The following is a 136727-nucleotide window of genomic DNA, read 5'->3' on the forward strand; positions in this document are numbered from 1 at the left end:
CCCTGAGCAGGTCCCCCGTGGCTCTGAGCACAGCCCACGGTGGCAGACAGGTGCGCGGCCCACCGTACCCCCCGAGCCTCTCTCCAGGCCACTGCAGTCCTGCCGCAGGCCCAGGAGAGCAAGCAGGCCTGGTCACCGAGCCTGCCAGGGGACACCCCTCAGCGCCAGACTGACTGCCCGAGCCGGACCGGGCTGCACCAGTGAGCAGGCAGGTGACTGTGTCCTGCCTCCTCCAGGGACACATCCCAGCCCAGGGGCATGTTCCTGCACCAAAGAGGAAACCAAGGGGGAGGGGAACTGTGCCCACATCAGGTCTTCCTGTCCTGGGTGGAGACTCAGGTGGGCCCAGGCCCCCGTGCATGGGCTGCGGGAAACCCAAGGACCACCCCCGGGACCCGGGGACCCGCCACTGCAACCAAAGTGCTCGTGGCAGCAACCAGGCGTTTTGGGGGGTCGGGGTGAGCGGGGCAGGCTCTGCCAGCCCACACAGCCCTGCCGCCCCCACCCCCACCCCCAAAGCCAGGCCCTGGAGCCTGAGGCTGGGGTGGGGCATCTGGGACCTGCTGGGTCTATAGGAGGGGAGGGGTAACGGGTGGGGCTTCAGAAAGGTCAAGACCTCTCTGGAGCAGGAATTCCAGCTGCTGAGGTGGGGGGCCAGGGCACCCCTGCCCCAAATAGGTCTGGGGAAGGACCTCTGCTCAGAAATGGCCCCAAATGGACAATGGTGTTTGGTCTCGCCGACCCCAGGCAATGCGGAGAATGGTCTGGGGCTGGTGGGCAGAAAGCAGAGCGGCCCCTCACTGCCAGGAGTGGGGGTGTCCCGGGGGGGGGTCCTACCCTGGCTCCGGGGGGGATTTGGACGTTCTTGTTCCGTCCTCCCTCGGGTCAGAGATTCTGATTTCTCTGTAACTGGTCCTGGCTGGACCCAAAGCTTCTCCAGTGATGCTGATGAGCGGGGGTGGGAGCCTGGGCGGAGCCCTGGGGAGGGGCCGGGAGGCCTGCAGCTCCCTCCCTCCTCTGGGGGGGCAGGTCCGGGAGTCAGAAGAAAGGGCAAGGCCACTCCCTGCCCCCCCTTCACCCCCCCCCAGTCCATCCTGTGGCCGGTCCCCTGCCATCAACTTTGAGGACACAGAGCTGCAGAAGCGAGAGCCTGGGGGCCCTCGAGCGACCACAGCCCGGGGCCCTGAGGGCGGGGGCTCCAGTCTCACAGGAAGGGCAGAGGGGGACCCCATTCAGGGCCCTGTCTCTGCTTCCCTTCGGAACATGGACCGGTGTCCTGCTGCCCCAGCACCCCCGGAGACCCTGGGGACCCGGGAGTCCTCCAGACCAAGGGGGGGGTCGGTGGGAGGGCCCCCAGCCCCCGAGCAGGAAGGCAGGACCCTCATGGCTACTCGGGCCAAGGGCATGGGTGCTGGGGTCCCCAGGAGGCCTCCTGTGTGACATCATGTGCAGGGCGGGGAGCTGGGCTTGGGGGTCCAGCCAGAGTTACGTGCTCAGGGCCCCACTCACCCCCAGGGCAACTTCCCCAGGGCCCTAGTTCCTGGGCACGAGGGTCTCTGTCCAGGGGCCACACACAGCAGGGGCCCCTCCTCCGCCCTCGGAGCCCTGGTCAGCCTCCAAGGTCACTGAGGGCAGCGGCCGCCGGGACGCCTGGGGCCATGAATCATGGTGGAGGTTTCCTGGTTTTACAGCCTGGAGACAGGCTTGCTAATGGCCTCAGCAGAGGGGAGAGGTGGGGTCTGGCTTTACGAGGGAGGCCTGTGGGCCCCACCCAGGACGCCCTCCGAGCCCCCGGGAACCTCTGGCCGTGACCGATGGTGCTGGGCAGCCCAGGGGACGGTCCCTCAGCTTCCAGAATAGTGATTCTGTTCCTCAGTCATTGATCTCTCCGAGTTTTCAAAGGAAATTTTATTTGTTGGGGTTTCTAGTCATTAGGTTAAAACCAGTAAAATAGAGCAAAATCAATACCCACAGGACACGGCACAGCCAGTCCGTATTACGACGTGAAGCAGACAGAATAAATTGTGGCCGGGCTTCGGCCTGGGGGGAGCCTGGGCACATGGGCGGACAGTGGACATCTGGGAGGATCCCCCAGCCCAGGGAGAGCCTCAGAGCCGGGTGCCCTCAGCCGCCCTGCGCCCCGTGAGCCCTCTGCGTGGCTGGAGCATGGCCAGCGTGACAGAGGGTGCCCACAGCACCAGCCCACTCCGCCTCCATGGGCAGAGAGCCCCTGAGGACGTGGCCAGGGACCCTGCTCCATGTCAGCCCCCAGTGCCAAGGCCTTGATCCACGTGGTCCCCTACCCTCCTGCCCACGAGGGGACAGTGCCCCTGGGCACCAGGCGTGGCTGAACGGGCATCACAGGACGGCTGTGACTGCGCAGAAAGCCCCGGTGCTGCGGGGAGGCCGGAGCTGGGCAGGGAGGGAAGCTGGCTCCAGTCTCTGCACCAGACAGTCCAGACTTCTGGTCACCAGGAGCCGTGCGTGAGCCTCTGTCCACCAAACAGACTGCAGACCCGGACCCTCTGGTGTCTGAGGTCTAAGCTGGGCCCTCGCAGGCCCGGGAGGGGAAGGCGGGCAGCCTGGACCCCACCTGCTAACGTTATGGTTCACACGCCACACACTTCACCCCTCGGAGTGTTCAGCTCAGAGGTTTCAGTATGCCCATCGCGTGTGGGCATCACCAAGGCTGTGTCAAGGCAAGTCACACCTGCCAGAGAAACCCCGGGAGATCCCAACACTGTACCCTGGACAGACCCGGAGGTCGCGATGCTAAAGGATAGTCCTGTGTGACCCCATGCACCCGAGGTCCAGAGCAGCTGGATCCGCAGGGCAGGAAGTGGACGGTGGGGGCGGGGGGGGTGTTTCCTGGGACAGAGTCGGGTGGGAGGACGGACAGTTCTGGAGAGGACGCGGCTGCCCCACGGTGAGCGCCCAACGCCGCCGAGCTGTGTCCTTGGATGTGGTGTGGACAGTTGGTGCCACGTTCCGTGTATATTTCCACCAGAGTTTAAAGTACCAGGAAAACCCTGGCCGGTTTGGCCCAGCGGTTGGAGTGTCAGCCCGCGGGCCAAAGAGTCTCAGGTTTGATCCCCGGGCAAGGGCACGTACCTCAGTTGCAAGTTTGATCCCCAACCCCAGTCAGGGTCATGCAGGAGCCAACCAATCAATGTTTTTCTCTCTCTCCATCTCCCTCCACTCTATCTGAAAAAAGTCAATAGAAGAATATCCTCGGGTGACAGTTTACACAATAATGATACCTAAATAAACACATACACACATAAATAAGACACAAGGACGGAAGCCTAACACCTATTAGCTCCACCAACCCCTCTGCACCCCCGCCCCCAGCCCAACACCTGAGCCAGCTCTGGGTCCACGGACCTGCTTGTCCACGGACTCAGGCACCACGTGGACTGTGTGTCTGGCTCTGCACACGGGGCAGCACGTTTTCGAGGGTCACCTGTATTGGGGTGCTCTGCTCCTTCTTATTCTCGGACACCAGCCCATCGCAGGCATGGACCACGGCTGCTGTCCATCCCCGACGCACTGTGGACGGGCTGCCGTGGCCGCGGGTGGTGTGGGCCAGCGGCGGGCCGGCGGAAGCTCAGTGCCTGCGTCTCAGAACCGCCAGACCTTCCCAGCCGGCCTCTGTCCTTAAACGGTGGTTGCAGACGTATCCTGATTAGGGCGGGACATTTCCCTCCACAGATGGAGTCAGCCTGGGAGGGGCCGGGTCAAAGGTCGCCACTGCATACCAGGCAGGAGGCCGTCCAGTCCTGAGGCTCTTGATCCTGGGTGGTCACCACCCCCGCCCGCTGTCCCGGCCATTATTGTCACAGGTGACCCCGCGGCCATGACCCCTGCTGAGGGTGATGCCACTGGACCGTGAGTGAAGGGTTTCCTCCTGCAAACACCTCGCCGTTTTCGCGCACCCCCTGCGTCCCGCGGCCATTAAGCCCTGGGGCAGCTGCCCAGGCCCTCTGCCCTCGGGGGTCCCGGCAGGGGCCATGCGCCGTGTTAGAGGACGGTCCAGGGCGCCACCCCAGCCCGGGCAGCAGGGCAGGAAGAAGGTGGATTCCTATGTCCTCCCCCGAGCCCTCCCCGTTCAGAGGCCCATCGAGTCAGAACATGTCGCTGTCTCTGGGGCAACTCAAGGCGACCCCTGCCCACCCCGGGCACCTGCAGGGGCCTGAGCCCCAGAGCGGCTTGCGCGGCAGGGTTTCTGGGCGCCCGGCTGCATGGGGGATGTGGCCTGCCCGCCTGCCCTGCTCTCCCAGGGAGCCGCCTGGTGAAGGGGAGCCCCAGCTGGGGGGAGGGGAGAGAGATGGAGGAGGGGACAGGGGGCTGATCCCCCAAGAGGTGGGAGCCAACCTCCCCATTCCCAGAAGCTTGTGATTTCTCTGCATCTGTCTCCATCCGTCAGGATTTGGGAGCTCACTCGATACAGGTGTTTGGCACTCGAATTCCACAGAAAATTAAATCAATTACAGAGTCTAATGAGGAACCCCAGGTTTTAATTAAACCAGGCTTAATTAAACGGCGAGCACAGCTCTGTCGATGCCCCGATCAGGCCCCGAGGGTGGGAGCATCCAAGAAGACCACGTTTGCTCTGGTGGGGGGATCGATGGGCCCCACCCCGTGCTCCTGCCCCAAAGCCCAGGCCCTGCAGAGGGTCAAGGACTTTCAGCCCAGCCATCTGACAGAGGGCTGAGGGCCCAGAGCCAGCGACACGGTGGTGCTGGGGCAGCCTGGCCCCCCAGCACCCTCCAGGGGTGTCATTGGCACCTTAGCCACAGCGGAAGCCTCAGGACACTCAACACAGAGCCCTTCAGGGACTCTGGCTGGAGACGGATGGACCCCTCCGCCTCAGCTCCTCAAGCTCCCTGCCCTGAACCCTCGGTCTTAGAGGTCAGTGGATGCAAAGGCCTGGCCTGGTCAAAGCAGGTGTTTTCACAGATGCCATCTATGCTGGCCTGGGCCTCACACCGCCCACTGCCCAGCCCTGGGTGCTCAGCACAGCATGGGGTTGGGGTGAAGGGTGGTCTGCTGGCCAGGCAGGACGAGGCAGTGGCCTGGTCTGCTGTGCACCAGAGCAGAGGCCTGGGGCCGCTTTGGGGAGCTGAGAGCTCGGGGTGCACAGGGCAGGCTTTGCCTTGGAGCCTGGGGAGGCACCATCAGGGGCCTGGTGTGGGCAGTGGACAGACCTGCATTCGAGTCCCTGTGACTTCACCTGTGAGTGCTCTGTGGCATGGAGGTGGAAACGGCGGGGCCTGGGGCCCCCCTGGGCAGTCAGGCCCTTCACTACCACCCACAACGGCAGAAAGAACAGAAACTAAAACAGCCAGCTTGACCAATAGCAATCTCAGCCGGCGGGACCCCCTCCTGGACCTTCCTGCCCCGGCTCCCGAGCCAGGCTGAAACCCGAGGTATCGGGACGCCTGAGCTGTTTTCCATGAATGGTCACCTCTGCCTGGGCAGACTCAGCAGGAGCAGTGGCCTCAGGCGGCCCCCAGGCAGCAAGCTGCACCCTCGGCTGGGCCCATGCAGGCCCGCCCAGCACTGGCCGATTCCAACTCTGTGCTTCCAGCGCCTGAGGAAGCCCAGCTCCCGCCAGCTGTGGGTCCCCAGGAGCTGCAAGGCCCCTTGCACCCTGCGAGCCCCTGCCCCTTGCAGCTCCCTCCTGCTGTCCCCCTCACCGTTCTCAGGCTGCCAGCGGCCCCTGCACCCCGCCCAGGCCCCCGAACCTGATGAATGTGTGTCCACGTGACACTGTGTGCTGGAAGGTCCTACCTGGGTGCTGAGAACCAAACCGCATTAAAAAAAAAAAAAAAAAGGAGCTTTACTGTTGTTGTCTGATCTATGCTTATTTCATAACATGCAGAATTAACCAGATGCGGGCTTTAAGGAAACCATGGCAACCGAGTGCAGAAAGGCTTGCCCCGGCAAATAGATGAATTCATAAATAACCCTGAAGTGCTGATATCAACAGTCGCAGGACCCTGCTGCAATGCCGATGCCGTGTGTGCCCGAGCCCGTGTCCAGGCCAGGGCCACCGTGGCACGCCCCACACAGGTGACACACCCCACGGATACCTGGAGCTGGCGTGAGCTGGGTGAGTACTCTGTGGCTGGTCAAACAGGAGCCCTTGCGGAGCCGTGCCCCACCTTGGGGACAGTGTCTGCAGATAAATGGTCCTGGGGTGAAAGAGGTGGACACAGGGGAGTCAGGCTATCTCCCTCACAGCCAGACAGGGGGGAGAGGGGGGCTCTGGTCCCTCCTTCCAGGGCAGAGAATGATTTGTGTAAGGAAGATTCCTTCCTTCATGCAGTCAGTCATTCATCCCACAGATGTCTACTGGCCATCGAGAATGTGGGGGCACAGCAGCAGCAAGTGAGGTGTCAGAGGAGCCTCCAGACCTACAGGGAACCCTGACCTCGGAGCTGCCCCTCAGCACTGATGGACAGTGCCCGTAGATCCCGCCCCACACCTGACCAGCCGGGCGCAACGCCATCCCTCAGGGCTACTGTTGTTGCTGCCCTGACCCTGCAGTTCAGCATGTGACCACCTCACTGGGCCGTGACTGACCAGGAGCACGAGCAGCCCACCGAGGGGCCACCTGCAGGACGTGGCTGACACTGTTCCCAGGTGTGTGTCCTCTGCATGGCGGCGGGCACCGCCTGTCATGGGGGCCGTGTGCCGGGGCCAGCGGTCAGTGCTCCGCCCAGCTGCCCGGCTGAGGACTTAGGGTCCTTTGCTCCCCTAGCCTGCATCTCCTTGTCCAAAGAGTGTGAGCCCTGGCCCCTGTCTGGCCAGATTCCCAAGAGCCAATCCAAATGAAAGGGTGAACCCCAGGGGGGGGGTAGAGAGGTGGACCACAGGGGCTTTAGGGCCGTGTGATGATGTGACCATGAACACAGGACAGCAGACATTTGTCCAAACCCACAGAATGCACACAGAGCGACCCCACTGTCACTGCGGACATACCAACATTGGTTCATCAACTGTAATAAATGGGCCACTCTGATGGGGGACTTTGATGATGGGGGAGGTTATGCAGGATTGGGGGGAGGGTAAAGGGGAAATCCCTGCTCCTCTCCTTTCTGCTGTGAACTAAGACTGCTCTAAAATCATGTGCGTGCGCGCGTGTGTGCCTGTGTGTGCGCGCGTGTGTGCACGTGTGTGCGTGTGTGTCCACGTGTGTGTGCGTGCGTGCTCTGGGGTGCAACCCTCTTGCCATCCCTGCACAATCACCACACCGGCTTTCATCAAACGTCTCCTTGGGAGGGGCCTTTCTGCGCTCCCCGGTGGTCCCCGCCCCAGACCTGATGGCCCCTTTCCCAGGCATCACTGCCCTGGGTATGAGGCCCCTGAGCCTGGAAGGGTCATTTGCCCACCAGATGTCTGTCTCAGACCCAAGGAGCTGGGAGGGGCAGCTGGGGACACAGAGGGCAGGATTGGGGCTGCCTGGGGTGGGAATAGACCCCAAAGCCCCTGGGGAGAGGACAGTGTGAGCCACTCAGCCAGGCTGCAGCCTCCTGTCCGTACCTGCCCAGCCCACCCCCGGGGACACCCTGGGGCCAGCAGTGGCCGGAGGATGGAGTCTCAGGGAGGGAGCAGGGACACCTGGAAGGCTTAGCAGCTGGTCCTTAGGGCCGCTGGCTCTCTGCAGCCAGCTGAGAGGTGGGCCGGCCACGCTCACCCCTCTTAACAGGTTGTCAATTAATGCCGGTGGGTGGGCCTCCATGAACCTCCTGCTGGACCTCGACCCCTGACCCCCACTGTGTCCTCCCCCACCCTAATCCTGGGCCCACGGGTGGGCTTCTCGCTCAACCCCGCACCCCCTCTCCTTACCTGTGAGGCCGGCCACCTCCCCCTCCGCGTGTCTCTCCCTCCGCGTGTCTCTCCCTCCGCGTGTCTCTCCCTCCGCGTGTCTCTCCCTCCGCGTGTCTCTCCCTCCGCGTGTCTCTCCCTCCGCGTGTCTCTCCCTCCGCGTGTCTCTCCCTCCGCGTGTCTCTCCCTCCGCGTGTCTCTCCCTCCGCGTGTCTCTCCGTCTTCCCGCTGTTGAAGGATGAACCTCGTGCTGCAGCCTGTGGTGGGGGTCACTCCTCCCCCCACCCAGTTCCTGCAAGAAAACCTGCCGCCCCCCACCCCGCACCCAGCTCATAACACCCTTGTTTCCGCCGGGCTGGGGGTGGGGGTCTCAGCACCCGGAGCAGGGGCTGCAGAGGAAGCCCTGCTACCCCACCTCCGGGCGCTCACCAGGGTCCGAGGAGCCCGAGGGAAGGGCGCGGCCGCCCCCTACCGCCGGCGGACGGAGCTGCCCAGGCCCTGCGGACACCACCCCGCCCTGCCCCCACCACACGCCGGGTTTCGAGCCCGCGGGGGAGGCGGATACGGGCCTCCCGGGACAGGGCCTGGTGAGCGCCCGCGGGCCCCGGGAGTGGGCCGGTGAGGAGCACAGCCCCCCTGCTGTTGCACACGCCCCCATTCCCCCGGGGTTCCCTGTGTGCAAGGCAGTGCGGTCCCTTCTGGGGTCAGTGCTCTGCTCACCCCTGTTAACGAGGCACCGAGGTACCCCAAGGAAGCCTGGACTCCAGGAGCAGTTGTACCGCTACCTGCAGCGGCGCACCCCCCCCCACCCCCACTCCCGCGCCCCGTCTTGCTGACGTCCCTGGCTCCAGAAGGAAACAGAAAGGGAGAGACCTGCCCGGGGGACCCTGGAGAGAGAGGGGAACCAGGGTGTTGAGCCACCCCGCCTCCACGCGGTCTCGGGGAGACGCTGCAGGCCGGGAGCCGGGTGACCCCAGCTGGGGCGCGCACTCTGGCCCCGGGCGCCCCCTGCCGGTCGCCGCGCGCACAGCCGGACCCAGCGGGGGCGGGGAGCCGGGCGCGGAGCGGGACCGTGGCTGGTCCCCGCGTGGGCCGTGGGTCTCGGCGGCCACCTCGGCCCGCAGCGGGTCCTCCTGGGCTGCCGCGCCGTCACCCGCAGCAGTGGTGCTCAGTCGGCGTCAGAGCGCGCTCCTGCCACACTGCGCAGGCGCTAAGATGTGCACCTGCTCTGGTAAGATGCACACCTGTGGGTGCCGACGCCTCCCACCTCCGCCGGGGGAGGGCGGACAATGTTAGGCAGTATTTTTTCGTTTTCTGCCGCATGTAAATTGATAGTAGGCCTGTGGGCCACGTGGTCCTCAGTTTGTGGAGCGGACAGTCCTGAGTGAGCACTGCGTGCTGTGAGGACCCCTTTAATCAAGAGAACTTGCCAGAGGGTGCAGCCTGTGAGGGGGACAGCCTGTGAGGGGCAGGCTCGCCACTCCCCAGGGCTGGGCACAGAGGGCTGCAGGAGGCCTCTCTCCAGACCCAGACCACTGGAAAGGGAGCCCGTGGAACAGCCCGCACAGCACAGCACCAAGGTCCGCGTGGGGGAGCCAGCTCCGGGCAGCCTTCAGGGCAGGTTCGATCCAGCACCTGAGCCCTGGGCCTGCAGACCCTTGTGCTCCCAGGAGCAGGCAGCAGGGCCAGAACCCAGACACAAGAGGGATGGAAAGGCCACCCAAGGTCACCCCAGCACATCCTGAGAGCTGTCCACCAGGACATGCAATGACCAGAGCTCCTACATCTAAACCTTTACGTTCAGCATTCCTCTGCATTTTTTAGGCAAAAATGCAAAAATTTCAGCGTTCCTTTTGGGACACCAAACCTGGGCGCACCTACCGGCTCCATCATTGTAACAATGAAACGGCACACATTGCTTCTGTAAAGTGACATCCTTCAGATACCTTAGTGGCTTTTGGATGTGCATACCTTTGATGGGCTGGGCCATTTCGTGAGTGTTAAGGTGATTTATATGATATTCGGGGGGGTTCGGGGTGAGGTGACTAGCGAGCCATGTTCAGAGGTCACTTGGGGCTGCTTTCAGGAAGAGTTTCTAAGTGCACAGCTCGTGTACTTAGAAAGTGCATCAGGTGTATTCACACTGCTGTGTAGCACCACCATCCTCTCCAGGACTTTCCATCTTCCCAAACTGACCCATTAAATACTTACACCCCACCTCGCCCCAAACATCATTCCACCAGCTGTCTCTGCGAATCTGAGTCCCCTGGGGACCTCATCTGAGTGGATCTCCCCAAACATCATTCCACCTGCTGTCTGAGACTCTGAGTCCCCCAGGGACCTCATCTGAGTGGATCCTACACGTCAGGCTCGTCTTCTGAGCAGCATGTTCTTCAGATTTACTGCCTTCAGCTTTGTCTTGAGAACCTGGTGCTCTGGGCGAACACTCCAGGAGCCGACAGTTCTTTTACTGGGCAGGTTTGGGTGTGTTTGCCAGCTGGCGCCATCCTGCCCCTGGGCACCGAGCTCCAAATAAGTCGCCCCCTTCGGCAGTCATGCATCATCATCCTCTGTGCACAGCGTCTGCCCAGGTGGCCTTGGGCTTTTCCTTCCAGACATGGCTTTGAGCCCCCAGAATGAGCGTGACACCACCGCAGACCTCAGGGGTGTCTGTGAAGCGCCCTCGCCATCGATGGTGGGGGCTCTCTTTCTCCGAGGCCTGGGTGCTCTTAGTGGCTTGTTTTGAAAGTGACAGGAGGCGTTATTTTATTGGCTGGCTCTCAGGAGACGGTGCCTGTCCCAGGGAGAGCAGGTGAGGGTCACAGTGGCAGAACCTCAGGCAGGGAGCCCCCAGCCTGGCACCTCACCCCTCGGTTGACCATTCACCCAGAGGGACATGAACCGTGGGTGCACATGGCGTCATTCGTAAGAACAAGAACGGGCACTGACGCGCGTGTCTCTTCAGAGAGGGAGGATGTGACAAAACGCCGGACGCTGGTGTGTGTGGCCCTTAAATGGCAGCTGCACGAGGTGGGTACCGGCAGGGAGATGGCCGTTACCTGAGTCATGGGACCTGGTGTGCAGCACGGTGCCTGTTTCGACAATTGCATGAAACAAAGGACTTAGCTGGGCCAGCACCTTGCCGTCCAGGGTCCCAGGGCTGAGCCGGCCTGGCCTCCCGGCTGTCCTGCAGGGCACGCAGGGGAGGCAGAGTGTGCGCCAATGGCCGCCACAATGTGGGGACAGGGGTAAGAGGGGCCCCTAAAGTGCAAACCCTCGTGTGGGTCTAAGGGCAGCGGCGATCTGGGCACCCACTGGACGGGCAGCCATCAGCTGGTGCGAGGCCCAAGTCAAACAGGAGGCACAATGCCTGGGTCCCCACCGACGGGGCCGCCTCTCCCCACAGGCCTAGGCACCAGGCACAGGTGCACCCCTGATGTGACTGTCTGCCTGTCACTGCCCCATCCCAAAAAGGACAACATGCAGTATAAGTCAGATCCTCATTTAATCAAGAATGTAAGCTAGGCCCTGACCGGTTTGGCTCAGCGGTTAGAGCGTCGGCCCGCGGACCAGAGAGTCCCGGGTTCAGTTCCCGCTAAGGGCACGTACCTCTGTTGCAGTTTGTCCCCAGCCCCGGTTGGGGTCGTGTGGGTGGCAGCCACTCGATGTGTCTCTCTCACATCGACGTTTCTCTCCCTCGCTCCCTCCAGCTCTATCTGAAGATAAATGCAAAAATGTCCTCGGGTGAGGATAAGAAAAAAAAAAAGAATCTAAGGTTGGAACAGCTGGGCTCAGAGGGGAGGTGTCAGTGAGAACAGAACTATCCCGAGCACATTTCTGTTCTCATTGTTCTGGAAGAGACGGAGGGAGCAGGAGACCACAGCTGACAGCACCAGGGCTTCTGGAGCCCAGGAAACCAGAGTGGAATTTGTTCCAGGTGGTGGTTTCCAGGCCTGGCTCATCCAGGTGACGTGTGTGACGGCCGCCGTGTTCCCAGGACAGCTGGCCTGCATGGCTTGGGGCTGTGTGCCTGGCCGATAGATGCCACCTCCGTGAGAGGGAAGGGACATAGCCGCCCACCCGGGAAAACGTGGACGCCGACCTCCGACCTCCAAGGTCTTGCTCACACTTGCTGGGGGATGGGTGGGGGGTGCACTGCCCCTGCTCCCCCCGGGGTGCGCCCTCATGGCCATCCACCCATCTATCACTTCCCCACCTCCAGATCATTCCGGGCTGATTAAATTAGCGGATGCAATCATGATCTGAAGCAAGTTAATTGAGAGAATTTATTTGGGTCTGACAGTTTTATGCATGTTTGATTAAGTATTATAAGGTTGGTTTTTGATTTTGCATAATTTAACTTTAAATCCTGCGCTGGGGGCCCATCAACCATTAACGACCAAAATAAACCTCTTTTAAGATGCATCTATTTATAATTTATTTCTGAGTGTAATGTCTTGCAGATTTTTTTTTTTTTTTTTTTTGGTGCTGTTGTCGAAGTGACAAATATGTTCAAAGTAACATTTTGAGCCACTGGGTTTACCCTTTAAATCTTCCGCAATGTATACAATTCATTAAAAGTTTTGAAAGAAGCACAGGTTCGCATTTATATCGCAACAAGTGACACATAAATGCGTATGTTTGTCTTCCGAGCGTGCACTGAATACGTCCGCCTGGCCGGGTTCCTGGACCCAGATGGATCGCCCACGCCGGGTGGTGACAGCTCGGCCACAGATCTTCCCTCCTGTCAGCACAGCTCAGCTCAGTCATTGGGAGGACGAGTTGTCTTCTGTGAAATCAGCACAGGGGGAAATGGACCTGGGCACACGGGTGGCGGAAAACGGTCGGTGGGAGTGCTAACCATGAAGGCCAGCCTCCCTGTGTCCCCTTCATGGCCTGGGTCTGGGTTTTAGGGAGGTACATCCGTTAAACGGCCAAGGGCCTGCTGCCGAGAGGAGGCCAGAGCCACCGAGAAGCTGGCCGTGTGGCCTCCTCCTTGACACCCTGCCAGGGATGCAGTACTGTCCAGCTCACAGAGAAGCCTGCACACTTTGGAAGGTGAAGCCGTTCACCCAACTCAGAACCTCCTCCAGAGCTTGGGGTGGGTGAGGGGTACACTTCCGAAATGAGGGCAAATCTGTAAACTGGGAGCCATAACCCAGCTGCCCTGGACAGTCCCCAGCATCACTCCTGAAGCCCGCAGATGTGGGTCGGCTTCCCCACGTCCTGTACCCTGCCCTGTGCACAGGAGGAGTGTGGGGCCCTCACTGAACCTCGGCGGGGTCGATGCCATGATGTCACTGTGAAGCCTGGCGAGGGTCGCTGCTCTCCAAAGCCTGGGCCCGAACGCCCAGTACAAGTCAGCACTGTACTCAGCCAACCAGTGTCAGGGAACGGGCGCTGTCTGCCCTTAGGACCTTCAGCTCCAGGAGAGTGGGATGGGGCGGGCGGCAGGGAGTCCTCCCTGCCCAGCATGACCTTTCTGGGACAGTGACAAGCTCCAGTGGCCTTGGACTTGGAAAGATGGGGGACAGCCAACGGCTGGGGAGAGAAGGAGGAGGGGAGAAGCAGAAGCAGGTGGGCAAAGGCGCAAGCCAGCCAAGGGGACAGAGGGGACAGTTGCCCCATGCCCACTACGAATGGATGGGACCAGAGCCAAACCAGGCAGGTGAGTGGTCTAGGAATTTGCAATTACATGTTGTTCTGCTCAAAGCATGTGGCCATGGAATGGCCACGCCGAGTGTAGAATCAGAACAGCAATCATTTTCTTACGCTCAGTCCCTGGGGTACAGACCCTCAGGACAGACAGCGTGTCAGGCTCTGTGCCCTGCGGTTCCGGGGCTGAGTCCGTGAGTGGCCCAAAGGGCTGGAGGCTCCTTCCCTCACAGGTCTGACTCCTGCACCAAACACCCAGAGGCTATCAGCTGGGCCAAGCACTGAGCTCTCCACTTGGCCCCCATGTGCCCCAGTGCCCCTACATGGCCTCCTGCATGTGCCCCCGCACATGACCCCCACGTGGTCCCCAACTTCCCACCACATGACAACCCATGTGGTCCTTACCAGCCCCTCACTGACCCCCACATGGTCCCCATCTGCTCCCCATGTGCCCTCCATGACTCCCACCATGACACCCCACATGCTGCCCCCCACATCCCCAACATGGGCCCCCTGACCTCCACGTGCCTCCCATATGATCCCCAAGTGCCCCCATGTGCCCTTCCTTCACCCCCCTCTCTAGGCATCCCCCCCCCGCGCTCCCCCCACCCCAGCACAGCACCTGGGCGCTGCAAGGGGGAGTCCAGGAGGCTGAGGCCGGGGAAATCATGGGGGTCCCTGGGGGTCTCAGGATCTGGTCACCAAGGCAACCCAAAGCCAAGGGGAGGTGGCTGCAGGGCCTTTTATGAGGCGGCGCCTCTGCGCCAGCAAGTGGAGGGATTGGGGGGCGCCAGACACAGCGAGGACAAGTGCCCCTTCAATGCCAGTCAACAACTTCCCTGAACGGCCAGAGAGCAGGGTTCCGGGTCTGCAGGCCATTGGGTCTGTTTCCGGGACAGCTCAACTCGGCCATGGCAGCTCGAAAGCAGTTACGGGCACCCGGGAAGCGGTGGGGTTTGGCCCAGGGTGCCCTAGATTACCCCTGGGCTTGGAGCCCCGCTGGCGTCCTCACGGGGTACCCGCCGCCGACTCTGCGGCACTACCTGCACCGTCCCAGCAGGTGGCGCCAGGCTACTGCCAGCAGGTCCGCCGCTCGCTGGGAGGCAGGCGCGGGCCCGGGCCTGGCCGGGGAGGGGCACCGCACACCAGGGCCAGCCTGCGACCAAACACAGCATGTGTCGGGGGCCTCCCCAGGCCCTGCCACTGAGCTGGCCCTGAGGACACAGCCCTGTCCTGGGTTCTCCTGATGGGCGGTGGACAAGCTGCAGGTGGGTGTCACCCAGCGCTTTCTGCAGTGTGTGGTCAGAAGCACTGTTTTGTGAAACTTTCGGGGTTGTTCAAACACGGGCATGCGTGGACTGGATGGCAAGGTAGAAATACATCTTCCTGTGATGAGAAAACTGAGCTAGTGGAGAGACAGGTCCATAGAATCTTTGCAGCTTTGGGGTGGAGAAAGGGTAGGATTGAGTTAGAATCCTCCAGGGCAGGGGTGGCGGGGCCAGGGAAGGGGTGGCACCTGGTGGAGGGGGCTTCCCAGAGCAGGGGAGAGCTGGTCCAGGTTTTGAAGGTTTAGTAGGAGCTCCGCTGGTGGAGGAAGGGCAAAGGGGCGCTAAAAGCAAGTAAGCAGGGGCAAGTCGTGGGCCAGAGGAGGGGGCGTGCCTGCGGCGCCCCAACGGGGAGGGCTGGGCCGGCTGGAGAGGAGCAAGCACCACCGCTGCCGGGGGGCGCAGTGCGCAGACCCAGCCCGCAGGGATGCGCGGTGAGAAACACTAAGATACCCCTCGCTCCGCTCCGCTCCTCCCGGCGGCTCCGGAACTCTTCAAGGCTCTGGGCCTCGGGCCCTCTCCCCCCTTCTCCAGCGGGCCCTCCAGACCTTCTCCAGCGCAGCAGGAGCGGAGGGGGCCGGGCCGCGAGCGCCCACGCGATCGGGCCTTCCGACAGGACAGACGGTGTGGGCGGGCTGGGCCAGGGCTCAGCGGGCTGCACGCAGGCGTAGCTCCTGCGCGTGGGGACAGACGGCGCCCACGTGTGTGGGACAGAAGTCGGGCGGCCGTCTCTTGCTAGCTACATCCAAGAAGTGTCTCCCTGTCCTGACACCTCCGTAGGATAGAAATATTTCGAAAACGTCTGCATAAAAACCCTCCTTCTCCTGGGAAAAGGCAGCCCCAGGGCCGGTGGGTGTCAGCCAGCCCGCCCCGACTCCCTGCGGCGAGCGTCGGGGATGCGGTCCTGGAGCCCGCCCTTGCAGCCCACCTCCGGCTCAGTCCCCCGCCCCCTCTACCGCCGGGCTGCAGCGCTCGGCCCCGCCCTCTCCAGGTGCCCGAGAGCAGCGCCCCGCCTCGCCCCGCCCACCGGGGCGCGCGCCTGCGCACTGCCAAACGCTTGCCTCGCAGTGGCGCGTGCGCGGAAGAGCTGCCCGGGGCTGCACGCCTAGAACCACGCTCTGCGACCGCGCGGGACTGGCCGTACGCGGGGCGGTGACGTAATGGTAACGTCACGGGGCGCGCGCCGCGCACGCACGCACGCACGCTCTGGGGGAGCGTCGAGTTCCGGGTGTTCAGAGTCGACCCCGAGCTGGGGGAAGGGAGGCGCTCTCGGTGTCGGAGTGGGCGGAGGGGCGTGAGGCGGGCACTACGGCGGCCGCAGAGGGACGGCACTACGGCTCCCACGCTGGGCCAAACGCCGCCGGCCGCCGGGCGCGGGAGCCCCAGCCCCTCCGGGGCGGGTGGGGACGCGTGAGGCACGGACCCCGCAGCCACCGCGCCGCCGGCACCATGCGGCCGCCCCGCTCCTGGAGCCCCGAGGGTCAGGGGGGCCCGCAGGCCGGGACGCCGGCGCGGAGAGGGCAGCCGGTGAGCGGGGGGCGGGTGCGCGGGCGGCGCCCGGGTGCCGGCGGGTCGGTCCTGCTCGCGGTCGCCGGGCCCCCAGAGGCAAGAAGGCAGAGCCGCCTGGTGCGCGGGACGCGTGGGCCCGAGACTGCGCGCCGCCGGCCAGATGGAGCCTGGAGCCCGGGGCGGCCGGGGTGCTCGGTCGGCCGTGGCCCGTGGCCCGCGGCGCGGAGGGAGCGCGGGCGCTGCGCGGGGACCCTCCCGGCCAGGGCACCGACGGTCCGCGTGCGGTGCCTGGAGCAGCGAGCTGAGGCCGAGCTGAAGCCTGCACGGCGCCGCTCAGAGCAGGGCGGCCGCTGCTGGACCAGGTTCTGGCCACACCTGCGGGGAAGCTGGGCCGGGGCCAGGGGAGGGCGGGCGCCGGCCCCCCACTCCTCTGCCTCCGGCCGCACCAGCACCCGGCGGCCATTTGCCCCGACCGGCGGCCGTAGAGGGGGCTCGGAGGGGTCCCCCTGCAGGGCTGCGGCCGGGCCCTCTGGTGGGAGGCAGACGGGTGCAGTGTGTCCCGGGAGCCTGTGACCACTTTGCTGCTTCCCCCTGACACGTTGTGCTCCCTGCTCTGTCTCCACGCGCAGACTTGGGCTCTAAATGGCAGGTGCCCGGTAAACCTGGAGAGCCCCGTGCTGCGCCCGCTCTCCTCGCGGCCCGGTCCGAAGGCCTTGTGCCCTGCTGGGACACACCGGCCGCCAGCAGCCCACCCCTGCCAGGCCTGGCAGGCCTGTCACTTGTGCCTTCCACCGCACCCCTGAGATCGCAGCGCTGTGGGCGCCCCCTTCTGCAGAGCTGTCTAGTTCTCAGCACTTGGCTGTCAAGTTGCTGGAGTGAACTGCCCCGTATGTGCCCCGTGGGCACCCCCTCCCTCATCCTGGTCCTGTGGTGGGATGCCGTTGTCGGACTTTTATTCGCCCTGGATAGAGGGGTCCAGGCAGGGCTGGGCACCCAGATAAAAGCAAGACAGTGAGTTTGGTGAAGTTAGCCTGGGTTCCTGGTGGCCCTGGGATTCAGCACTGACTGCTTCCAGGGGGGCCCCAACCGCCATCCTGCCCCTTCTCCCCAGTCACTGGTGGAATTAGCACTTTTGGTTTCCCCGTGACTGTGGGTCCCTTTGGAGTGTCCTCGTGAGCGTTTGTGGCAGATCCTGCATCTTAACCTTGATTTCACTGCCACCCAGGCTGGCAGGTGCCCCGGGCAGGGACGAGCTCGCCCTGTCGCTGCCCCTCGGGCTGACTCTGCCTCTCTGCTTGTCGCTCTCCTGCAGGCCCACGCCTCCCCCGGGGCTCAGCTGCAGGCTCCCAGGCCTAGGTGCCCATGACGCTGACCACCACCTGGACACCGCCTCTGCCGCGAGCTAGCGCCGAGGCCCCAATGCCGGTCATGCCCATCCCGCGACGGGTGCGCTCCTTCCACGGCCCGCACACCACCTGCCTGCACGCGGCCTGCGGGCCCGCACGCACCTCCCGCCTGGCGCGCACCAAGTACAACAACTTTGACGTGTACGTGCGGGCACGCTGGCTGTACGGCTTCATCCGCTTCCTGCTCTACTTCAGCTGCAGCCTCTTCACAGCCGCGCTGTGGGGCGCGCTGGCCGCCCTCTTCTGCCTGCAGTACCTGGGCGTGCGCGTCCTGCTGCGCTTCCAGCTCAAGCTGTCCGTGCTGCTGCTGCTGCTGGGCCGCCGACGCGTGGACTTCCGCCTGCTCAACGAGCTGCTAGTGTACGGCATCCATGTGACCATGCTGCTGGTCGGGGGCCTGGGCTGGTGCTTCATGGTCTTCGTGGACATGTGAGCGCCCAGGTCCTAGTCCGGGCTTGGTTACTGTGACCAGTGGGGTCGATGCCCGCCGCCTGGCCTCCTGGCGGGGTAGGTCAGGGCCCTGTCCTTCACGCTCCATCCCTTAGCCTGGTCTCTGCTGGGGAGAGGAGCGGGCTGAGACTTCTGTGAAGGGGATGCTACACCCTCCCACCGGCTGGTTTTCTCCTCTGACCTTCCTGTGTGTGCATTCAGGTGCAGTGTCCCCTTGGCCACTTCCCTGTGGTTCCAGCTTGCTCTTTTCCAGGCTGTGCTGTGGGGTGATGGTCGAACCAGTCTGTGCTTGGAGAGCCTCTGTGTCCCTGTCCATTCTCCAGGACACCAGCATCACCCGTGGTGTAGGGGGGCCTCGGGAGGGGTGCTGCTGGCTGTGCCCAGTCTTAGGGAAGCATCGGGCTCTATTTACCACACTGCCACAGAGCTGTGCACTCTGCCTTGGGCACCAGGGTCCGGGTACAGCCCACTCGCCCTCATCCACCTGGCACCCTGGGAGGTTTTGGGGTCTTGAGTCCCAGGCCAGCCTTCAGGGTTACTTTGGTTTAGGTAGGAGCCGTCCAGCAGGGCTCAGGGGTCCGGCCCAGAGCAGATCCATCTTCCCCTGGGCAGGTCTGTGGGAAATGTCAAGCCTCTTCAAGTGTAGATTTCTGGGGAGGCAGCTCAATTCCTTTCTGGTTTGGGGAGGGTGCTTTTGATTTCTCTTCCTTTGAGAGGACACCCAGAATTTGAGTGTGCACCACAAAACACAGGCAGACCCTGTGTTTAAAAATACCTCTTCGAGCCGAGGGTGTGGCGCAGCGGGGGCTGCCCCGTGTTCCGGCCTCGGGGCTGCAGCCAGGGAGTGACAGGCAGAAGGGATGTCGGCAGGGACTGCGGCCAGGAAAGAGCAAAGAGCAGTGGTCCTGGGGGGGGGGGGGGGGGCTTCTTGGTCACACAGAACACACCCCAGAGGCCCAGCTCTGGCCTGCATCGGGACAGGGTGGCCATATGGTTTAGTGGCCACCGTGGCCTCCTTGGAAAGTGAGAGAATGTTCTGAATAATGCTGGGACCACAGGCAGAGATGGGACAGGACAGGGGGCCAATGCTGCTTCACCCCAAGTTGCTCCCACGCACTCTGGTCACAGGCAGTGGCCCTTTTACTGCCTGGCCGGGTGGGCCAGCGGCCTGGGGAAGAGACTGTCGGGACAGTTATGTGCCACTGAAGAAAACCCAAATCAGGTAGAGAGCAAAAAGCACTTGGCTCTGCCCATGCCCTGCAGTTTGTAGGTGCTGGATGATTGTGAACCTGAGGCAGTGGGAAGGCTCCTTGGAGGAAGGTGCATGAGGAGCTGACCCTCGGGGACCCTACTTCTCAGCGCTGCAGAGAATCTTTTGCACTAAATCATGCTGTTTCCTAAAAGCTTTGTTTTGTGTTAATTAACTCGTATTACTCAGATCCTCTGAAGCCCCTGACAGGTGGGCGGGAGGGGTCTGGGCGTGTGCTGCCTCGGATGTCCGTGTGGCGGTACTCGGAGTTGACATGCTCGACATGTAGCTGCTCGGGTCTCAGTGCCTGTGAAACTCTATGACACGAGCCACCTGCATTAAACTTATTTTTTTAACGTGTTGATGGTTTGATTGCTTAAGGCTCTAAAACTGTATTCCTTTTTTAAAGGATATTAACAACCAAAACCCTGTCACATTGGGCACGTTTTAAAGCGATGCCGGGAAAGGTGCGGTCAGGCCAGGGGTGGCACGGTGGCAGCCTGCCCGGGGGTTTGGAGGGATGGCAGGGAGAATTTGTCCGCTGCCCGAGGGGGCCTGACAGGGTTCACAAGGGCTGGAATCAACCAACAGACGAGTGTGGGGGTTCCCTCACGGAGTGGGGAGTGGGAAGAAGGTCTGGACCTAGACCTGCAGTGGGCAGTCAGTCACCTGTAGGAAAAGGTGCGCAGGAGGAGAGGCAGAAACCCAAAGCTAACATTTTCTTCTTATCACCGAATTTAGTGGGGAAACATTGGTTAATAAAATCATACAGGTTTCAGGTGTACATTCTGCAGTACACCCTCTGCATATTGTACTGTGCTCACCCCCCAAGTCAAGTCTTCCATCACCATTTGTCCACCGTCACTCACCTCTTCCTGCCCGACCCCTTCGCTCTGGCCATCACCACACTGTTGCCTATTCCCCTGCGTTTTCTCCAGAGGTACAGTCTTGTTTAACTAGAAAGCAGTTTGGAACGAGACACATGATCCCTTAGAAGCAGCTTAGAAACAGCTGTGGGGGTTTCTCTGGCTGCTGTGGGGGACACGCGATGACAAGGGTGATGGCCGTCAGAGCGGCCGCAGGGGCCAGAAAGTGGCCTTGAGAGGGCTGCTGCCGGCAGCCTGGCTGCTGCTTCTGGACTCTTGACCTAAACGTCTTAGAAGAAATCTCGACTCATAGGGGTCCAGCTTTTGATGGCAGAGCTGGGAAAACCCTTACGAAAGCCCCAGCCCGAAGCAGCAGTGGGGGTGAACTTCCTTTGTGAGGCTGAGCTGAGCTCTGTGGGTGCTGCTACCCAGGCCAGCCTCATCTGTGCCCTGGGTGGGCTCGGAGCCCAGAGGTGGGCACAGGAGTGTACCCCAGGAGAGCCCTCCACCGCACCTGCTACCCAGGCCAGCCTCATCTGTGCCCTGGATGGGCTCGGAGCCCAGAGGTGGGCACAGGAGTGTACCCCGGGAGAGCCCTCCACCGCACCTGCTTCCCTGGGCAGCGCTGCCCCAGGTTGGTCCTCGCCTCATGGGGTCCCCCACCCACTTCATGGCTTCCTCGGGGTTCTTGAGGCTGGCGCTGCCCAGTGTGGGAGCACCAGCCCATGGGGCCCCTGAGCTCTGCAGCCAGGCCAAGCAGCTGAAGTCTCAACGGCTTTGGCCACACCTGGCTCGAGGTCACCTTACGGGACAGGACCACGCAGCTGGTTTTTGAAGGTGGTGTTTTGTGTGCCAGGAGCCACTCCTGTGCTCGGCTGAGTTAACCAAGGCCCCCTGTGCGACAGCCACCGTCTTCAAAGACAAGGGGAGGCAGGGCCTGGACCAGGCTCCTACCCAGACGGTGCTCTAGTTCCCAGTTAGGGGCCCTTGGTGCCATGGGGTCGGCCACCCAGCAGCAGCAGCAGCTCGGATGGAGCTGGGCCCCCACCAGAGCGGGAGACAGGAGGGAGGCTCCTGGGCAGTGGGCATGGCTGCAACGCCTCAGAGCAGGTTTACTGCTCACTGTGGAAGTGACCGGCATGATGGGGGGCTCTGGAGCTTCCTGGGCCTGAAGACAGTCACTCAGCGAATCAAGGGGCCGGGGACTGGTTAAGGGGATAAATCCTCGCAAAGCCTCGGTCAGCTGCTGCCCCCTCCTCGCCCTCCAAATGGCCCAGGCGACCAGAGGTGGAGAAGTGATCAGTGAGCTGCAAGGGCAGAGCCCAGTGACCTGGGAGGTGAGGAAGGCCACCCCTGCCCAGGACGCGCAGGTGGACGAAGGGACTTGAGGGCCAGGGCAGTGTGACTGGAGGAGGAAGCAGTGCCCAGAGGATCTGGGGTTGGCAATGCCACCTGGTGGTGACAGCATCTGGAGGATGGGGGCCGAAGTGGGCACCGACACCCGGCTGCGAGCGGGGGGTGGGCAGGCGTGGACCAGCTGCACAGTGAGCGGAAGAGGCCAGGAGCAGCCCCAGGGAGAGCTGGGTGCAGCACATGGGAGTCAGAGGGCCACCAGGGGAGGCCAGGGGCCTGGGAAGAGGGTCACATTGGGGGAGGGTGGTTGCTGAGCAGGAGAGGCCTGGGGGGCATGGGTCTTCAGGATGGGAGGTCAGGGTGGAGGTCAGAGGTCAGGGCCAAGGGCAGAGAAGGGAGGGAGGAAGGAGGGAGCAGTTCTCCCATGGACAAAGGTCAGAGGGGCTGAGGGGGACTCCCTGCCCCGGGTACTGGGCGTGCACTGGGCAGAAGGAGCCAAAGCTGCCCCAGCTGCCCGGCCAGGCCATAGAGAGGAGCAGATGGGGGGCCGTAACAGAAGGGGTGATGCTTGGGAGTTTGGGGAGTTCCTAGAAACCACAGGCTTATTTGAGAAAGTCTGAGTGCTGACCAGGCTCCTAGCAGGGGTGGCAGCCCCCCTGTGTCCCCCACCTTAATTAACCCCTGGGGTAGTGGCAGCTGGCTGGCTGGCCTGGGGGAGGGACACAGCCCCACCCACCGGGAGGAGGGCCCCGACTGGAGTGTGACCCCCAGTGTTCCTGCCGTGGACAGGGCCGGCCGCCTCCCGCATTGATGTTCCCTGACCTTGAGAGGTCCCTGAGGCTTCCAGCCTGTGATTGGACGAGGGGGAGTGGATGGCCGCGCTGGTGCTGACTCTGCACTTTCCGGGAGGGAACGTGCTTCCTTCCATCTGCAGAGCCTTTTTCTGTGTCTCCCTCTCTGGTGTGTGGAGGGGCCTCTGCGCCAGCCCCCAGCCCCCAGGACGCCGCCCGGGAGCTGGCTGTGCACCAGGCCCAGGCGGGGTGCTGGCTGCAGGAGCCACTTCCCAGAACTCCCGGCCAGCTGCACTCCGCAGCTTCCCAAGAGGAGCATCCTCGCCCCGAGGGGACAGGGACACACAGGGACACACGGTGCCGCTGATTCAGCGGCTCCCGGCCGAGCCCCTCCCCCCACCCCTGCGGGCCGCGTGCCCAGGCATCCTGGCAGCTGTCACGCAGGCCTCTGGCAGGTTGCTGCGGCTCTCCTTTGGCCCGGGCTGCCGGCTGATGCTGGGCGGCTGTCATGGCCCCTGCCAGGCGCCCCCCAGGTAGTCACACCTGTCCTGCAGCAGAATTGCCCCACAGAAGGGCGTGGGGCATGCGGGCCACTGTGGGTCCCCAGGGAGGAAGCGGGCCCTAGGCCAGGAGATGGCGATACACCGTCCAGGCCCCACGGAGTATCCCACAAGTTCCTCCACTCCGGCCCATCCAACCTTGGTCACTGGCTACCCAGCTGAGACAGGCTGAAAGGGCGGAGACTAGCCTGCTGATGGGAGCAGCCCTGGCCAGAGGGGGCAGGGCATGAGCCTGAACCCCAGCGGCCCAGCCGGGCAGTGACGTCCGGGGCCAGGAGCGTGGCCTCAGGAGGAGGGTGTCCCTGTGCCCTGGGGGCTGGGCTGCAGGCCCTCCCTTCCAGGTGGACCCAGAAGAAATGGGCTCCTGTGGTGGGCGCCACCTCCTCAGACAGGCAGGGAGTGCTGACGCCTGCCTCCCTGGGGTCAGGAGGTAGGGAGATGGATGGTCTGGGCCTCAGGGCCGGGCACAGCCAGGTGTGCAGACGGCGTGGTCTGTCCTCCTGGGGAGCCCCCATATACAACCTGGGGTTCAGTTGCTGCCCATCCCTGGCCCCACTGGTAGGAGCATTTCTGCCATCTGACCTCCCGGAGCTCCAGAGAAGGGTCCAGGGACAGAGTGGACGTCTGCCCCTCTCAGCAGCACCAGCAGGTCCCGCACCCTCTGCGGCCGTGGCTGCTGCAGTGGCCTGGCTCTGGCCCCAGGACGGAGTGGCACCCTGCCCCCACGGTCCCCCATGAGACCTGGGGGCGGGGGCTCCCCCAGGCCTGGGCTGCTGCCCGCTACCCCCTGAGCTTCTCAGAGCCAGTGGGGCCTCTGCGTCCTGCCACTGCCCAGGGTGGGGGCAGCCCACTGGCCACGCAAAGCTGGGTGTGAATTCAGCCCGTGACGGGCGGAACGGTGACGTGAACTATTTGTTTTCAAACTGTCCAGCGATAACCCTTCCGTGTGCCTGCTGCCTCCGTGCAGAAGAAAACATGCTCACTCACCCTGTTGGCAGTGCTCCCCGTGGGTGCTCCTGGAGAGAACAGAGGGGCGCGGGTCACCCCCGTGGTCACTTCCCTCGTGCTGAGAGGCCAGGGCTCCGCCCATTTGCCTTGACCACATCTGGGTCAGACGGTCAGTGTCTGAGCTCATCGGCGTGAAGGAGGGCCTTGTTCCAGCCCCGGCGGCAGGGGTGCCTGCTGCTCCCCACGCCCAGCCCTTCCTGTGAGATAAGGGAGAGGAAGTCGAGGGCCAGCTGAACTCGGCAGCCCGGAGTGGACGGCTCAGGAGTGCCGGGCGGGCCGCCTTCCCTGCTGGGGGGCAGAAAGGCCCTCGGTGCCCCGAACCCACGCCTGGTCTGCCTGGAGGACACGCTCGCCGACCACTGTGCACACACAGCGTTGAACGAGGGAAGGAACAGGAGTGACGGGCTGCCCTGTCCCCATCCGTCCAGGCTGCCGTGACCCAGGGACGTGGGAACATCAGACATTTGTTCCACCATCTGGCGGCTGCAAGTCCAGGGTCCTGGTGCCGGCAGAGCTGGTGGCCAGTGAGGGCGGCTGCCTGGAGCAGGTCACCAGGCAGGAGGGCCGGAGGCTCTCTGGAGCGTAATTATGGCGCATGAACCCCGTTCATGGGGGCTCCCCCCTCACAACTAATCACCTCCTAACCCTCCACTTTGGGGGTTAGAACTGAGCATATGAATTGGGGGGACACGTGATCAGACAGCAGCCTGTCTCCTGTGTCCCCAGGGCCTGCCGTGGGCCCTCCAGGCTCCCTTTCTGAATGAAGTGTCCAGGGTCACTCCGGGCTCTGTGCTGGGCAGACGCCTCCCTCCGGAGTGTCCACAGGAAGGGCGCTTTGCCTTTGGCCGAGCTCTCCTGGAAGGCGGCCCCGCTGAAGGACCTGGGCCCCAGGATTCTGTCCCCCGTCTCCGCTGGGTGTCTGCAGCGGCTGTTGCTGAGGCCTCGTCTCCGGGAGGGTGTGCCTGGCTCTCACCTGGAGGGCCCCCAAGCTGCCACCTGGTGTGCCCCAGAGCAGGCACCCCTGCAGCCACCCAGCCCCCCGCCCCTCGGGAGGACGAGGCGGCGGCTGCTCACACAGCTGCACAAAATGTTCAAGGAAAATTCAGGACAAAGAGGGAGACCGGAGGGTTCGATTTAAACTGGAGGCACACACGCTGCCCTGATTCTCCACGGGAACCGAAACACTCACCCAGTTTCCTTGTGCGGGTCCAAAGGCGCCTGACGGGCGGGAAGCCGGGCCCTGGTCCCGCGGGGCCCTCAGCTTCCCCGGGGCACAGCAGACCCCCTTGGGCGCAGCCGGAGGCCGTGCCCACCCGACCGTGCATCCGACCTGGGGGCCCTCCCGCCCACCCCGACCCTGCCTGACCACAGCTTGCTGGGCTGGGACGGCCTGGAGCTGGCAGTCCTGACTGCTCACCGGGAGGGTCAGCTCCGAGATGCCCCCGGCCGGACAAGCTGGTCCAGTAGAAGCAGAGGCTGCCCCTCACCCCCGGAGGTTTTTTGGGGGGAGTCTTCAACGGGGTGAGCAAATGTTCACCTCCAGAGCAGCGGCCACGCGATGAGGGCCGACCGTCCAGGGTGGGGCCTCTCCTCCCACTCAGACCCAGCCCTGCAGGCGGGCCCCTTCGCGTGGGCAGGAGAGGTGCTGGGGTCCCCTCGCTGAGCCCAAGGCTGGAAAAGTGGGGCCCCGTCTGGGCCGGCCCTGCTGCAGGCCGACCCAGTGCTGACCTCTCGGGGAGTTTGGGGGGCTCTGTTCCCTGAAGCCCACTGCACCTCAACTACAAGGCCACATCTAGGGCAGAGGAGCTGAGCTGGACACCTCTCCGCCTCGGTCTGTGCGGTGACTTGACTAGAAGCAAACATGCTCTCCAGGGAGGGACAAGGGTCGTGTGGCACGTGTCAAACCAGCGGCACATCCTTCAGCTGTGAGTCAAGGGCCCAGGAGCCCGCCATGGGGTAAGGGCAGAGGCCCTGCTCCAGCGTCTGCAGCTGCTCACGCCCTCGGGAGACAAGCCAGCCTCCCGCCCCAGGGGCAGCCCAGGCTGGTGTGTGCGTGGGGGGCAGGGCCGCTCCTCCATCCGCACCCCTGCCCTCAGCACCTGCTCTCCCTGTGGGCTCTTTCCGGCGGACGCTCACCTGCTCCTGCCTCACCCAGGTGCGCAAATGCATGGCGACCCGAGTCCTCCTTGACTGTGCTCCCCGAGACGCAACGCTGGGCTCCTGCAGGCGAGGTCGGGGTGGTGAGCAGCCTTGGCTGTCCCAGCAGCAGGACGGAGGCCCCAGCCCGTGTCCAGGTGGGTGCTCAGCGGTGCCCTTCCTGGCCCTGTGTTGCAGCCCGGTCCCCGCTGGCCCCCCATCCCCAATTGCACAGAGGCACCAGGTCCTTTGTAAGACATTCTGGATTGTTCCGGGACGTATTCCTGGAAGCCCGGCCCCTCCAGGGGTTCTGTGGGCACCCAGTTCCCTGGATCAGCTCTGCCAGCCCCTGCCCGCAGAGGGTCGTCCCGGGACCCGGCCGACAAGCCACAAGCAGGAGCTCCTTGGTGAGACTTGGGCTCCAGCTGCAGGGGACCAGGGCTGCACGAGGACTCGCCCCTTAGCTCAAAGCACCGTCCTGAGCTAAGGCCACACCTGGTGACCAAGAGGTACCCTCTGCCCCTTACCCCAGCCTGAGTGCCGCATTCGGTGCCTGAATCTGAGCCACCAGAATGTTTCAGGACCGAAGAAGGATGACAAGGATGATGGCCGTGGTCAGCAGGGACCCCGGCTGGCTTCAGCCACCCCGATGCCCTAAGTGCCGCCCAGTGGACAGCCCCCAAGGACAGAGGCTGCCACCTGTCACTCTGGGCTTCCTTCCCTGGGGACCCTGTGGGCCACAGGCAGTTCTGGGGGACACGACCACACGCGGGCCAGGGAAGTGGACTTGCCCCTGGGAGGTGAGGCTGTGAGCAGGGACCCTCCTGCCCAGGGCCACCCGTGTGGGTGACTCGCTGTGGGACCGGGGCTGCCCTCTCTGCCGTTCGGATCTCTGGGGACTTCGTGTGGGGGTGGGGTCCTTGCTTGGGTCAGGACTCAGAGAGGAGAGAGCCCTGTGGCTTCCCTTCTCCGAGCCGAGAGCAGGTCCCTGGGCTTTGCTGGGCCTGAGAAATGGAGGGTCTGCTCTTCCCTGAGCCAGAAGGGCTGGTGCAGGGGAGGGGAACGGCCCACCCTACCCCCCGCCACCCCCAAGCCAGCAGGGCCAGGCGGGCAGCACAGCCGGGCATGAACCCAGGAGCAGGGACAGAGCGGCCGTGAAGGCAGACAGAGCAGGCGGGAGCTGGGGATGGCGGGGACGTGCCCAGGAAGGGAATGGATATTGGGCACTCACTTCCCAGAGGAGCAGGGTTTGGTGGGGTCCCCCAAGATGAGGGAGGTCCCTGGGCAAGGTGAGCTGTCGGTGTTGGGTGAAGCCTCCCGTTGAGAGGAGCCACCCCACTGGGGGAGCCCTCCCCAGGTAGGATGGCCACTTGGCCTTCATTTGTCACCTAAACCTCACGCCCCCCTGCCAAGAAGGTGAAACTGCGGGTGGAGAGGCCCAGGGGGTGCCAGGACCCCTGGTGACGGGCGGCCGGCAGGGGCATGGGAGTGAGGTCCAGGGGGGCCAAGAGAGCGGCGTGGATCAGCAGGACAACCAGACTCTCCCGTCGGAAACACAGACACAGCCTTGCTGGCTTGGCTCAGTGGTTAGAGCATCAGCCCATGGACCAGGGTCCTGGGTTCAGTTCCCGCAGTAGTTCTCAACCTGTGGGTCGTGACCCCTTTGGGGGTCGAATGACCCTTTCACAGGGGTCACCTAAGACATAACAGTAGCAAAATTACAGTTATGAAGTAGCATTGAAAATAATTTTATGGTGGGGGGGTCACCACGATGTGGGGACTATACTGAAGGGTCGCAGCATTAGGAAGGGTGAGAACTGCTGCCCTTGGGCTGAGGGCACGCACCTCGGTTGCAGTTTGTCCGCGGCCCCGGGTGGGGTCGTGTGGGTGGCAGCCAGTAGATGCGTCTCTCTCACGTCGATGTTTCTCTCTCTTCCTCTCTCCCTCCCGCTCTATCTGAAGATAAATGCAAAGACGCTCAAGAGTCTCCCAGGACTGGGAGCTGGGACCTGGTGTCTGGCTCCAAGTTCACTGCAGGGCAAGCTTGGTCTCTGGGCAGCGTGCTCCATGCCCCCAGTGCAGGCCTGGGAGGGCCGACGGGCACCGGCCTGCCTGCGGCAGCGGCCACCTGAGCGGGAGGCCATGGCCGTGCCCTGTGGCCTGCTGTCTCCAGCGGGGAGGGAGGGGCTCTGAGCTGGTGGCTCTGCAGGAGGGGCGTGCCCTGCAGATCCTCAGACAGGCCAGCACCTTCCCACTGCCCTTCCCCGAGGGCAGGAATGTCGACAGAATGCCGCCTGGGGCAAGCCGCCCAGACACCTGTTCTGCAGACGCTCCTTGGGCCATCAATGGCCTGTGCCTGCTGCCCTGAGCCTTTGCTGCCCAGTGTGGAGAGGCCCTTGCAGCTCGTCCCTTTGTCCAGGGCCCAGCCCGAGCTCCCCGCAAAGGCTCAGCGGGTGCCACCTTGGGGTCCTGGGCGGCTGCAGGTCAGACGGGATGTTAGTATTACAAGAGGGGGTGGCCTCAGCTTGAACACCGAGCGGGGGATGGGGCCGCAGAAACCCAGCTGTTAGGCTGAGTGCCCGACTGCACCCCTGCTGTGGTCCCAGAGCCCAGGGTGAGGCCGGACGCTCAACCCCAGCCAGAGGGGACGGCCGGGCTGCAGCCCCTGGCCCGCCTGGCTGGCACAGAGCGGGGTCCTGCAAAGGGTGCTGTGGGTGCTGGTGGATGGCTTACCCGGAGCTCCACTGGGGGGGGGGGGGAGGCATGGGGTTTCACCACTTTTCTTTAAAATTTTTTTAAATTGATTTTTAGAGGGAGAGAGGAAGAGAAACATCCATCAGCTGCCTGCCGCATGCTTCCTACTGGGGACCAGACCCACAGCCGGGCATGTGTCCTGACTGGGAGTTGAACCGGTGACCATAGGGTGCAGGGCGAGCCCCACCCACTAGGCCACCTGGCGGGCTGGGGGGCGGGGCTTCACCACTTTCCAACAACTGCCAGGCCGGGGCTGGGTCTTCGATAACCGTGCTCCTGAGCCTTCAGGAGAGCTCCCCATGGCCCCCCCAGAAAGGCTGAGGAAGCACCTGGCAGCTTCTGGGGATTGGGACCTGAGTGGATGGTCCCTCTCACCCCAGGAAAGCACTCCGTGGAGGGCAAGAGGCTGGCTTCTGTGCCATCACGGAGAAGGCTGGAGAACAGACAGATCTGTCCGCCCCCCGGATGGGGGCCCAGGTGCAGGGCTGCCTCGGGCTCCCAGCCCCGCAGGGACAGCCGGTGGGACAGGGACAGTGCCGATGTCACCTCAGCCACTGGGTGCTGGAGTCTGCCCTCAGGCCAGCGGTCCCAGCCACAGGCCGGTCCCCACCTGCTCTCCCTTCCTGCCGACCAGGCACCTGGACACTGAGGACAGGAGGCACCGGACTCCGACAGCTGGGCAGGGGCCGGGCTGTGAGCGAGCGCACAGCACCCTCGGGCTCCATGCTCTGCCACCGTGCCAGGCACCACCCTAGGCCAGGGCAGGGCTTTGGACAATCGAGGAACCTGTCCCGAGGGGGCTGTGGGTGCCGGATTGGATTAGAGCCAGGGTTAGGTCAGGGAGAGCCGGGTTGGACTTTTGGGCACAGACCTCAGGAAATGAGCCAGTGGGCTCAGAGGTGCTGGGAGAAGAAGGTGCCGGTAGTGGGAACAGCAGGTGCAAAGGCCCCGGGCAGGAGGGTACCAGCAGCTGGACGACCCACCTGGAAACCAGTGTGGCCGGAGCTGCAGAGGGACCGAGCAGGGGGGAGTGGGAGGTGGGGGCTAGAGAGGGTGTGAGCAGGGGTGTGCTCTGCCACCTTAGAAACATCTCAGTGTTGCCCGTGGAGAGGTGGGGCTAGGAGCAGAGATAAACTGTCAGCCCCCTGACAACTCCAAGGAGGGTCTGTCAGGCTGGGGGGCAGACTGGATCTGGGTGTGAGCACGGTGACCAGGAGAAGCCCAACGTGGCCGGCCGCCTGCTGGGGGAAGGGAGCCAGGACCAGCTGCCGGCCTCTGCGGTGGGGCAGTACTGGGGCCCGCTGGGGGCTCTGTGTGGCCAAGTCATGCTGGAGCCGGCTGTCAGCCACTCAAGTGGACAGATGGAGGCAGCAACTAAGTGAGCCTTGACGGGCCTGGTCCTTCTCGGAGATGAGTCTTAGATGGAGGAACTGAGCCTCTTCCCAGAACTGATGCCCGCGGCACGCAGACCCGCCCACTTACGTTCGGTGTGAGGGTCCCTGCACACCCAGGTCCACACAGAGCCCTGGCGACTACGGCCACAGGTGTGAGCCTCCAAACTAGAGCCCAGGAGAGCGGGAGTGGAGCCAGCAGTCTGGGTCTCGGCTGATGTGTGCACCTCGGAGTCCTCTGGAAGCCTTTCTCGGACTGGCTTCCACGAGAACTCAGCCACCTGCCCTCCACGGGAGGACAGACAGGTGACCAGGCCAACGTGTGGCTCCCCATCATCCAGAGTCCCCGCCCTGACATCCCACCTTGGTGGCTCATCAATATGCAGATGTATTTCTCGTAACTTCCCCCTCCCCCTAGCCTGATGCTCTCCGAATAAAAGGGGAGGTCAAGTCTCAGGTCATGAAGCTTAGGACCCGATGCTGGGCCTCCCAGGACGGGAAGGACCCTGGTTGGCACCTCAGAGGGGCTGTGGTGCTATCAGACCCTCCGTGGCCCCGCCTGTCTATCAGCCAGCCGCAGGCTGACCCAGCACAACTGTCTGAATAATCGCAGAGCAAACGTAGGGAAAGAGCTTCTCAGCCCCACCCTTCATGGGTTCAGCTTTGCTCCACCCTGCCTGCCGGGGGACACCAAGCAGGCCCAGCCGAGCGGCATTTCTGCCTAAGCTGCCTCTTTCTCGTCGGCAAAATGGTGGAACAGGAATGAAGAGATCATCGTGACAATCACGGTAGATAACACGGAACACGCAGAGGAGCTGGTGTCAGCATTTACAAGGTGCAGGTGGGGAGCACGTGCTCAGCGCCACAGAACCGGCACCAGCCCGCTATCCCGGAGCAGGCTTCTGGCTCTCTGCTGTCTGCAAACACTTTAATACTTTCCACATGCCCTTCATCAAGGAAGGAAGAATTCCGTCGGTCTTTAGAGAACATAAGTGATGACAACCACCTGAGTGTACGAAGGTGTGGGGCCGCTCCCCAGCCATCGCCTCACCCTGTCAGACCTCCACAGGCTGTGTGGGTCCCCTCCACAGGGACCAGCCCTGGGAGGACCTTAGGGAGTGGGTGAGGCAGGTGGCAACATCTGTCTCAGCCCACACATGTCATTTGTAGAAGCCAATTTCCCAGGGGCCCAAGTTTGCACTGAAGGACCTGGGAAGTCCTGGGGTGCTGAGCGGCCCCGCCTGGGAATGGCCCTCTCCCACCTGTCCCCAGAGCCTCTGCGGGCCCCTGTGCAGAGCAGGCCACACACTGGGGGGGCTGCACCTGTTTCTCTAACCTGCCCCTCCTGGGCCAGGAGCGCAAGCCCGGCCACCTGACAGTGTCCGGAAGACAGACTGCCCTCAGGGCCTGCAAGAGGCAGGGGGGGCTGGGACCATGTTGAGATGTAAGTGGGGTTCTCCACAGAGTCCTTGAGGGTTCAAGTTGGGGTTGGGGGTCAGTCTCCGACCAAGGTCAAGGACCCAGCGTGAGCTCCGACGTTGTCCTAGGAATGACCTTGGCGAACTCCTGCAGGGCTGTGGCCTGGACACCACGGGGCCCAGAAGGCAGGCTGGGGGGATGGGCGGGCTCTGGCTCTTCGCTAACCCCCTCCTCTCAGTGACCCCGTGCTCGGGATCACTGTGCCTGCCAGCCCCATTTTCCTGCAAGGACCCTAGTGGGGGTGCGGGAGTCAGACCGCCTCAGCCCCGGGAGGACCGTTACTGCCCGCCCTGACCCCAGGCTCCCAGGGCAGGGTGGGGGCGACTCAGGGGACTAGTCGGTCCCTTCGGGTGTGCAGGCAGCTTTACTTCTGCGCACTTGTTTTAGAACCGCACCTCTGCTCACTAACGAGCCCGCGCGCCCGGACCGCACCGGGCCTGAAAGTAGACCCGGCCCTGCGCAGGAGGGGCCGGCGCCCCCATCCCCGCCTCCCTCGGCCGCCCGGTGTCGGCGGGGGCCGCGCACCCCTTCCGGCCGAGAGCCGCGCTGGGCGCCGCAGCCTGGAAGCCGTTTGGTGCAAACGCGGCCGCCGCGGGGAGGGGTGCTCCGGGCCCGGGGGCGGGGCTTTCCGGGGGCGTGCGGGGTCCGAGGGCCCGAGCGTGGGGGTCGGCCCCGCGGTCCTAACCTGCCCGGCTGCCCGGCCCTCTGCCCTTCCGCGTCCGGCCCCGGCCCAGAGCTCGGGCAGAGTCGGACGCCCGGAGCTCGGGGAGGCGGCGCTCGGGGTGGGGGTTGGCGGGGAGCTGCCGCCTCCCACCGAGCCCCGGACCCCGCGTCCGGGACCCCCCAGCTCAGCCTCCCGCTCCCTCTCCAGGACCCGCCCCGCCCCGGGACGCCCCTCCCAGGAGCCCACCTGGGGGCGAGCGCGCGCGGCCGGCGCGCTGTCCCTTTAACCGGCCGCCGCGCCTCCCCCGCGCGCCCCGCCCCGCGGTGCGGCCGGTGCTGGGCGAGGCCGGAGAAAGTCCATGTGAGCGGAGCGCGGACGCCGGAGCACTTCCTGCCGCTGCCGCAGGCCGGACCGGGCCGGCACCCGCAGGTACGCCCAACTTGGCGCCGCCGCACTTCCCCAAACTCCGCCGCGCCCGCCGCCCGCGCTGCCGCAGTGCCCGCCGGCGGCCCGCAGCCCAAGTTCGCGCCGCGCGCCTGCCGGGCCGAGGTGACCGCGCGGCCCGGACCTGGGGCCACGACCCGAGCCCCTTCGCCGCCCCACCGCGCGGGGTCCCGGGCAGCGCGTTCCGGGCCGACCCCAGGCCTAGGTGTCTCCCCCGCGCCGGGCTTCTCGGGACTCTCCCCCCGCCCCCCGCGATCGGCGGACCGAGCCCATCCCTCGGGGGTGGGGAGGCCCGGCTGTGTTTGGCCCCCGGCCAGGGCTGAGGGGACACACCCCTTCCTCCCCGACGGGGGTCCGAGGCCGGCCGCGAGTCTGCGCGCTAGTCGGGCCTTGCACCTCTCCTTCCTGGTCCCGGCGGGCCCCCTTTGTGGGTATCACTGCCCCGGTCCCTCGTTGTGCGCACCCCAGCTAGGGGAGTGAGGTTCTGGGGTTCCCGCCAGCCTGGGGAGAACCTGGGGGCGGGCTGCACTGCACCGGGAGGGGCTCCCACCTGTCACCCGCAGTTGTGCCCCTGCGGAAGGAGGTGGTGGGGCCCAGGCTCCTTCTCCAGGAAGCTCACAAGTGAGCTCTGAGCTTGCTGCTCACAGCCCTCGGCCAGGACGCGGGACCCAGTCCGCCGCTGTGTGTGTGGGTGGGGGTCACGAGGTCAGAGATCACCTCCGGGTCTGTGCCGGTGCCTCAGAAGTTTCGTCGTGGGGCCGGTGAGCGCCCGCTCTCTCCCGGTGCCCTTTAAACCTGTGGGCTTGCTGTGTGTGTCGGGGGGCTCGGGCCATTCTCCAGCCCCCATCCCCCTCCTCTCCCCCTCCCCCTCCCCACCCCTCTGCCTCCAGATCTGATAGGTTTTGCCCAGGTGGGCATTTGGCTGCTTTTTTCTAGTGGTATTTCTCGGACCGTTGGGAGCATACTGTGGCTGAGTCCCTCCTGTGTGTGCTGGGCTGGGCTGGCAGGCTTGAGACAGATGTGCTCTGCCCTCCCAGAGCTCAGAGCTCACCACCCCCTTTCTGAGCACCCCTGGAACACACCCCTGTGCCCCTTCCTGCTCCCTATGCTGTCTGTCTGTCTGGTCTGCAGTGGTCACTCTCCAGGTCTCTCCCTGCCTCCTCTTTGCCCAGACAGTCGCTCAGGTGATGCTCTGTGCCTGGTGTTGGACTCACAAGGACTCCGGGGGGCGGGGGGCAGCTTCCCTTGTTGGCCCCATTTTACAGATGAGGAACCCAGCTTGGCAGCAAGGGTTAGGTGAAGGGCCAGACAGCTGCCCCGCCTCCCGACTTCACACACCACCATCCCTACCCCCTGCGGCCCACTGAACCGCTCTGTGTGCCGCCCAGGCCTGTGGGCATTTCCCAGGGGGGTCATTCCACTGTTGGGTGGCATCCTGACTGGAGCCCGAGCCAGGGAAATAAAGATGAGACCCGAGGGGTTAGCCCCCCACTGTCCCTGTGAGCTGGCTGGAAGGAGCACAGTAGAACGGGATACTGCTCAGTGGCCAGAGGGCTGTTGGCAGTGGTCACACCCAGGGCGGGGACGTGCTGGATGTGATGTCTGATCGGCACTGACCACGATGCTCGTCGCTCTGGACTCGGGAACTGTTCAGAGTCTCCTGCTGGATGGGTGAGGGGGCCGTGCTGGCTGGCTCAGGGGGCGCCAGGCTTCTGCTTGTCCGCCCGGGTACCTCCAGGTTCCCGGCCTCTGAGACGCGGGCTCGTGGGCGACTCTGTACAGAGCCCGTCGAACGGCTCCTGTTGTTCAGCCAAACTGCGAGTGTGCATTGTTCCTGTGAGAGACGGTGACGATGGCATCATAGTCTGGGACCTTTAGCTCTAGGGCTTGTGTCATGGGCTGGGGTGGGCCCAGTACCCCTCATGGGACACGAGGTAAGCACTGTGGCATGGACCCTTTCAAGGATGTTCCCAGGGCTCCACTCTGCATCTCTTCCTCTGAGGCCTTGCTCCCCAGAAGGCAGAGCCAGGGTCTGGTTGCACAGGACAGTCCTGCAGCTCGGGCACCAGTAGGGTCAGACCTCGGCCACCCGAAGCCTCCTTCCTCCACCCTGGTCAGCAGGTCCTGCCCACTCCTCCCCTCTGCTACCCCAGGCTGCCCCTCCAGCTCACCCTGTGCCCTCTGGCCTGGGCTGTGGGGTGGGAGGAGCCCCTTGTGGGAGGGCGTTGTGGTGAAGGTCTGCTTGGCCCAGGTTGACCCTGCTCCAGACCCTCCAGCATGTTTCTCAGGAGAACCGAGGCCCTGTGCACCCCACTGTGGTGGGCGCACTTGGGAAGTGTTAGCTGGCCTGGCTCATTCCTGCGGCCAGTGTTCCCAAGGGCTACCCTGGGCCAGGAACTTGGGGCAGCTTCCAGGCCTGGTCTTTGAGGGGAAGCAAAACCCTGTGGTGGGGTGCCATTGGGGGGTGTCTCCCAAGGCAGGAACAGGTGCCACCAGCCCCTACTAGACCAGAGTCTGCTCCACTGTGGGAGCTTGTAAGGTCTGGGGGTCTGGGGCTGGTGGGGCTGGTGAAGGCATCTCAGCACCCAGCCTGGCCACCTGCTTATTGGGGTAGTGAGCCGGGACCTTCCTGGGCACCCTCCCTGAGCACCCCCTTCCCCTCGGGCATGGTTCTCCGGGCACCCTGGTCCTCCCTGGGGTGCAGTTTGGCCCTCAGCGCTTACAGGTGAGGCTGGAACTCGTGGCTTAAAGCCAGAGGTGTATGAGCCCAGCTCCACCATCCCCCTCTCCCCACCTGGTTCCTCTCCTTCTGTGTCCCCGAGCCCCAGTTGTGCCTGCAGGTCATGCCCTCGCCTGCCCTCCCCAGCCTTGGACCCCAGGGTGCTGGCCGGGGAAAACCAAGGCCTGAGGCACTGCCCACCTCAGGGAGGGTGCAGGGTGGGTCCCTTTCTCTGGGGCTCTCCCCGGGCCTGGCCCTGGATGAGACCATCAGCAGGATGTGGTGGGGTTTGTCACCTGCAGCTGCTCACCTGCTGGGACGGGGCTTCCTCCTCCATGGCCTCTAGCCTTTGTCTTTCAAGTTCAGGTTTGGTAAGCTGATGCCCTCTGGGTGAGGGTCTCTGCAGGCTGGGGCGGGGTAGACACAGAGGGGCCCGGGAGTGTCTGGGGCGTGGACTTTGGAGCACGGCTCCCTGGGGGCCTGTGGTTGACATCCTCAGAGTGGGGACAGCACCCATGAGGACAGGAGTAGCGGGCATCCATGGCTGCCGGGCTGGGAGCACTCTGGGCTCTCCGGGCACCACCCTGCCCGCAGCGGCTGCTGGCTGGGCCTGTGTCCAGGCAGAGAGGCAGCCCAGCAGGAGCTCTTTGTTCTCTCCCAGGTCACATCCGGCCCAGGGCTGTGTGAGCTCAGGTGGGTGACTTGCCCTCTCTGTGTCCTGCCCTGTGCATTGTGGTGCTACTTAGTGGCTTCCTTATTCCATGCTGGGAGGGAGATGGTGAGGAGGCCTAGCTGGGGGCCTCTGTGCAGGATGGGTTTGGCCTGGGGGCCCTCTCAAGATGCTCTCTCCCAGGAAGTGGGCTGGAGCCAAAGAGGGACACGTGCCCCTTTAAGGGGAGGCTGTGTCTTGGTCTCCAGGGAGGGTGGAAGCATACTTCTCTCTGAGCCGGCTTCTCTGGCCCCAGGGGGAGCAGAGGCTGGCTCTCGGTTTCTCCGAAGGAATCTTGCCCCTCCTCCTCAGCCCTGGGCCCTGGCATCCAGGAGGGCACATGGCCATGGATGGGCCGGGAGCCCCTGGACCCCGCCCAGCGCCTGCCCAGTGTGCCTGGGAAGCAGGCAGGGCGGGGGCGGGGACGAAGGGGCCTGAAAGTGTCCATATATAGTCACTGGGGTGAGCGATGGTTCGGGCTGCCTCCCAGGCCCAGCTACTGGGTCCCTGAGGGTGGCCGGGACCTTGGTACTGAAGGAAGCTGGATTTGGGGCCAAGGGTCAGACTCAACAGCAGGCACAGGCCTGGTACCCTAGGTGTGTTTGTTGATTGAAAATAAAAATCTGGGCCTTTGGTAGTCAAGGCTAAACGTATGTCCAGAGACAACACCTGTGAAAATCGGCGGCAGTAATGCAGTCTAGAGCCTTGGGGGGCTCTCCTTCAGGGCCGCAGGGGTGGGGATGCCTGCTGTCTGCAGCCCCAGCCCTTCTCCCACAGAATGCCCCCCTCATTATAGTGGCACCCCTAAATGTCCATTTCCCATCCCCACAGTACCAGGGGGCCTCTGCCCTGATGGCTGGTATTTTCTGGAGTCCAGCCAGTGGGGAGAAGACGGGACCCGCTGGGGTCTTTATAGGGAGTCCCCCCTCCATCAAGAGCGCCCCCGTGGCTCTCCCTGGTCCCCGCCCTGGCCCTGTGTCTGCCTAGCTGCATTCCGACTTTTGTGCTGTTAGAAAATCACAATGTTAACATAGTTTCGCTCATTTAATTTAGTTCCCATTGCTCTGCTAAGCGCCTTTGTTAAATTTTGTATATTGATACTTTTTGTTGTTGTCAGCAGTTTTTTCTTCCGTTTTTTCTGGACATAAAGCCATTAGGGTGAGAGAAGATTAAAAAGATACATTGCAATTAAAATGTTAATGAAATCTACATCTACAACTTCTGAAACCCTTTCGGCATTAATCTCGCCAGTGTCATGTCCATTAACTTCCGCTATTCTTATTCCACACTGACCCCTGCTGAGAGATTTGTGCTATAATTGGATTTTTTAAATATAAAAGAAAAAAAAAAGCTTTTAAGAAAATAGAGGTTGAATGGTGGCCGGGCTCCTAAATGTAGAGAGGAGAGGGGGGCGCTTGGCTTCCTCTGTCCCTGTTCATCGGGGGTGGCCCTGCCCCCTCCAGCGCCTGCTTCCTCCTGTCCCTCTCAGGGGTGCTCACTGCTCAGTCCGTGTTGCCCTGCCCCCACTGTTGTGCCAGGGGACCCCTGGGGTGTGTGGACCAGTGCCAGACCCCAGGTCACCTGCCAGGGACGTCTCCCAGGCTGTCAACTGCTGCAGACCAGCCGGGTGTGGATGTGGGAGTCAAGGATGAGCTCACCGTCCTGGGGAGAGGGCGCTGAGCCCAGACGCTGGGTGAGGGGTGCCGGAGCCCCTGGCCAGGCCCTCGGGCGTCATGGCTCTTTCAGGGGAGACGGAGCCTGAAGACGAGTTCTCAGGACTCTGTTGCCCACCTGTCTCCTGGAAGTCTGGTGTCGTGGGCACTGGGGTCTCCTGCATGATGCTGGGTTAGGGGGCAGGGAGCCCCTCTTGCCCACTCCCAGGGCAGTTGGGACCCTGGCACGGTGGACAGTAGGTGCCCCATAAGCCTCTCTGCATAGACGAGCCCTTGACCATGGCTGGCAGTGGCTCAGCTCTGCGCCTTGTCCCCACTGGGAAGGGTCCCCTGACCTGGGCGAGGCTGGGGCAGGTGGGGCACAGGGTGGCCCGTGGCCTGTGGGGTCAGACCTCAGTGGCCGTGCTGGGGACCTGGTCACGTGGTTGGCAGTGGGTTGCAGCGGACAGATGTTACGTCTGTGTGTTTTTGCAACACCTTTCTATAAAGGGACACACGATTTAAAATATGATTACTTAGTGTCGTATCAGCCTCAGCTCCACGCTGTGCCGAGGTCGCCATCAGAGGCCGATGTTAACTTGCGAGGGATATTATGCGAATTTCCTCCTGGGAACCCTCTCCCAGGGTGTGATGAGGCTAGGGTGGGTCCCTCCGGGGGTGACACGCTGGGCACAGGCCACCAGCCAGCGGTCCCTGGGCCGCGTCTCAGGACAGTGTTCGGGGTCTGGCCCTCCCTCCACACTGGCCTCGGCCCCGGTCTGTGGCGGGGGGGACACTGGCCTCGCCCCTGGTCTGTGGTGGGGGGGGACACTGGCCTCGCCCCTGGTCTGTGGTGGGGGGGACACTGGCCTCGGCCCCGGTCTGTGGCGGGGGGGACACTGGCCTCGGCCCCGGTCTGTGGCGGGGGGGGACACTGGCCTCGCCCCTGGTCTGTGGCGGGGGGGGGGACACTGGCCTCGCCCCTGGTCTGTGGTGGGGGGGACACTGACCTCGCCCTGGTCTGTGGCGGGGGGACACTGGCCTCGGCCCCGGTCTGTGGCGGGGGGGACACTGGCCTCGCCCCTGGTCTGTGGCGGGGGGACACTGGCCTCGCCCCTGGTCTGTGGCGGGGGGGACACTGGCCTCGCCCCTGGTCTGTGGCGGGGGGGACACTGGCCTCGGCCCCGGTCTGTGGCGGGGGGGACACTGGCCTCGCCCCTGGTCTGTGGCGGGGGGGACACTGGCCTCGGCCCCGGTCTGTGGCGGGGGGGACACTGGCCTCGGCCCCGGTCTGTGGCGGGGGGGACACTGGCCTCGGCCCCGGTCTGTGGCGGGGGGGACACTGGCCTCGCCCCGGTCTGTGGCGGGGGGGACACTGGCCTCGGCCCCGGTCTGTGGCGGGGGGGACACTGGCCTCGGCCCCGGTCTGTGGCGGGGGGGGACACTGGCCTCGCCCCTGGTCTGTGGGGGGGGGACACTGGCCTCGGCCCGGTCTGTGGCGGGGGGGGACACTGGCCTCGGCCCCGGTCTGTGGCGGGGGGGACACTGGCCTCGGCCCTGGTCTGTGGCGGGGGGGGGACACTGGCCTCGCCCCTGGTCTGTGGCGGGGGGGACACTGGCCTCGGCCCCGGTCTGTGGCGGGGGGGGACACTGGCCTCGCCCCTGGTCTGTGGCGGGGGGGGACACTGGCCTCGCCCCTGTCTGTGCGGGGGGGGGACACTGGCCTCGGCCCTGGTCTGTGGCGGGGGTGACACTGGCCTCGGCCCTGGTCTGTGGCGGGGGGGACACTGGCCTCGCCCCTGGTCTGGAGCAGGGGAGAGCTGGTTCTCGACACTCGCGTCCTCCGGGCTGGCGTCTGGGCCGCGATGCCTGCTGGGCGAGTGTGCAGAGCTGGGACCCGGCAGGCTCACCCCGGCCTCACTGACAGGCTGCGGCAGTACCTGGGCCCGGGCCTCTCGAGCTCCCAGCCTCCCGGGCAGCAGGCGATCCTACTGACTGACTGAGCCTCTGGCTGTGCGCCTGCCAGGGGCGGGGGCAGCCCCCGGGGAGCCGAGCCGCTCACCTCCTCTTCGTGCCCTTGGGGAGAGCCGGAGCTGGGGTCTGAAGTGGCGCCTTCGTCCCCATTACGAGAGGGTGGCCCCGCAGCCCCAGCTGGAAGGACCTGCTTTGAGTCCTTCCAGTTGCCCTCTGTCCGCTGTACCAGAGAAGTTGGACAGAACAGCTTGGGGTAAACATGTTCCTGGCCCCCCAGACGGGACCATCCCTGGGTTCTCAGAAACAGTGCCCGCCTGGCAGAGTGGGTCCCAGATACTCAGAGTCCAGTGCCGGCCGCCGTCCTCTGTGCCACAGCCGGGCACCTCCCGGTGAGGTCGCCGTGAATGGCGAGATCCAGGGGCCTGTGGCCGGTGCAGCTGCTCCCGGCGGAGGGGAGGGTCCTGCTCCCCGTGCAGCTCCGACAGCCGCCCACAGAGCGTCCTGTGACGTGAAACCACCCTCACTGTGCTGTGGCGGGACCCTGGGCCTCAGTTTCCTCGTGTGGAGTGGGGGGCACAGACTGAGCGCTGAAGCAGGAACAAAAGTGGGCTGCACCCCACTTCTTGTCCCCAGAATGGCCCCAAAAGGCCACCTCGTGGGCTCTGCAGACATCCTGGCTGGAGGGCCGGGAGGGGTCCCCATCTGCCTTTTCACTGTGACCCCACCGAGCCCACCCTCTGTGGGGCTCCCCTCCAACTTTGTGTCCACTGGTCTGGGGTTGCTGTGGGGTCGCTCAGCGACGCTTGTCTTCCTGGGGGAGGTGACACGGTGGGCGTGAGCACTGAGGGGCCGGGGCAGGGTCCCTGGCTGGATGTGACCATAAACCTGGGCTTAAGACAACAGACATCGTCCCTCTTAGTTCTGGGGCCACAGGTCCAGAGCCAAGGGCGGGCAGGGCTGCTTCCCAGGGGCTCTGGAGGGGACGCCCGCCTGGCCCAGCTCCTGGGGGTGCCACAGCCCCGCGTCCCTTGGCTTGTAGACACATCACTGCGTCCATTGTCACGTGGCCGTCTTCGCTCTGTGTGTCTGTCCAATTCTCCCTCTTATGAGGATACCCGTCATTGGATGTGGGGCCCACCCTGAATCCTGGGTGATCTCATTTTGAGATCCTTAAGTAATTACATCTGAAAGACGCTATTTCCAAATAAGGTCACATTCTGAGGTTCTGGGTAGACATGAATTTGGGGAGACCCTGTTCAACCCAGTATGGAAGGGGGCACATGGAAGGCCCACAGTGCCTGGAGGGGGCTCTGGGAAGTGGGGGGCCAGCTGAGACAGGCCGTGTGCTCAGCCCTGTGCACGCCCAGGTGGAAGGGCAGCCAGGTTCTCGGACAGACGGACGGACGAGCGCCTGATGGGGTGTGAAGTGCCCGCGCAGGCTGGGGAGGCTGGGGGAGCTGTTTTCAGGAGCAGAGCTGGGGTGCAGGGCAGGAAACGGGGCCACCAATGGAGGAGGATCTTCCTGAGACAGTGTCTGTGGTTATGTAAGTTTGGGGACAGGACACGGAATTTGTGTTAATTGTTGTAACCCAGTTTGGTTGGCCTGTGACGTGCGAGGGGTCCTGGAGGGGAAAGGCCTGTGGTCACCGTGGCGTCCTTGGGGCTGGGCCTGGCTGCATGTGGACCCCAGACCAGCAGAGGCTCGGGCCATGCGGTCCTCGGCTCCTCGTCTGTTGTGTCTTCCATCTCCCCACCCCCAACGGAGAGCAAAGAAAGATCATGAGATTTAGGGAAATACCAAATCAGGCAAAGAGGAGAGGAGAGCTCCATCCCGCGGGAGGAGGTGGGTGCCCAGAACCGGCCACCGCGTCCAGGCTGCGGGGTGGGGTGCGAGGAGTTGTGCCACTCTTGGGGTCCCGGCAAGCCCAGACCTTGGAGGGAGGGGTGCCCTTCACCTGGGACCATGAAGACCAGGCGGCCGCAGCGGGCTTGAGCCAGCAGGTCAGCAGGGCTGGGGGGCGGAGGGCAGGTCCTGGGGCCTCTCCTCGGATCCCTGGTAACCCAGGAGAATGGAAGCTCCCCAGCTGGCACCCTTGGAGTCTGCCCTGACCCTGCTTCGGGGCCTTGGGGTGTCCGGCTGCTCCTCCGTCCTCCCCTCCGCAGTGGCCAGCGAGGGTGGGGCTTCTCCCCAGGGAGGGCCACGGACAGCTGCTGCCCATGCCCAGAAGGCCCACGAGGGTCCTGGCCCTGTTCAGAGACTCACTCCTGAAGGTCTTTAGACGTCTGGCCGGGCATTGGGATGGGCCCCGGGGGACAGGGGGCCCAGGATCAGCACCTGGCCTCCAGGGGTCATGGTGACAGTTCCCCCCAACCCCAGGGCCCCAGGGGTTGGCTTCCTGGGCAGGTTTGTTGCGGGTGCTGTGCCCGCCCGGGGGTCGGTTCGGGTCTGTGTCCGGCATGCCCTTCGGTCTGGAATGGCCCCGTGGTCTTCCCTTGGCTCCTGTGACCTCACATCAGAGCCCAGGGTGGTTCTGCAGGTGCCCCCGTCTGGGTCTGTCCGAGGCTCCTCGGTGATACAGCTGTCGTCTTGGGCCGCAGCGTCCCCGCCGCGTGACGTCCGGCTCGGTCTGTCGGATGTGTGTTTTCTGGGCGGCTCTGCTAGGGGGCCTGTGCTCCTGGTGAGGGGTGTGCAGAGAGGGAGCCTGCAGGACCGCCTGGGACCTGGCCTGTGGGCAGGGTTTGTCTCGGCCCAGGAGCAGGCGAGCAGGTGAGTGACCACGGACCTGAATGAGGGACGTCGGGGTCACGTCAGACCAGCTGCTCCTAGAAAGGCAGGTCTTGTCCCGGCTGGTCAGCGGCCACGTCCCTGTGTCCTGAGCCGGGTGCTGGGCTGGCCCTGCCCCCTTCTCCTCTGGGCTGTGTGCCGAGCATGAGGTAGGAGGTGAGGAGGTGTCCCCAAGCCTGGTGTCCCCAGATGCTGGTGATGAGCGTGAGAAGTGAGGTCAGTAGAGACGTGGCCTCCCCAGCGCACATTTTGTGTCTCCACCCCTGACCCGGAGCTGTTCCGGGGTCATCTGGTTCTCAGTGGACTTAGTCTGAGTCTGAGCAGATCCGTCCGAGCCAATGGGTCCTGCCCCTGTGGAGCGGGGCCAAGGTCCAGGTCGTGTCAGTGGGGTGGGGGTTGTGTGTTTCCCGGGCTGCCAAGAGCGGTACCACACGCTGGGCAGTCCGAAAGCAGGAGCGTATGCTCTCCTGGTCCGAGGTCCGAAGTCCCCCTCAGGGTGTCCAGGGCCTCCCTCCCTCCCTCCCTCCCTCCAGGCCCTCCTGGCCCTGGTCGCCGGCTGGTGCCACGTGTGACAGGGCCCCCTCCTCCCAGAAGCCACCCGTTGTTGAGTGTGGAGGTCCCTCTGAACCAAATACAATCTCATCTTAATTTGATTCATTTCATCTGCAGAGATCACATGAGGTCACATTCTGAGGTTCCAGGTGGACATGAGTTTTGGGGAGACCCTCGTCAGCCCAGTACAGGTGTGAAGGCCACATCGCCCACCTGCCCCTCGGTCCGTGGCTGCTTCCTGCCCCTCGCACACCCAGGGGAACGGCAGCGAGATGTCCCCCTCCCCTGACCTCCTGTCCGGCCCCTCTCCTCTGGGGGCCGGGGAGGGCTCCATGCTTCCAGCTCGGAGCCAGAAGGGCTGCTGCCCACATGGGGTTCTCCCTCGGAATGGGGGCGTCAATCTGATTAGGTCCATGTCAGCCACAAAACACAGGACCACTCTCGCTCGGAAATCGGACGGGATGGAGCCCATACCTGAGGGTGGAATCAGCAAAGTAAAATCAGCTGCTTATGGGGAAGGTCCTCCGGGTTCTTTGTGGGGGCAAGGAAGCGAACGCCAGGGTTGGGGTCGCTCGGGGGGAGGGGGGGCAGGTCTCAGCCGTGGGCGCTGCACCTGCTGGCCTGGCTGCGGGGCCGAGTGGGGCTGGGGAGGAGCTGCCTGGCGGCAGGTGGGGGCCTTGCCCTGGCTCTGATTCTGTATAGCTGGTGACCCTCGGGCTGTGCCTGGTGCTGTGCTGGGAGGTGCCCAGGGTGCGGTTGGCAAGGTCGGCATCCCCGGGGAGGCAGGTGCTCGGGTTGGCTCTGCTGGCTGCCCCATCATCAGACCCCTGCGACCCTTTGAGAAGCCCTCCCACACCCCGCTTGCTGCAGGGCCTCCTGGGTGGTCATGCTCTGGCTTTGTGATGCGCTGGCCCAGGGCGGCTGGCGGGTCAGCGAGGGTCAGCCAGGCCCGGGTCCTTGGGGAGTCTAACACGCTCCCCTTCACGGAAGCAAGACAGCCGGAGGCGCTGAGTTGAAGAATGGGTAGCTTTCTTGGGGTTCCAGGGTGCTGCCCTGGGTGGGCCCGGGTGGGACAAAGGCAGGTGCCCAGGGCAGCTGTGGCCACCTGCTTCCCCTAGCCCTGCCCCACCTGTCTGCTCACCTGGGCCAGGTGCATCCAGGTACACAGGGCCTTGGGACCTGCAGGAAGGACAGTGCCCCCTGGTCCTGGGGGGGGGGCATGCCGCCCAGGGTGGCCACCCTCCAGGGCCCCCGGGCCTTCCTCAGGGTTTCGGTTCCTCCTTGCTGCGTCTTCACCCAGCTTTCGTAATAATTATAACTGAACGGAGACACGCAGCCTGTTCGGCCCGGCAGCTGTGATTACATTCTGATCTCCAAGAAACCTCAGGAGGGAGGTCGTTAGAGCCCTCGGTGGAGGCGGCAGCCCCGGCGCGTGCCCAGGGCCGCCTTCGGGCGCCCGGTGCTGGGGAAGGGGGTGCCGAGGCCGATGCGGGAGCTGCCCTTCCCCTCGGCGGGCAGTGGGTTAACTAGGTCAGGGTCACACACTGACCCGTCCACCCCTCCCCCGCCCAGGGCCCGGGGAGCCGCCGGCCTGGGCTCCCCCCTGCTCTCTGTCCCTGGGCTTCCAGCCGCGGGGGCCTGGCGGGTCCCACGGTGTTCGTCTCCCTCCTCGGGAACTGTTTCCTGTGTCCCTGGTCAGTTCCGGAATTTGTGAACACGGATGAACACACTTTCTTACCCGAGATTGTTTGAGATCCTCAGCCTGGGCTGTGGTGTCTCAGCTCCACACTCGCGTCACCTCCGCTCGACCGACAGCCGTCAAAGGGCCCCGTCCCCAGGCTTCCCGGAGGGCGCGGCTGCCCTCTGGGCCGTCCTGGGTCCCAGGCCCGTCCGACGCTGGGACTCGCTCCCTCCCAGCCAGGCGAACGTAGAGACAGGCAGGGCCTTTCTGGGGCCAGGTGTCGGCTGCCTGTGTGGGAGAGAGCCCAGGGGGACCCCCAGTGCAGCCTGGAGCCCCGAGTGCTGTCCTGGCAGATGAACAGCACAGCCCTGTGGCCACTTACCTGAATTTCAAGTCAGCTTAACAGCTTAACACGGTCGGAAACGCAGTCTGTTCACCGCTCGCTGACTTCGGCCCGTCACCCCGAAGTGTGACGGCGGGGAGACTGGGTGCCACCGGCGGGCCACCCAGCTCAGGGGTCTGGTGGTGTCCTCTCCCACGCCCTGTGTCCGGAGCGGAGACTCCCCACCTGCCCCCCCACCCCCAATAAGATAAGCAAGAGCACCTCGCAGTGTCCTCTGTTGGATAAATTCTGTGCTGGCTGGTCTGGCTGGTTTGTGGGTTCGTGTGGAGTTTATAAGACCCCACTGCTGTGGCCGACATGCAGGGGGACTGACCACATAGGTCCCCTGTGAAGAGCCCTTGAGGCGATGGAGGGAGGGGTCCACAGGTCCTGTGGCCTTCCTGGGAGTGGATCTGGACCCCCACCTCATTTTCCCTGTTCCTCCCGTCTGTGCCTGGCTGAAGAACGAGGGATCGGGGTGAGCTGGGGTGCAGGCTCTGCTCCAGCTTCCTGACCCCGAAGTCCAGTCTCCGGTGTAGGACCCAGGCACCGCTGGGCAGGCAGGTCCTGAGGTGCCGGCCCCCAGCAGTTCATGTCTGGGGAGCCGGGAGCGGCCCCCCTTGGGTCCCTCGCCCGGGACGATGCTCCGCGCTCTGAGTCATTTCCAGGTGCTGTGCCCTGAACTGGCAGAGTGTGCACTTTGTTTTAAAAAGCTGTGATTGAAGCCAAATTAACATATTTACCTTCAGTGCTCCCACGGGAACCGCAGGGAGTCAGGCGCAGCCGGGGCCCGGCTCTGGGCTGCAGGGGCCCGTGATCCTCAGGGTGGGGCTGCGCTCGGACCTGGGCTTCCGACCTGGCCTGCTGGCCGCCCACCCAGCTGCCCACATGCGGCCCTTCCGAGCCTCCCCCTCTGGGCTTTGCCGAGCCCTGTCGCCAACACCCAGGGCGCTGACGCTGAGCCGTTCCCGCCCTCTCTCTGGCCCGTGTGCCGTATCAGGAATGGTCCGGGAGCACCTACTGGGACGAGGGCCGTGTCCAGTGTCGAGACCCAGGCTCCAGGTCCTGGGCCCGTGCGCCTCCCTTTCTCGGCCTCTCATGAGTGGCGGGGTCTCTGGGCTCGTTCAGACTCAGAAGAAATGGAAACAGCTGTAGAGAACCTGGGACTCAGGCCCTGAAACGAGACCTGGGATTCTTTGGGGACCCCCCCCCAGTATGTGTCTGCTCTTCTCAGGGAAACGGTTCTGGAGTTGAAGGCACTGCGACTTCGGGGACTCTAGGCTGAGGGGAACGAGGGCCCTGGGGTGCCCTGGCGCTGTGTCTGGGCCTGGGGGTGCAGCCTCTGCCGGTGGGCTCGCCCCCCACACCCCAGCCCTCAACACTGGTCTTGAAAACGAGTGCGTGGATGGCTTAGCTACAATGCTGAGCATTTTATGATAAACAGCTGTTCATAGGGCGACAGCGTTTACCCGGGTTCCTCCTGTAAAAGCACCCCCTCGTGTGATGACGCCTTCGGTCCGCCGCCCAGGTCTCAGGCTGCTCTCGCCACCTCGGGCCACCTGTGTGGCCGTTCCAGCGCCCTGGCCGGGCCACCTCAGAAGCATGCAGAGCCGGGTGCAGGGCCTCGCCTGTTTTGATGCTACCAACATCCCTGGGAGAACAGGGTGAAGGTCAGGTTAAGGTCAAGGTGTGACATTCTAACTTCTAGCGCCTGGATCAGTTTGCTGTTCCTCCCCCCCCCCTTTATTGATTTTAGAGAGAGAGGAAGGGAGAGGGAGAGAGAGAAACATGATGAGAGAGAACGTCGATGGGCCGCCTCCTGCACGCCCCCCACTGGGGATCCGGCCCACAACCTGGGCACATGCCCTGACCGGGAATCGAACTGACGACCTCTCGGGGCAGAGTCAGTGCTCAGCCACTGAGCCACAGCGCTGGGTGAGTTAGCTGTTCTTGAGTCTCATCTAGGTGGGGGGTTGGGCCTCCTTTGCTGGGTCCTGTGAGGCAGGTGTGGGGGGGCAGATGTTGAAGGTCGCTGGCTGGTGTTCCATGGAGACTCTTCCAACGTCTGAGGATCTCATCTGTTGGCTGGGCCCGAGGGCCGGCGCTTTGGGGCTATTCTGAGCAGGCTGTGCAGGAGGGACTGGGTGCCGTCCACCTGCCGGCAGGTCCTCCTGCGCATCCTTCCAGTTTCCGCGGGGGCCTGCCCTGCCCGCCTTCCACGGGCGTGTGCCTTCGGACAGTCCCTCTCATGGGCCTCTGACGGGTCGATCTGCAGTCTGCTGACCACACACCCCGTGCTTTCCAGGTATGGCCAGCGGTCCCCCTCTTTGCCGTGAAGGGCGGACGTCTGAACCCCCGATTCCCACGAAACGCAGGTGGCGAGTTCCTTTGTGGTCGCTTTGTGCTGCTTCTGTGCGGTTTGAGGACTTTCTGCCAAAGGTCACATTTCTCTTCTTTCTCGAGGCTTGACCCTGGTGCCCTCCACGTGTAGGTCCGATTACGTGTGACTTAGAATTCTGAACGGTGGTAAAACACACACCACGTAACGCTGCCCTTCTGCACTCGTCCAGGGCGCAGCGCGGCGGCGGCGGGCGCTCGCTGTGGGGCCGCCGCCGCGTCCTCCGCAGGACTGTCCAGCCTCCCAGCTGACTGTCCCAGGAGGTGCCCCCCCGTCCACTTCCTGTCTCTGTGGGCCCGGCTCCTCCGGGGACCTCCCGAGGGGCGCACACAGGACTGTCCTGTGTCTGGTCTCATTCAGCGTCGTGTCCAGGTCCGTCCAGGTTGTGGCAGGTGTCGGGGTTTCCTTCCTCTTTGAGGTGTGGACAGGAAGGCTGGCTCGGAGCGTTTAGGGAACTGAGTATTTATAGTTCTTGAAGAGAGTGCTGGACTCAGATTGTTCAGTTAGTCACAGAGTTGCCTCATGTCCCACAGGGAGGGACCATGTCCTGGGGGGGGCTCTGCTGCTGGACAGAAGTCACTTGCATCACAGGAGGAAGCTCAGGTTGTCACTTGCCTCGGGGGCCCCCGGGGTGACCTTTTGCTCTCCGGGCCGGGTCCTCAGCATGGCCAGCTGTGGGCGTCAGGTGTGGGAGGCCGGGACGGCCGTGTAGCGGGCAGAGCCAGCCTGCGTGGAGCGCTGGGGTGAATCAGGAAGGAAGAGGGGGCTTCGCCAGTGTCCAGGGATGAACTGAGCTGTGCGTCTGACGGGTTCCCCTCCTGCTGTCGGTGTGGACGGCAGCCAGCAGCCCGGGATTCATGGCCCTCCAGGCGTCTGGGACCTGGCCTCTTCCCTGGGGGGCGACGCCGTCTAAGGGGCACACCTCCTTGGGAGACAAGCGCCCCTGTGAGCACGGCCCCTTCCCGGCGCCCAGGGGGCAGCAGCCACCTGTGGACGACCAGGCGGAATTGGGGCTTCACTCGAAGAGGCAGGGCCGGCCGGAGGACTGCTCCGGTGGCCAAGGGAACCGCTGCCTGAGGACGCGCTCACTGTGTCCCCAGAGCGAGGACAGACAGCGTCTGGAGCGCCTGCACCGGAGCCGCGAGAATCGTTTGCCCATGAGTCACGCTTGGTCCGAGCTCGACCCCAGAAGGCCCTGGACTCGGTACCTCCTCCTCGGTCCTTCTCACCACAGCCGAGCAGCACGGATGGGCTCTGGCTGCCGAGGCTCAGTGGTTGGAGTGTCGGCCCACGGACCAGCGAGTCCCGGGTTCGATTCCGGTCAAGGGCATGAGCCTCGGTTGTGGTTTGGTGCCCGGCCCCGGTTGGGGTTGAGAAGGAGGCAACCTATCGATGTGTCCCGCTCACATCGCTGTTTCTCTCTCCCTCCCTCCCTCCTACTCTATCTGAAGATAAGTGCAAAAGTACCCTCAGGGGAGGATTTTTAAAAAGAGAAAGAAAGAAAAAGAACCACGGACAGGTCAAATCAGCCCAGCACCCCGATCAGAGGAGACAAGCGTTTGTGGTGGACTGCGGGCTGGTCGGGAAGCTCCAGCCGAGGCAGCGTCCAGCCTCCTGGGTCTGGTCTGGCCTGGTCGTGATCGGAAGGGATGTACATCGGATAAGCACAGCCGTGAGTGGTGTAGCCTGGCTGGGCCCAAGTCAAAGGGACAGCAGTATTTTAACTAGTCTTCGAAGTCAGCGGCACTTCAGTCGCGAGGGGCTCTGAGAAAACGTCCGGGAGGGACCGTCAGTGCAGAGTGGGGGTGGCCCCTTTGGGACACTCGGGTCATCCGTGGGCTGAGGGAACCTTGACTCCCCATGTGGCACCTGCTCGGCCCTGGAGCACCAGGGCCCCACCTTACGCCCTGCCGCTATGGCTCAGTGGGTGAGCGTCGACCCTGCACCAAGAGGTCGCCAGTTCGATTCCTGGTCAGAGCACATGCCCAGGTTGTGGGCCCCATCCCCAGTGGGGGGCGTGCAGGAGGCGGCCAGTCGATGTTCTCTCTCATCGATGTTTCCATCTCTCCCTCTCCCTCTCTCTCTAACATCAATAAAGATAAAAAATTTAAAGCTAGAGAGCTTTAAGTATCTTCAAAACCATCCTTGGGTAATCAGAATGATTTAGCTTTAAAAAATCACCTTATGAATAAACTCATGAAAACCAAGCAAATTTTGCCAAAATTGTAACACTGTGTGGCTTCCTTCGCGGTATTATACCCCGAGAGAAACAGAGGTCCCTTTCCACGCCCCTCCCGTTTTCGACGCCAGCCGCCCACTTTCACGTTCTGGAGCGACCAGACTTTTCACCTGAGAACAAACGCCTGCTCTTCCTGTGATCATGGAAACACGTTGACCCTGAGCACGCAGGGGTTGGGGCCCTGACCCCCCGCAGTCGGGAGCCCCCGTGGAACTTCTGAGTTCCCCAGAACAGCCTGTACTGATCACACAAACACCGATTCACACGTATCTGTACGTTATCGGTGATCTCTACTGTATTCTTACAATAAAGTAAGCTAGAGAAAAGGGTGTTAGGAAAATCACGTAAGGCAACAGAAACAAAAGGAAAAATGAACACATGGGACTACTTCAAACTCAAAAGCTTCTGCACAGCAAAAGAAACAACCATCAAAATGGAAAGGCTACCCACTGTATGGGAGAGCATCATTGCCAATGATACATCAGATAAGGAGTTAATTTCCAAAATATATAGAGTACTCATACAACTCAACAAAAGGAAGACAAAGAACCCAATTTAAAAATGGGCAGAGGAGCTGAATAGACACCTCCCCAAACAGGACATACAAATGGCTAAGAGACATATGAAGAAATGCTCAACATCACTAATCATCAGAGAGATGCAAATTAAAACAACAATGAGGTATCACCTCACACCTGGCAGAATGGCCCCCATCAACAAATCATCAAACAACAAGTGTTGGCGAGGGTGTGGAGAAAAGGGGTCTCTAGTGCACTGCTGGTGGGAATGCAGACCAGTGCAGCCACTATGGAAAACACTACGCTGTTACCTCAAAAAATTAAAATTGAATTGCCATTTGACCCAGTGATCCCACTTCTAGGAATATACCCTAAGAAGCCTGAAACACCAATCAGGAAGAATATATGTACCCCCATGTTTATAGCAGCACTATTTACAATAGCTAAGATCCAGAAACAGCCCAAGTGTCTATCAGTAGATGAATGGATCAAAAGCTGTGGTACATATACACAATGGAGTACTATGCAGCTGTAAAAAAGAATGATCTCTTATCCTTTGAGATGACATGGAGGGACCTGGAGAGTATTATCCTAAGCAAAACAAGCCAAACAGAGAAAGACAAATATCACATGATCTCACTTGTTTGTGGAATATAATGAACATAACAGTCTGAGGAACAGGGTAGTCCCAGAGACGTGGAAGTAGGGTACAGACTGACAGCCCTCACAAGAGAGTGCGGGGAGGAGGGAAGAAATAAACCACAGAACTTATATGCATAACCGATGGACATGGACAACAAAGCTGGGGTGGGGGGGATGAGGAGGAGGATTTCAGTGGGGGGAAAAGGAGAAATATCTGTAACAAAAATAAATTGATTAAAAAGTTAAAAAAAGAGCCCTGGCCAGTTTGGCTCAGCGGTTAGAGTGTCGGCCTGCGGTCCGGAGAGACTCGGGTTCGGTTCCCGCTAAGGGCACGTACTTCGGTTGCAGTTTGTCCCCGGCCCTGGTTGGTCGTGCGGGTGGCAGCCACTCGATGTGTCCCTTCACGTCGATGTTTCTCACTCTCTCTCCCTTCCTCTCTCTCCCTCCCACTCTATCTGTACAAAAAATGGAAAAAATATCCTCGGGTGAGGATTAAAAAAAAAAAAAGTTAAAAAAAGAAAGAAAATCAAGGAAAATAAATCGTCCGTATTTATTGAAAAACATCCACGAGTATGTGGCCCCGTACAGTCCGAGCCCATGTTGCTTGGCCGCTATCGTCCTGCAATCCACAGGCCTCTGCAGGCCTCCCGGTGTCCCCATTTTATTAACGGTGCCTCTAACTTCGTAACTGATTTCTGTCCGACCAAGAGGGCTGGAGGGACCTGCTTGGCTCACACAGCGTCTTAGTGCATCGGGCAAACCCAGAGAACACAGGTCCCTGCATCACAGAGCTCGAGCTCACGCACACACAGCTGCTCACACCTCAGGCAGCGGCGGGAGGGTGGCCCGGGACCCGTGACGCACACACGAGAGGTATAAGCACACATCTTGAAGCTCTGGTCACGGTTGGTGTTTTGATGCTGCTCTTATAGACGGTCCAGCTACCTGAACATTACCAACAGATTAACTTAGTTTAGGGTTAGGAGAGGGTGTTGCCGTGAACAAGGATTTATATGTATTTTTATCCTCACCCAAGGACATTTTTGCGCTTATCTTAGATAGAGCAGGAGGGAGAGAGGGAGGAAGAGAGAGAGAAACATCGATGTGAGAAGGACACATCAATTGGTTGCCACCCACACGACCCCAACCGGGGCCGGGGACAAACTGTAACTGAGGTACGTGCCCTTAGAGGGAACCGAACCCGGGTCTCTCTGGTCCGTGGGCCGACACTTCAACCGCTGAGCCAAACCGGCCAGGGCGGATTTTGATACACCATCAGGCCACATGGTTGGTTGCCTTTTGGGTTTTGAGATAAGTATAGACTCGTGTGCAGTCATGAATGGATAGAGTGGTCAGTCCCTATGATGGGATATTATTTGACCCTGAAAAGGAGTGGTGTGCTTTATGGTATATGAATTACATCTTGATAAAGCTGCTGTAAAAGACAGTGACCCTGGGCGCGTATTTAGACCATTTACGTTTAATGGAAGGATCGCTATGTCAGGACTTAAGTTTGCCATTTTATTTTTATCCTGTTTGTTCTTTTTTCGCTGTTTATATATTCGTCTGTGTGTTTTTCTGCTTTCCTGTGGGTCACTTTGAACGTTTTTCAAAGTTTCGTATTAATGTACCTGTAGCTTTTTCTTTTTGAAGTTACAGGTTTATCAAGGTACAGTTCATGTACTATACTGTTCGCCTGTGCAGGGTGCTGCCCAGTGGTTTCAGTTCGTTGAGACCTGTGCCACCAGCACCACGACCAGCTCGACCCCATTTCTTCCCTCCTTCCCTAACCCCCCCCCCCCCCAGCTCCAGGCAGCCGCTGGTCTGCTTTCTGTCTACAGATGGGCTGTTCTGGGTGTGTTTCCTCTGAGTGGAATCATGTAACATGAGCCCTCTGTGTCTGGCTGTGCTCACTTAGCGTGATGCTTTTTGAGGCTCCACTCTGTGGCATGAGGGAGCCCTTCATGCTTGTTTACGTTTGAATTATATTGTGTGGATAGACCACACTGAAAACAAATTTTTATTTTATTTTATTGATTTTTCGAGAGAAAGGGAGAGAGAAACATCGATTTGTTGTTCCACTTATTTATGCGTTTGTTAGTTGATTTCTTGTGTGTGTCTTGACCGGGCATTGAACCCACAACCTGGGTGTATTGGAATGATGCTCTGACCAGCTGAGCTACCCGTCCAGGGCTGATAGACCACATTTTGTTTATCCATTGTTCTTTGACTGACATTTCGGTTGTTTCCACGTTTTTTTTAATCCTCACCCGAGGACATGTTTGCTTTCATCTTCAGAGAGAGCGGGAGGGAGAGAGAGGGGAAGAGGGAGAGAGAAACATTGATGTGAGAGAGACACATCAAGTGGTTGCCACCCACACGACCCCAACTGGGGCCGGGGACAGACTGCAACCGAGGTACTTGCCCTCAGCGGGAACCGAACCTGGGCCTCTCTGCTCCGCGGGCCGACGCTCTGACCGCTGAGCCACACCGGCCAGGGCTGTTTCCAGTTTTTGATTGTTGTGGGGGATGCTGCTCTGATCATCATGCGGAGCTTATGCGTGGACATGTCTTCACTTCTCTTGGGTGCGCACCTCGGAGTGGGATCGCTGGGTCACGTGGCAGCTCCGTGCTCGACCTTTTGCAGAACCTGCAGACTGTGTTCTAAAAGCGGCTGCACCGCGTCCCGTCCCCACCGCACCTCCACCGGCACCTTCGTTCTATCCTCCTCATTCCAGCTATTCTGGTGGGTGTGAAATGCTATTTCATTGTGGTTTGATTTGCATTTATTTTCCTACTGGCCAAGGCTGAGTATCTTTCCGTGTGTCTATTGGACGTTTGTGTGTCTCCTTTGGGAAAGTGTCTCTGTACACTTTGCTCGTTTTAAAACCGGGTTATTCTTTGTTGAGTTTCTGAGTTCTAGACCCAGGCCTCTGATCAGAAATAGGGTTTGCAGATGCTCCTTATTCTTAATATATGTTTTTTGTTTGTTTTATTTTAGAGAGAGAGGAGGAAAAGGAGAGAGAGAGAGAGAAACATCAATCAGTTTCCGCCCAGTGAGCCTGCAGCCTGGGTTTGTGCCCTGCCCGGGGCCCCAGCCGGTGGCCTCTGGGTGCGCCGCTCAACCCGAGCCACCCGGCCCGGCTGTCTCTCGCCTTCTTGATGGTGTCCTTTGCCGCATAAAGGTTTTACATTTTGATGATGTCTAATTAATTTATCTTGTCTCCCCTTTCGTTGCTTGTGCTTCTGTTATTTACGTCGAAGAATCTGTCACCTAATCCAAGGCCACAAAGATCGGCTCTGCATTTCCTTCTCAGGGTTAGTGTTTGAGCTCCTGCCTGACCACCTCCCGGGTTTGCTCCCCATCTGCGGGAGGCGCCCTTGCTCACCGCTGAGGGGTGTTGCGGGGGTTCGCGTGTGCCCTTTGTCGGGGCGCCCCGTTCCTGGTTTGTCGGGCGTTTCTTATGGGCTGTTCTTACGTTGTTTACGGGTTGCGCAGTTTTAGACGACAGATGTTGGAATCCCCGGTGGCTTTCAAAGGGGGCGTCTGACGCAGTCCCGACAGAAGTACGCGGTGGAGCGGGCTGTATCATTTCACATTTTCATACGCTTGAGCATAATGAAAAAGCGATGCCTCTCTGATCGGCGTACAGTTGTGCTTTTAGCCCGAGGGACCAGGGCCGTCTGGTTTGGCCGATCTCCCCGACTACGGGAATTTGGGGTGCTGTATGGGAATGCTCCTCAAGCTAGCTGTTTCTCTGAAAAGGTTCCCTGCCCCGTGAAATGCTCATTTAAAGTATGAGAAGTTCCATTTCTTTACGCTCCGGGAACTGTGAAAATACTCGGTTTATTAAGTTGCTTACTGTGTCTTAGCCCCTGAGGACCCAGCTCGTTAAGAGACCCTGTAAGTCACGAAGCCCGTGGAGGCAGGAAATCATCCGCCCTCAGCGTGCCGAGGGGCTCCTCTGGTCCCCAAACCTGTAGCGCCAGCCACAGGTGGGCAGTGAGCTCAGAGCCCCTGGAGATGCATCCTTCGCAGGGGCGTGAGCTGTTTCCTGGACGGACAGACAGACAGATGACTGGTCCGGAGAGTCGAGGTGCCCCTCGTCCAGCCCGCAGCCGCCGCCACCACCCGCTGCCTCCCCGTCTCCGTGCTCTGGGCAGAGCGGCGAGACCAGTCTGGTCCCTGCCACAGGAAAGGGACGTGGCCCAAATCGCAGACGGACTGATGGACTTGGCTGGCAACCGGAACAAGAACAGGCTGTGTGTGTGTGTGGGGGGATAACAATACAGGCAGGGAAGGCGGAGGCCTGTGCCTCTCTGGTCCACTGCGGAGAGCAGACTGGGGGCTGAGCTGACGGCCTGAGCTGCCGCCACAGGTGAGTCTCTGGGCACCTGTCGAGACGTCCCTGCCCCTGAACACACACAGGTGAGCGTGTGCCGGGGGTGGAGTGAGCTCTGAGCAAAGGGGCCGGCAAGCAGGACGTCGGCGGGGAGGGCAGACTCCAGGGTACTGGTCAGGTTAGACCTAAACCTGGACTCTGCCCACGGGGGGCTGTCCGTCCCATAGGGGGGGCGTCTGTTCGTCTGTTCCATGGGGGGAGCTGGGCAGAGCCCGAGGACGTGAGTCGGGGTGGTCCTCAGGACAGTGGCTGGGCCGGGCAACCCCATGGGTGCGGGTCAGGCCCTGCGTCCCTGTGATGCAGAGGGGACAGCGGTGGACACCTTTAGTCCTAAATGTGTGGTAACTCCCGGAACACAGCCCACCGTCCGTCCGGAAGTGGTGTCTGTAGCTCGTGAGCGTGCTCCCTGCCCAGCCTGCCTGCTCGTCCGGAGCCTGGCCGGGCCCTCTGTCCAGCCGTCTGACCGGCAGCCTGTGTCTGTGCCCAGCGCTCTCCTGTCTCCTCATTGGTCTGCTGACTTCAGAGTGAGGCCAGCCCCTCCCCACCACCCCTCCTGTGGCTGAACCCCGGCTGACCCCCAGGGCAGGCCCCCGTAAGCAGGGCCCTGGAGCTGAGCCTCCGCCTGGGCTCTGCAGGCCAAGGGGAAAGCGTCTGAGTGACCTCAGTGCCCAGTGCGCGGAGCTGCGGGCAGCGGGTCCGAGTGGCTGGAGGTGGATGAGACCAGCTCCCGTGTGCCCGGGGTCAGAGCACCCACCCCACTGGGCAGCAGGGACCCCCCTGGCTTGCGTGACGTCCACGGGCCTCCGCAAGCCTCCGGGCAGGGGAGGACCCCGCCCCCGACAGTCCAGGAGGGGCCGAGCCAGCCCAGCAGGGGCTCCAGGGGCAGCACACACGTGCCGCCCCACCCTGTCTCTCCGCGCGTGTCAGGCTGGCTGGGCTGGGTGGCCCTCAGGATGCAGGGGAGGCTCCATGTGGGGCCGGCGATGCCTGGGTCCGTGCACAGTGGACACCTGCGGTGGGGAGGGCCGGGGAGGGCTGGCGAGGGCCTGTGCGCGCACGTCTCCAGCCTTGGTGCCCACCCAGCTGCATTGGGAGTGTGCTGGCGTCCTGACTGTACCTCTGAGGTGTGGTGAGCAAGAGTGGGCCTGGGCCTGATCCTGGGGGCCCCATGGCGGTCTTTCACCCCCTCACCTGGGCTGACCCGTGGGTCCTGGGGTCCTGGTTATTTCTGGGGTGAGCACTGAGCCCCTCGGTCCTGGGCAAATGTGCTGTCCGGTCCCCTCCCCCTGCTTCTGTTTCTGGAGAGTCCAGGGGTCTGCAGCCCCCACCGCCGTGATGGGGAGCTACGGGGAACAGCACGGGTGGAGCTGGGGAGGGAGGATCCCCATACTGGCCTGGTGCCCCCTACCCTGCCCGGTGGCCTCTGGGGGAGGAGAGGGGCTGCCCTCAGCTGGACCCGCTGTTGGCACCTGGGCCAGAGCCAGGTGCTGCACCTCTGGTCCTTACTTCTTATATCAGTGATTATCTTTTATGGCCTCTGATCCCCGTGAGCGGGGCTCCCCCGCCCCCGCCCCCTCCTTAACACAGTGCACCAGGGCTTTGGGGAGATGGGGCTTGTGGTTAAGATTCTCACGCTGCAGCACGAGGACAATTATGTGTAGCTTTTACTCGGCCCCCAGGATTCTTACTGCATTATCCGTATTTCCTTTAATTTGTGGGATTTCTAGTAAATGGGCTTAAAAATAGGTCTGGGCACGTTGCCAGGCAGATGCGGGCAGCAGGCAGACATCGCTGCCTCTCTCTCAAGGCAGAGTGGGGTAACCCCGTGTCACTCGGGCCGGTGCCTCCTGCGGGTCCCCCGAGGCGGCCCTGCCACTGCGCCCCAGGAGGAGCAGGTGTGGCGGCCCCGTGCCTGACGGGATGGGACGCACCTGGCCCTGGCGGTGGGGCCAGGGGCAGGGCCCTGCGGGGTCCGTCCGAGGGGTGGGTGGAGGCGGGCACCTCCTGGGCCCGCGGGTGGTGCTTTGCCTCGGGTGGCCCTGGAGTCCAGCTGCTCTGAGACCTGGGTCAGCGTCACCGCGGGTCCTGGATGCCCCTCTGGACAGGCCAGTCCCTGCCAGGGGGTGGCCCGCACGTGGCCAGGGAGCCAGGAACTGGGCACCTGTGCGCGGTGGGTGGCTGGGGTCCCAAGGGGGAGAAGCCACTGGGAGAAGATGGCCGCAGGGGGAGGGGTGCCGGCGTCTTTGAGGTGCTGTGGGCGTCTCCCCCCTCGCTTGTCTCTCACTTGAGGGCCAACACGGGTGTGGCGGGTGTGGCCTGGGACCCTGCAGCCCCGCTCCGGGCCAGGTGGGACTCCAGCCACCAGGGAAGGGGGGTGGGGGCTGAGGTGCCGTGGCCCCATCTTGGCGTCATCGCCCCCACACCAGCGGCTGATTTAGTGTTTGTGTGTCTGCCTGATTTACATTAGATTTTTAAGCATAATTAGAAATGCAGGGAGCTTTGTGTCTTACCTCGACTATTTATGGCAGGATATGCAGATGGGAGAGAGATGAATATTAATGAGGGAGTTGTGCCGAGTGGATGTCTGGTAATGAGCTGAGTGACCAGCACCGGCCTGACACACCCCCACCCCCTGCACCCAGGGCCCCGGGGTGGCTTCCAGGACCACTACCTTCAGCTGCTCTGGGACCCCGCAGGCCGGGCAGAAGGGGGAGCCTGCCGTGTGGGCCCACGGGGCTCGCTCCCCCAGTTCAGCCTGGGCAGCCCGTGGTCAGGGCCAGCCCTCCACTGCGTCCCCCCACACAGGGGTTGAGGGGAGACCCTGTCTCAGCGATGAGGCAGGAGGAGGTGCCGTCTGCATGCAGAGTGGAGCTGGCTTTTTAAGTTATTAAATTGTGCCCCAGGGAGACACTCTTCAGGCCTACGTTATTTAAATTACAAATACGGCGAGAGATTGTCAGCTCTGCTCAAAACACCGCTTAATTCTCCGGAAACCTTCTGGAATGGTTTCCTGGCTCTGCTGGTGCGTGGACCCCGTGGGGCTCGGGGCTCGAGGCTCGAGGAAGGGGGCTGGGGGCGCCGGTGGAGCGTGGCTGTTTCTCCGGGTCGCCCCATGTTTGTTTGGCCCCACCCCCACACTCAAGTCAATATTTGGTGGCAGGCGGGCAGTGTGAGCTGGCTGTCTCCCCTCAGCCTGGCCACAGAGACCACAGGCGAGACCCTCGGGGAGCTCCCTGCAGGCCACGTGCTGTGGGACACAGGTCCGCCATCCGCTCCCCCCTCAGCCTGGCCACAGAGACCCCAACGCGACACTTAGGGAGCTTCTGCAGGCCACGTGCCGTGGGACACAGGTCCGCCGTCCCCGCTGACCAGGTGTCCCCCAGCTTGCTCCCGGCCCCAGGCCCTGTGGCTGGGGTCCGATGGGGCCTGGCTGTGGGTGGCCTGCCGGGGGCCCTGGGCCCTGGTGGGCTGGGGTTGGGGCGCTGGACGGGGAGCCCCTGTGGCTGTCTCCTCTGTGTGGCGGGGAAGGCTTGATAAGCACATCTCGGCCTTTGCAGATGTTGGCTGCCTGCCTCCTGTTTGGGGAAAAGCACCCAGGCAGACATTTGCAGTTGAATCCAGCTTTTAAGCTTCAGGCTGGTCCAGGCTGTGGTCTGGGGTGGAGGCTGCCCAGGTGCTTGGCCCAGGCGCTCACCTCTGCCTCAGGCTGGGACACCGTGAGCCAGGGCAGGGTCTCGGAGGTGGGCCCCAGCCGGGACTGCTTGCCCGGGATGTTTCAGAGGCCGGTGTGGCCCCTCCTCTGCCCAGGGCACTCCAGAGCAGCCAGCTCAGAGGCAGGGGCAGAACTGTGCTCTGCAGCAGTGTTGGCTGCTCCTGTGCCCTGGGGGTCTGTCCTCCAGGACCCTGGGTGTTGAAGGTAGGAAGGCAAGGAGGGTGGTGACCGGGTGCCGTCCTGGCCCTGAGCTCAGCAGGAATCTCTCTGTGCCTCAGTTGCTTTGTCTGCACCCAACTGGAGGGGGTGGGGTTCTAGGGACCGAGGGGTTTCTGGCAGCTGAGACCCTGCCCAGGAGCCTGCTCCTGCTGCCCAGCGCTGTCGGGGCAGCTGGCCCTCCTTCAGCCGGGAGGCCAGGCCCGCGGGGGCCTGGCTCTGCTCTGTGGTGTATTAAAAGTTTAATGCAGACCTGAAGCCTGAACCAGTTGGTGCCTTGCCCAGCCCCCAGCGCCCTGGCACGCCTGAGCTGGGCCACCTCCATGCAGATGGCACCTTGACCCCCAAAGGGCCACCTCCCGCGGCTCCCCGCCCTGCTGTGTCCGTGGTGGGTGATGACGTGACCGTGAGCTCCCCTCCTGCAGGCCTGTGCCTGCAGCCTGCACTGTGCTGGGGAAGCAAGGCCGTTGCTCTGCAGAGGTCAGTCCGAAGTGAGCCCGGCAGCCTGCACGCAGCAGCCTGGCCGCGTTCCTGAGGCCGGCGTGCTGACTCAGGCCGCCCGGTGGCCTCGGGCTCGCGGACCCTGGAGCCCCTTGACTTCTGGGAGGAGTCCTTGTAGCTGGGCTGGCTGCTGAGAGGACGGGCTTGGCCGCCAGGGAGGGGCTGCCCGGGACAGGCCCGCAGAACGTGGGGGTGGCGAGGGGCTCCCTTCTCCCTGCCAGGGTGCTTCCTTCCCGGTGTGCCCGCCTCCTCCTCCCCCCGCTGTGGGTGTTTAATGGCCCTGCGTTTGCCGGGTCCAGACCTCTTATTAGATTGGCAAAATTAAATCCTGCAAAATCATTTTATTTAATTTAATTTATCTCGCCTCCCGTTCCTGTGCTGGTAGTGATCTCGCAGAAATTAAACCGTGCGTTCCTGAGCCTTGCGGTGCCCTCGCCCCAGGAAGTGGTTCAGAACCTGGGTGGGCAGGGCGTGGGGAGCATTGGGCCGGTCCCGTTGGGCTTCTGTGGGCCTTGGGCTGGTCTGATCCCTCAGCCTGTGTGGGCTCATGTGTGTGCCTGTGTGCTCATTTGTGTGTGTGCATGTGCACGTATGTTCACATGTGCGTGAGTGCTCATGTTTGTGCTCGTATGTGTGCACGTGTGTGTGTGTGTGTGTGTGTGTGTGTGTGTGTGTGCGCACCACTCCTGGGCCAGCACCCTGTCCCCTTCTTGGAGGGACAACAGCAGTCTGCTGGGGCAGGGGGAGCTCTGGCTGACACCCCAGGGCCTGGGTCCTTGCTGCCCAGAAGGAGGGTCCACAGAAGGACCCCTGGCCCTGGCCGCCCACATTTTCTCATCCTGGGAGAGGTATTGGAGTCCGCATGGGGTGCCCCCCAGGCTGGCACAGCTGTGGGTGCTGGACTCTGGCTTTGTGGTGTCAGCAGGGGTTCCCAAAGGGGGCTCCGTTCTGAAGGGTGTTCTCGGGAGGGTTCCATGGTGCAGTGGCTGTGAGGACGGCCACATCGAACCTGGTTAGGGACCTCTGCCTGGCTCTTTCCAGCTTCTGTAAGCAAAGGGCCCAGCCGAGCTCCTGTGGAGGGAGACAGAATAGGGGGTGTTACCGGGGAAGCAGGGGCGCAAGGTGGTCCCGGCCGGGCTGGGCCCTACCGGCAGGGAGAGGTGAGGAGGTGCCTCCCTTCCTGGCAGATGGCCGTCCCTGCCACCGGCGGCTGCTCAGGGCCCCGGCCCCTCCTCTCTGGCTGCTGCACAGGGGTCGGCCCTGGGCACGTAAACCAAGCCTTTATTTTATTCTTTTCTCCTAAAGTTCAGCTTTGTTCCTGCCCCAGCCGAGGCTTCTAAGAAAGCAACCTAAAACCAGCTCGGGTCGGGCTCCCATGGGCCGGGCCTCGGGCGCCAGCCTCGCCCGCACAGGTGGCATGAGGACACGGCGGCAGTGGTGCCAGTTGTCCTCGGTCCCCGGGGACCCAGACACCCGTCACCTTCCAGGGGAATAATGGTCCCTTCTCTGGGCAAGTGGTCTGGCCCCAGCCCCGGGGTGCGGGCCCCTGAAATACAGGCCGAGGCCGGCGGGGAGGAGTGACAGACGCCCCCTGGACCGTCACCCGCCCACCCAGGTCACGGCAGGTGACGGCGCACCTGGGGCAGCGTGTACCTTGCTCCATGAGGGTTTTGCTAAGGCCTCCCCTGGACCCCACGTGACCCTGAGGGTGCAGCTGACCTCCACTGACAGGTGAGCTTGTAGGTGCTGTTGGCTTGAGGCCACAGGATGTGGGATGCTGTCTCTGGGGCTGGGCCTGGCGTGGGGGGTGCCCAGTGGACCCGCGTTGGAAGGGACAGGTGCCAAGGCCTTTCCGCCATCCCCACTCTCCAGTAGGGACCCAGCCCCGGGCCACCTTTGCTAGCTTCTCTGCACCCCAGCCAGGCTGGGTGCCCCTCCCTCACTATAACACAAGATCCCCCACCCCGGTCTGGCTCAGGTGACTCCATTTCAGTCTCTGGGAGGCTCTCAGTGGTGAGCCCTGTGGGTCTGTAAAGAGGCTATTTGGCGCACACACACACACATATACACACACACATATACAATATACACATGCATGCACACACATACACATATGTATACTCATACCCACGTACACACATACACATGCACACACACACGTATACATGTGCACACACACACACACGTGCACACACATACACATGTACAATATACACATGCATACACATACACACATATACAATATACTAATGCGCACACACATGCACATACCTGCACATACATACGCACATGCATACACACATGCACATGCACATGTACACACACACCACCACCCTGCACTGTGCTGTGTGTGGTTGGCCAGCACAGCCCCTCTCCTCTTCCTCTTGCTGACCATGCCCAGCATTGGGTTAAAAGCTCCATAGACACTGGGCAGAGGGCCCCACTGGCTGAGCTCATGAGTGCATCTGGGCAGCTTCCCGGAGGAGGTGGCCGGACGCAGGGCCTGAAGGCCACGGTGGCTCTGCACTGCCCTCGGCTGGGGCATGGCTCTGGAGGAGAGGCCCTGTGAGGGCAGGGGCAGGCTGTGTCCTGGGCCCGGGCCCCGTCCTGCACCCAGGCAGGGTTGCACCCACCCTCCCCTCCTGGTTACAGGCCCTGCTGTTCCTCAGTCTCTGGGTGTCCTGTTTCCCAGCGTGGCCCTCTTTGTGGCTGGGTGGACACGTGGGGCCCCCAAGCCCCATCTTAAGGCCCCAGGACAGGGAGCCACCAGGGTGACACAGCCCAGGCCAGGGCCTGCTGGCTTCTGGCAGGAGCTCCCCAGGGCGGGCGTCCTGGTGTGGATCAGCTGGCCGGCCAGGCGCCCTGTGCAGACCCAGGCCTGGTGGGTGCAGGGCCTCCGCCAGGGCCTGTGCTCTGAAGCCTGGCCCACGGTCGACAGGCTGGCCCTGGCCCCTCCGCTCGGCCTGCCCAGGCCACACGAACTCAGGCTGTCTCCCCCGCCCAGGTCCAGGTGAGGAAGGGCCCAGGTTTGGGCTCACAGCCCGCCAGCGGGCGAGGCCCTCCAGGACCCCACGCTGGCAGGTGCGGAGGTGCCGGTTTGCAGTGTGTTGAGGGTTTGAGCCGCCTCCCGGCTGGTGCAGTCCCTGGCCGCTCAGGCGGCCGAGGGGGGACGTTTCTGCCAGTGCCCACTCGCAGTCCCTGTCCGGTGTGACCCGCCAGTTGTCTGAGCCCCGTGTGGGAGGCTCAGATTCTCCGAGGAGCCTCTCCCGGCCTCTGCTCCTGGCTGTTCCCCTCACCTGGGTTTCCTCCCGCCCCCGTTCAGCTGCTTTCTATCTGGTCTGGAAGCGGAGCCCACAGTGTGTGGGTGGCGCTCTCTGGGTGCGGGGGGGTGGGGGGGAGGAAAGGTGCTGTGTGTCCCCCGCCCCCCATCACCAGGGTTAACCCTCAGGGGATGGCGGTCACTGCAGGGACCAGACCTCGGCCATTCCGCTTGGACCTGTCCCGTCTCAAGGGCTGCGTACGCTCTTAGGGCCGCCGTGGGTGGTGCGTGGGGACGCTGAGGCTTCAGCCTAGAAGGAGGTGCCCCTGCTCTGGGGCAAGATAAGCTGTGCACAGAGCACCCCTATCCCCAGGAAAGGCTCGGGGAGCTTGGACACTGGCCACCTGGGCAGCCCGGCCCACTTCGCTAACTGTGGAGGTGGGTCCTTGCTGACATCTGCAAGGGGCAGGCCCGTGGGCGCCGGCTGGCCTTTGGAGGCCCCTGGTTGCCTCAGTCCCTCTGCTGTAAACCCTGGTCCAGGTGGAGGTTGAAGGGCAGGGTGGCTACCCCAGGCCAGTGGGGCGGGTGGGCTGGACTTGCAGGAGAAGCAGGAAGGGGGCGCTGGGGCCCTTGGGGCGCTGGGGGGCAGGGACGCTAGCCGTGGCCTCCCCGTCGATTCTGGGCCTCTCCTCTGGCCCTGGCTCTCCAGTTCCTGCCTCGGTCTCTCTTCTACCCCTGCTCCTCCCTCTGGCCCCCTCCCTCGCCCAGCTCCTGCCCTGGCTGCCCCGCCCGGCCCCTCGGCGGGGGCTCTGCAGACTGTTTGGAATAGTTTAAATGCTTTGACACCGGGGCTGTGCTGGACGGCAGGGCGGCCGTTTACTGGGCGATTCATATGCAAAACTGCCCGATAAATTTCCAGGCGGCCTCTGGCCGCGGCACCCGAGCACTTCCCGCGTACGGTACAGTATTTCTGCCATCTTTGTTTGCATTGCAGTGAGTCATCAAAAGTCTGTCTTGTACCAACACCCGGGGCCGCGCATTCCTCTGGAACCAACACCGCGCTGTTTCCAAAGCCGGGCTGGGAGCTGGCATTTACTCCAGCTCCCAAATCAAAGGCAGCTATTCATTCCCGGGAGCTGCCTGGAGGTCCGTCTGCATCCGGCCTCTTCATTTAGATGCTGTGCGCTGCCCGGGAGAGCCCGGCTGGGTGCAGCTGAGCCGCGGCCGCCCAGCCCGCCGCCGCGCTGCCCCCTCCCCCTCCCCCTCCTCCGGGCTCGCTCGCCCTCCCCGCCCCAAGGGCTCCCGCTCCGCTTGCTGCATTCTCGGAGCAGCTGGCGGCTGCGGGCGCTCGGGCGAGCCTGCCCCTGCCAGGCTAAGCGGGCAGCGCAGGGCCACCGGCAGCAGCGGCCAAAGGTAGGTCTCCCCCGCTGGCTGGCAACTTCTCCGCAGTGGGGGCGCCGCGGGCCCTCCCCCGGCGGCTGCCCACCTGCCCAACTCTGTCGCGGTCCGCCTGGGGCACTCCGCCCTCACTCTGCCCCCTCTGTCCGGCTCCTCGAGCCTCTGCGGCCACCGGCACTTCCCTCCCGCGGGACAGAGCGGCCTTTGTGTGGTTCGGGCTGCGCGGAGTTGAGTCGGCGCCCGGTGCGGCCGGTCCGTCCCAGCCCCCCTTGGAATCGGGCACAGGATCAACAGTGCCAGAGCCCCATCCCAGCCCTGGGGCGCCCCTGCCCTGTCTCCCCATGACCCCTGTAGTCACCTAGGCTTGGACCAAGCCAGTGGGGATTGGCCCGTGTTGGGAGCTGGGGGGCCGGGGGGCTGAGCTAGTGCCGGTGGGGTTGCGACAGGCAGCTTGGGACCGAGCCCCTCTGGCCCCGGAGCCCCCTCTGCGGGACCTGGAGGGGCAGCCGCCGGAGCTGTGGAGTTCTCCCAGCCGCTCACTTCCCTGGGCGCCCCCACCCCGTCTCTGCCCTGCTGCCCTGAGAAAAAAGAGGAAGAACAGCCCAGAAACCCCGGCTCGGGGAAAGACCCCCTGTGGCGCGGGGTGGGCTGCCCCCCGCGGGTTCCGGCCCCTCCCTGGGGAGAGGCGCTGAGGGGCTTCTTGCTGCTAACTTTCCTGGGAAAAGTCTCGTGAGCGGCTGCCCTCGCCCTCCCAGCCGCGGGCCGATGCCCTGCTGGGCCTCTCCTGCCTTCTGCTGGGACGGGGTCTCCACCGAGGGCTCAGTCTCTCCCGGGAAGGAGTCGGGCCTCTGGCGTCCTGTGCAGCTCTGAGCCCTGGCGGGGAGGTCGCCCCAAGACCTCTGCCGGTTCTGGCTGGAGGGTTCTGCATGGAGCTGCTGGCAGGGGGTGTGCGTGTTTCGGGGGGTGGCGCGGAGCTGACCGGTGCCCCCTGCCCTCTCCCCACAGATGTGCCCGCTCGGGCGGCTCCCACGCCGAGTCTGAGGCCCCGCCAGCCCGCCGCCATGTCTCAGATGCTGCACATCGAGATCCCCAACTTCGGGAGCACGGTGCTGGGCTGTCTCAATGAGCAGCGCCTGCTGGGCCTCTACTGCGATGTGTCCATCGTGGTCAAGGGCCAGGCCTTCAAAGCCCACCGGGCCGTGCTGGCCGCCAGCAGCCTCTACTTCCGCGACCTGTTCAGCGGCAACAGCAAGAGCGCCTTCGAGCTGCCGGGCACGGTGCCGCCCGCCTGCTTCCAGCAGATCCTGTCCTTCTGCTACACGGGCCGGCTGACCATGGCGGCCAGCGAGCAGCTCGTGGTCATGTACACGGCCGGCTTCCTGCAGATCCAGCACATTGTGGAGCGCGGCACCGACCTCATGTTCAAGGTGAGCTCGCCCCACTGCGACTCGCAGACCACCGTGATGGAGGACGCCAGCTCGGAGCCCCAGAGCCCCTGCAACCAGCTGCCGCCGGCCGCCCCCGGGCCCCCCTACGTCGTGTCCCCTTCCGTGCCCATCCCTCTGCTGACCCGCGTGAAGCACGAAGCCACGGAGCTGCCGCCAGCGGCCGGTCCGGGCCTGGCGCCCAAGCGCCCGCTGGAGTCTGGGCCCCGGGACGGCGCGGCGGTGGCGGCGGGCACGGCGGTGGCGGCCGGCGCGACCCCTCTCAAGCTGCCCCGGGTCTCCTACTACGGGGTGCCCAGCCTGGCCACCCTCATCCCCAGCATCCAGCAGGTGCCCTACTCCCAGGGGGAGCGGACCAGCCCGGGCGCCAGCAGCCTGCCCACCACCGACAGCCCCACCTCCTACCACAACGAGGAGGACGAGGAGGACGACGAGGCCTATGACACCATGGTGGAGGAGCAGTACAGCCAGATGTACGTCAAGGCCACCGGCAGCTACGCAGGTAACGCACCGTGGCCTGTGGGGGCGCCGCGGTAACCCCGACCCTTCCCTGTGGCCCTCGCAGCCTGCTGGGGAGCCGGGGAGGCCGCAGACTGGAGGTGCAGAGGGCAGCACCCCACCCAGACGGCAGGAGCTGGTGGGCGCTGAGACCCGGTAGGACGGGCCCTGGATCGGTCCTGCAGGGCCGCAGCCGAGGACTTTAAATTTGATCCGAGATGAGAGGCCGCAGGAAGGTGTTTAGCTGAGCAGACCCACTGGGAGCTGGTGTAGCATGCAGGAGTGTCCTGTCCCCCGGGACAGATGAAGAGACTGGGGGCCCCAGTGGGCCCAGGACACGGTGTGACCCAAGCCGGCCCCTCACCTGCCCCAAGCCTGTGTCCCAGCTGTGACAGCCCGGCGGGTCTGTGCCCCTTAGCCCTTCCTCCACCCCCTGGGTCTCGCCCCTCGTTGAGGCCAGAGATCTCCCCGCACCCATCCCATGTGCCACCACCTCCTTGCGCCCAGCACCAAGGCACAGGCCAGAAAACGCCTGTAGAACTGAGTGAGCTGCCCCCAGCTTTAGGGGGCTCCCCCACTGGGGACCTGCACACCCGAGAAGCCTGTGCTGTGGGCTGCGTCACATCCCTGGAAAAGGCTCACGACTTGTTCCGCAGAGGGTCCCGTCATTGGGGCCCAGATCGGGTGTCCCCCTGCTCTCTGTGTTCCCCGAAAACTGGCTGTGTGCCTGGGCCCGCTGCCTGCCCTGATCTGCATGCGGGGCCCGTGTCCAGCGCCCTGGAACCAGACACAGGCCAGCGGGAAGCGACGCCCAGAGCTGGGGCCCCAAGGGGCAGCCGGAGGCTCTTTCTTGCCCCTGTTGCCTGTGTCCTCGTGCCCCCATGGGACAGCCGCCGCCACCCCTCCTCTCTCCCTCCTCTGGGGGGCTCCTCTGTCAGCCCCGGGGGCCAGGGCAGAGGGAGCGGGGCCCTTGGGACAGCTGGGTCCCAGGAGCCGGCGGGCTGGGGCTGGCTCTGGGCTCTGGGGATGGCTTTTCCCTGGAACTCGCCACTTCACTTCAGTGTACGTTGGCACGAGTCCCGCTGCGTCGTGGCTCGCAGACCACCTCGGCCGGACTTGTTTGTCCTGTCGGTGGGAGGCAGGCTGTGTTCCCAGTCCCAGGACACCTGTGGGGAGTGGCCTGACCCTTCTGAGGGCCCGTGGGCCTCAGGCCTCGCGGGGACGTCTGGGAACCAGCCTGTGCAGACGGAGCTGGGGGAAGGCCGCATAGCGCCCCCGACCGGGCAGCTCCAGGCAGACCCCGCGTCCCTGAGGACTCCCTGTCGTGCCAGCTGCATGGTGCTGAGTGGGGGTCAGGGACCTGGGGGCGCACCCACTGATGCCCGTGGCGGAACATGTCTCCGGGATCCTCCCTGCAAGCGCCCACCGCAGCCAGGGTGGCCTCGGGCCGTGGCAGGTTCGGGAGAGGGAAGCACCTGCCCCTCCGGCTGCAGGGTCCCAGAGCCCCCTCTGCACCTGGACAGTGGTCCGTCTGTGTCCTTGGGGTTCTGCAGGGGCAGTGGGATGGGGCCAGGGAGGCCAGGCTGGGGTTGCAGGCTGAGCTGTCCCGTGGCCTTGTATCTGGGCCTTCCGCCCCCAGGACTCAGACAAGGGTGTGAGTCCACTGTGGCCAGGGCCCCGCGGCCATCAGGCCCCCCTGGTCCCGCCCCCCTGGGGTGCTGGGAAGCTGGGAGGCCAGAGGGGGCAGGGTATGGGGGCCAGTCCTGCCTCCAGCCGGCCCAGGATGCTTTGGTCTGGGTTTTCTCCTCGGTGAGCCCATAAGTGGGGCAGGGAGGGGGGGTGTGATTTCTTGGTTAAAATCTAGGTTATTGGCAGTGACGTCGCTGGCATCACTGGGTGCTGGGCATGCTGGGAAGAGGGTGTTGGGGGAGGGGGCCGTGGGGATATGTGGGCAGGGGGGGCCTGTCCCCGTAGACTGCTGCCCTCAGGTGCTGGCCCTCTTACCCAGTTCCCTCTGTGCCTTGGCCTGGCCAGGTCTGGGGCCATCCTCACACCCCCTCTGGTGGCCGAGCAGCCCGCTGCCCCCAGCCGGGGTCCCCGATGAGGAGTGGGCGAGCTCTGTAGGGACCCTTGGGAGTCCCTTCTCCTTCCCGGCCTCAGTTTCCCTCCCTGCCAAGGGTCAGGTTGGGTCTTTGACCAGCACCCACTGCAGGAAGCGTGGACAGGGACCCGTCTGCACCCTCACTCTCTTGGGGACCAGTTAGCAGTGCCAGTGTGGCCAGCCTCTCGCTTTGGAGAAGAAAGACTTAAACATGGCAGGTAAAGCCAGCTGCCATTGGACCCCAGCAGCCCCGGGCGCTTCCCACCTGTCCCCTGTGTGGCTCCGTGTCCCCGAGTCAGCCCTCCAGCCATTGGTGGGCCACCACAGCCACGTGGCCAGGCCACGTCGAAGGACGGTCCTTCTAACTCGTTGGTGTCAGAAGTGATGCCACAGGAAGGCCCTGGCAGGGAGAGGGGAGTTGATGGGGCCGAGTGGGCCTCCCCACCCCAACTCAGCGCCACTCCCCCCCGCAGGGCCTAGCTTGGGGCCCAGCCCCCTCTGGGGCTTAGGTCAGCCCCTGCTGCCGCTCCTGGGGCGCGAGAGCTGGGGGGGTCTGCAGGCCAAGGGGGTCAGTATTGGTTCTGGGGTGGGTGGGCATGGGGGGCAGGCACACTGGTGCAGTAGGGATCGGCCCCTGTGCTCTCTGCTCCCTGGACACGTCTGTGCCCGCAGGCCAGGCAGTGGTGATGAGAGGGGCCGGCCCTGCCCTCACCCTGGGGAGACAGGCAGCTAATAGGGCCCTGAACAGGGATCGGATCATGGCTGGGTGGCCCCTGTCACCCCAGCCAACGGTGGCAACTAGGCCAGGCCAGCCGCCTCTCGGCCCCCTGGGGAGTGGGCCTGGGTGGGATGAGTTTGGCACCACCCTGGGTCCCTGCCCTGTTCCGTGTGAGGAGGCCCCCTCCTGCGTCTGACCACCTTTCACTCCGCGGTGCCCGGCCCGGACCGCAGGCGGGGCCCCCCAGCCCTGCTCAGGCAGATGTTTGAACTACAGGCAGACGTGGCCCCCTGAGGACGTGAGACAGACACGTCTGCCTCCCTCTTTAGAAACAGCCACGGGAACCCTGTCCTGACGGTGGGGCTCCATGGGGGTGCGCTGCTGGTGGCCCAGGAGCTGGTGCCCTGCGTGATCTTGCTTCTGCCCTCAGGGGACAGTGCTTCCCAGGTCTTCCCACTGGCCTCTGGGAGCCTCTGCGTGCCCGGCAGCCGGGGTCTCCACACGGCACACACGGGGAGCTCGTCTGTGCCCGGTCTGCCCTGTGCTGTGTGCTGCAGCGGTGAGCCCCTGAGCTCCTGGCCAGGCCCCTCTCTCGCCCCCTAGGAGGTCAGCGCTGCTGCTCCCACCTGGTGGATACGGCCAAGGCTCAGCGCTGGCCCGTGGCCCCCCAGCAGGGCCTGCTCAGCCAGGGGATCCTGTTGGAGGTCGAGAACTCAGGGGCGGTGGGTTGGGGTCCCACAGAGAAGGTGGGGTTTGTTCTTGAACCGCCCTCACCACCCGACACTGCCTCCCGGCCTGGGCCAGGGGTCACACTGTTAGAGCCTGGCTGCTGGGGGGCCCGGGAGCAGGAGTGTATTTGTCCCTGGCCTGGCTCGGGGGGGACCCAAGCAGACGGGGCCATGTGGAGTCTGGGGTGGGGACGAAACTTCCCTTTAAAGTAACACCTGGGCCCTGGCCGGTTTGGCTCAGCGGTTAGAGCGTCGGCCTGCGGTCCAGAGAGACCCGGGTTCGGTTCCCACTAAGGGCACGTACTTCGGTTGCAGTTTGTCCCCGGCCCTGGTTGGTTGTGCGGGTGGCAGCCACTCACTGTGTCCCTTTCATGTCGATGTTTCTCTCTCTCTCTCTCTTCTCTCTCTCTCCCGCTCTATCTGAACAGAAAATGGGGGAAAAAAGGTCCTTGGGTGAGGATAATAAAGTAACACGCGGCAGCCCCTCTGGGTGAAGGAGGTGCAGTCCCTCTGTGTCCTTCCCCCCAGGCTCCCAGGAGGCTGGGCCTCGGCCTCTGCAGGCAGGGTCAGGTGCTCAAGCTTCTGGGTAAGTTTGCATTTAGCCCTCAACCCCCTGAACGCCCTGAGTTCTTAGACCAATTTATCGAGTGTGACGTACACACTGCGGTGCAGCCAGTGTAACACGAACCCGTGTGAGCCCTAGAGGGGGCGCCATCGGCCCAGTCGGGGAGAACCTATCTGTGGCCAGAGGCGTCATGCCCTGGCCAGCCCCTTCCCGCCCTTGAGGATCTGCGTTCCCTCACTCGGGTCTGTTGGCGGCTCTGGACCATGCGTAAGCGGGGTCTGGCTTCTGTCATCCGTGAGCACCTCCCTGATGGCGGTGCCTCTTCCCCCTCTGTTTAAGGCAGTGTTTACACGCAGTGCAAGGTGCCAGTTTCCACGGTGCTGGTGGTGCTTTGGTGATAGTGATCAACCGGCATCCGAGTCAGTCAAGACACATGCTTGGCTTCCCTGGAAAGTTTCCCGGGCCCTCCCCACCCGCCCTGTGTCCCCCCCACCTGCCCTGTGTCTCCTCCATTTCTGCTGCTGTAGCCTTTTGTAGCTCTCTTTAAGTGAGCTCATACAGAACAGTCTCATGTCTCCCTTTCTTCAGTGACCCTGTCCTGAGATTCACCTTGTGGGTCCTTGGTGCTCTTGGTGGCCCACACTTCTGTGGATATACCATCGGCGGCAGACGTGGGTGGCTTCCACGGGGCCACTGTCACCACCGCCATGTGCTCCACAGTGCGGGGCTGCCGAGACCATCCGTGTGCAGGGGATGTTGCTGGGTCGCCCAGCAGGTGCATGTCTAACCCCTGGCTGCCAAGCAGGCCCCTGGTTCTCTTTTCTTTTTAATCATGAAAGAGGTTTGAATTTTATCAGATGTTTCCTCTTCATCTGTGTAATTGACGGTGCGGGTTTTCTCCTTAATTGTACTAAGGTGGTGAATTGCATCAGTCAATTTTCAACTACTGAACCATCCTTGCATTCCTGGGACAAGCCGCACTTGGCCACTGTGTATATAAGAGTATTTGTGCTGCTGGGTTCAGTTGGTTAATGTTTTCTTAAGGAATTCTGCGTCTGTGTTCATGAAGGTTACTTACCTGGGGTTTTCTTACGTTGTCTCCATCTGGTTCTGGTGTCAGGACGTGGCTGACCTTGGTTCCCTTCTCCTTTATTTCTGGAAGATGGTGTCACTTTGGTGTCCTTCTTTCTTATGTGTTTCGTGGAATTGATTCGCCAGTGAGTTCACTTCTGTTGTTCATTGTGGGAAGCTGTTTTTGTAAAGAATTTTAGAGCAAAAGGAAGGGAGAGGAAGAGAGACAAACATGGATGTGAGAGCGACACATGGGTCAGCCGCCTCCTGCTCGCCCCCTGCTGGGGATCAAGCCCACAAGCCCAGCTTGTGCCCTGACTGGGAATCGAACTGGCAGCCTTTCTGTGCCTGGGATGACGCCCAGCCACCCGAGCCACATGGGCCAGGGTGATTGTGGGAAGTTTTTCATGGCAAACCGTGTTACTGTAGATACAGAACGACGTGGATTTCTTGTTTATCTTGCTCCAGCCACGTGTCTTTCATGAACTTTGTCCATTCTGATCTGCTTCCAGTTTCCGTGCCTCCAGTGCTCCGTGGCCGTGGCTGTTCCCATCTCGTCACGTTGCCCACCTGTGACCTAAAGCGCGTTCCTCACAGAAGCCCATAGAGCAGATTCGCATGTCTGTTCGGGCTGACAGTCTTTTCTTAGCACTCTTTAGACCATTTACATCCTACATGATCTTCGATGGAGTGAGATGCAAGTCTGTGTCTGGCCGTTGCCATCTGTGTGCCTCTGTTCTCTCTTCTGCAGCACTTACTGGATTGAATTTTTTCTGCTGTTCCTGCAGCCCCCATAATGGTCGCACCCCTTTAAGCTTCAGCGTCCACGCTTGCCTTCTTGGCTTATCCCGAGGTTCTTTCTCAACCCTATCGCACCGTGTAACTTAAGACCCTTCAGACATGTCCCCCCGCCCCGCCCCCGGTCCCCCGTCCTTTGTGGTTATCTTACATTTCACTTCTTCGTGTGCTATAAGCCTTATCATATGTTGTTATTTTTACTTACAGCTAGTCATCCTTGTACCGTTTTTAGTTGCTTTTAACATTTAAATTTTTTTCCCTTTATTGATTTTAGAGAGAGAAGTCAGGGGGGGAGAGAGAGAGAAATATCGATGGGAGAGAACATGGATTGGCCACCTCCTGCATGCCCCCCACTGGAGATCGGGCCCACAATCTGAGCATGTACCATGATCAGGAATCAAACTGGTGACCTCTTAGTGCGGGGTCGACCTCAACCACTGAGCCACACTGGCCAGAGGCTTTTCACATTTAAATACAGTAAAAGGTATCCGGTCCTCTGAGGCCCATAGTTACATGATTACCTCCACTCACAAGATACAGAACAGTGTCGTCAGCTGGAGAGGCCCCTCCTCCGCCCCCTGCAGCCGTTTCTTCCCTCCTGCTACCTCCCGCGTCCACTGCTCTGGTGCCTGTCACTTAGATGGAGTCAGACAGCATGTGGCCTTTCGTGTCAGAAAGCGTTTAATTCCATTCATGTCGTGTGAATTCGTAGTTTATTCTTTTTTTTTATTGCCGAGTCGTACTCCATTGTATGGCTGCACCGCTGTTTATTCGCCAGTCAAAGGATATTTAGGTTGTTTCTAGCTTTTCATAATTACGAACTAATTTGCTACAAGCATCCGTGTGCAGGTTTTCGCATACACTTCCGTTTTCATCCCCCTGAAGTAACCTAGGAGTGAGCTTGCAGGTCACATTGCAAGTGTGTATATGTCTGTATGAGGGGGGCCGGAGGAGGGAAGAGATAAACCAGAGAACTTACGCGTATAAGCATAACCAATGGACACAGACAACAATGCTTGGGGGGGCGGGGCGGGAATGGGAGGAAGCTGTCAATGGGAGGAAAAAGGAGAAACATCTGTAACAAAAATACATTTAAAAAAAAAAGACCAGCCACACATGAGCGTTCCAGTTGTCCCTTGTTCTTGTCAACACTTGGTTTTGTTTTTTTATTTTTAGGCCATTCTCACGGTGGTGGTATTTCATGGTGCTGCTGTCTTTCTGTCTTGTCCAGATGAGCATCTTCCATGTTTTTGTTTGCCGCTGTATACCTGCTCTGGTCCAGGGCCTCTTCGAGTCGTTTGAGTATTGAGTATTGTCTAGTATTATGCATTCTTGATATACGACAGATCAAAATCCTAGGTTGGACGTGTGACTCGTCAACATTTTCTTCCAGACCACAGTTGTCTGTTTATTCTCTTAATAGTATCTTTTATGCCCTGGCCAGTTTGGCTCAGCAGTTAGAGGGTCGGCCTGTGGTCCAGAAAGACCCGGGTTCGGTTCCCCCTAAGGGCACGTACCTCAGTTGCAGTTTGTCCCCGGCCCTGGTTGGGTCGTGCGGGAGGCAGCCACTCGATGTGTCCCTTTTACGTCGATGTTTCTCTCTCTCTCTCTCTTCCTCTCTCTCCCTCCTACTCTGTCTGAACAAAAAATGGAGAAATGTCCTTGGGTGAGAATAAAAAAAAATAGTGTCTTTTATAGACATTTTTGAAATTTTGATGAGGTTAAATGATCACTTATTTCTCTTATAGATCATGCTGTGATGTTCTATTTAGGTCTTTACCTAACAAGATTAAAGGATTTTTTTCCTGTGTTCTCTTTTAGATATTTTATGATTTAGGTTACATTTAATCTATGGCTCATTTTGAGTTAATTTTTGTGTAAGGTGTAAGGTGTTCTATTTTTTTATATATATATTTTTTTTCCCTTTATTGATTCTACAGGGAGAGGGAGAGAGAGATAGAAACATGGATGAGAGAGAACATTGATTGGCTGCCTTTTGCATGCCCCCCACTGGGCATCAGGCCCACAACCTGGGCACATGCCCTGACTGGGAATCGAACCGGTGACACCTCTTAGTGCAGGGTTGATGCTCAACCACTGAGCCACACCAGCCAGACAAGGTTCTGTTTTTTTATGTGGATGTCCAATTTTCTTTGGAACACATTTATTTATTATCAATACCTTTTGTTAATCCTCACTCAGGGAATATGTTTCCATTGATTTTTTGTTTGTTTAAGAGAGGGAGGGAGGGAGGGAGGGAGAGAGGGAGGGAAACATTGATGTGAGAGAGGCACATCACTTGATTGCTTTCTGCACGACCCTTTGGTCCTTGGTCTGGTGCTCCAGGGGTGGGGAACCTTTTTTTGCCGGGAGCCATTTGGATATTTATAACATTCTTGGACCACACAAAATTATCAGCTTAAAAATTAGCCTCTTATGTTTGGTCAGGTCATTTGGTCAGGCTGTGGTGTGAGCTGGTACTGATTCTGCAGGTCGGACAGGGCTCTTTTGAAGACATTTAAAATATGAAGAAGAGTCCTGGCCAGTTTGGCTCAGCGGTTAGAGCGTCTGCCTGCGGTCCGGAGAGACCCGGGTTCGGTTCCCGCTAAGGGCATGTACTTCGGTTGCAGTTTGTCCCCGGCCCTGGTTGGTCGTGCGGGTGGCAGCCACTCGATGTGTCCCTTCACATCGATGTTTCTCTCTCTCCCTCCCACTCTATCTATACAAAAAAATGGAAAAATATCCTCGGGTGAGGATTAAAAAAATAAATAAATAAAATAAAATATGAAGAAGAGTCCAGCCGGTGTGGCTCAGTCGTTGGGCCTTGACCCTGCACCAAGAGGTCACCAGTTCGATTCCCGGTCAGGGCACATGCCCAGGCTGTGGGCCAGGTCCCCAGTGGGGGGCGTGCAGGAGGCGACCAATCGGTGTTTCTATCTCTCTCACCCTCTCTCTTCCTCTCTCTAAAACCAATCAATCAATAAAAAATTTTAAAAATATTTTTAAAAAACCCACTTTGATTTGAGTTGTTTCCGAGTTACAGAAATGTTCCGGTTGAGGCCAGGGACTCCCGTGTGCCCCTCACGGGCTCGCTGGTGAGAACGCGCCACGCGCACCTCGTTCTTTCTCGCCGTACGCACAGGTGTTTCTCTGAACCGTTCCGAGCAGGTAGTCTGCCCGCCACCCCCGAGCGCCGAGCGTGTCTTACAAATGCCTTTCTTCCTTAGGCACAGTGTTCGGAACCGGAGACGTCCAGCCCGGCCGGTGTGGCTCGGTTGGCCGGGCGCCATCCTGTGCCCCAAAGCGTTGCCCGTTTGATTCCCGGTCAGGGCAGGTGCCTGGTTTGCGGGCTCGATCCCCAGTTGAGGGTGTGCAGGAGGCAGCCGATGGATGTTTCTGTCTCAAAATGATGTTTTTCTCTCCCTCCTCTCCCTCTCCCTCTAAAATCAGTAAAAACATATTTTTAAAAACTCCCGACGCTGGATTTGCACTGTTATGTGATGCCCGGTCCACGTTTAAATCCGCTGACTGTCGCCCGTTAATGCGTGTTTTAGACCCAGTATTGAATTCAGAATCGCACCTGCTCTTTGGTGACTGTCCCCGGCCCCCTTATTCTGGGGCAGTCCCCAGCCTCCGTCCTGCAGGACACTCCTTCCTGCTGAGCACGAAGTGCTGAGGCCCTTGTAGTGTCCCTCTGCGTGGGTCTGCCCGGTTCTGCCTCGTGACTCGCGGGTCCTGCGTTCCAGCTTGACCGTCGTATCAGGAGGCACAGTGACCTCTGCCAGGTCGAGTTACTGTTCTCCCTTTGCAAGGAGAGACGGCCTCCCAGCCCCGCCCTCCGTGCCGTGGCCCAGCCCTCCGCGCTATTGGCCCTCCTGTGAGCGAGCGCTTCCCTGTGCCCCCCGCTTCTCCCCTCCCTTCGTGTGTCTCTGTTACTTACTCAGAGTCAGTACAGAGGTTATGTCCTAAAGCCCCAGGCTCGGCCTCCTGTCCCGCCCCGGGACCTCGGCTGTTCTGCTTGTGGGGAGTGGGGCTTAGCAGCCAAGGTCTCGGGGTGAGTCTGCTCCTTGCTGCTGGGGTGTCTGTGTTTAGGAGTCAGAGCTAAGAATGCCTGTGTTTAATGGTCACGAGTTCACGCCGCACCTAGAGTCTTACACAGCAGCACCAGCCTCCTGCCCCCCGTCTGGGTCACGCCTGCTCTGTCCTCTGACCGCCGAGACCCCGCTCCCGTTTTCTCACGGAAGGTGTTGACTTCTGTCGTCGTCTGGGATTGATTCTTTGGTGTGTGAGGTGGGCTCTGTCTAGGTTTGCTTTTCCCAACGGACCCACCGCTTTCTGTCAGAGGCCACCGTCCCCACGCCACTGCGCGGTGTCCCCGCTGTGGACCTGGTGTGTACACGTGCGCCTTCCACAGAGCTCCACTGTGGGCCTCTGCCTGCATCCCGTGCGCTCCTGGTTTCGTGTGGCGGGGCCTCTGCCTGCCTACCGCGTGCTCCTGGTTCCATGTGGCGGGGCCTCTGCCTGCGTCGCCTCTGCCTGCGTCCCGCGCGCTCCTGGTTCCGTGTGGCGGGGCCTCTGCCTGCATCCCGCGCGCTCCTGGTTCCGTGTGGCGGGGCCTCTGCCCGCGTCCCACGCGCTCCTGGTTCCGTGTGACGGGGCCTCTGCCCGCGTACTGCGTGCTCCTGGTTCCGTGTGGCGGGGCCTCTGCCCGCGTACCGCGTGCGCTCCTGGTTCCGTGTGGCGGGGCCTCTGCCCGCGTCCCACGCGCTCCTGGTTCCGTGTGGCGGGGCCTCTGCCCGCGTACCGCGTGCTCCTGGTTCCGTGTGGCGGGGCCTCTGCCCGCGTACCGCGTGCTCCTGGTTCCATGTGGCGGGGTTTCTCGGGGTGGCTGCCTTGCTTGGCTCCTGTTGGCATCTGCCTTTCAGAGTCGCTTTGTTTGGCTCCGCACAGGTCCAGGGGTCGGCCGCACTGGTGGTCCCGTGTCTGGGGGAGCTGGTTCTAGAAGAGCAGGTGTGTCCCCCATTGGTCTACATCCTTTTCAGCTTTTCTTAGGAATATTTCATAGTTCTCTGCACATCTTTTGTTCAATTCATCCCTAGAAATTCATACCTTAGTTTGGTCTACATGGTGCTTACGTTTTTTTTTCTCATTAGATGAGTGAAAAAGGAATCGGATTATGTAACAAAATCTGGTCGCTCGATAAACTCACTTATTTGTTCTTAATTTTTTTCCTTTATTGGTTTTAGAGAGAGAGAAAGTGAGAGGGAGAGAGAGATGGAAACATCGATGAGAGAGAACATCGATTGGCCGCCTCCTGCACGTCCGTCCCGTACCCGCCTCCCCGGGGATGGGCCCACAACCTGGGCACGTGCCCTGACCGGGAATCGAACTGGAGACCTCTAGGTGCAGGGTCGACCACTGAGCCACGTGGGCCAGGCTCACTTATTCTAGCAGTTTACCTGCATATTCTTGTGGGATTTCTCTGTATACAGTCAGGTCATCTGGTAACAACGATGGTTTTTATTTATTTCCCTTGTTGACTTTCCTGCTGCCTGACCAGAACTCACTCCTCCGCGGTCTCGGGGTCTCGTTCCCACTCAGGAGAAGCCTCCGCGGTGCCACCTTTCAGTGGGATCTTTGCTCGAGACTTTTAATACACTTGACCAGGTTAAGGAGATTCCTCTTTTCTACATCAAGCGTGTTCCCTTGTAAGCAGGTAAGTGTGGAAGTTTAGCAAAGACGTTTCTGGCTATCGAAGTGGCCGTGCCCGGTCCCTCTTCTGCCCCTGATGTTCTCAATTACATTGATTGCTCTTTGAGCAATAATTGTTTAAAACCCTTGCCTCCCTGGCCTGGGCTGGATCTAGATGTATGTGACGGTGTGTCCTTCATACAGACCTCTGGGTTCAGCTTCCTAGGTTTTGGGGGGGTTGCCCTTCTCTGGTGCAGGTCCCGAGGGGAAGCCCTCCGAGGTGTTCATCTCCGGGAGGGGCCTCGGACAGAGCAGGCGGTGCAGGGCCAGGTGTGCGGCGGTCGCCAGACCTGAGCACAGGGCCCCGGTCGTCCCGACCTCCAGCCTCGGCACCGGCAGCCCGTGAAATACCCCCAGGACAGCACACACCGTGCGGGTGCCCGTGTGACCCCCAGACCCACGTCCGAGGAGGTGGGCGGGCCGAGCAGGGCCTGTGGGCGCAGAAGCGGGGTGTGCGAGCTCCGTCAGGCGGGGGCCCCGGCCGCAGGGGTGAGCACACGTTCCTCACCTGCTAATATTTTCTTGAGGGTTTTTGCACCATGTTAGCGGGGTTCCTGTCTCCCATGTCCCTTCAAAGGGGACGTCTGATGGGTGCTGTCAGGCCCGTGGGGCCTCCTCGTGCGAACGGACAGTTATTTCTCTTTCGCAGTCATTCTCAACCTTCCTGATGCCACCACCGTTTAATACAGTCCCTGTGGGGACCCCCGACCATGAAGTTATTTTCGTTGCTACTTCGTAACTATCATTGTGCTACTTTTATGTCTTAGGCGACCCCCGGGAAAGGGTCGTTCGACCCCCAAAGGGGTCGTGACCCACAGGCTGAGAACCACTGCTTTAAAGGGTCCAGAAGGCCCCGGCCCGTGTGGCTCAGCAGTGACAGCGTCGGCCCAGGGACCGAAGAGTTGTGGGTTCGATTCTGGTTGAGAGCACGTACCTTGGCTCGGTCCGCGGCCCCGGTCGGGTCGTGCGGGAGGCAGCCCGTCGATGTGTCCCTCTCACGTCTGTCTCTCTCTCGCCCCCTCCCGCTCTGTCTGAAGATGCATGGAAAAATATCCTGGGGTGAGGATTAAATAAAAGTAAAGGGTCCAGGAGAGTGTGTATCGAGTTTGTACCGAATGTTTCAAAGCGGCGCGGTGAGCGGGAGGGCCTGTCCTCCTGCCCGGCGCAGGTCTGTTCTTTCTCGGGTGGGTTCGGCGAGCTTCCTCTGATGTTCGGATGCGTCGGCTGACTTTCTCCCTAGTGTCGCCGGGAGGTTTTCGAGCTGTGGACAGGGTGTGGCCTCTGTGACGTGGCAGGTGCGGCCCACAAGCTCAGCCTGCCGTTGATATTTCTGAAGGACTGTTTTAGGAAAAGGCAAAAGCAGGGACAGGCGGCAGCAGCCCGAAGGCCTGACTGGCCTTCGTGGTGCAGGAGCTGACCCTGGCCACGGACTGTCCTGCTCTCGGTGGTGTTTGTGACTTTGTCCCCTGCCCTTTTCTTTGTTGAGACGTGGGGAGGTCTGCATCCTTCTCGTCTTTTACTTTTAAGTATGTTTTTATTGTTTGTATTTTTTTAGAGAGAGAGGAAGGGAGAGAGAGAAACATCGATCAGCTGCCTCCTGCGTGCGCCCCACTGGGGACCCAGGTGTGTGCCCTGAATGGGAATCAAACCCGGACCTCTCAGTCCACGGACGACGTTCAGTCCCCTGAGCCACACCAGCCAGGCTCCTTCTAGTCTTCAAAGAACCGACTCGTGGAATATTTTTCTTTATTGTATATACTTATTTATTTATTTATTCTTAAATCCTCACCCGAGGATATTTTTCCATTTATTTTCAGACAGTGTGGGAGGGGGGGAGAGAGAGAGACATTGATGTGAGAAGGACAATCGACTGGTTGCCTCCCGCACGACCCTGACCAGGGCCGGGGATCCAACCACAACCAAGGTGCGTGCCCTTGACCGGAATCAAACCCGAGACACTTTGGTTCATGGGCTGACGCTCTAACCGCTGAGCCAAACCAGCCAGGGCAGGTGTATATACTTACATGTGTTGTAATTTCTCTTCTTCCTTGGAGTTTGATGTGTTCTTGCCTAGGTTTTGGGTCCCTTTTGATTCTTGATTTCAAGTCTTTTCGTGTCCGCGGGGGGTCTGTCCAGTCCCGGGGGCGCAGCCGATTCTGCCCAGCACGTGTCCGTGCGCCGGGCTGCCGTTCTCGTCCCGCTCACAGAATGTTCTCGTGCACGGGCCGTGCTGTCGGGGCCCCTGGGTTAAGTGCTGGCGTCTGCTTCGCTTCCAAACATGCTTTGGATTTTCCGCTCGTCTTCCTGCTGTAATTTCTAAATTGAGTTTCCCGCGGTCCTGGAGGAGACGACCATGTTGGTGCTCTGAGGTTGGCGGTGCCGCACGGTCGGCCTGATGACCTCACCACAGCCGTGGTGTCTGCAGGTCCCCTGGTCCGCCGGCAGTTCCTCGGGGTGGCCGAGGGGCGCACCGCCCCGTTGCTCCGGCCACTTGTCTTGAGGTTCCGCTGTGGTGTGTGTCTGTCCCTCTGTCTCTGTCTCTGTCCCTCTGTCCCTCTGTCTCTGTCCCTCTGTCTCTGTCCCTCTGTCCCTCTGTCTCTGTCCCTCTGTCCCTCTGTCTCTGTCCCTCTGTCTCTGTCCCTCTGTCCTTCTGTCTCTGTCCCTCTGTCTCTGTCTCTCTGTCCTTCTGTCTCTGTCCCTCTGTCCCTCTGTCTCTGTCCCTCTGTCTCTGTCCCTGGCCCATCCTCTGTCCCTGCCCCACTATCCCCGTCCCCTGCACTTGGGGCTCCATGTGCCCTCTCTGTTGCATGGAACCGAGGTGTTCCTTCGTCTGCACCCCTTTCCTCTCACTCCGCACCCCCATGGCCCACCCATCTTGACCTTCCTCACGGCATTGTGTCGGATCGGTGGGGGGGTCCCCGTCCTCACCCGCCCCTCTCCGCCTGGCTCCCGTCCCTCGTGCTCCAGAGATTGTCACTCTGTTCCTGCATTTTCTGCTCTGAGTACTTCCCAGCCCACAGGTCTCTCGTCTGTTCAGTCGCGTTCCCAGGACTTTTGTTGATTCTAGTCGTCTGGTGACATTCTCTCTGCACAGTTCGGGGGTCGTGGTGCTGTCACGTAGGGTGACGTTCTCCTCTCGCACAAATTGGGGGTCATGTGCGGTCGCCTAGGGTCCATCCCGGGTCTTGTGTGAGTTGGTTTTTATCAGTAGGTTCCGTTCTCTCGTGTTCCTGGTGACTGTGCTGAATGCTGGGCTCCGCGTGGAAATGTTGGGAGCTCCCAGCATGCTCCTCCTCGGGGGCCCGGGGGCACGGTCGGAGGTCTGGGGGGGCAGGGTCGGAGGTCGGGGGGCATGGTTCAAGGTGGGGGGCGCGGACCGAGGTTTGGGGGCTGTGGTCCAAGGCCTGGGGGCTGAGGGCCGCCATGGCAGGGTAGGGGATTGTGACCTGCTGGGTGGCCCCACTCCTGGGTCTCTGAGTCTCAGCTGGGGTCCCCCAAAGCACCACCTCCTCAGCAGGCCCCAACCCCGGGTCTGTCCGGCTGACACGTGAGAACCAGCTCCTGGACTGACCGCCGTTTCTCAGAAGCTTGCCCAGCACGTGCTTCGCGGTTGAAGCGAAATTGGGAAGTCAGGCCCGAGGCCAGCTCCCGGGGCCATGACCCCACACTCGGCCTGTGGCCCCTTCTGCTCCGCCCACAGCGGTCCTCCCTCTCGGGGCCCCGCAAGTCCCGGCAGCTTCCTTCACTGCAGCTTGGGGGTTGTTCTTGGTGGGGGCCGGGCTTGCGAGCAGAGGGCAAAACCAGCAGAACCCACTGGATCCGGGTGGCAGTGGCCCGGGCGGTGGGCTTCGTGGCCATGTGCCAGCTGGGACGGGGCCAGGCTGCGTCGGGTGGGGAAACGCCCGGAGGGAGTTTCAGGTGCTCTGACCTGTCTCAGGGGCAGGCAGGCCCGCGGGTCCTGGCCCCTCTGGGCACTGTCCAGGTCTGACCACTCTCCACCCGGGTCTCTAGCAGCTGCGCCGGCACCGTCCTGAGCATGGGGACCCCAGGCACCTGCCGGTCACTTTCTGTCTTCTCTGCGGGCCCAGAGTAGCCAGTGTCACGGGTCCTCACGGTCGGTTTCCCCTTTGTCTCTCTCTCTTCCTGGCTTTCCCTGCACGACTTTTGTCATTTTCTACCCAAAAGACCCTATTCCATGGGCTCTAAACACGTTATTTTCCCGCGTCTCAGCATCCGTGAAGTGGGCGTGTCTCACGGCCGACGGTGCGGGACTCGGATGTTGGTGGCGTTTCCGTCACATCCAGGACAGGACGGTGACCGTCATGCCCCACCCACGCTCGGCACCTGTGTTCTCCGGTGTGGTGCTGTGGTGTCAGCACAGACACGTGTTCCTCCGTAGGTGGCCCTTTCGGAGCCACCGTCTGGTGGGCGCCGCCCTGGTGTCCCCCGTGGCGTGTCTGAGAGAGGGGCTGCCTGCAGCGGAGCAGAGAAGCCGGGGGGCTGGGCAGTCACCCCAAGTGCCCATGATACAGACCAGCTCCTCTGTGCTGCCCCGTGGTCCCCTGTCCACCCCCGCCCCAGGCAGACGTGTGTGCCAAGGAGTCACCCCACTCTTTGGGCTCCTCAAACGCAGCAGGACAAGTCTGAGTTCATCCGCAGCTGGTTCCTTCTCACGCCGAGCTGTGACCCGCTGTGTGGACGGCTGTGTGTCACCTGCAGGACAGCAGAGCCAGTTCCCGTTCGGGCCCTTGTGGTCAGAGCTGACACAGACATTCTTGTCCAGGGTGCTGCGTGGACAGTCTTCATTTCTCATTTCTGGGGTGACACCTGGAAGTGGGTTTGCCTGTGGAGACTTAACCCTCTTCCAGCCTGCCCGTGTCCACCGTTTCCTCCGGCCAAGCCCACGGCCCCGTGGCTCCGCGTCCTCGTCCGCGTGGGCTGTGCGTGGTGCGCAGGCCTGACCCCTCCGGAGGCGCCAGGCGGCCTCGCTCCGGGGTCTGGCTGAGCTGCGCGCGGTGGCGGCGAGGGGACAGGTTTCCCGAGCCCGCTGCCCGCCCTCCAGCGGTCTGTCCAGATCTCCCGTCCCTTTCTAAGGCTCGCTCGGCTCCCGTGGGGTGCTGAGAGCACCCGGTGTCTTCATGGCACGGCCCTGTCGGACCCGGGGCGAGCCAGCGTCTCCCCCGGTCCCAGCGGCTTGTTTTCTCGTCCTTCCCAGACAGCAGTGTCTGCTTTGGACAAAGTCCGGTGTCTCACTTGTAGGGCTTGTGCTCTTGGGCCGTGTCTAAGCATTTAGCACAGAGGTTTTCTTCTGAGGGTTTCGGGGTTCTCTGTCTCATGTCGGGCCCGCCGGCCCTTTCCGTCCGAGTGGGCAGAGGCGTGCGGTTCAGATCAGGGGTGTGCTGCTGTGAGACCAGCCACCGGGCCCGTTGGCTGACGGGCTGTCCCCCCACCGAGCGACTCCCGCACCCACAGAGCAGCTGGGGGCACCCCGGGCCCTTTCTGGGCTGCACGGCCTCCTCCGGCCTCCTCTGCTGTCGTTCAGCCTGGAGCCGGGCAGCATGAGTCAGCGCTTTCGCTCCCTTTGGCTCACGTTGACTTTTTCTGTATAATTAAGGACTAGGGGGTCATTGTCTCGTCCTGCCGTGCTCGCCAAAGGCAGATGCCCTCGCCCCCCACCCGGGCCCTGCCCAGCCTCCACGCGCGTTGTGGGGCGCCCGAGGGCAGGGGCTGCCTCTGCTGTCTGGGGGTGTCCCCTTGGTTTCTCCCGGGGACACACTGCTTCTGGTGGCCTCTGCCACGGCAGCACCCGTGGGCTGCGGACGGAGTGTGTGTCTTGGGGGGAGTGTCCGTGGCTTTCTCGGGATTCTGAGTCGGGGACCCCCAGGAGGCTAAGGAAGTTCAGGGTGGGGCCAGCCTGACCCCCGGACCTGCATCACCTGTGCCTCCTCCATCCATCCTGTAAACATTTCTTTCTTGTGGTAAAATACACATAACATTGACCATCTTACCCATTTTTTTTAATGCTCACCCGGGGATATGTTTCTGTTGATTTTTTTTTAGGGGGGAGGGAGAGAGAGGCATCAATGTGAGAAACATCTGTCCGTTGTCTCCTGTATGTACCCCGAGCAGGGATGGGGCCCGCGGCCTGGGAAAGTGCCCTGACCCAGAACCGAACCTGACCTCTTGGTGTGTGGGACAGTGCCCCCAACCACTGAGCCAACCGGCCAGGGCTCCTTCCTCACAGCCGAGCACCGCTCCGGGGGTCAGGGGCACTCACTGCAGGGCGGCCACCACGTCCTCTCAGACACTGTCCACCCTTCCAGCTGACTGTCCCAGAAAACGCCCCCCCCCGGCCCCCACTTTCCACTTCCTGTCTGGATCTGACTTCTCAGGGACCTCGGATAAGGGGGTCACACAGGACTGTCCTGTCTCTGGCTCCTCCCTCTCAGAATACTGTCCCCGGGTCCTGGTCCTTCCTTGCTGAGTGATGGGGTCACCGAGGCAGGAGTAGAGGGCTTGGAAGCACACGGGGACCCTCTGGAGCCCTGGAGGGTCCGCACGGTTTCCTTCGGCCATTGTCACCTGTCTGCCCAGCCACGCTGTTCCTGTTGAGACCCCAGTGACTGGACTCACCTGTCCCAATCGAGAGCTGTCACTCAGCTCCCCACACCGCAGCGAACCCCTCACCGCGGCTCTGCACGGCTCCTGTGCCAGGGGTTGGAGCTCCCCAGGAACCACTGCTGCTGGTGAAGGTCCTGGGGTGACAGGAGGCCACGCCCCACCCTCAGCCCACCAGGGGTACGGCAGCGGCCCCGGCACGGCGCCCCGGGCACCAGCTCGCCGGTCCCCAGAACCTAGTTGTAACGCAGGCCCCTTGGGCCCTGGAAGGAGGAGCCCAGCAGGGCCAGGGCGCAGGAAGGAATTCGGGGCACCTTTCCAGCGGCGCCCCCTCGGGTGTGGGTATTTTTGGCTGGCGTGGCTCTGGTCCGGGCCTAGCGCCTGTTCTGGATCCGACGTCTCTGGCTCCTGGTGTTTAGAAAGGCAGGGCGAGGCCCGGCGGGTCCAGGAAGCACTGTGTCTGTCGTCTGTCGGTGCCGGTGGGCGCCAGGCGGCCCGTCTGCCGCGTGGGCACAGGGCGGCAGGAACTCTGCTGCAGGTGCCGGGGGGCCTGTCTCCTGTGCCCCAGGTGCCCGCCCGGGGGGCTCCAGGCTTGGAGATTTTCCGGTGCTCGCTGGCCCCCCACCCTGCAGGGTTCCCCACATGCCCGGTGGGAAATGCCCTCATCTGTGTGGCCAGAGCTGGACTGAATTCAGAGGGGAGGGCACAGGTGGAGGAGTGGCCTGGGGGTCCTTGGGTGAGGATTCGGGCAGCTCCACTGTGTGGGCACCCACCTGCCCCCCCCAGTGTCCCGGCCTCCGGGCAGCAGTGGTGTGGGGGATACCCAGCAAGTGTCCTATCAACCTGGGTCTCCTTGAGCACCACAGGGGTCCCCGCCCTGGCCACAGGAGGACAGCAGCAGGCCTGGGGGGGTTAGGAAGGGGGGAGCGGGTCTTCCACTTGATGCCTGGCCAGGGGACATCAGGGCGCCTCCCTATCCCCCATCGTAGCTGCAGGGTTGGCTGGCCCAGGGGTCCCAGACTGTCCTCCCACCCCCTCGAGGTGGTCTGCCAGGAGCATTCACAGGTGCTGCCCCCGCCCCCGTAGCTCTGCCCCCTCCCCCAGGCTCTGCCCGCCTGTCTTGACTGCTGGCAAATGTTGATGGAGCTGCCTCTCTGCCAGGTGTGGGTACAGCCTCCGGGGAAGAGAGCCCCTCACAGAGGGGCGGCACCCCACATGTACACCTCGCCCTGAGCTTCTGCCTGGTGGGTGCCTCCAGGAGCTCCCAGGGGTCTGGGCGACTGTTCCCGGGCCTGGGCGGGCACCGTCCCCCTGCAGGGGCAGGACCAGGCGGGCCAGGAGAGTGGGGCTCTGCCAGGCCTGGTGGGCAGGAGAGGGCGTCGAGGGCAGGCACCCAGCGGTCTAGGAGGCAGAGAGGGTGTTCCTGGACTCCGCCCCTGCCCAGGGCCGCTCTGGGGGCCTCTGACCGAAGTTCTGTGCCCACAGTGCAAGAGAAGCCGGAACCGGTGCCGCTGGAGAGCCGCTCCTGTGTCCTCATCCGCCGGGACCTGGTGGCCCTGCCCGCCAGCCTCATCAGCCAGATCGGGTACCGCTGCCACCCCAAGCTCTACTCGGAGGGGGACCCCGGCGAGAAGCTGGAGCTGGTGGCAGGTGAGGCCCGCGCCGCCGCCCTTGTGTGCAGAGGTCCTCCAACTACTCCTCTGCAGAACTATGGTCAGGGTGCTCATCACCAGTCAGTCAGAAACAGATAGACCTTCTTCTGTTTCCTCCCATTTCCGTTTGGGAGACTGTGTCATTAAGAGGAGTTATTCAAATGAATTAATTTAGCATTTTAATTGAGTCCCCTGAGCGGGTCTTGCTTCTGATGGGCAGGAGCGGCAGGGACCTGTGTTCTAGTTTGGTGGCAGATTAACCAAGACCAGTGCCACCAGACTCCCCCCCCCAGACTCCCCACGTGCCCGTTGCCATGCCCGCAGGGAGATGCCAGGGGTTTGGCGCGGCCGCTCTTGGAGGCGGGCTTGTCTGGACAAGGAACTCCAGTCAGCAGCCCACGGGGCCGGTGTCCTTGTCAGAAATGTTTCTCTTTGCAGTGGGGTTTGTTCTTAGATGTTAAGGCTGTTCAGGGGGGATGGTTGCTGATGGCTCCTCGCTGGTGGACGTGGTGCCCTTTCTAGGGGTCGCTGCTCTCGTCACCAGGACCCCAAACACAGGCTGCCTGGGACCAGGGCGCCGCCTCCTCCGGGCACCTCCGCTCCCTCAGCCGGCCGCAGGTCCCCGACTCCGTCTGTTGGTGTTTGGGGTCCGAGGGGCCCAGCCCCCGTGACAGGTCTCCCCACAACAAGGGGGTTTAGGGTGACCTGCTCTGCCGTTGAGTTTGAGGCTCTGCAGACATGACCGGTGGGTGTGAGGCCCTCGGACGCCTGGCATGTTGAGGTATCAGCGGACGTCCCTGAGCTCCCACCTGGTGGGGTTCCCCGGTTTTGCCAGGTTTCTCACGGCCGACAGCAGCGTGTGGGCTCGTGGTCGCACCGTGTCCCTGAGCTGGAGGTCTCTGACTCGGTGGAGCCCCAGCCCGACCTCCACGACCCACTCCCGTCCCGGTATTTGGAAGGGACCGCAGGGCAGGACAGGATGTTCCCGGACCCTGGCCGAGCCCGGGAGTGCCCTTGAAGCGGGAAGGTAGTTTGGGGACAGCCGAGAGCGAGCCACCGAGGCTGCCTCCCCAGCGCAGGGCCTCAGCGCCCTGGGGGTCCTGTCGGGTCAGGAGGGCCTCTCCCGCCCCGTCCTGTCCGGCCTCACTGTGTGTCTGGCGGCCGCAGGCTCAGGCGTCTGCATCACGAGGGGCCAGCTGATGAACTGCCACCTGTGTGCGGGCGTGAAGCACAAGGTGCTGCTGCGGAGGCTGCTGGCCACCTTCTTCGACAGGTAGGCCCCGCCCGCGTCTCCCTGGGTCAGCGTGCTCCCCGAAGCCCCCCCCCGCCCGTCTCCCTGGGCTCAGCGTGCTCCCCGAGGGCGCCCCCCGCCCGGCGTCTCCCTGGGCTCAGCGTGCTCCCCCAAGGCCCCCCCCGCCCGGCGTCTCCCTGGGCTCAGCGTGCTCCCCCAAGGCCCCCCCCGCCCGGCGTCTCCCTGGGCTCAGCGTGCTCCCTGAGGGCGCCCCCGCCCGGTGTCTCCCTGGGCTCAGCATCTCCCTGGGCTCAGCGTGCTCCCCGAAGCCCCCCCCCCGCCCGGCGTCTCCCTGGGCCTCAGCGTGCTCCCCGAGGGCGCCCCCCCCTGGCGTCTCCCTGGGCCCAGCGTGCTCCCCGAAGGCCCCCCCCCCCGCCCGGTGTCTCCCTGGGCTCAGCGTGCTCCCCGAAGCCCCCCCCCGCCCGGTGTCTCCCTGGGCTCAGCGTGCTCCCCGAAGCCCCCCCCCCGCCCGGTGTCTCCCTGGGCCTCAGCGTGCTCCCCGAAGGCCCCCCCCCGCCCAGTGTCTCCCTGGGCTCAGCGTGCTCCCCAAGCAGCATGTGCCTCAAGACTCCCTCCCCCAGCCCCTAGCGTCTCCCTCCTTAGCAGCGTGCCCCCCCCCGCCCCAGCGTCCCCCTAGGCTGCAGTGTGCTCCCCTAGGACCTTGCCTTTCCAACAGTACACCTGGTCAGCCCAGGACCCTGGGGTCAGAGGCCAGACCCTCAGACATTTCCGGGAGGGCTTGGGGACCCCCCACCAGAGTGAAGAACACTCTCCATTCCCCGTGGGGCCTTCCTGTCTCCCCTCCACCAGAGGGTGTGGGGCCTGTACCCTGCACCGCACCAACCCCTGGGGATGCGCACCAGTCCATAGGAAGACCCGGGGTCCCCATGCCCACCACGGGCATTTGGCTCCTCGCCCCGCACGCAGGTGGGGAAGGCCTTTCCCACGGTCCCCTGTGTCCACCTCCTCATTCTGCCTTCCTCCCCGTCCCTCCGCCAGGAACACACTGGCCAACAGCTGTGGCACAGGCATCCGTTCGTCCACCAGTGACCCGAGCCGCAAGCCACTGGACAGCCGAGTCCTCAACGCTGTGAAATGTAAGGGCGCGGGTCTCGCGGGGGCGGGGTTCTGGAGGAGCCCCTGGGACTCAGCTGGGAGGGTGGCCGTGAGGGGGCCAGGCTGGGCCCCGGGTCAGAGGAGACGACAGAACGGTTCTGGGGAGCCAGGTCTCGCGGTGTGAGCGTTCTTGGCGGGTTTCCAAGCATGATGAATTCAGCTGTGAAACTATTTTAATATGTGAAATAGATCTAATTCTCCTTTTTGAACAAAACCCTTTATTTACATTTGGAGGTTATTTTGGGCCTTTGCCATCTGCTCGGCAGCTCCTGCCTCCCACTCCTGGGCACGGGGGGTGGGGCCCGCCATGCCGAGGCAGACGCTGCCCGTCCCGCACCCCGTGTGGGCAGAAGCTGACCAGTGCCCAGCGCAGCCACGCTGGCCAAGTGCGCGTCTTCCCGTAGCCATGGGCACACGACCACGGTCATACTTTCTTGCTTAAACAACATCTCGTGTCAGAGCAGAGGGCCTTTGCCATCGGCAGTGTGGGGTGCTGTCCAGGCCTCCAGGAATGCTGGGCACGGGTGTGGCTGATGCTGCCCGCCGCAGGGCTAGTGTAGGGGGCTGGCCGGGGGCACCTGCTCCTGGAGACCTGGGGGAGAGAGGGGTGGGTCATCATTATCAACACTGATGCTGACACCGAGGTTGCTCACTTGCCCGGGGCTGGGCACCAGCTCCCTTCTCCCTCTGCCCAGCCTGTGAGTGGACACCCAGGCTCTGCCCTGACTCCCCCTCCAGCCAGGCTGGTGATATCTGTCAGGCTCATTTGACCAGGCCCTGGCCCCGGGCGGGAGCAGGGTGGGCAGAGGGCAAAAGTGAGGTCAGAGATGCCAAGGGCCTGCCCAAGGCCACACGGCCAGCCAGAGGTCAGAGAGGGCCGGAGCCCGGTGCCCTCCGCTCCCTGGAGCCACAGCCTTGCCCTGGGCGCTCTGGCTGTCTCTCCTCCCTGAGCGTTCTGTCCCGGAGTGTCCTGTGGCCTGCAGGGCCCTGGTGAGAAGGGTGACCGCTGGTCTTCAAGCTGCGACCTGAGAGTGTTGGGCGGCCACATGGTCTCTGGGCCCATGGGGAGCAGGGCCCATCCCCGTGCCCTGGCCCAGCAGCGGCCCCTCCAGCACATGCTCTGACCCCAGGCGGTCCGGGGCCCCTGGGGAGGTGGGGGGCAGGGCGGGGAGCCCCAGCAGCGCCCTCACGCCCCCTGCCCCCCCAGTGTACTGCCAGAACTTCGCGCCCAGCTTCAAGGAGAGCGAGATGAACGTCATCGCCGCGGACATGTGCACCAACGCCCGCCGCGTCCGGAAGCGCTGGCTGCCCAAGATCAAGTCCATGCTGCCGGAGGGCGTGGAGATGTACCGCACGGTCATGGGGTCCTCGGCCGCCAGCGTGCCCCTGGACCCCGAGTTCCCGCCCGCCGCGGCGCAGGTGTTCGAGCCGCGCCTGTACGCGGAGCGGCGCGGGGACGCGGCCGCCACCGTGGCGCTGAGAACTGACCTGGGCGCCCCCGCCAGCGCCGCCTTCGAGGCCGGCGAGGAGGCGGAGGGCGCCGGCTCCGTCATCCAGGAGGTGGCGGCCCCCGAGCCGCTGCCCGCCGACGGCCAGAGCCCGCCGCGGCCCTTCGAGCAGGGCAGCGGCGGCTCCAGCCGGCCCCCGACGCCCGCCGCGCGGAGGCCCGACGGCGCCTACGCCGGGACTTTGTAGGGCGCCCAGGGACCGGTCCTAGCAGCTTGCATGCGTTACTAATACAAACAAATGTGATCCAGCCACTTACCTACTGAACTGCTGTTGCCTGAGAAAAATGTGATTTTTATTCTGCTTGTATTTAAAATTTATGAAGGAAACAAATGCATTCGTGACACTGTAAGCAATTAGCCCACTGGCTGCTGAGCTGTGAGGAAGGCCCAGGGCCCCTTTGGATACTCGAGGTCAGTCTCCAAGTGTAGCTTCTCCCTCCTCGGAGGGGCGAGAGGCCCCAGGCCCTTGTGCCCAGCCCTGCCCGAGCCTCCCCCTTCCTGCCCTCTGCCAGGACGAAGCCAGGGACCCGCGTCCTTACCCAAGAGGACGCCGCCCACCTCTCCGCGGCCACAGCCAGGGCTGGGCCCCCAAGGGCCAAACTCCCTGTTTTTCCTTCTTTTTGCAACTCGGGGCCAGGCCTGCCGGGCCGCTGTGAGTGTGGGGGGGTGTGCTAGCCTGTGTGTGAGCGTGTGTGGGGAGCAGCGTGACGAAGCTGGGCCTTGCTGTCCCTGTGAGGAGGAAGGGTTCCTGGCTGCACCTGCTCTCCGCCCCCACAGCCCCTCGGTGCACCTGGGCCCCTCTGGCTCCTGCCTGCTGCTCGCTGTCCCATGGGGCGGGGCGCCACCCAGGTGCCCCCCCAGCCTTGTTGGGATTATGTTTGTTTATTTGTTCTCGTCTGAATACAGATCAATTTCATACATGGTTTGGAAACTTTCAGACCCAAAAGAGCAAAAAATTAGGGAGGACTGGGTGTTCCTGCCCCTGACCCACTATGGCTTGAGGGCAGGTCATCTGTATGCCATGTCCCCCCACCCCAAGGCCAGGTTTTACTCACCTCTTGTTGGGGGCCAGAGTGTGTGGCGATGTGGAAGCTATTCAGGGGCGGCCTGAGGGCCGGGCATCGTGCTGCGGGGGCCAGGGGCCGGGCTGGGGTTCTGACCCTTGGGGTGTGCCCCACGCGGAGGCTGCAGCGGGGGGCACAGGCCTGAGCTGAGGCAGTTGCAGGGTGCCCGAGGCAGCAGGTGCCAGGTTCTGGCAGGTGTGAGGAGGGCCAGCAAGGACCAGCGCAGCAGTTACTGGTGTGTTTGATGCTAGAATGTTCCCTTTGAAGTGTAATTGCTGGTTTTGGGGGGGAAGGAACATGGGTTGTTCCGTAGCCACTTGCCCAGGGGCTCTGTCCTCGTCCAGGGGCTGCCTTCCTCCCAAGTCCCAGGCAGCCCCCAGATGTGGCCAGAGACACCCCCTCTGTTCCCAAACTGCAGGGGTCTCTTGCTTGGTGCCTCGGTCTGCAGCCGTCTGCCTGTGCGTAGGGCCAGGCAGGCGAGGCTCAGACCCACTCAGGACCCACAGAGCTGAGCCTCCCCAGCTGCAGGGCCGTGGGGGGTGGTCCCAGCATGGGGCAACCTGGAGGGGTGTTCAGCTCTTTCCCGCTTACTCCTGCTGACCGCTGCCCTTCCTGTGGGGAGACACTGCTGAGGTGGGGGATCCTTCCCAGCCTTCTGGCCCCCTCCAGCCAGGCCAAGGGGTGCCTGGCCTCCAGGAACACCTGCAGCTTCTGGGAAGGGGTGGAGGACCCTGGTGGGCTGGCTCGGGAGGTCATCTCAGCCCCTTTGGCACCGTCCCTGCCCGGGACACGGGCCGAGCCCTGGGGTCTGTGTCTCAGGAGGCTTCCGCTCCTGCTGGGCTTCCAGCCAGCACCTGGCCCAGGGGTGGGCGCCGCCTCCTCCCAGCTGGGCCAGGGCCCACTAGGGACCAGAATGGAGCCCTCCTGGAACTGAGAGGCCATGACCCCCGCATGCTCAGGAGGCCTCAGGGCCATGAGGTGACGGTGGGTGAGGCTGACTCCCACCCATCGCCCCTCTGGAGTTTCCCTTATCTGCTCTTCCCACCCAAATTTGCACTTTAATTTGACCATCCCTGGGGACCCTCGAGACAGGCCCACCTGTCCTGACTGTTGACAGAAGGGCTTGCTCTGTCTCCCTCTCTCTCCTCCACTCCAGAGTGGGCACGGCCGCCCACCGGGGCCAGGACAGGGAGGGTGCCACTGGCCCAGCAGAGGAGGCGGTGGCCGCACAGAGAAGGCCTGGCCGAGGCTCAGGCCTGCACAATGTCCCGTGACCTCTGCCCTTAATGTGTGTACGCGCTGTCTGTTTTGTTCTGGGTGAGGAAGGCAGAGCCGCAGGTGGAACTTGAATCATTAAATGTGAATGGGTTCTGAGCTCTCCCGTGCCCCGGGCGGGCCGGGCGAGCATTTTGCACTAATGTGTCCCGCGGTGGGCGTGGGTCCGGAGCGTTTGCAGACGGGAATGGCTGACGATTGTACGTGCCGGGGCGTCCCTCCGAGTCCCGGGCGTTCCGCGGGGCGGCGGCGGCCTGGCTCGGGGGGCCTTTCAGAGTGCCTTAGCATCTTTTGATCATTTTTCCCAAGGAAAACCAATTACGAAAACCGGACCCTCCCCCTCCTCTGTTTACAAGACGAATAATTCCTGTTCTGTCGGCGTGATCCTGACCCCCAGACCCTGTAGCTGGAGAGACGAGCCACTCAGTATTTATGAGATGTGTGCACCTTTATCCCTGAGCTTGACACTAGCAATACGCATATACTACATAGTCTATTATAGAGCTAAGTCGTGATGCCGCGAGGAGGAGAGAAGGGCCTAATGGCGGGTAGCTGGTGTGGCGGCTGGACCCCAGGCCCCGCCCTCCTGCGGGAGGCAGCTGGGGAGGTGTGCAAACGGTCCCAGGTCCCACGGAGGGGACCAGAGATGTGACAGAACTGTGAGCTCGGGTGGGGCCCGCCCCAGGCCGCCGGTCTCGGTACTTGAATTGTCTCGTTTTCTGCACTGTGTCTGGCTTGCCCAGAGTTCTCTGTGGTCACTTAATTTTGCATTGGATGTGATTGTCTGTCTTTGCCCAGACTGGGCGCAGCTGTGGATGAGAGCGAGAGGGCAGACCTTGGGCGCGAGCCGGCGTCCCCTTCCCGGCCCCGGTGCGGTGCCTCTGGGCAGGGTCTCCGGGAGCCTGGTGTATTTCTCCTCCAGGAAAATTTATTTTGTTTATGTTCGGCGCTGGGAGGAAGGCAGAGGCGGGGCGGCCGTGCGGGGACGCGGGTGTGCCGGCCCTGACCTGTTCTCGCTGCATAGTGGGGACCGTCTCGCCGGCCCTGTGCGGCCTCCCCGGCCTTTGACTGCTCAGATCCTCCTTAGACAGGTTGTTTTCATGGAAATATCTCTCAGGAGGGAAGGGCCAGTTACCCATTAACCAGCTGAAAACTCCGAGAAAGCAGTGACCGCCGCAGCCCCGGGGTGCGCCGCGTTCAGAGTGTCGCTGCTGCCTGAAGGCTTGCGCTCGGACCCGAGACCGGCAGGGCGTGGCACAGGGTGTCTCTAACGTGGCAAAGGTTTTGGGTGTTTTGTGTGTGTGGTGTTTCTTGGGAGTAAAGACGGAAAGGAAAATGATGCAGAATCTAAAGCGTTCAGATTGGACAGCCCGCTCGAATTCCCATCAGTTGCGTTGTTAGCGTTTTGCACATGACTGTAATTTTTATGTCAACAGAAGCCAAAACTCGCAATACTATTTTTAGCAGACAAAAAAAAAAAAAAAAAAAGAACTAAGTATAAAAATGTATAAATATTTTTGACTTGAACATTTGGAAGACACTGGGAGCAAACAGACTGTTCATCCTCTGGACGGGATGTTTGGGGAAAGACTTTCAAAGGAGCCGGTGGTTGTGAAGTCTGAGGGGTTAGGGACACTGTAATCGAGACTGTTAAAAACAAATAAATAAAACACATAAACTTCCTGTGCTGTGGAAGGGTTGGTTTCATGTACCGCCGCCCGCGTCCGGCCTCAGCCACGGGAGATGCTAGCTTTTTTTTTATTTGAAGAAGGAGGAGGAAACCTTTGTTTTCGCTGCGTCTCGGTCTCCGGCTGCTGCTTTCTGGCCGCGGCCGACTCTGTACCGCTGACAACCTGTAGAAACGTCCACCCGCGACCACGAAACAGGGCTCCCAGCTACTTCAGGAGGTGGAAATCCGTGATGGACAGACAAAAGGACGTGATCGGTAAATGTAAAGCGCTTTGTAAAATTCACATTTACAGAATAATAAAGTCAGTTCAAACCCAAGTTGCCTGCGTTGAGCTTGGACAGGAGGGTTGAGGGGGAGGCCTTGAGAAGCTGGGGGGGGGGGAGCTGGGTGGTTAGGGTCAGGGTGACCACTGTCCTGGGATGCCCTCGGGACCCAGGAGCCTCGGTAGGGGACGGGCCATCCCCAGGCTCGCTGCCCACTGTCCACACCTGGTCCACTTACCCTCCCTCCCCCAAGGTCTTACAAGGGACGGGGGCTGCTGGGTAGGATGTCCAGGGGGTCACGGGCCTGGGTGAGGGCCTCTCCTTTTCTTTCTATTGCTGCAAAGTGGGACGGCTCACCTGCCTGCCACCCTCCAGGTATGCACAGGCCTCCCCGCCCTGCCCCAGCCTCCTGCTGGACAAGCCCTGCCCCCGGGTGGACAGGGGGGGAATTGCAAGTGGGCAGAGCAGGTCTGGCCCACCGGGAGCCCCTGGGGCCGGGTGGGGACTCCTTCCAGCTGCCCCTGGAAGCGTGCCCCCAGGAGGCCAGCGGGGCTGGGGTTCTCGGGTCCAGGCCTGGCATCTGCTTCCCGCTGTGGACACCGCAGGCGGGTCCTCACTCCTCCGTCCTGTGAGGAGCTCGTCCGGAGTGGCCACCTCGGACCTTACGAAAGCGCCCCTGGTCTCCCCCCTTTCTCGGGCTCTGTAGCGCTGGCTCGGCCCAAGCTGGGATTTATGGGGCAGGCGTCTGCAGGTCTCTCTTCGTGATGTCCTGGGAGCCGCGGCCAGCACGGAGCGGGCAGTCTGACCTGGCTGGACGTGGTTTCCAGAGGGCCCTCGGCATGGGGCCCTGCCGCAGGCGCTGCTGGTCCAGGGTCGCCCTGAGCAATCCCTCCTGCGGCGGCCACAGCCCGCTGGTCCCCAGGCGTGCCCAGGCTCCTGCCCAGCCCCCTGCCCAGCCCAGCTCCAGGCACCAGGCTGGGCACCTGGGTCTCAGTTCCTGCTTCGGGCCTTGTTTGCAGGGTGGTTCCTGCCACCCCCGCCCAGCTCCCCAGCGTCCCCTCGGCGTGTGCTGGCCACTTGCCCTCGGGCCTCGAAGCCAGAGGACGGGGTGGGTTCCCAGTTCACCCACCGGGGCCAGAGGAGACACCCAGACCTTGGGCCATGGGCCCCGCATTCTGGAAGGGCCCAAAGCGCCCTCAGACCCCTACCCAGGCAAACCCCAACCCCTCTGCAGTCAGGACAGCTGAGGCCCACAGTGTGTGTCGGGGGGGAGGTGGTATGTGAGGACAGTTGTGGCCAGGACAGGGTCCCCCAGGACAGCTGCCAGCCCCCTCCTGGTGGTGGTCTGGGGGAGAGGGCACCGGCCCTCCTGTGCTCTGCCCTCTGTCCTCGTCCTTCAGCGGCCTCCGCCTCGGGCAGAACTGGCTGAGGCATCACAACCTGCCCTCGGAGCCCGGTCCCCCTCCACCGCTTTGTCCTGTTGGGGGGAGGGTGCCGAGTCAGCAGGACCCAGAGGCTCCCAGAGCCCTTTGTCCTTCCCACACAAAGGGTAGGCGTCCTGGGGTGGGGGTGGGAGTCCTGAGCCTGTGGGGGAAGGGTGCCCGCTGTCCCTGTGGGGGAAGAGGAGGTGGAGGGTAGGGCTGGGGCCTCCGGACCACCTCTGAGGGGCAGAGGAGTCGCCGGTGGCCCCCACAGGCTGAGCACCCCATGCCCTGCTGGCAACAGCCCAGCTAGAAGGGGGTCCCTCCTGTCCCTGATGCCCGGAGGCTCGGGAGGGTTAGTCACAGCCCTGGATTATTCCAGGGCCCTCGTGGAGGGAAGGACGGTGGTGGGCGGGGGCCTGCGGTGAGGGCCTGGGTGGAGGGAGGTTGGGAGGCTCGGGCCTGCCGCCTACTCTCCTGGAGGCGCCCACTCCAGGGCCTGGCGCAGGTCTGGGCAATGGGGGATGCGCAGGAGGTGGGCAGGGCGGGGTCCAGGGCTCTCCTGCTGTGACGGGGAGCAGAGGCCCTGCCGGTCCCCATGACCAGGGAGGAGCAGGAGCCGGAGGCCGTCTCCCCGTAGGCCCGGCTCCTTGGGTTCCCCTGGGTGTGTGGCGGACTGACCATGACGGCTGGAGCTGAGAGGGACCCAGGAGCCTGTCGGAACCACTTTGGCCACATAGGAATTACGCTGACGACAGCCGCAGAAACAGTGCAGAGATGGCCAGGGCCCCACGTCCGGATCCCCAGGAGAACACCCAGGGACGGCTCTGCCTCTGAGCCCGTCCATGTGCCCCTGGTCCTGTGCTGGAGGCAGCATCACCTCTGGCCTCACTGGGGATGAGCTTGACCCGATGACCTCTGGCAGCCCCTGCCCTCAGGGCCTCACTGAAGTCCCCCCATGACCCTGTGAGGTGATCAACTGTAGGCCCATCTTCTGGTCGGGAGGCCTGGCCACGGGAGAAGGTGCAGCCAGGATCTGACAGTTCCCTCCAAGGTGCTGACCTCACTGACCCTGTCCCTGAGTCGCCCTGACGGGGGAACAGGCACCCCGGGCTGGCAGGTTGGATGGGCTCAGCAGGGCCCCAGAGGGGTGTCCAGCTCCTCCTGCCCCAGGTGCCACCTGTCCATCCGCCTGCCGCGCCCCAGGTGGCGTCCTGGGCCCTCTCTCTGACCTTCTCTGCAGGTGACTCAGGCTCTGAGGAAGTCAGTGGAGAGCAGCAGAGACTGGAGCCGGCTTCCCTGGGCCCCGGGGTGGGGGCGGAGGGGCCCTCCTGGGCGCCCACGGGCTGCCTGAGCGGAGTCTCCTTGCTGTGAGGCGAGGGGGGGGGCAAGCTCCTTCCTTTCTGGAAGCTTCTGCCTTGTCTCTCTCCAGGCAGCATGGAGGGTGGATTTAGAGGGAGGGGGGTGTCCCACCCAGGGCGGCTCCCCCACAGCCTGGAGGCCCTGGCGTTTTCCTGGTGGGGGCCAGCTGGCCTGGTCAGGTCTCTGGAGTCCTGCCCTTCCCCCCAGCCTCCCTGGTGCCACCTCCTGAACCACCCCCCACTGCAGCTCTGCCCACCCAGAAGCCCCTTTCTCTGGAGGACAGTCTGGTGCAGTGGGTGCACCCCACACCGAACACTGGGGCACCTGTTTGATGCCCCCTGTGGGTGCCTCAGTTTCCCCACGAGTTCAGCAAGGGGCGCGGACTAGATCATGCTTCTCAAACTCTGCCTCCCGGTCCCTGGGACCTTGTCAAGTGCAGCTTCTGGCTCTGTGGGTGGGTGGGCCTGGCACTGCCCGTGGACCACCCGAGACTCGGCCAGCCTGGGGGACGGACTCAGCCTCCCGTAGGCACCAAGGGCGGCACGCGGGCACCACGAGCATGTGGGGGCGTGTCGTGGGCAGCTCTGCGCCAGCCCCCGGCCCCCACCGCGCACCCACTTGCCCGGAAGGAGCCCGCAGTGGGGGGGTTCGTGCGGACTGGCCGCTGTCCCCCAGCTCGGCCCGGCTCCCCTTGGCTGGGCTCCCAGAGCACCGAGGGCGGTGTCTGCCCCTCTCACCAGCACGGGGCACATGGTTCCAGCTCCCACCCACTGGGTGGGCCCAGAGCCACTCGGACCCTCCTGTGCGGTGCCCTCATGGACGCCAGCCCGGCCGGCCGTCTGCTGGGCCGGGCACCTCTGGGCTGGGCACCAAGGCCGCTTCTGGGAGGCACCAGGGTCTCCGTGGGCTGCGGCGGGTCTGCTGTCTGGGGACCACGTCCGTGTCACCAGAGGCTGGGGCACGGTGGGGGCAGGAGCCACCTGCACACCCAGGACAGGCCGGGCAAGACCAGCAGGTAGGGCCGAGGGCCTGGGAGGGTGTCTGGGCCTTGGATCGGCAGGGACACCCCCACCCACCCGGTGTCCCAGGCTTGGCCCCAGGTGCCCGGCAGCTGTCTCCCTGTGGCCCCTGGCAGGCGCCACATTCTGGCCTCAGTCTCTGGGGTCAAAATTTGAGCTACGAGAACTGAACCCAGAGTGGGGCCTGGGGCCTCAGCAGGGGTGACTGGTGAGTGGGAATGTCTTGAGGGCAACGGGGACCCTGAGAGCTCCCTCTGGAGGGGCAGGGGCAGGAGGGGCCAGAGACCCCAGGACTTCCGGGAGGTCTTCCGCTCCAGGCCCCGCCCCTCACAAGGACACCGTGCCCTGTGGCCATCACTGCCTACACAGCAGTCACCTTGGCCCGTCCTGTCCCTGCGGAGCCCCTAGCGGACCCCCCCCACCAGGTCAGGGAACAGGTGGAGAGCTGGGCAGGAGGGATGGCCCCTTGGCCTTGGAGAGGCTGCCCCCTCCTTGCCCACCTAATGGGGTGAAAATGAAGGTCCCTGCTCTCCGCCAAGGGTCCTGGGGCCAGGGCGAGAAGGGGAGGCTGGAGACGGAGGCAGAGGAGGCCAGTAAAGCACAGCAGGGTCCCGGGGCGGCAGGGTCCCGGGGAGGCAGGGTCCGGGGGAGGCAGGGTCCCGGGGAGGCAGGGTCCCGGGGCGGCAGGGTCCCGGGGAGGCAGGGTCCCGGGGAGGCAGGGTCCCGGGGCGGCAGGGTCCCGGGGAGGCAGGGTCCAGAGGAGGCAGGGTCCCGGGGAGGCAGGGTCCTAGGATGGCAGGGTCCTGGGATGGCAGGGTCCCGGGGAGGCAGGGTCCCAGGGCGGCAGGGTCCTGGGGCGGCAGGGTCCTGGGGCGGCAGGGTCCCGGGGAGGCAGGGTCCAGGGGCAGGGTCCAGGGGAGGCAGGGTCCCGGGGAGGCAGAGTGGATGGAGCCAGTGGGTGAGGCGTCTGTCTCTCCACACAGGCCCTGGGCAGTCACCCGGCTTCAGGATCCCACCGCCCCTCCGAGAGCCCAGGGACTGGCTGACTCAGGCCCTGGCTTCAGCCCCCGGGGGTCCAGGCTTCACCCTGCCCCCCCCAGGGAAGTGAACTGCCCTGCACTGGGCCCAAAGTGGCGCCTCCAGGACGGCCCCCTCCTGCCGTTGGGGTGGAAGAGCCTGAGCTGGGCCCATCAGCCTGGCTGGGGCGCAAATTAGATCACGGAGACTTGGTGCCAGCGCCAGCGCTGAGCCTGCTCGGGGCCGTCCCAGCGGGATGCCGATGTGATCAGGGTGAGAGCTCGGCCCTCCCGCTTATTCGATTGGCAGAGAGGCCGCGGTGCCCTCTGCTTTTTGCCCTTTGATTATACGTCTGTGCTCAAAACGCATTCCTGGAACCGAGGCGGCCGCAGGACTCGTCGGAATGGAGAGCGTGATAGAGAGCTTGCAGTTCCTGCCAGGGGCCTGCTGGGAGGAGGCCGGCGCAGGAGGGGCCCCGGGATGGGGGCTCGAGCAGGGAGGGAGCAGTCGCCCGCACAGCGCCCCGGGGCGGGAGGTGTGGAGGGGACCCTGCCGCTTGCTCCCTGCGTGGCCCCGCATGCGCTTGGCTCCTCTCCGCCTCAGTTTCCTCCTCCATGAAATGGGATCACACTGCTGCCGCCTCTTGGGGTGGGGCCTGCAAGGGGCCGCGTGTACAGAGGCAGGTGCGTCGCCCAGTCAGGGAAGGCGGGCCAGGTGGGTTCTGTTCCCACGGCAAACACTCCGCAGGCGGTTCCGGAGGGAGACTCCAGGAAGCCGGGTCTGGCAGCCGCAGCCAACTACTTGAGAGAGAAGGAGGTTGGGTGGAGACACGCCTGTTCCGGTGAGGATCCCGGGCTCACAGCCTACCTCTGTCCTGTGCTCCCTGTCCTGGCCACTCTGAACCTCAGTCTCCTTTTCTACAAAGGGACTGGTCCCACCTTGGAGCTGTGGCGGGAGGAGAATGTCCGAAGACGTCGGCCACGCTGCAAGAGCAGGGTCCCAGCCGCCTCCCCTCGTCCTCGCTGCTGAGAGCAGGGTGCAGTGAGTCTGGACCCTCAGGCTTCACTTCCACGGGGGGCAGCTCCACTCTGTTCCTTCTCCCGGTGTCCCAGGCCCGGGGGTGTGGGGAGCGCCCTGGGTGGGCCAGCAATCGGAGGAGAAGCCAAGTTGCTGCCGCAGGGCCCTACGTCCCGGGTCCAGGGTGGGAGCACTGTGGGGCCCACAGGCACCGTGAGGAGTTTGTGGGACACCCCAGTCACCCTGGCAGAAGGTCTGTGGGGGCTCTGGGCCACGGTCAAGGTCAAGGAACGGCTTCCCGCCACAGAGCCCGAGTGGGCTCAGCCTGGACGCAGAGGGCCCGGAGCTGACACTGCGGCCGGAGCGGGACCTGGGGCGGGACCTGGGGCCCCAGCCTGCTGGACCCTCTCCCGTGGGACCTGCGCTGCTCTGGGCCGTGCAGCCCCCAGGAGGTCAGCTGAGGGCCGCCCGGGGCCTCGTTTTCCTGCGCTGCTCTGAGTCCTGTGCTCCCTGCTTTGTGTTTAGAGAGCGGAGCAGATGGTGGGTGCAGCAACACTTTAAGTTAAGGATTCTAAAAGCACGTTAAATTTAGATTTAATAAGACAGTTACTGTATGGAAATTAGGGACCCATCAATTCCTCCTCAGGTTCCGAGGTCCAGTTCCTCACTGTAGAATCGCGCCTACTCTGTGAGTGCTGAGGGCGGGGTCGCCCCCTGTCCCCCGCCGTCCTGTGGCCGGGCCTCCTCCGGGGTGCACAGAGCCCCTGGCGCAGCCCGCACGGCCACCCCGGCCCACGTCAGGGCACCTCCAGGAGCTGCGCTTACTTTGTCCGTTTTGCAGGAAAGGAAACTGAGGCTCAGAGCAGGGAAGGGACCTGGCTGAGCCCCCTCGGAGTTGGGTGGTGCCAGGTGTAGATGCTGCTCTGGGAGGGCTGGGGACAGTGGGGGCAGCCCGGCCTGGGAGGGGAGCCTGCCCCAGGGGTGAGGGGGATGCCCCCAAACCTGGGGCCTGGTGGTAACAGCTCTGCTTAGCTGGAAGTTGAGGGGTGGGAGGGGTGCACCTGGGCCTCGGCCACTTCTTCAGGTTTCTCCCCTCCTCCCCCCAGACCTGCCCACCGCGGAGGGTGGGAGGAAGCCATTCTGACTCCTGGAGCAGGACTGCCCCCCCTCAGGGCCAGCCCACCTCATCCCCCAGCATCCCCACTTCCCCTCAATCCAGGGGCTGGAATCTGCTAAGAGCAGGGTGATCTCTTGTGGCCACAGTGAGTCTGGTACTTTGTCCCTCCCTGGGTCTCCAGACCGGAGGGAGCCAGCTCTCCAGCCCCAGCCCCAGCCCCACCCGATCAGGGCCCTTGCTGGTCCCCAACTGTCAATCATGCTGTTAGTAATTGACTTGTTTGACACTGAAAGTGGACGTTAACACCTGCTTCTCCTGAGCACAGTGGCCTCTGGGGGCAGGCGGCCTGCGGGGGGCTAGGGCCCTGGACCTGCCCGGGCAGCACGCCTGGCTGGGACCGGGTACCTGGAGCCGGAGACCTGGGGCCGTGAGGTTGTGCCAGGGTGCTCCCGAGAGGTGCTGCTGTGCCTGGGGCCTTCCCCCCGCCCCTCGGTCACCTCCTGGAAAGGACCTTGGCTGAAGGAAGCAGAGAGCCAGGAGGGGTATCTACCCAACAGGACCCTCAGGCCAACTCAGGGTCCCTCCCTGGGGCAGCCCTCAGGGTGGGGAGGGGTCAGCACAGCTCCGGGTGAAGCCCTTAAGGAGCCGAGAACCTGCAGACTGCCCGGCCTGCATGACAGCAGACCACTGGGTCAGTGTCCTGCCCAGGACGGGCACTGCTGACCAGCGTGCAGATGGGACTGAGACCCGGATGAGGGCCAGGCCGCCCCCCTCCTGCTGCCCTCCTCTGCCCACTGCACCCTCCACCCACAATGGAGCCGCCCCCTCCTGCTGCCCTTGGTGCCCCCACCGACCTGCAGGTCCCGAGGCCTGTGTCCAGACAGGCTCCCGCGTCCTGGGCGGGCCGGGGGCGGCAGAGCCGCTCCACGGCTGGACACACACACTCGTGGGCTCACGCAGAGAGACAGGCACCCAAGCCTCTGTGGGAGACAGGAAGGCAGCGGGCACCCACCCGCCCTGCATTGTGATGGGGGCTTCCAGAGAGCCAGGCAGACCCCAGGCCGAGAAGGGTTCGCCCACATTTCTTCACAGGGTGCCCAGGCCAGCGGGTAGAAAAGAAACCCCGTCAGAAGGGTCCCAGGCATGACCCCTGACCTGTCCCAGGGCCCGGTGCTGACCGTCCCCAGAGGTGGGGAAGGGCCGGGAGGCCGGGGAGGGGAGGGGCCTCTGCTCCGAGGCGCCCGGGCTGCTGCTCACTTCTTCTGTTTAACCAGCAGGGTTCAGCTGCGAAGCCGTCGCCAGCAGTCTGCAAACACTCCTTCCCGCTCCGCCGCCACCTGCCAAGTGCCGCCACCAGCTTGGCTCACAGGCCGCACGCAAGCTGCTGGGCCTGGCACCGGGCTCCTCGAGGCCTCTGAGCGGCTGGGAGGACTGTCCTCCGGTAACCTGGGCCTCGCGTCCCACCTTCTCCCCCGGAGGAATCACAGAGCCCTGGGGGCTGGTGCGTCGGAAGAGTCGAGCCCTAGGGGTGCCGGGTCAGCCTGGGGACAGGCCCCCTCTTCCAGTCCCTGCTGTGCCAGTGCCCGGCACCTCCACCAGCCCTGGTCAGCCCTCGGGGTCCTAGCCCCAGGCAGCTACTCAGGCTCACAAGTCCCTTCAGGAAGGACGTCGGCATCACTGCGTCGGTCCCTTGGGGGCGTGAGGTCCTGGCTGGGTCACAGCCCTGTGGGACCCTGGGGCGTGGGGCGGGGCCTTCCCCAGGGACCAGAGCCCCAGCTCCCTGCAGCTCAGCCAGGCTCTGCAGGCCCTTGGCTGGCTGGAGGGGGCCCCCCAGTCCAGGTCCCTGGAGCCCCGGCCTCCACGTGGCTCCCAAGCTTGGCCTCCGAGACTGGGCGCAATGTAAACCACCCCTTGTGCCATCTCGCGGCCTCAGGGTGGTCTCTTCAGCCCAGTTATCGGCAGAGTGATTTGTATTCTGGCAACAACAAAAAACCTGCTTCAGGCGGGGGCCCGAGAGCAGCTGGGAGCCCAGAGAGGAAGGGGCCAGGCCCCCTGCTGGGCTCGGAGACCCTGCGCCTTGGCTTTCTTCTCAGACAGGAAGGGGCTGGGAGGAGGCCCTGGACCTTCTATCTGCATGTGGGGCTGCCAGGCGGGGGCAGCCTGGACCCTGGCTGGCCTCGGGCTCAGGGCTCGGTGACGCGATGTGGACGGCTTCCAGGTGCCATGCCCCTCCGCACACACGTGCACACGCATGTGCACACATGAACACGACACATAGGCCCCAGGGCTGGGGAAGACCCAAGCGGGGCGTCTTGGGCCTGGGTTAGTCTTGGTTCTTCTGCTAAGAGCTCAGTGGGCCTGGTGTCCGTCCACAGAAGGGGTGATGACCGCCCTCCCTTGTCTCTGGCGAAGTGGAACAGAGACGGAGCGGCACAGGGTCCGAGCCCGCTGGGCCCAGGGTCGTCACCCTGCGCCACGCTGTGCAGAAGCTGGGGGTCGTGGGTCGTGTCCAGGTGGCCCAGTCCCACACCTGCAGACTGAGCGGATGACAGTCCCCTTTGCTTTGAGCACTTAACAAGTTAGGGCCGAGCCCTGGCCAGTTTGGCTCAGCGGTTAGAGCGTCGGCCTGCGGTCCAGAGAGACCCGGGTTCGGTTCCCGCTAAGGGTACGTACCTCGGTTGCAGTTTGTCCCTGGCCCTGGTTGGTCGTGTGGGTGGCAGCCACTCGATGTGTCCCTTCACGTCGATGTTTCTCTCTTCTCTCTCCTTCCCATTCTATCTGAACAAAAAAAATGGAAAAATGTCCTCGGTTGAGGATAAAAAATTAAAAAAAAAAAAAAGTTAGGGCCGGAACACGCGTAGAAGATCCTTCCGAGGGAGGAGAGCGTGGGAACTGACAAGCTGACCGAGGAATCGCTCAGACAGTCTCCTGACAGGAATCGACTCTAACGTTAGGGCTATTGACCGTGTTTCCTTTCAGGGGCCATGAGAGACTCCCCACAGGTGAGGCAGCCACTCCCAAGTCCACGCTGCTTGTGCCCACATAACAGGCGCTGACCCGCCGCACACGCTCAGACCCCGCTGGGGCCCCTGCTGCGTCCAGTCCGGGGCAGGGGCCTGAGCGCGGTGGTGGGCAGTGTCCACCCCAGGGGCGGCGGTGCTGTGGGCTGTGTGGACCCTCGTGTGAGCGAGTGTCCAGCAGCTCAGTAGGTGCAGGGTCCTGTGACGTGGGAGGCTCGGTCAGTATGGGGCAGAAGTCAGGGCTGTCTGGAGCCGGGGTCGGAGGTCAGAGATGGGGTGGCCTCTGTCCAGGCCTGGCGGTGACCAGGCTCTGGGAGCCCTGCCGTCCCAGAAGCTGGCGCAGGGTGGGCTGGAGGACGGGAGGCTGATGGCTGCCCTGGGGGAGCCGCTGTCCGGCACCAGACCCAGGACCCTGCTCGGGGGACGAGTCCCCACAGCCTGGGGCAGGGACGCCAGCGCTTCCTCCCAGCAGCCCCACTTTGCGGGGACGACCTGGAAGTCAGGACTGGGCTGGGCTCACGGTCACGGCGCAGGGCCAGCATTTGCTCCAGTGCCCTTTGACCCCAAAGCCCCGCCTCCCCCTGGGCCTCAGTCTCCCCACCTGGGAGCTACGGGCCGGGTCAGGTATGTCTCCAGTCTTCTGCCCTGACTTGCATCTAGCATCTGCTGAGGCAGAGGAGGCTGGTCCAGCCTCAGCCTGGAGGGCCCTGCGGCTGGAGGTGGCCACACAGGACTTCCCCAGCCATCCCTCGCTGTCCCCAGAGTTCCCTCCTCGGGGGCCTGGGGTGGCCAGGGAGAACGGGCATTGAGGGAGCATCTTTCCACTGGCTTTGTTTTATCCTCACCCCAGGACATTTTTGCACTTATTTCAGACAGCGGGAGGGGGGGGAGGAGGAAGAGAGAGAGAGAAACATCCACGTGAGAAAGACACATCGAGTGGCTGCCACTCACACGACTCAACCAGGGCCGGGGACAAACTGCAACCGAGGTACATCCCTTAGCAGGAACCGAAGGCAGGACTCTGGTCCGCGGGCCGACCACCGGCCCCGCTCTCCACTGGCTTTAAGAGCAGTGTCTGGCCCGTCACACGCACGCACAAGACAGACACGCTCCTGTGGATCCTGAGTGGGGGAGAGAGGCTCGGCGTGGCCGAGTCAGATACGGGCCCTGAAGGCTGTCCCAGGGACACGAGGACGAAGAGGACAGCCTGGGGCTCAGGGGTGAGGGTGGGGGACAGGCCGGCACTGGTCAGGCTCTGGACACGTCCTCCGGGCCTGGGAGAGGAGACAGGGACGCCCTGGCGGAGGTGAGTTCCCGTGATCCTCTCGAGACCCCTCTCTGGCATGGGCCTGGGCTGGGGCCCGGTTTGGATCAGTGCCTGTCCTGAACCTTGACCCCTTGGAGTGCTAAACCCTGGTGAACCATTTCTGCTGGGGACTTTCCGTCCTGCCTGCTCAGGAGGCCCCTGAGCACCGTGGCCGTGTCTGTGAACAGGTCATCCTGGGACGGGAAGGGCCGAGCTCCTGGCTCCTCCGCCCCTCCGGCTGTCTCCTCCAGCCCCTCTCTGCTTCAGCCACTGCCCGGCCGGGGCACACCCTGACCCAGGCCTGGAGACGCTCACTCAAGGCGAGGAAACCACATGGAGCTGGGGGTGCTCTGCCCGCAGCCCCTCTGTGGGCGCGTCCTCCTCCAGGGCCCCCTCTCCTCCGCATCCAGGCTGCTCCTGCCCGGGAGGGTGGGCTCAGGGTCCAGACGCACTCCCGTGTGGACCTCCCCCAGGCAGTGGGGAGGGCCTAGGGGGTGCAGTGCAGCGACCCCCACAACCTTCTGTGGCCTCCGCCCACTGGGCGCCGATGGATCTGAGAGAGCTGCGCAGTCTCACCCCTATAACTTTAAATTAAAAAGCCATGTGTGTTTATGGGGTCCCCCGGCAGCTCCGCGCAGCAGCCCCATAAAGATGATATTATGGTACAAGCCATTATGCACCGAGCTGACTGTATATACATTTCTAAATGGTTCGGCAAACAGCAGACTACTTATGGGCAGGGAAGGGGAGCCGGTTCATTTGGGGTAACAAATGGCCCTTGATTTGATTTTAAATGCAATGACAGCCAAATTTATTTCTTATTTAATCACTTCCCTGTGCTGTTGAGAACAGGCGATATTAAACTCCACATTGCGGAGCCGGCTCCGGAACTGGCGAGAGAGGCTGGCGAATAGATTATGTTTATGGGGTCGGGCGTGATGGCGGCAGGGAGCGTGGAACCGGAATGGGTGTTTTTGTCATTTATACAGTAGCTTATATCATTGTTTCTCCCCGCTTCCAATTTTTCAGTAATAAAAATATAGGCAATGTGGTTCTCTTTGCAGCATGATTCTGTATTAAATATTGTTATTAGTCCCGAGGCCCCCAAGGGGTCCGCCGAGCAGCGTGCTCGGGAGGCGCCGTCGGTCGAGGAGGCCGCCAGGCTCCCTCTGTCCGGTGTGCGGCCGTGTGGACAAGTGGCACCGACTGGGTGTTTGTTCTTCGAAATCCACGCGGCTTGGGAAGTACCTCCACCACCCCGCTGGTGTTCTGTTTAACTGGGAGTTGCTACCTGGGACCCCTCGCAGGCACTGGCTGCACCGCACGGCCCCTGTCCACGCCGGGATGGGGGAGCGGAGGGGTCCCTGAGTCTCTGGGCAGCACCCAGTGAGTGTTTGGGGCCCCAGAGGTCACAGACACCATGGGGTATGCCGCGGAAGACAGGCCGAGGGTCAGCTGCTGGGGGACCCTGATCTGCAGCAGGGGTTGGGAGGACAGGGGACTGACCAGCTCTGGGCAGCTCCTCTTCCCTGGTGGCCTGAGTGGGCCTGACTGTCCTCTTGCATGTGGGGACGTGGGTGAGGGGCAGTCTGGACCACCAGTAGGGACGGCTTCTGAATGGAAGGTCTCTTTCCAGAGCTGTGGACCCACGCCAGAGCCGAGAGGGTCACCTCCTGGGGGGCTGCAGGAGGCGGCTGTCCCCTGGCCCTCAGCTGCCCATAACCGCCCCCGCCCCCCACTCCCCGCCCCCGTGCTCCCTCCCTGCTCCCCTCCAGGGTGGTCCAGGTGCCTGACAGCAGGGCGGAGGGCCCCTCCTGGTGGTCCTGGGGTGCTGGCTCTCGGCAGGTGATGGGCTGTCTGTGAGGGGCGGGTGGTGGTCCCGGGGTTCACATGGCTCTGGGGACACTGCGAGGCAGCCCCCCCTCATGGGCAGTGGTGGGGCGGGGCCTTATTCACAGAACGTTTCATACCACGCAGCCAAGACTCCACGTCAGCTGTCCCTCCAACACCCACACTCCCCCACACCCCGCCCCCCACCCCGGCCAGGCCGCCATCACCTGCTCGCCTCCCACCCGCCCTGTGGACGACCAGGGCTCCCCCAGGGCTGTCCAAGCCCCACCCCTGGGTCCTCCCTGCAGAGGTGGGGCCCACTGAGCCCATGTTCAGGCCCATGCAAGGCTTGGGTCGGGTACTAACTCTGCCAGCCAGTGTCTGGTGGCTTCCACGCCCACCTTCTGGCCTGGCTCCTGACCCCCAGGCCTGGAAAGTCACCAGGCGCACCTCTGCCAGCAGGTGCTGGAGGAGGGGCTCCGGAGGGGCCTGTGTCCAGTGTGAGGCCCGGGAAGGGACGAGCCTGGACATGTGAGGGGGGCAGTGTGGAAGGGGCCGGCAGAGGAGGCCCCGGTGCCAGGCTTCAGAGTTGGCACGACCACCCCGGGAGGTGCCACGCAGCCCCCTGTACTAACTCCTGAAGGTCCTCCTGCGGACGGCCGCACACTGGTGCTCAGCACTGGACACGCAAAGTGACGGGGTCCCTGTGGAGGTAGAGAAGGGGGCAGAGCCAGCATTAAATCCAGGTCAGGTCTGGGGCCGGGCCCAGGGGGACCCCAAGGATGGAGGGGTGAGCGGGCACTGTGGCCCAGTCCAGCCCAGGCAGGTCAGCGAGGGCCAGGCTTACGCCCTGTGGGGCTCCAGGCGGGACCTGTCTTCATCACTTTCTTCACGGTCAGGTCAGCCAGGCCCCCGGGGGCTTGGGCTGGGGACGGTGTGTGTCTGGGGGGACAGCCCCCGAGAACTCAGCTGCCGCTGCTGCAAGTGCCCTCGGAAGAGGAGGGGGCGGGCGCTGTCTGGCTGGGCACCAAGGGAACGCAGTGTTCCCACCGCCTCCTCGGCGGGGCCCCGATCTGAATGCAGGGCTTGTGCCAGCCCCAGGGCTGAGTCCAGCGATGCCAGGCTGCGGGCGGGGGGAAGGGGAAGGGAGGGGAGGCGCCGTGTGAGCCTCCAGTGGTCACTCCCACCCGAGTCTGGAGTCCTTCTTGGGAGGCTCCTCATGGCCGAATCAACTGAATGAGGCAGGAGCCCCCTGGAATCCTGCCCCTTCCCTAAAAGTTCTGGTCTTGCTGGGGTGGAGGTGGGAGGGGGTGCCTGGTGCCTTGACCGCCCATCTCTGTGCCTCCGTTTTCCACCGTGGTTGGCCTTGTCCCCAGGGCGGGGGTGGGGACCATGTGAGAGACAGGCTGGGCACAGCCAGTGGGTGCCCGCACTCTGACCCTCCAGTGCCCGCCCCACCTGGCCAGGTGGTCCCAGAGACTGGATGCCCCGGGGCAGGAGGGCTGAGTGACCTGGGCAGACATCCTGCCTCCACCACCTGAGGCTGTGTGACCAGGAAGGACCCTCCATCCTCACCCACGGCACGGGTGGAGCACCTGGTCCTGGGCTGACAGGAGCCCTGTGCGCTGGGCCAGCACTCGGCACGGGAGCAGGTGAAGGAGGGGTGAGGTCACATGTGTCCCTCGAGGCGTATCCCTGGACACCTGACATGCACCAGGTCCCAGGAGTCCAGGGGCAGAGGGAGGGGCTCGAGGCCTGGGGGACAGTGGGCAGGGAGCGCAGGGCCCGTACGGAGCCGACGGCAGCTGTGTGTTTGCAAACGTGAGCCAGGCGGACCTGAGGGTCCGGACCGCCCCTCCGTGGCATCTGGGGCGTGAGCACCTCCTTGAAGGGTGGGCACCTTCCTGGGAACGGACTGGTCTGAGGAGGCCAATGAAGGCAGGACCAGAACATTCTTGGGGTGCCCAGCCTTAAAAAGCCAGGAAAGCAGGTGACCCTTCCAGAGAGTGAACCCACAGGGAGAACCCTGAACCAGGCCTCAGCCAGCGACCAAGGTCGGCACCACAGGGACAGGCGGGTGACAGCACCCCAGGGAGTGAGGAGAGCCCTCACCTCTGTGGTCTTCGTCCCCCAAACCCACCATCTAACCGTGAGCCACACACCAGACAGACCCCAACAGAGGGCCATTCCACGGAGTCCTCTGAACCGTCAAGGTCACCAAACGAGGTGTCAGAGGAACCGTCCCCCAAGGGCCTGCAGGGATGTGGTGTCTACAGGCATGTGGGTCCCACAGCCGGGGACAGAGGGAGACACGGGGTGAACAGAAGGACATCTGAGCACAGTGTGGACTTTGGTTCATTAAAAAGATATATCCCTGGGGGAAGGTGCCAGGTAACTCTCGGGTAAGACGTGACCTTGGGCGAGTCACGGCCCCGTGACTGGACCCCGGGACCAGGGTCTGTGTGGGTCCCCCAGGCTCCAGATCCCAGGCCCCTGCCCCCACCCTCCCAGAGGCACTGAGCCAGTCTCTGTGTCTGAGCCCCTGCAGGACCATCCGGATGCGCAGGTGAGCGCACCTGTCCCAGAGGGGGGAGCCTCGTCCTGGACACGTGGGTCTGGTGGCCTGGGGACGAGGAGCTGGGCTGACGGATGGGCAGGCGTTCAGGGGGAGGGTGGCCGGAGTAACCACATTTTAACCCGTCGTGATGTGGACAGTTTTGTTATGAAAACACCAGAAAGCCATTAATGTAAATGATGAAATATTCAGCAAGGAAGTCGCTTAAATGTCTCGTGTTCCCAGAAACGGTGCCGAAGGCTTCCTGCATCGGGCGCCCGGACACCGGCGTCTGCAGGCCCATTAGCTCAGCGCTGGAAGCATTAGGTCATCGCCTTGGATGGCAGCCTCGCGTGGGGGGTGCCGGGAGCGGGGACAGAGCGCGCCTGGGCCGCATCCCTGTGTGCTCTGGGGGCTCCCGCCAGCTGCCCCCACAGTTCCGCTCCCACAGATGGCCCAGCTCCTGGGCCCCCCGTGCCGTCCCCAGGGGAGGGTGGGCAGATGAGGTCCACGGCCGCTGCCCATCTCTGGGGCCCCCAGCTCTTCCGTCAGCCATGACAGCGCACGCCCCGCTCCCGTGGTCTCTCTAGGCTTCTCCTGATAGGCTGTCCCTTCCTCCTGGCCGTCCAACGTCGTGCAGCCGGTGAGCGTCACAGGGAGGACTCGGCCTGCAGCTGGGGGTCTCACCACCACCTGCCCCACTCGGAACCAACACAGGGCGACACAACCACAGGCACAAACTGAGGACGCACCGCGGGCTCCTATCAGACGGACTGGAAACAACAACTGTGGCAAGGACGCGGAGTCGCCGAGAGCCCTGTGCAGCAACAGTGGGAGGGAAAACGGGGCAACGGCTGTGGTGGTCCCTGAAAAATTGAACACAGAATGACCACAGGACCCAGCGACTCCACCTCTGAGCTCGTCCTCCTAAGAACTGAAAGCAGGTCTTGAAGAGACGTCTGCACAGCCAGGTTCTCAGCGTCGCTCACAAACCAAACGTGCCAACCACCCGAGTGTCCACTGACAGAGGAATGACACACAGAATGTGTCTGTTCATGCAAGGGAATATTACTCAGCCCTGAAAAGGGAGTCCCGACTCCTGCTACAGCGCGGATGAGCCTGGAGGACATGGTGCTGAGTGAGAGAGGCTACTCACAGAAGGACAGTCCTGTGTGACCCCACTCACGAGGCCCCTGGAGGACTCAGATCCACAGACAGGAAGTGGACAGTGCTGGGGCTGGGGGAGGGGTGGGAGTGGGTGCTTCCTGAGACAGCTGGGAGGGTAGAGAGTCCTGGAGAGGACGTGTGTGCTGTACCACAGTGAGCGTCCCTGCAGCTGCCGAGCCCTTGGACGTGGTTACATTGGTAAATTGTGTATATTGCACCACGATTTTAAACGTGAAAATTTAAAAAAAAAACAGAATGGTGAGGAGTTCGAGGAGCGGTGTGAGACAGGAATCCACCGGCAGCCTGTGGCTGGAGGGACCAGGCTCCAGGAGGCTGGCCCGGTGCCAGGGCAGTGTTTCAGCACCTCGGAGAGAGACACGGCTGCACCTGGACCGCAGGGCGGGAGCCTTGGGCCGGGGCCCAGCAGCAGGCAGTGCAGGCCTTTCTGAGGTCAGCCTGCTCCTGGCTCCGGGGAAGCAGGGAGGTGCTGGCTGGGACTTGCAGGACTTTGCATGTCTGGCTCTGTAGAGCTCCCCTGGCCATGGGAGGCTGTTCCTTCCTGAGACTGCGGACCAGGGGCCACCCCACCCCATAGGACGGAAGGGATGTTGTAAAAGGCCCTCGGGGGTCTGGGTCCCCTGCACTGAGTCCCCCTCCCCCATGACCTTGGGAGGGCTCCAGTCCCTCTCTGGGCCTCTTTTTTTTATTTTTATTATTTTTATTTTTTTTCTTTATTGATTTTAGAGAGAGAGGAAGGGAGAGGGAGAGATAAAAACACGGATGAGAGAGAACATCGATTAGCCGCCTCCTGCATGCCCCCCACTGGGGATCGGGCCCACAACCTGGGCATGTGCCCTGACTGGGAATCAAACCGGTGACCTCTTAGTGTATGGGTCGACGCTCAGCCACTGAGCCACACCAGCTGGACCAGGGCCTCTTTTTAAATTAAAAAAAAAAAATGTATTGAGGTGACATTGGCTAATACAATTATATAGGTTTCAAGTGTACGATCTATGATACTCCGGGCCTGTCGACTCCACCCACAGCCACCAGAAGTGCCCATTCGCGCCCACAGCAGAGGGCTCAGGGGGAGGAAGGTCTGTTTCCCACCTGTGCTCTCCTGTCTGAGACCGGACACCCATTCTCACCCAGGGCGGGGTGGCCCCGCTCCCAGGGGCGTTCGTTGTTCGACAGGGAGTCAGGGTGTGCTGCTGGCCTTCAGCGAGGGGCAGGACGCGTGCATGCGCCAGCTCTGCCCCTGAGGACCCTCCCGAAAGGGCGGGTGGTGTCCCTGTGACAACTCGCAGGAAGTTGCACAAATGCCATTTCAGCGAAGAGCACACAGCCTTCCAGAAACCAAGCCTCAGGCGGCCCCGGCCACGCAGGCTGGTAAAACTCCTCTGGCCCCGAGTCAGTGTGTGTCACCCGGGGTCACCGATGCCTTCACCCAAGGTTTGCGCCCGCGGTGCTGGCATAAGGGTCAGTGCTCAGAAACACTAACCCCAGAAATGTGACTGATCAGTCCCATCCCCCAGCCTGCGTGCCACGCTGTGGCTGCCAGCAGAGGGCGCTGTGGGCCCTCGGAAGGCCAAATCCCATCTTTGCATGGAGAGTAAGGAGTGAGTGATTCCCTGGGAGGAATTCCCGCACAATGTTCCAGTGTGAACTTGTGTGGCGGCCCCTTCAGGCCCCCCCAGTCTGAGCTCGTTCATTCATTCATTCATTCATTCATTCATTCATTCATTCATTCATTCAAACAACTGAAACCTGGCAGCTGCTTGCCATGAGCCCTGTGTCCTGAAAATAAGACTTGTTGTCAAGGAAGGAGGGTAGAATAAACACGAGGGTGGGGGGGAGTGGATAGGAAGCCCTGGGCTCTGACCTGCCCCTGCCAGTGGCCTGAGTGTGGGGGGCACCAAGAGGACCCCAAACTCAAGCCTGGCAGAGGGGTGGCGGAGTGGCCAGATCTCACGCTGAGGTGGTGAGACTTGTGGCCCGGCCCACAGAGGGGCTGAAGAGATGCAGGGGCCCAGGGTGCACCTGGCTACAACCTGAAGTGCCGAGGGCTGGGCAGGAAGGCCGGGCACCCCCAACCTGTCCCCTGCAGGGCAGGACTGGCTCCCAGGAGCTGTGTGGCTGACCAGAATGGTTACTGTCATTCCACTATTTGGGGGCCTGGAACATTCCTATTCATGACAGCAACTTAAAAGTGAAATAATAAGTCTGTTCTTTGAAAAGGCAAATTGCAACGCCGGAATATTCATGAGCCGTGACTGGGGGAAGTGCAGCCAGAGATTGTCATTTGGTTAAGTCAGCAGTAGGGGAGGTTAGGGAAATGGGTCTGTCAGTCTGAGGAAATGGGTGATTAATACTTTCCTGTTTGCAGGGCCCGAACGGGTGCATTTAATGTAATAATTAATTAACTTTGGGGGCCACTTGGATTTTCCGGTTCCGGAGGCCTCGCTCCACCCTGTCCCTGCCCTGCACACATGCAGCTCTGATCCCTGGACCCGGAGGAAGCCTTGGGAGCTGGGGAGCTGGCGGGAGGCTTGTGTGGAGCAGGCACAGGCCCACACCCCACACTGGGAAATGCTCAGGACCTCTCCTGGGGGCTGAGTAGGGTGCCCCCAAACTCAAGTGCACCCGGAACCTCAGAATGACTTTATGTGGAATCAGGTCTTTGCAGGTGTCGTTAGTTAAGCATCTCAGGATGAGGTTCTCCTGGATGAGGGTGGCTCTCAATCCAAGGCTGCTATCCTCTAAGAAGAGAACTGAACACTGGGACCCAGGGAGATGCCACAGAAGACGGGGCAGGCCAGGGGACCTTGAGGGGTCTGGTGAGAGGCCTGGGGCGACCCTCCCTCACAGCCTCCCAGGGAGGCTGCCGACACCTGGATTGTTGGTGCCCAGAACAGGAGAGAGTAAATCCCTGTTACTTGATGCCCCTGGTCTGTAAGACTTTGTTCCCACCACCCAGGACACTCCTCCACTTGGTGACCATTAGAAGGTGATGCTGGAGGCCAGATGAGGAGGGCAGGGGGCAGGATGTGGGCCCAGGACCTGGCTTTTGCTGGGAACAGGATAAGTGACCAGATGCTGCTCCTCCTCTCTCTGGGTCTGGGGTCTCCCACGGCAGGGGTGGGGCTGGAGCCTTGAACCCACAGGGGTGGTGGGGCTGCTTCCTCTTGGAGTGCCTCAGTCCCCCCACTCCACTTCCTCTCGAAGCCTGGTGGGCTTCTGCTCATCCTTCACTGCCCGGTTCCATTGTCTTCCCTTGGGGTGCTGACCGAGCTCTGCGTCCTCAGAGTGTGGAGCACACACCCACGGCCAGGCTCCCAGCAGGGGCCCTGGAGAGGGTGCTTGGAGCCCGCCGACTGGTCGCCTGCCCTTTCCCAGTCCCGGGCCTGCCCAGCAGGACTGTGGCTCGCCTCTGCCCTCTCCTGGCCGCCTTGAGGAACTGCTGGCAGCTGCTGTTGGAGGATTCGGGGTATCGCAGGGCTGGGACACTGGCGACCAGGAGAACCAGGGCAGGAGGCCCCTGGGCCAGACTTGGAGTGCCCTTTGCTGGGTGACCCTCCCAAGCCTTCCCAGCTTGGCTGATGGCTGCTCAGGGTCCAGGGGATGAGTCAGTGGAAGTGAGGAGACCATGGGAAGGGGGGGTCATCCCCTTGGCTGCCACCACCCAAGGCAGCTCAGGCTCTTCCTGGAGACTGTAGGTGCTGGGTGGGAGCCAGGGCCTGGTGGGCTCTGCCAGCTCTCCTGGACTCAGCCCTGTGCATCCAAGTGCCTCCCGGCAATGTCCACTTGGATGCCCCCCTGCACACCCAGGTAACCATGGGTGCAGAGCTCAGCAGGCTTCCCACCCCACCTTCTGACGGGCGCCCTGCCACCCACGCTGGGAGCATGCGTGTCCGTCTTGATTTTGTTCTTATTAACCCAACCCCACCCCGCTCCCTGCTGGCCCGTGGTCTCCTCTGTCCTGCGACTGTGCCATAGTACGTCTGTCTCCTGCAGAGAGCCCCTTCCCAGGGCAGGATCCCCCCTCCAGCCTCAATCATTGCTGTTTTCAGCGAGTGGCCGGTCTGGCTCAGGGTGACAAACTGGACTTGGACGTGGTCGGAAGGATCACATGGGGAAACTGGCCGTGTGTCCAAACTGGTGTGAAGAGTCGACACCTGAAAGTGACGGATGCGGAACCGGGTCCCCAGGGAACAGGACCTGTGCCGCGTTTATCTGTGCTCAGTACAGGTTTTTCGAATGAATAAAATGAGTGAGTGCAGGTCAGTCACCCGGGCGGCAGCACTGATATTTGTCTTCCGGCAGGAAGTGGGTGTGTTGAGTCCCTGGGCTGTGTCCTTCCCTAAAGGTGCCCATAGCCCGGCCTGAGTGTAGTCAGCAGCTCTGCACCCGCGGAGGCCGGATCGGGGAGGCTCGGGACGCGGGAGACCCGCAGGCTAACAAGTCCCCAGGTGCTGCTGCCGCTTCTGGTGTGGGGACCAGAACTGCTCAAGAGCAGTGCTCCCCGAAAGAAACACAAGAGCAGCCACATGCACAATGTAAAACCTTCTAGAAACCACCTCTTTTGAAAAGTATACAGAGACAGGTGATATCAATTTCAATATATTTTACTCTACCCCAATGCACCCAGACCACTATTTCAACATGTAGTCAATATAAAAACATTTATGTATTTTACATGGTTGCTTTCCTGCTAACTCTGGGAGATCCAGGGTGTATTTTACACTTGGAGCCCAACTCAAAACGGGCCAGCCACCTGCACGGTCCCGCGCGACCAGCGTGGCCCTGAGCTGCGAAGCGCGGGCCGGCAGGTGCAGGAAGAGGGGAGCGCCAGGAGGACTACATCTCCCAGGAAGCACCGGGCGCCAGCTGCGGAGCACTTCCGGCGCGGCGGTGGGAGCGCGGCGGGACCCGGAGAACCACAACTCCCGGCATGCCCGGGCACGCCCTGTGACGCACTTCCGGCGCTGCGGCGACAGCGCGCCCCCGGCGGCTCGGCGGCGGAGGGAGGCGACAGCTCAGGCCGCTGCGAGTGACAGGCGGCCGGCGACAGAGCCGGGGCGGGGCGGCGGCGGCCCGCGAGCGAGCGCGCGGGCGGCCTGGCCCCGCCCCCGCCCGCCCTGCCCGGTGACCTTCAGGGCCCGGGCGGCGGCGGCGGCGGCGCGATGTTCGTGCAGGAGGAGAAGATCTTCGCGGGCAAAGTGCTGCGGCTGCACATCTGCGCGCCCGACGGCGCCGAGTGGCTGGAGGAGGCGACCGAGGACACCTCCGTGGAGCAGCTCAAGGAGCGCTGCCTGCAGCAAGTAAGGCGGGCCGCGGCCCGGGCCTCCCTCCGTCCCCGCGCGCGCCCCTTCTTCCGTTTGTCCGTCCGTCCGCCCCTGCGGCCCGGGCCTCCGTCCCGCGTCCCAGCCTCCGTCCTGCGCCCGTCCCTTCGTCCGTCCGTCCGTCCCTGCGGCCCGGGCCTCCGTCCCGCGTCCCAGCCTCCGTCCTGCGTCCGTCCCTTCGTCCGTCCGTCCCTGCGGCCCGGGCCTCTGTCCCTGCGGCCCTGCCTCCATCCGTCCGTCCGCTCCTCCGTCCCTGGCCTCCGTCCCTCCGTCCCTCCCGTCCGCTCCTCCGTCGGTCCCTCCATCCCTCTGCCCCTCCGTCCGTCTGTCCTTCCGCCCGGGCTGCGGCAGCACCCCCTGCTCTCAGCCGCCCCTTCCCGACCCCCAGCGCCATCTGGAAGCTCCCCAGCTGGGCCGAGCGCTGCACACTCCGGGTCCCGTTGAACTTCCTCCACCGGAGGGGGGATCGGGAGGGAAGTCTCCGGGGCCAGGGCCTCTTGCTTCTCCAGCTTTGCGCGCCTTTGCTTTGTGGTGAGGCTCCTGGTTTTCCGGCGGCTCCCCGGGAGCTGGGAATTCGTGCCCGAGGAAGAAGTGGGGAGGGCACGCCTGCCCTGCAGAGGGGCCTCAGGGCTGGAATCACTTAAAACAGGGCCCGCTCCCCGCGGCCTTGACGTGGATCAGTGGGTAGGTCCCAGGGGAAGGAGCTGCTACCAGAGAGCCACTTTTAAAGTTTGTTCAGGTGAAAGTCTCCTCCTATAGTGCGGTCCTTGGGTTGCTCATTTCCCAGCGGGTTCTTGGTGGCTTTGCCTCCAGCTTCTCCGCCGTGTTGGGGGGAGAGTGACACCTGTCTGAGACTCTGGCTGCCAAGGGAAACTGGACACAGCCTGAGTCTTGTTTCCTGCCCAGAGTTTAGGTTGAAGAGGCTGCACTCAGCCTTGTAATGTGTCCACGTGGTTCCCCGTGACAAGGGGTTTTGTTAAAACAGTGCTAAGTGTCCTCTCTGAGGATCGACTTCCAGTTACGGCAACTACCCACAGAGAGGCTTTTGAGTCACCCAGTGAGGGCGGCTCTGGGGATGTGTGCTGTCTGGGCCCCCAGCTCCGTGGGGAGGAGGACTCCTGCTCTGCCTGAGGACCAGGGATGTTGGGCATTCCGTTGGTTTTCTTCTGACCCACTTGGTGTGGTTTCTTTCTTTCTTTTTTAAAATTGACTTCTGCCTGGCTGGTGTGGCTCAGTGGTTGAGCGTCGACCCTGCACTGAGAGGTGGCTGGTTCGATTCCCAGTCGGGACACATGCCCAGGTTGTGGGCCGGATCCCCAGTGGGGGGCATGCAGGAGGCAGCCAGTCGATGTTCTCTCTCATCCATGTTTCTATCCCTCTCTTTCTCTCCCTTCCTCTCTCTCTCAAATCAATAAAGAAAAAAAAAAATTTTTTTTTAAAAACTGACTTCTTTTTCTTTATTTTATTTTTTGTACCACCATTTATTTATCCCCCCTCTACTGTCTTCCACCTCCACCCACCCCCTCACCCTGGCAATCACCACACTGTGCTGTGGTCTCACCCTCTGGACAGCCACAGGACAGCACTAGGTGGGAGGCCGGGGCTCCAGCATCTGGCCTGTGGGAGCCAGGCACCAAGATGTCGTGTCCTCCCCCACCCAGGAAGGAAGCTCCTGGAGGGTGGGTTCTGGTCCCCATGGCCAGGGCCAGGCTCTCAGTGGGCCCCAGACTAGCATGTGGTCTCACAGGATAAGTGGAGAGAGACTGGCAGTCCAGACTGGCAGGGACAGACCTGCGAGGCAGGCAGGGGGAGTCTGTGGGTAAAACCATGTGGCGTTTATTTCAACTCATTTACATAACTGTTACGTTTTATGGAGGGGAACAGGAAATGAGGGGTGTTGGATTGACTGGAAGATGCTTGCCGCTGGATTTCAGGAGCACTTGGGGCTAATTAGGCGGCCCCGCTCAGTATGAGGTTCGTTCTTTTGTTCCCGCCGGTATTGAGATGTGTCATTTGGGATTTTCCGGGCATATCCTACTTTATGTGGAGATTGTATCGCACTCTGAAGTCTGTCCGGGTGTGGGGGGTCTGACCCCAGGGGAGTGTCACACCGAAGGGCTGACGTAAATCAGGGCTCAGAGCCGAACTGTCAGAAAGTGTGGCACCTCCGTGCTGTCCATCAGAGGCCTTAGGCAGCAGAGGGGATTCTCAAGTTGTGCGCTTGAATGTCACCCTGGAAACCAGTCCCTGAATGTCATGCTGCCCGGCTGCTGGGTGTGTCTGAGCTCATGTTCCTCCTCCCAGGGTTCCCCTGGTGCGTGCTAAGCTGGTGTCCCTTCCTCCTCCCTCCCCTCTCCTGGGCTGGATTGCTTTTTGGAGGGTTTATTACCGGCACTCTGAAAGAAGTTAACACCGTTGTCGCCACTCCCTCTTTGGTTTGGCACAAATGGGGATCACCGTGGTTGTCTCTAGCTCCCTTGCCTGGGAGGACAGGAAGGGACAAAGGGAACCATCTTGTGTAAGGTCTGTAAAGGAGTTTAGTGACTTTAAGGAAACGACACCTGTGCTGTGCTGGGGTGTCCGTGTCTGGGACCGTCCACGGTGTTGCAGCACATAGCGTCGTGCCAGCGGCGTTTCCTAGGCTGCGTGAAGGTGTATCTTCAGATGACCAGTTGCATCAGGTGTCAGAGACACTCCAGCCCTGTTCTGGGGAGGAGCAGGTTCGGTAGGTGTCAGAGCCTCCCTGCCCCAGCCGTGGGCTTTGTGGGCGTTGTGTGGCTGTACCCTGGTTTGCTCAGGCTTCTGCTGAGAACAAAGAGACCGAGTGAAGGCATGGAGCATCTTGCGGGCGTCTCTCTGGCGTGCTGGTGACATGTGGCAGGCGTTTGCTCAGGAACCAGCGTGAGGTTGTTTTGGAAACCTGTGCTTCATAGACTGTATTCTGAACTTACCAAACCCACTGGCCCGCGCATTTTGGGATTAGAAGGAGCATGCCCAATAGTTCTGGGAGCAGAGCCATTGTTGAATTCTAGGGAAGAGGCGGGTGGTTCTCTGCACTGTCAGTAACAGTGGAAGCGTATCTTACTATGGGCTGCCGCCCCCAGCCCCCACCTTGCCAGTTTGTGAGCATGGTGATGGCCCCGGAAGCCTCTGATCCCTGTCTTTCTCCGTGTCAGAGACGGAAATCCTGTTTACTCCGGGTGCTGGCTGGGAAGTGAAGCAGGCACTGAGGTTCCATTCCTGATGAGCAGCTGCTGTCTGAGCCTCCACGGGGGCCGAGGAAGGTGATGAGGGAGCTTCCGTCGGGTCAGTCCACTTGGACACAGGGAAGGCCACAGGACCCGGGGCTGAGGCACGTCCTGAGTGATGCCGCAGCCAGCCTTTAGCCCGGACAGCGCTCGCTCCCCCCCTCCGCTGCACACACAGGTGCTCCTGCGTCCCCTGGGAGCAGAGCCTGGCTTCCGCCTCCTGGTGCTCATTCCACCCTCTGACTGGGGAAGCACCGGCCCAAGGAGAGGGCCGCTCCTTGTGTGGAGCTGAGGGGAGTCAGCCCAGGCTGCAGAAGCGTCTGGGTCTCACCTGAAGGGTTCAGGTGTGCCTCATTCGGCTCAGCCCGGGAAGGGCCGCAGTTGTCCAGGTGGTGCCATGTTAGGTGTGATGTGCAATGTGCCGCCCAGCGCGCTCCCGAGTCTGCACACCTGGCTGTCAGTGTGTGCTCGCCCCTCAGCCAGCCAAGGAGAGCAGAGCTTGTCGCTCTGGGCGGTGATGCGCAGGCACCAAGTGCGTGCTGTTTTGCAGAGGGCCCTGGTGGGGATGGTGAGCCGGGCGTAGCAGAGGAGGGCAGGGAGCTGGGGGCCTGTGGCTTCAGGGTGCGGGGAGGGGAAGGGATGCGAGTGCATTGGGGTGCGCTGCTGGTTCTGTGCTGCTCTGTCCTGCCTCCAGGGCCTTCTGCGTGTGGGTGAGGTGCTCAGAGGGTCCCGTCCCATGGCCCTGGTCAGTAAGACACACTACGTGTCTGTCCCTTCTGCTCTTCCAGGAGAGGCCCCCCAACAGCACCGGTAGCTTTGGGTCTCTGGCCATTGCTTGGTGAGCCAGAGCTGAGCTGCCTGCAGGTGTCTCCTTGGGGATTTGCGGGGATTTAGTGGCCAGACCCCTGTCCATTGCCCTCTGTGGACCAGCCTTCTCTCTCAGCTGTCTCCCCCTTCTGTGCAGAAAAGAAAACAAGTACACAAAATAGACCTGCAGATTTTCAGGACACCAGGCACCTATTTTCATTTTAAAATTACTCCTCAGAGCTGCAGCCCCGTCAGGAGTCCAGAGTGGGCTGGTGGGCAGATCGCTGGCCGGGGGGCGGCGTTGTGGCATTCCACTTGGCTTGTCAGTGGCCAGAATTCTTTGATTTCCTTTCTTAGCTGGTAGGAAACCTGTCGGATTCCTGGTGTGGCCTGTGGTGCCAGGTTTTCTGTTACTAATATTACAGTTCACTTACTTTCTGGCTTGTAACGTTTGATTTTCCCCCCAGTGTACTCATGGGAACCTAGAAGACCCCAAAAGTGTCACCCATCACAAATTAATACACGCTGCTTCAGAGAGGGTGCTGAGCGATGCCAAGACCATGTTGGAGGAGAACATCCATGACCACGGTGAGCGGCGGGGCTGCGGTGGGGGCGGGGCCAGGCCAGAGGAAGGGCGCCCTGAGTGTGAGTCAGGGTCCACCTTGAGCAGCATCTGAGCAGGAGACCAGCTCTCCTCCCTTTGCTAGCCCAGTGGGCGTGGTGGGACACTGGTGAGAACCAGGAGGAGACCGGCGCTGAACAGGCAGCATCCTCCCAGGAGCCAGTGTGAGCTTCACTTTCCGCTCTGCTCCGGAGCAGACCTCTCAGCAGGCGTCCGGGCGCTGAGACTTGGTTTCCTAATCTCATCAGAGGATGCTTTGATTCTGGGTTCCCTTAAACAGTCTGTTTGGAAAACACAGGGAGTGTCTACAGACCTCCATCCAGTGTGGTGGTCGCGACCAGAGCCAGGTGGGAGCTGCCCCCACGGTGGGCTGTGGTTGACCACAGCTCCAGCCTCACAAACTTCCAGATGGCCCACTGAAGTGAGGGCATTTCGCAAGATCTCACTGGTGTTCTGCACAGTGGTCAGGGCTGGGCAGGTGGCTCCTGGGCCACTGGTCACCTCCGTGACCCCAGCCAGCTCTTGCCCAGCCCGGAGCCTGTATGAGCCAGGGCTGCAGACAGGGGATGTGGCCTCGTGCAGACACTGGTGCAGGAAGCACCCGAGGGAACCCCCGCTTTCTGTCCTTGGACGTCCAGCTGTTCTGTGAGCCTGAACAGTGACCAGCTGGATGGACGTGTTTCCTAGATGTCCTGTTGCTGGTGAAAAAGCGCGCACCGTCTCCACTCCCCAAGATGGCCGACGTCTCGGCAGAGGAGAAGGTGAGTGTCCACGCTGGGAGTTGCGGGTCTGTTGGTAAGAGTCTCGCCCACTGGAGCCCTCAGACACGCGTTGTGTGTGCTCGCTGTGCACAGACCAGGGGGTTACGTCTCGGCTGCATGAGTGGCAGGTGCCTGGCCCAGCTACTGGTCACATGACCGGCCCTGGGACGCCTGGCTCAGCTTAGGGCTGGAGCTGAGGGGCTGCGGGTGTTCTCGTGGTGGGGCCCACAGCCATGCCCTGCAAACCACGGTGTGTCCCCACACCCGTTATGACAGAAAGCTCATTGAGCGGGAGCACACTGCAGGGCAGGGAGGGACGGTGCTGTCGCCTGCCCCGAGTGGGTTCCTACAGCCTGGCCCCTGTCTGGCGCGCACCTTGGGACAGAAGCAGGGGTCCCTGGGTCCGCGTGCGCCTGCGCCTACTTCTGGAGCCTCGGGGTGCGCGCTCGGGTGCAGGAGGCTGTATGCATGGGGTCGTGTGTCCTTCCGTAGGCCTTTTCTGGTCGCACAGGTGGTCCACCCAGTGCCGAGTGTGCTGTTTTAAAGGGGCACTCACTTTAGTTCACAATTTTTCCTTCTCATCTTCAGGTACAAAGTTTCTGATTCGTGCTCTGACGCGCAGGCATGAGCAGGGCACGGGGCTGAGAGGGCCGGGTCCTGCTTCAGGGCCCCCTCTGGGGCGGGAGGCGAGGGAGGGGTGCCTTCGAGTGGCTCTTATCTGCCACCACAGCTGGCCCGGCGCAGCTGCTCAGCCCATCTTGGGGAGACAGACCCGGGCCTGCCTCTGCCACCCTGAGTCTGGCCACTTCCGGGGCTGCTGGGCTGCACGGCCCTCTCAGCCTCCGCCAGGCTCCCAGCCCCTTCTCCACACACGTTTGCAGATTGAGGGTTGTGAGATGCTGGTACGTTCTGGGGATTGTTCATTTTAAGTGGAAACATGTGTATTTAAAAAGTCAAATCGTGCCCTGGCTGGTTTGGCTCAGCGGTTAGAGCGTTGGCCTGTGGTCCAGAGAGACCCTGGCCCCTTTTTGCTAAGGGCACACACCTCGGTTGCAGTTTGTCCCTGGCCCTGGTTGGTCGTGTGGGAGGCAGCCACTCGATGTGCCCTTTTCACATCGATGTTTCTCTCTCTCTCCCCCTCCCACTCTATCTGAACAAAAAATGGAAAAAAAACGTCTTCAGGTGAGTATAAAAAAAAGTCAAATTATACTATAAATTTTTTTTTTTTTTTTTATCCTCACCCGAGGACATTTTTCCATTTTTTGTTCAGATAGAGCGGGCGGGAGAGAGGGGGAGAGAGAGAGGAAGAGAGAGAGAAACATCGACGTGAAAGGGACACATCGAGTGGCTGCCTCCCGCACGACCAACCAGGGCCAGGGACAAACTGCAACTGAGGTACATGCCCTTAGCGGAAACCGAACCCGGGTCTCTCTGTACCGCAGGCCGACGCTCCAACCGCTGAGCCAAACCGGCCAGGGCCTATACATTTTTAATGAGAATGGGTGGCCTCCTCTCCCTCCTGCACCAGGCACCCTGAAGGCAGGCAGCCCGAACCTCTTTCACCTGTTCCTTCAATAACTCTCTTCCCGGCCCATCTCTGAGTCACACCCTGGTGGTCCCGGAGGGTCAGTGCTCCCCGCCTCTGGTCGCTCCTGGGCCGGATGGAGCCTCTGAACCCTGTGGGTCTCAGTCCGTGTCCTGGTGCCACTGAGCATTGCCACGGCCCAAACAGCGCGGCTCCCAGGCCACAAGGTCGGTGAGTTCCGGCTGTCCCCGGGCTGCGTTCCGCTCTGGGGCTGTGTGTGCCGCGGCCCTCGGCCCTGTGTCTCTGGACCGGCATCCAGTGTCTCCTGTGTTGACTCCCACCAGCCAGAAGGGCCTGTCTGGTCAGGTCAGGCCCACCACCGCCACCTTTTCTTAAAGTGGGCTGTGCCGTATGACACGACACCAGTGAACCCATCCTGCTCATGGGCCCAGGGAGATGCAGGCAGGCCTGGGGGCCGACTGCGATCCTCTGGCATCCCGGAAGGAAGGCATTCTGGAGACCCTGCGCTCCAGGCGGGGCTGGGAGTTAGGCAGCAGTATGCCTGAGTGGCCAGGGTGTGGGGAGCAGGTGGGCCAGTGGCCCTGGCCCTCTTCACTGCCCCAGCCCCTCTGGAATTGTTGAGGTTCTCCTAGCACCCCTCGGAGTTCTGAAATGTCATGGTTTGCCTGGCATGTTGAAGCTGGAGTTTCTCATATTCTGAAGTTTTTCTGGGTTGTTTTGGGTAACTTCTTATTTTCTCTTTTCTCATTCGAACTGTTGTCAGTTGGGTGTTGGGGCTGCTTCTGAGGCCCCCTACTTTGTCTTCCACCTGCAGCTGTTCTCGTTGGGCTGGGATATTTCTGTCTCCCGTGGGCTCTTGCTCCCAGCCCGTCTCCCCAGTGCCCTGTCTCTGCCGTGGGATGTGCTCCTGCTGTGCAGGCCCCTGTCCCCACGGCGCTCGCTCCTCCTCTCACCTGTGCTCCTTCGGCCCCTGTCTCTGCCGTGGGATGTGCTCCTGCTGTGCAGGCCCCTGTCCCCACGGCGCTCGCTCCTCCTTTCACCTGTGCTCCTTCGGCCCCTGTCTCTGCCGTGGGATGTGCTCCTGCTGTGCAGGCCCCTGTCCCCACAGCGCTCGCTCCTCCTTCCACCTGTGCTCCTTCGGCCCCTGTCTCTGCCGTGGGATGTGCTCCTGCTGTGCAGGCCCCAGTCCCCACGGCGCTCGCTCCTCCTTTCACCTGTGCTCCTGCGGCCCCTGTCTCTGCCGTGGGATGTGCTCCTGCTGTGCAGGCCCCTGTCCCCACAGCGCTTGCTCCTCCTTTCACCTGTGCTCCTGCGGCCTCTGTCTCTGCCGTGGGATGTGCTCCTGCTGTGCAGGCCCCAGTCCCCACGGCGCTCGCTCCTCCTTCCACCTGTGCTCCTTCGGCCCCTGTCTCTGCCGTGGGATGTGCTCCTGCTGTGCAGGCCCCTGTCCCCACGGCGCTCGCTCCTCCTTTCACCTGTGCTCCTGCGGCCTCTGTCTCTGCCGTGGGATGTGCTCCTGCTGTGCAGGCCCCTGTCCCCACGGCGCTCGCTCCTTCCTTTCACCTGTGCTCCTTCGGCCCGTCTCTGCCGTGGAGGCTCCCTCACACCCCGGCGCCCCGAGGCTGTCCCTCCCTGTGAGAAGCCCTGGGAGAGGCGATGCCGCTGGTGGCTTCACTGCGGGACTGAGACCCGGCCATTGTGCCCTCCCACCCCAAGCAGGCAGGGAGCTGTGCGGGGCGGGGCTCCTCGAGGGTCAGGAAGGCACCATCTCCCTCTGCTGTGCCCAGGCTCCCTGGCTCAGGGCTTCTCCTGTTGGCTTTCTCCAGCGTGTTTTGGGCTGGGCAGGCTGGTAGAGGAGCCCCATCCCAGCCCCTCACCCGCTCTGGGCACTGCCCCCTGCTCGGGGTCTGGCCTGGTCCCTGCAGGCTGCTCCCTCCGCAGCTCTGGGTCTCAGGATTGGTGGTGTCAGTTGGCCTGTTTCCTCTCCTGCCCTTTGTCCTCATCGTTTCTGCCACCGTCCCTCCTTCACTGTGCGCAGGGGCGTCGGGTGCAGCAGGTGGTGTGAGGGCCTGGCTGGCCTCGCCCCCGCCTACCTGAAGCTCCCGCACGTTGGTCCTGCTGTAGCCACGAGAGACAGTGTCCGGCCTGCGCTGCTGCAGTCCTTACAGAGGTGGAGGGTGTGTCCCAAGCAGCCTGTCCTCTGCTGCTGGGGGCGTGTACACACCCTTCAGACCCTCCCCACACACCCGCCTCCCAGGGAGAACGACTGTCCCAGGTCAGAGCTGTTCTTGCCACTTATTCTCACGTTCACTTCTGACTCTGATTACGTTTCTGTGTAGAAAAAACAAGACCAGAAAGCCCCAGACAGAGATGCAATCGTCCGAGCCACTGCCAGCCTGCCGGCCTGCAACATGGACCGGGCCGTGGTCCAGACCAGCATGAGAGATGTGAGTGCCGCTGGGAGGTCCCACCACTGTGGGGGGTGGGGGGGGTGGGGGGGTGGTCCTCATCACCTCTGGGGGGTGGGGGGAGGGGATCCTCATCACCTCTGCAGGGGGCAGGGATCCTCATCACCTCTGCAGGGTGGGGGGAGGGGATCCTCATCACCTCTGCAGGGTGGGGGGAGGGGATCCTCATCACCTCTGTAGGGGGAGGGGTCCCCCTCACCCCTGCACGGAGTCATCACCACTGTGTCGGGGGAGGGAGTGTCAGCACTGTGGGGTGGACTGGAAGTTAGAGGTATTGGGGGAGCTGGATGGAAGAGACATCAGAACTCTATGTACTTTTTGCAACTTTTCTACAAACCTAACCTTTTTCTCAGAAAGTTTTAGGACATTTGAAGGCAGGACTGGAAGGGCAGATGCTTGAACGTCAGCCTGTTCTGTCTGGCGGAAGCCCAGACGGCGGTCTGCACAGGCTCCAGTGACTTTCTGTGGAGCTGTCGGGGAGGAGCAGACTGCTCTGTCCCCTGGACTCCCGCACGCAGGCCTGTGCTGCAGGGAGAGGGGTCACCCCCTTGGCTCGTCCCCCACTCGTCTCAGCACCGCCCCAGCCCTGCTCCATTGTAGCAACAGGCCACTGCCAGGGTCTCTCCCCAGCCTGGGTGTCCCCATGTGGTCTTTCTCTCGATGGCTGAGGCTGGCTGTGGGTCAGAGGGGGCTGCTGATCCCCAGTCCCGTCCGTGGTCTGGGCTGAGCAGGGTCACCAGCGTTCCGTGTGTCACCAGCCGCAAGGCCGTGTGCGCAGCCCTGTGCCGACAGCCCCTCCCCCACTCAGCCCTCCTGAGCTGGGGTCTCTCCCCTCTTCCTTCCCCGGGCCTGCGGGCCTGCGTTGTGGAGTGAAGAGCAGCATAGCTTGGTGCACAGACGTGGGTTAGATGGAGCGCGGCGCCTCCTAGTGCTCCTGGGCATTCGGTGAAGCAGGCCCTTTCCCTCCCCAGTTCCAGACGGAGCTCCGGAAGATCCTGCTGTCCCTCATCGAGGTGGCACAGAAGCTGTTGGCGCTGAGCCCCGGCGCAGTGGAGCTGTTCGCGAAGGCCAACGGTGCGTGCCAGCCGGGCGGTGGGCTGTGGATGAAGGCCAACGGTGCGTGCCAGCCGGGGCGGTGGGCTGTGGATGAAGGCCAATGGTGCGTGCCAGCCGGGGCGGTGGGCTGTGGATGAAGGCCAACGGCGTGCGGTGTGCTGGGCCGGGCGGTGTCGCCATGTTCGGCCCCGTACTCGCCCGCGTCCGGGAGTCTGCCCCGAACCCTGAAGCTGGAACAGGGTTGACGTGGGCAGTGCAGCCTCACCCCACTGCTCCTGGTTGTGCGGGTGAGAGCTGATGGTTGTGCCCTGGTTTTCTGGGGTTCAGCAGAATTACCACAAATGTTTGGTGCTCAGAGGGGCCCTAGGGTTCCCAGGAGCCCCAGAAAGCATCCCTCGAGGGCGGCCCTGCCAGGGCCCCTCACAGGCCCATGTCTCTCTTGCAGCGATGCTGGACGAGGATGAGGACGAGCGGGTGGACGAGACGGCACTGCGGCAGCTCACGGAGATGGGCTTTCCCGAGAGCAGAGCCCTGAAGGCGCTTCGGCTGAGCCAGTACGTCGCGCCTCCTGCCCTGGGTCTCCCGCAGGGTGTCCCTCTGCCCCTCACGCCCCGGTTGAGTTGTTCCTAGTGTGAGAGTTACTTTGTGCAAGCCCCAGGGGTAGCTGGAGCCCGAGGGAAGCCCGCCCCCAGCTGGGGCTCTGACAACAGGGTGCAGGGTTACCTCGTCTCCGCATCTGCATTCAGGCCTCAGACCGCCTGTCACCCAAAGGATGGGCCAGGCCTTGTCCCCTGGCCTTGGTCCTGACCCCTCAGGTGCCCCTCATGGATGGGCTCCCTTTGCTGAGGAAGTGGTTTCTGTGCTCGGGCCTGGCCTCGGGTGGCTGGGGCCTGAGCTCACGCGCACCTGTGTGAAGGCTCATCGCCGGGGCCAGCGCTGCCGCCAGCAGAGTCGTTCAAATCGCAGTGCTTTCCTCGGTGCGAGGGACTGAAAGGCTCTCGTCACCTTTCAGCATGTCGGTGCCTCAAGCCATGGAGTGGCTGATCGAGCACGCGGACGACCCGGCCATAGACACGCCTCTTCCCGGCCAAGCCTCGCCCGGCGTGGCGGGGGCCGAAGCTCCGGCCGAGGCTCCGGCCGAGGCGGCTGCGGGCTCCAGTGAGGATGACGAGGAGGCCAGAGACGAGCTGACAGAAATCTTCAAGAAGATCCGAAGGAAAAGGGGGTTCCGGGCTGACGCTCGGGTACGTGTCTTTGAGCCTGGACTCGGCAGGTAGACCGGCTGTGTGTCCCCTCGAGGCTGCACTGCCTGAGCTGCGTCGCTGGCCCCGAGGGAACCGGGTCTGCAGGGGCTGGAGCTGGGGGAGGCCTGGGCCGGCCTGAGTTCCGGGAGTTCAGCTCCCGTCCTCGCTGGGCCAGGCGGCCGTGGCTCCCTCCGAACAGCCAGTCAGCACATCTTGCCTGCGAGCTCGGGGCTTCTGGTCTCCAGTGCCCACGAGCCGCAGGGTCTGGGGGTGCACCGCACCGTGTGGGATTGCCTGGGGGGGCTGTGGGCCTCACGGCAGGGACCTGGCTGTGGTGGCCAGCTCTCGCTGTCCCCTTGGCTCCGATGCTTCTGTAGCCCTCCTGTTGTCTCCAGCCCAGCCCTGCGAGCCTTCCGTTCTCCCTGGACACTGTCCTCGCCGGAGCCGTTCCTCTCGCACTGGCGTCGGCTCTGGTCCTCGTGTCCTGCTCGGGGCAGCTCTCCCTGGCCTGTTTCTGCGGCTCTAACTCGGCCGCTTGCGGGAGGCCCACCTCGGTGACACAGCTGGCTCCTGCGGCTGAGCGGGACCTGCCACCAGGGCCCCTCCGGGCAGGGCTCGGGACAAGGACCTGGCTTGAGCCCTGATCTGGGGCAGCCTCTGTCCTGCGGAGGTGCCGTCTGTGTCCAGCTCCTCCTTTCTGGCACAGGCCCTTCCTTCTCAGGCCTGGACCCAGGGTCCTTGTGCTGTCTGTGTGGACATCGGACCTGACACTCAGGCCCTGAGCCTATGCCCTCTCCCAGCTCCCCCTTGTACCAGCTGGGCTGTTCCTTCTTAGTGCCTGTCACTTGGGGATTCTCCTTCCTGTGAGATCCCTGTGCACTTCGAAGCGTGTGGTGGAGAAGAAAATGTGTCTCCAGGTCTCCAGGGCCGTGTCCGGCACAGGAGCCCATTTGGAATGGGCGCCGCTCCCTGGGGCCTCCCTGTCGCCGTGGGGATCCTGCCAGGCGCTTGTGGGGCCGTGCGGGCCAGGTCGGTCTGCTCCGTGTGGCCCCGCGAGGGTGCCTTCCCAGCAGTGCCGTCCGAGTGCTCCTGTCCGCCGCCCCGTCCGTGGGTGTGCCCTCTGCAGCAGCTGCTGCGAACGAGTCAGGGCCTGAGGGCCGGGCCTTTGCCCGCTGCCTCTGATCTGTATGATGGGGGAGCAGCCCCTGAGCTGCCCGCTTAGGGGCCACCCGGTCCTGCGGGGGTGCCACCGTGTGCAGGGCGACGGTGGGAGAGCAGGGCTGCGACGGGAGCCCCACCCCCGGCCGTGGACAGGAGAGCCCTGGGCGCCAGGCCCCTGTCCCAGGGCTCCCGTGAGGGGGCGTCCCTGTGTGTCACCACTTGGAAGTGTGGGTGTCTTCCCAGGCTGAGACAGCAGGGTGGAGAGGACGCCTGCCCAGTTCAGCAGTAGGATCCAGGCACTTTCACGTGACTCCCATACGGGACTTCATTCAGCGCGACCTGCAGGGGAGGGGCCGGGGAAGCCTGTGGGCCGCAGGACGAGGAAGCACGGGCTGGGAGCTCGCAGAGCAGTCGGGCGCCTCAGGCTCTTTCCCGAGTTCTCTTTGGAGCCTCTGACACCCCGTCTGGCGGAGGCCAGGGAAGGCCGCATCCCGCACAGGACGGCGTCTGTGCACAGGCGCTGCGGGTCAGAATCAGGCCGTGAAGGATGGCAGGATGTTGGGAGGAAAAAAGGCTGTGGGGACTTCAGGACAGTGTGATTCGACTTTCAGAGAATTAAGAGAAGCCCTTGAAAACTTGAAGAAACCTTGTCCTTTTTTTAGAAACACAGTTGAGTCTCAGTGAAGTGAGCTCTGGCCGGTTTGGCTCAGCAGTTAGAATGTTGGCCTGTGGTCCGGAGAGACCTGGGTTCGGTTCCCGCTAAGGGCACGCACCTCGGTTGCAGTTTGTCCCCAGCCTGGTTGGGTCGTGTGGGTGGCGACCAGTCGATGTGTCCCTTTCACATCGATGTCTCTCTCTCTGTTCCTCCCTCTCCCCCCACTCTGTCTGAGGGTAAGTGCAGAGAAGACAGTGAGGGGAGGGGCATGTCCTCCAAGGAGACTCGCGGCCGGCTCCATCGCTCCAGAGGTTGGCTGCGTCAGGCACGCAGGGGCCTAGGTGTTGTTACGTATGAGATATTTAAAATTAATTTTACTTTCATTTTTCTTAAAGACAGAATGTGAAGGAAATTCCCTTTTTCACAAAAAAGGTTTTCTTACGTCTTTCTCTGACACCACCCTCCTGGGGTGAGGCTCCCCGGCTAGGCCTGTGGGGCTGGGGGCCGGTTCTGTCCAGACCGCTCGGCCTGCCCTGCAGGATCCACAGCGAGCCGCTGCCTCTGCGCCTGGTACGCAGCGTCCCACCCACTGGTCTGGTCTAGCCCAGGGCAGGTCGCCCACCCCCTCCCTCTGAGGCCTGCGGTGGCCAAGAAACCTGTGGGGAGAGCGGAGAACAGCCATCCAGTGTCCACAAGAGCCCCTGCCCCGTGGTGCCCGTGAACCCGCCCTGAGGGCCGGAGTGCGGCTCCGGGGTTTGCTCCACGTCCCAGCGCCTGGCACTGAGGGCTCTGGCTTCTCCCGCAGGCCGTCATTTCCCTGATGGAGATGGGGTTCGACGAGAAGGAGGTGATGGACGCCCTGAGAGTGAACAACAACCAGCAGAGCGCCGCCGTGAGTCCGGGCCGGGCGTGCGAGCCTCGCGGGGGCTGCTCCATGTGGGGCTGTCACAGGCCGCTGCTGTGCAGGAACGTACACGTTCTCTGAGTGTGCACTTCACTTATGTGGTTGCACTCATTCCGAGACAGAGTCCACCTCGTGAACACACGGCGGCTGCTGATGGCGCTGACCCTAGGGTGTGCTCAGTGGGGGCTGGAGACGCTCGCTCCGGGCAGCAGAGCTGGGTGAAGGGGGCAGGACCGGGCGGCTGGCTGCAGGAGGGGCCATCCTGGGAACGCCTGCCCCGGACTCCTCCCCTAGAACAGGTCTCGGCGCTGTGTGTCTCTTCACGTCTGCGCAGCGTTGTATGGGGGTTGCATTGCGCCCCATTCAGTAACCGGGGAGGTTGCAGCTACTCAGTTGACCCCTAGTGCCAAGAAAATCAGTGGCACTTCCTTCCTCGCCAGCCTGTCCTAACTCCAAGGCCCGGAGTCACTTTGCGGTCTTGTCGGGCCCTGCCAGCGAGATGCCTGCTCGATGGTGACGGTCCCCAGAGGCGCTGATAGCACCTGCTGTTCTTGTCTCGCAGTGCGAGTGGCTGCTGGGGGACCGGAAGCCCTCCCCTGAGGAGCTGGACAAGGGCATCGACCCCGACAGCCCCCTCTTTCAGGCCATCCTGGATAACCCCGTTGTGCAGCTGGGCCTCACCAACCCGAAAACACTACTAGGTATGTGAGCCTCCTGCATGCTGCTGGTGGGACCCGCCCAGAACACGCAGATGTTCCCGAGTGATAGACACCGCGGCCGCGCCTGGGAGCGGTCCCTGCCCATGAGCCTCCTCAGTGTGGCTCCCTCCTGAGTCACCGTGGGGCCGGGAATCAGGTTCTGCTTGTGGTGAGCAAGCTCCCGGGCGATGACTCTGCAGGCAGGTGCAGTGGGTCGTCTGTCCAGAGCGGGCCGCACCCAGCAGGCTGGGAACAAGCAGGTGCAGTGGGTCGTCTGTCCAGTGCAGGCTACACCCAGTGGCTGGGCCCACGAGCGGAGGCGTCTGCATCTGCTCTGGTGATGGTGGGGCGCTGCTTTGGCATCTTTCTGTCTGTGAAATAGAATATACGTCCAGAAGTATGTAATAAACATACAACTCTTGTAACTTTAAGGAATGATAGTAAAATAAATGAGTACACGCCTACCATTTGGCTTTAAAACAAAACACTGTTTAAAAAGCCAAGAGCATTCATTCCAAGCCTTCAGGAGCCTCTGGGCGTCCTGACTGCCCCCACCCAGTGCCCGTTACATGCCCCCGATCGGGAATTGAACCTGTGACTTCTTGGTGCATGGGCTGGAGCTCTAGCCTCTGAGCCAAACCAGCCAGGGCTGCTTTATTTTATTTTTCCATCATCATTTCTCGCCTCTGTGCTCTCTCCCACCCCCACCTCCGCAGTTACCACCACACTCTTGTCAATGCCCATGGGTTCTCTCTGTCTTTTACTTTTTGCTAAATCCCTCCAACAACCCCGCTCCCACCAGAGTGTGGAGCAGTTAAAATGGGGCCTTTTTTTTTAATTGATATTTTAGAGAGAGAGGAAGGAGGAGAGAGAGAAATACCAATGTGAGAGAGAAACATCAGTCCGCTGCCTCCTGCACACCCCCTACTGGGGATCGAACCTGCAACTTGGGCATTGCCCTGACCCAGAATGGAACCGGTACCTCTCAGCCCATGGGATGATGCTTAGTCCACTGAGCCACATCAGCCCGGCTGAGTTTTTTTTGTTTGTTTGTTTTTTATCCTCACCTGAGGACATTTTTTCATTTTTTGTTTAGATAGAGCAGGAGGAAGAGAGAGAGAGAGAGAGAAACATCGACGTGAAAGGGACACATTGAGTGGCTGCCAAAGGGACGCATTGAGTGGCTGCCACCCACACGACCAACCAGGGCCTGGGACAAACTGTAACCGAAGTACATGCCCTTAGCAGGAACCAAACCGGGACTCTCTGGACCGCAAGCCAACGCTCTAACTGCTGAGCCAAACCAGCCAGGGCCTGAGCCAAACTGGCCAGGGCCTGAGTTACGTTTTTAATGTGCATTTTCTTTAAAGTCTTGTTCTTAAGATCAAACATTCTGAGTTTTCCAATCAGATATCATCATCTTTACAACAGTGTCTTTGTATGTGAGTCTCTTCTTCATCTGATCACTGTCAGGGCAGGATCAGAAGTGAAATCGCTGAGTCGTGGCCCTGTTTTTAACATCCCTGATAGCTGTGGCCCAGAACTGCTGTGCCCAGGACAGTGTGCCAGTGTGTGTGCAGGCCCAGGACTGCTGTGCCCAGGACGGTGTGTTAGTGTGTGTGCAGGCCCAGGACAGTGTGCCCAGGACGGTGTGCCAGTGTGTGTGCAGGCCCAGGACGGTGTGCCAGTGTGTGTGCAGGCCCAGGACAGTGTGCCCAGGACGGTGTGTTAGTGTGTGTGCAGGCCCAGGACAGTGTGCCAGTGTGTGTGCAGGCCCAGGACAGTGTGCCCAGGACGGTGTGCCAGTGTGTGTGCAGGCCCAGGACAGTGTGCCCAGGACGGTGTGTTAGTGTGCGTGCAGGCCCAGGACAGTGTGCCCAGGACGGTGTGCCAGTGTGCATGCAGGCCCAGGACAGTGTGCCCAGGACGGTGTGCCAGTGTGCGTGCAGGCCCAGGACTGCTGTGCCCAGGACAGTGTGCCCAGGATGGTGTGCCAGTGTGTGTGCAGGCCCAGGACGGTGTGCCAGTGTGTGTGCAGGCCCAGGACAGTGTGCCAGTGTGCGTGCAGGCCCAGGACTGGTGTGTCCAGGATGGTGTGCCAGTGTGTGTGCATGTGTGCGTGCCTGTGTGTGCGCGTGCGTTTATGCACATGTGTGCACTCGTGTATATGTGTGCGCACGTGTGTGTATGTGTACGTGAGTGTGTGGAGCGTGCGGTGGTCACTCACCTGGCTCTGTTCTCCCTCAGCATTTGAAGACATGCTCGAGAACCCGCTGAACAGCACGCAGTGGATGAACGACCCCGAGACAGGGCCGGTCATGCTGCAGATCTCCAGGATCTTCCAGACCATGAACCGCACCTAGGCGGCCTCTGCCCTGTGGCCCCGCGGCTGCTGGGAGGGGGGGTCCCCAATGGGCCCCTGATCCTCAGCCAGTTGTGGGGACAGTGTGAAGACCCCCTGGCTCCGCTGGGCCGAGAAGGGGATGGGCCGGGGCTGGAGGGGACCCTGCACCTAAGCCCGGCCCTGGCTGCCTGCTCCGGTCTTACTGCTTAGACACTGCTGTGCCACAGTGCTGCCCGGCCTCCGACAGTGTTCACAGACGGGCATGGAGGGCTGCCCGCCCGGCCCCTGGGCTCTTGAAATGCTACTTGAATGGACCCGTAGGCGCTGCTTGTAGTCACCTGCTATTGGGAAGGTGGTGTGTCCCAGTCCAGTGTTAGCATCACGCACACTCGGTCGGGTAGAGGATTCACGGATGACTCTTCCTCCATGAATAAATCTTTCCTGTCCTCTCCGGGAGCGTGGTTCTTACTCGAATGCCAGGGACGCGGTGTGTGCGCATCCTGAGCAGTCTGCGTGCTCACCACCCACCCAGGTGCCTCCCGCCACCACCATATCATGTTTCCCTTGTCAAGGGACCAGCAGTCACTGCAGCTGGGTGCTGTCCTGGTCTCTGATGGTGGAGTTGGAGCACCCACAGACTGCCCCCTGCCCTGCCTCTGACTGCTTTTTTAAAAAATTGATTTCAGAGGTAGAGAGGTGGGGCGGGAGAAACGTCGATTTGTTCCACTTTCTTGCACATTCATTGGTTGACTGCTGTATGTCCTGCCTGGGATTGAAATTGCAACCTTAGAGCATGGGGTTGATGCTCAGACCAGCTCACCTGCCCAGCCAGGGCAGCCGTTTTGAAAACACTGCCTGTAATTTAGAATGAGAAAGCATGCCCTACTCCCTGCTTTTTTGAACTCTGCTCATTATTTATTGTTTAAGGGAGTTGGTTGGAGACAGGCTTTTTTGTTTTGTTTTTTTAAATATGTCTTTATTGATTTTTTTTTATCCTCACCCGAGGACATTTTTCCATTTCTTGTTCAGATAGAGTGGGAGGGAGAGAGAAGAAGAGAGAGACAGAGAAAAACGTTGATGTGAAAAGGACACACCGGGTGGCTGCCTCCCGCATAACCCATCCAGGGCTGGGGACAAACTGCAAGTGAGGTACATGCCCTTAGCGGGAACCAAACCCGGGTCTCTCTGGACCACAGGCCGATGCTCTAACCACTGAGCAAAACCGGCCCAGGCTCTTTATTGATTTTTAGAGAGAGAACATCGATTGGCTGCCTCCTGCATGCCCCACACTGGGGATCTGGCCCACAACCTGGGCATGTGCCCTGATCGGGAATGAACTGGCGACCTCTTGGTGCGGGTGATGCTCAACCCCTGAGCCACATGACGGGCTGGAGACATGTTCTTTACACTTCTCTTTGGAAGCACCCCACCTGCCCGACCTGCCCTGGGTTAGCTGGGCTGCCATCAGCAGGTCGGGGACCACGTGAGCCCGAGCTCAGTGCTCACCTGTCTCCGCTGGGCGAGGATGTGGGAGGGAAGTCCTTCGTTTCAGAGAGCAAGGCTTCCCATTGTTCCTGAGGTTCAGATGCGAATCTTCTGTATGGAAATATAAAGTAAACCGTCAAGGTCGTGCTGTCTCAGCCTCATGAAGAACCTCCCCCGACACTGCTGGGGGCTCTGCCTGCACTTCCTGCTGGTGTGTGTGTGTGTGGGGGGGCTCTGCGTCTCCCCGACTGTGCGGGCGGTCTGGTGGGACTGGCCTGGTCCCCCAGGAAACAGGCACAGGGGTGCACAGGCCAGTGGGTCTCGGGTGACGATGCCGCTGGAGCGGCCAGGCTGCTGGCTTTGGTTGAAGAAATCCTGTACCTGTCACACACCTGGAAACCGCAGAAGGTTCTGGCCGTGGTGGCCGGCCCTCCTCGGACAGGATGCAGGGCAGCCCTGGCAGTGCCTCTGGGAGGCCGAGGCCCCGCCGCCCCGCTTCTTCTTCCCGTGCCCGGACCAAGAGCTCCGGAGCTGTCAGCGGCTCTGGGTCCTGGCTCCGCCCCGCCGCCTGCAGGTTGCCATCTGCCGGTTTCTTGAACTTAGCGGGTGATGGTGTTGGGGGCCTGGCGGCTGTTGGAATGTCCTCCGGAGTGGCCCTCCCTGCACCCCTTCCCCACGGGAACCGAAAGGCTGTTTTAAGTCAAATGGGTCCCAAAGAAGTGAGGGGCGTCTGTCCTGGTTGACAGAGGTACAGTCCTCGGCCCCTCTGGGTACAGCTTCAGAATTTATCC

The 136727-nt window shown here is 62.4% G+C and overlaps 3 protein-coding genes and 1 long non-coding RNA gene across 6 annotated transcripts; 3 read left to right on the forward strand and 1 right to left on the reverse strand.

Moving 5' to 3' along the window:
• Positions 1-12297: 12297 nt before the first annotated feature.
• Positions 12298-24180, reverse strand: LOC118630272. Its single transcript, XR_004959545.1, has 2 exons — positions 23985-24180; positions 12298-12622 (listed from the first exon to the last, which is right to left on the reverse strand). It is a non-coding gene; the product is annotated as an uncharacterized LOC118630272 (long non-coding RNA).
• TMEM250 (transmembrane protein 250) lies at positions 16298-20055 on the forward strand. Its single transcript, XM_036262100.1, has 2 exons — positions 16298-16340; positions 17635-20055. Exon 2 carries the CDS (start codon positions 17685-17687, stop codon positions 18159-18161), a length of 477 nt encoding a protein of 158 aa, XP_036117993.1. The 5' UTR covers positions 16298-16340; positions 17635-17684; the 3' UTR covers positions 18162-20055.
• An 8657-nt stretch (positions 24181-32837) lies between the features above and the next one.
• NACC2 (NACC family member 2) lies at positions 32838-94300 on the forward strand. Of its 2 annotated transcripts, none has more exons than XM_036261710.1 (6): positions 32838-32858; positions 65619-66560; positions 86392-86556; positions 87726-87831; positions 88849-88946; positions 90173-94300. In XM_036261710.1, the coding sequence occupies exons 2-6, from the start codon at positions 65675-65677 to the stop codon at positions 90658-90660; spliced, it is 1743 nt and encodes a 580-aa protein (XP_036117603.1). In that variant the 5' UTR covers positions 32838-32858; positions 65619-65674; the 3' UTR covers positions 90661-94300. The 2 variants fall into 2 exon arrangements, with proteins under 2 accessions (XP_036117603.1, XP_036117602.1); XM_036261709.1 differs by lacking the exon at positions 32838-32858 and adding an exon at positions 64576-64628.
• A 22291-nt stretch (positions 94301-116591) lies between these two features.
• Positions 116592-134925, forward strand: UBAC1 (UBA domain containing 1). Of its 2 annotated transcripts, none has more exons than XM_036261210.1 (10): positions 116592-116916; positions 121460-121580; positions 122302-122375; positions 126261-126368; positions 127361-127463; positions 127891-127999; positions 128458-128689; positions 131311-131397; positions 131972-132110; positions 134355-134925. In XM_036261210.1, the coding sequence occupies exons 1-10, from the start codon at positions 116779-116781 to the stop codon at positions 134468-134470; spliced, it is 1227 nt and encodes a 408-aa protein (XP_036117103.1). In that variant the 5' UTR covers positions 116592-116778; the 3' UTR covers positions 134471-134925. The 2 variants fall into 2 exon arrangements, with proteins under 2 accessions (XP_036117103.1, XP_036117102.1); XM_036261209.1 differs by having other exon boundaries at positions 116757-116916; positions 127361-127505.
• The last annotated feature ends 1802 nt before the right edge of the window (positions 134926-136727 follow it).

The sequence above is a fragment of the Molossus molossus genome, unplaced genomic scaffold (assembly GCF_014108415.1).
Source record: "Molossus molossus isolate mMolMol1 unplaced genomic scaffold, mMolMol1.p scaffold_m16_p_14, whole genome shotgun sequence".
NCBI classification, from domain to species: domain Eukaryota; kingdom Metazoa; phylum Chordata; class Mammalia; order Chiroptera; family Molossidae; genus Molossus; species Molossus molossus.

Coding starts and splice junctions, on each gene's coding strand:
- TMEM250 (XM_036262100.1), top strand. CDS start 17,685: ATGACGCTGACCACCACCTGGACACCGCCTCTGCCGCGAGCTAGCGCC.
- NACC2 (XM_036261710.1), top strand. CDS start 65,675: ATGTCTCAGATGCTGCACATCGAGATCCCCAACTTCGGGAGCACGGTG. Junction 86,557..87,725: donor GAAGCTGGAGCTGGTGGCAG/GTGAGGCCCGCG, acceptor TGGCGGCCGCAG/GCTCAGGCGTCTGCATCACG. Junction 87,832..88,848: donor CTGGCCACCTTCTTCGACAG/GTAGGCCCCGCC, acceptor TCCCTCCGCCAG/GAACACACTGGCCAACAGCT.
- UBAC1 (XM_036261209.1), top strand. CDS start 116,779: ATGTTCGTGCAGGAGGAGAAGATCTTCGCGGGCAAAGTGCTGCGGCTG. Junction 122,376..126,260: donor ACGTCTCGGCAGAGGAGAAG/GTGAGTGTCCAC, acceptor GTTTCTGTGTAG/AAAAAACAAGACCAGAAAGC. Junction 127,506..127,890: donor GCTGTGGATGAAGGCCAACG/GTGCGTGCCAGC, acceptor TCTCTCTTGCAG/CGATGCTGGACGAGGATGAG.